General features: G+C 48.9%; 6 protein-coding genes across 9 annotated transcripts; 4 read left to right on the top strand and 2 right to left on the bottom strand.

Moving 5' to 3' along the window:
• The first annotated feature begins 4131 nt into the window (after window positions 1–4131).
• LOC113257510 (glycosylation-dependent cell adhesion molecule 1-like) lies at window positions 4132–6626 on the top strand. The gene is made up of 4 exons (XM_026501653.4): window positions 4132–4225; window positions 5112–5156; window positions 5915–6151; window positions 6407–6626. Exons 1-4 carry the CDS (start codon window positions 4162–4164, stop codon window positions 6535–6537), a joined length of 477 nt encoding a protein of 158 aa, XP_026357438.1. The 5' UTR covers window positions 4132–4161; the 3' UTR covers window positions 6538–6626.
• A 19750-nt stretch (window positions 6627–26376) lies between these two features.
• On the top strand, window positions 26377–34368 carry PPP1R1A (protein phosphatase 1 regulatory inhibitor subunit 1A). The gene is made up of 7 exons (XM_026501661.3): window positions 26377–26570; window positions 30521–30581; window positions 31613–31650; window positions 31998–32061; window positions 32579–32734; window positions 33610–33716; window positions 34235–34368. The coding sequence occupies exons 1-7, from the start codon at window positions 26487–26489 to the stop codon at window positions 34238–34240; spliced, it is 516 nt and encodes a 171-aa protein (XP_026357446.1). The 5' UTR covers window positions 26377–26486; the 3' UTR covers window positions 34241–34368.
• Window positions 34369–35330: 962 nt separating this feature from the next.
• On the bottom strand, window positions 35331–62024 carry PDE1B (phosphodiesterase 1B). 2 transcript variants are annotated; one of them, XM_057303304.1, is made up of 16 exons: window positions 61924–62024; window positions 61713–61835; window positions 45389–45502; window positions 44359–44541; window positions 44087–44153; window positions 43624–43740; window positions 41314–41454; window positions 40810–40910; window positions 40576–40701; window positions 40348–40449; window positions 39243–39363; window positions 38902–38983; window positions 38471–38579; window positions 37871–38001; window positions 37210–37329; window positions 35331–36710 (listed from the first exon to the last, which is right to left on the bottom strand). In XM_057303304.1, exons 2-15 carry the CDS (start codon window positions 61820–61822, stop codon window positions 37226–37228), a joined length of 1608 nt encoding a protein of 535 aa, XP_057159287.1. In that variant the 5' UTR covers window positions 61823–61835; window positions 61924–62024; the 3' UTR covers window positions 35331–36710; window positions 37210–37225. The 2 variants fall into 2 exon arrangements, with proteins under 2 accessions (XP_057159287.1, XP_026357444.1); XM_026501659.4 differs by lacking the exons at window positions 61713–61835; window positions 61924–62024 and adding an exon at window positions 50136–51145.
• A 6485-nt stretch (window positions 62025–68509) lies between these two features.
• NCKAP1L (NCK associated protein 1 like) lies at window positions 68510–107777 on the bottom strand. Of its 3 annotated transcripts, XM_026501662.4 has the most exons (31): window positions 107598–107777; window positions 106435–106545; window positions 104661–104753; window positions 98987–99043; window positions 98360–98502; window positions 97337–97427; window positions 97110–97247; window positions 96265–96313; window positions 96010–96166; window positions 92459–92515; window positions 92112–92208; window positions 91459–91568; window positions 91164–91296; window positions 90683–90764; window positions 90443–90501; window positions 89863–90008; window positions 88613–88745; window positions 88207–88326; window positions 85983–86128; window positions 85553–85684; window positions 84236–84454; window positions 82357–82487; window positions 79575–79672; window positions 79373–79466; window positions 79135–79217; window positions 78753–78833; window positions 75947–76040; window positions 74961–75077; window positions 74468–74577; window positions 72386–72475; window positions 68510–68882 (listed from the first exon to the last, which is right to left on the bottom strand). In XM_026501662.4, exons 1-31 carry the CDS (start codon window positions 107697–107699, stop codon window positions 68751–68753), a joined length of 3405 nt encoding a protein of 1134 aa, XP_026357447.1. In that variant the 5' UTR covers window positions 107700–107777; the 3' UTR covers window positions 68510–68750. The 3 variants fall into 3 exon arrangements, with proteins under 3 accessions (XP_026357447.1, XP_044241354.1, XP_044241355.1); XM_044385419.3 differs by lacking the exons at window positions 104661–104753; window positions 106435–106545; window positions 107598–107777 and having other exon boundaries at window positions 98360–98838; window positions 98987–99033; XM_044385420.3 differs by lacking the exons at window positions 68510–68882; window positions 72386–72475; window positions 74468–74577; window positions 74961–75077; window positions 75947–76040 and adding an exon at window positions 76066–76192 and having other exon boundaries at window positions 107598–107702.
• A 5113-nt stretch (window positions 107778–112890) lies between these two features.
• Window positions 112891–116664, top strand: LOC113257455 (gametocyte-specific factor 1-like). The gene is made up of 3 exons (XM_057318830.1): window positions 112891–112983; window positions 113244–113364; window positions 116579–116664. Exons 1-3 carry the CDS (start codon window positions 112891–112893, stop codon window positions 116662–116664), a joined length of 300 nt encoding a protein of 99 aa, XP_057174813.1.
• Window positions 116665–124288: 7624 nt separating this feature from the next.
• Window positions 124289–138509, top strand: GTSF1 (gametocyte specific factor 1). The gene is made up of 9 exons (XM_026501663.3): window positions 124289–124347; window positions 126184–126228; window positions 130549–130649; window positions 132692–132818; window positions 133264–133347; window positions 133810–133873; window positions 135069–135163; window positions 136065–136097; window positions 138411–138509. Exons 2-8 carry the CDS (start codon window positions 126213–126215, stop codon window positions 136079–136081), a joined length of 504 nt encoding a protein of 167 aa, XP_026357448.1. The 5' UTR covers window positions 124289–124347; window positions 126184–126212; the 3' UTR covers window positions 136082–136097; window positions 138411–138509.
• Window positions 138510–140082: the final 1573 nt, after the last annotated feature.

Below are 140082 nucleotides of genomic sequence, written 5' to 3'. Positions count from 1 at the left end.
CTACCCCGACCCCAGGAGTGTCAGACCCTGTCAACAGGAACCCTAGCGATCCTCAGACATCCCTCTGGACCTTTCTTCTCTTTGTTGAGGAGGAGAATGAGGCCCAGAGAGCAGAGCAGCTGGTCAAGGCCCACACAGTCAGGTGATGGCAGATTGGAACTTGGGTGCAGGTGTCCTAACTAGAATTTAGTGGGTTTTTTTCAGTGAAACAGGCTTTTTCAGGTTTGTAAGACTCATTCAGGTTACATGCAGTGACGGGGGAAGAAAGGAACAGCAGGAAAGCATCTTGGCAGGCCTCATGGGGCGCTAGGCAGGGTGCAACCTGGGCTGAGGCCCCTCCGGCTGCTCCACAGCAGCCATCTTGCCATAACTTCAGGCCCCCCAAGCATGAATGGTGACCTCTGTCTCTTTGGCATCTCTGTCCTTCTTTCCTCCTCTGCATCTATTGTTTTTACATCTTGGTGAGCTTTCCTTCTCTCCGTCTCACATTCAAAATTCACTCAGAGGGATCTCATTGACTTGTTTGGAACCATCCAATGGGGAGGACCAGAAACAAATAGGTCTCTCACCCAGGCCTCCACAGAAGCCATGGGCTTCCTCATGTCCAGCCTGTTGGTGATTACCTCCAGATAAAACCCTGACGTCCTCACCAAACAGGAGTGGCCAGAGTAACAGGACCGTCTGAACAGAGTCTGGAACTTGTGTGCAGAGAACCACTGTGACCTCTTTCCTCAGAAGGGAGCTACCTGCATGGCTCTTGGACACCTCTGTCATCTGTCTTTCCCCTACGCCAGAATCCTTAACTGAGAACGCAGGATGAGGCTAGGCTCTTGGAGGGACAGATGGTGGAGGCTGGAGGCTGATCTGGAGCCGTGGGGTAGGACTGCCATATCTAGCAAATCAAATACAGGACACCAGTTAAATGTGAATTTCAGATAAACAATAAGCAAATTTTTAGTGTAAGTATGTACCATGCAATATTTGAGACATACTTACCCTAAAAAAAATTATTCACTGCTTATCTGAAAATCACATGTAACTGAGTGGCTTGCATTTTTATCTGGCAACCCCACCTGGGAGACCAGGGACGAGCGAGGTCTGTTTTGCCCAGCGTTGAAGCTCCATGACCTAGTTCGTGCCTGGTATGTGGTGGACACTCAGTACATTCTTTTGAAATATTTAATTGCTGAAGAAGTCCTCTCTCCCCACTAAAAGTAAATATAGCCCCCAGGGGCCAGCTTGGAACAAGTAAATTGACTCATCCGATTTAGTAGACTGGAGCCCTTGGCTCGCGTTAAGATCTGCGCTAAATAAATTGGAATGCAGAGATAAAGGACCTATAGGTCTTGTCCTCAAAATGGTAATTAGCCAGTGGAAGCAACAGATGTGCACAGAGACTTCCAATAGAGTCTGACAAACGCTGGACAATGACACTAGAAGGCCAACGCGCGGTGACTCGGCTCACCGCTGTATCTTCAAACCTTGCAACCTGGCAGGCACTCGATAAACAGTAGCGGAATGGAAAAATGAAAAGACGGAGATAGAACCATGTTTCGCGGAGCCACAGAGCTGAGGTGACCACCCGAGGGGGGCGCAATGGTGAGCAGGTTGGGTTCACTCCAGGGAGGGGGTGACCGCGGATATGGATCCTGATGCGGGACGGCAGCAGACAGAGAGGAAGAGCCTTCCAGAGCCAGGAACGGCATGAACACAGAGCACGCTTCGGGGAGCAGGGAGTCCTTCACGGGGGGAGAGATGAGGTCGGGAAGGTGGAAAGCCTGGAACACAGGGCCAAGGGGGTTGGGCTTTATCTTAGGGGTGATGGACGGTCCTTAAAGACTTTTCGAGTAGAGCCAAGGCCTGCATGTCAGGAGACTCCCCCAGCATGAGCACAGAGGGTGGGCAGCGGTGTAGACGGACTGGAGGCCGGACTCCGGTGAGAAACTACAGAAGCAGCCTAGTGTGCAAACGGGGAGGCCGGAAGTTGTGGGTTACTGGAGGTATTGGGAAATAAGCCTGCAGGGCTCAACCAGGTCCTCCAGGACTCGCTGTGAATGCCCCCATCTGTCCCCACCCTGCTCCGAAGTGCCCTGGGCGGTGGGAGGGGAGGCTGCCGCTGAGAGGGGGCGTTGGAGAGGAAGGGGAGGTGGGAGGCAGCCCAAAACAAACTTCCTTCATTCACTCCACAGGCTCGCCTAAGGAGAGGGAAGGCTGAGAGCGATTGGAGGAGGACGGCCAGCCCCTAGGCTCTTCCCTGCGGCTGCTGCCCGAGGGAGAAGGCTTCCCCTGGGTGGACAAGCGTGCAGAGCTGTCTGTGGCCTACAGGTGGGCTCTTACCCTCCGTGGGACACCCGCCCCCCCCAGTGCCCAGCAAGCTGTGCGCCCTGCTGAGGACAGGAGGGTCAGTCTTGGGGTGCAGCAGCCCCCACCTTCCTGGAGATGATTCCAACCTGGTATTTACCCAAAGAATACAAAAATACTAATTCCAAGGGAGACATGCACCCCGATGTTTACAGCAGTGTTATCAACAATAGCCAAGTTATGGAAAGAGCCCAAGCGTCCCTCCACTGATGATGGATAAAGAAGATGTGGTGCGTATCACAATGGGGTATGACTCAGCCACGCAAAGAATGAAATCGTGCCCTTTGCAACAACATGGATGGGGCCACAGTGTATTATGCTACAAGAAAAAGTCAGTCAGAGGAAGACTAATACCATTTGATTTTACTCAGATGTGGAATTTAAGAAACAAAACTAGCAAAGGGGGAAAAGAGAGTGAGAGGCAAACCAAGAAACACACTTTTTTTTTTTAAGTTATTGTATCTATTTGAGAGAGAGAGAGAGAGAGCTTGCGTGCAAGCAGGGGGAAGGGCAGTGGGAGAGGGAGAAGGGGGGAAGCAGACTCTCTGCTGAGCAGGTGCCTGAGGGGGGCCAAGGTCATGACCTGAGCCAAAATCAGGAGTCCAATGCTTAACCAAACGAGCCACCCAGACGCTCCCCAAGAAACAAACTCCGAACTCTAGAAAACAAACTGCTGGTCACCGGAAGGGAGGGGAGTGTGGGGATGGGGGAAATTGGTGATGGGGATTAAGGCGGGCACTTGCCATGAGCACCAGGCGATGTATGGAAGTGCTGAGTTGCTATATGGGACCCTGAAACATAGTACACTGTATGGTAACTAACTGGAACTTAAATAAAAGCTTTAAAAAAATTCCACCCTGATGGGGGCACAGGAGATCACCTAATTCTGCCCTAGGTCCGGGACAGCCCCAAGTCCTAGGTGCGTTCCCTACCGCCTCTCATGTGCCCCTTGGGCAACTCACTGCTCCGTCTCACCCACTTCCGGAGCCCCCAGACGCTGCTTGTGGCAGGCAGAGAGTCTGGAGTTCGACTAACCTGGGTTCAAATCCACCCAGATATGTGACCCGTGCGAGTCTCCTCACCTTTGTGAATATCCCTTTCTCTGCTCGGTAAACAACACATACGTCCCAAGCACGATGAATTAAATAAATTGTCCCACATGAACAAACTCAGGACATCGCGGGGCATGTAGTCAGCATTCCTGTAACTGCCTCACTCCATTGCTGAGCTGACAGGGAGTTCTATTTGTAGCCTACAGAGCAGCCTAGCCCTCCCTTCCTTCGTTCTTTCGCGCTCCTCTCATACTCTGGGCGCCTACTACGCCCCAGCTCCTTTCTAGGTGCTGGGAAAACACGGCAAGCAAACCCCTAATCCCACCACCACACAAGTTCCATTCTCCTGGGGTAGGTACATAGTAATGAAATGATCACACAAATCAAAAGGAAATTATACCAATAATGAGTACCATGAAGGAGAGAAACTCACACCGACTTGGTCATTGCAAGGACTTCCGGAGAGGGAGCCTGGGGCTGGCACGCCTCTGGCAGGGTCCAAGCCAGAGGAATGCTAGGGGCCTCACCTTCCTGTTAACTGGTTTCCCAGAAACGCCAGTTCCCAAAAACAAATGTCTTCAGAATAGGGAACTTGGGAGGGGAAAGCTGGAGAGCCCCCAGATCCAATCCTGAATCAGGTTCCCCAGAGCCCCTCCCTACCCCCAAGATAAATAAGGCCCTGCCAGGCTGCCCCCTCAGCAACACCAAGCAGCCTCCCCAGGGCAGACGGGTCCTGCTGCAGCTCGCCATGAAACGCTTCGCCATCCTGCTGCTGGCCAGCTTGGCCTCCACCTCTCTCGCCATCCTTGGTGGTGAGTCTGGCTTCGTCACACCCCTCTTTGTCCCTCAGAGGTCATCGAGCTGTCAGCTAGAGCGTCCTCAGCACTAGGACGAGCTCTCCCTAATCCTTGTGATGCGCCGTATGTGGAGGTTTGGAGATGCATGACCAAAAGCACGGGCCTGGGGGGCTTGGGGGGGGGGGGCGTCTGCCTTCGGCTCAGGTCATGATCTTGGGGTCCTGGGATCGAGCCCTGCATTGGGCTCCCTTCTCAGCAAGGAGTCCGCTTCTTCCTCTTCCTCTTCCTCTGCCCCTCCCCCCTGAGTATTCTCTCTCTCGACTCTCTCTCAAATAAATAAATAAAATCTTAAACAAAAGAGTGCACACTGGGATGACTGAGGTAGGAAGGCAGGGGACTAGGACACGTGACCGCAGGAATCCTGTACCCTAGAAAGCCTGGAACTGGGGCCCGAGGAGCCACCTGGACCCAAATCAAGGTGGACTATGGGCCCACAGAGAGTCAGATTAGATTCCAACTTCCGAGGATGCTGGACACCGCAGGCAGAGCCACCGTCCTTCTCTGGGCCTCCCTGCCTCCCTCTGTAACAATGAGGGCGAGACACACACGCGCTCTCCTTTAACTGCTGTTTATCGCACACGCGCTCTGTGCCGGACACGTGGCTCTCGACACTTGGGCTACAGGAACAAAATACAGAGACCCCGGGCATCATTGAGATTTCCGTCCAGGAGAAAGAAACAGATAATGAGCATATTAAATACATTTCATAGTGCATTCGAAGTGCTAAGACCCAGCGCAGGCTAAGAAAGGTGGAAATGCTGGGGCGGGAGGGGGTACACAGAAGCATCTCACATGTTAAATGTCTTAAGACCCCTGGAGACTGTAACCTCTTATTTTTCAGAGTCAGAAGAGGAAACCCACTGGGAGGCCCAGCCCATAGATGCCCGTAAGTCTCGCGCTGGCAGCCTTTAGCGTCGGTCAGTGGTAGTAAAAGACTGTCCAGCAATGATGAACTCTCCCCCTGAGGAAGAAGTGAAGCGAAGGCCCTCCCTCCTGGTGTTGGACCTCCGTCCTTTCCACTGCACTAACTGGCCAACCTCTGGGGCCCAGGTTCGATTTGACCAGCCCTTCACGCTGGGTAGTCACTGAACATGGGCGTGGAAACTACATCTCACGCCCAGATGCCAGCGGGTGGGGAGTGCGGCTCACCCTGGGATGAGGAGGCTCGAAGGGCTCGTGGGTCCCAGGCTCCCCCACCGCCAAAAGTCATGAAAATCGCCGGATTCTGCTTTATGGATTATCCGTAAACATGGTTTAATCTCAGGCTAGTTTCCCCCAGTTTTCCAGAGAAGGCAAATTCAAGCAATACCCAGAATTCAGAGGGAAAGAACCAGTATTTACTGAACCCTCCTGTGCACCAGACAATGGGCGGGGTGTCTGCATGGTTAATGTCTTTTGATTGGGAAGGTGAATTTGCTAGAAGTGGAATTCCTAGTCAATGGCCTTCACAATCAGGGACGCGCCTCTCAGGTGCTCATAGATTTGGATGCTGTTGTGGGACCTCAGTTCTGGTCTACACCAGCTGGGCAATGACTCAACCGTGACACCCTCTGCATGTTAAGGGATATGGCAGAGTGCCGGCTGGCTGTTTCTTACCATGAGCTCTTTCTCTGCCCCTTGTTCCCTCTATCTCCTCGGGCCCAGCTGCTCAGTTGATCCCTGAAAAGGACCATATCTCCATTGAAAACTCTTCTGAGGAACCTCCCATCTCCACCGACGAGCTGCGTTTTGAAGAGGAAGATGTGATCAGCTCTGTCAGGAGACCAAAGAATCAAAGGCTCCAGCAGCTTCAGCCCATCCCCCAGGAGGCCAGTTTCAGAAACGCTGCCCCGCAGTCGGAAGAGACTACGGAACTCACCCTGGAACTCACTCCATGGGCTGGTAGGAGCCAGGGCCGAGGGGAAGAAGCTGGCAGGGAGGGCATTAAACAGAAAAGGCAGGGACCCGCCACTACCCTGGGGGAAAAAGTTGGGGTTAGAAAGAAAAAGGGAGCAGGGGAACAAGTAGTAAAGATAAATGAGACTCCGAGGATCCACTGACAGCCCGTGACCGGGCCATGGAAGGCCGTGGCTGGAGTGTGGGGGAGGCATGCGGGCACTGGCCCCACCTTGACATTTCTTTCCCAATACTTCCCAGCAACCACCCCAGAGGGAAAACTGGCCAAGCTTGGCCATGAAATCGGGAAGAATCTGGACAAAACCATGAAAGAGACCATGAACTATCTGAAAAGCCTACTCCCCCATGCCTATGAAGTCACGAGGCCCTAGTGATCAAAGCCGGTGTCTACAGCACCCACACTCCGCTCGCCCCGACCGCCAGCTCTCAGCCCCTCATGTTCCTTATTAAAGCGTTGCATCCCCAGGCTCGGCTCTGCGGTGGCTTCACTGGGCCAGAAAGCAAGGCTGGAGGCCCTCGCTCTACTAGGATTCTTCCCGAGTTACCTGTGGCTCTAATTTTAAACCTCTCCTCAGCTTACAAACCCGTTCACGTCTCCACATCCCAAAATATCCTCCGTGAGGTCTTGACTCCCCTCTAGCTGCCCCTCCTCCTCCTCCTCACGCCCATTGCCTCCATGCTCCCTCACCCCTGCACTTCTCATCCCCCTGCCCCATCTGCCTTTTCACACCCGTCAGCCCCAAATCACCGACAGCAACAAGCCCGGTGGCTATGTCCAGTCCCTACTCTCTTGGCTATCTCTGCAGAGCTGGACACAGTTACCCCTTCTAGAAACATTTTCCTCACTGACCTTCCAATGTGCTGCACTCAACTGTTTCTCCGAGCTCCCCTTCCCCATTCCTTTCCTGGCACATATCCAGACTGCGCACTCTTCGCTCCCAGGGGTGCATCCTGTGCCCTCTTGTCTTCCCCCCGCCTTTCTTCCTCTACATCCATCTGCCAAGACTGCTGCGTCACCTCAGCGTGGGTAGCTCCCATCGACCGCTCACCAGACATCCACCAAGTGCCTACCACGCGCCATACTGATCGACCTAGAATGTGCCAAAGTCCCCCAACCCTGGCTGGTGTTCACTGTAAGGGCATATGGGACCCCACGGGGAAAGAAGAGAATGGGAAAAGAAGAATCTCTTTCTGTCTTACAAATAAAGGAAGACCGCCCGTTCAAGAGGAGATAGGTAGCAGAAAGGAAACCGCAAGAGTTTAGATATAATGGTCTCTACTCCCCCCTTCCTGGCACAAAGCTTCAAAACCCTTATAATTTCCTAAGTGATAAGCACGCTAGGAACAACCCTTGTTCTAATATCCGGTCTCTGACTCAGCTCTGACACCAGGCTCCTAAGACGCTTATAAATTCCTGACTGATGAGAGCACGCGGAGCATCTTCTGGTCTAATGAGGTGACTCCAGTGGGCTCTTGGATGGCTCCTGGATGGGGGCCGGTCCCCAGAAGGACCAAGCCATGATTAGAAGCTTGGAATTTTCAGCCACATCCCTCACTTCACCAGAAAGGGGAGAGGGCTGGAGACAGTTAATAATTGATCATGCCTATGTGATAAAGGCTCCCTAAAACCCCAATACTATGAGGTTTGGGGTTTTTTTACTTTAATGCTATGAGGTTCTAAGAGCTTCCAGGTTGGTGAACACACCCACACACTGGGAAGGTGACTCACCCCAACTCCGCTGGGACAGAAGCACCTGCCCTCAGGACCCTCCCAGACTTTGCCCTGAGGATCTCTTCCTCTGGCTGGTCATCTATATCCTTTATCATATCCTTTAATAAACTGGGAAACATAAGCAAATGTTTCCCTGAGTTCTGTGAGCCATGCTAGCAAGTTGATTGAACCCAAGGGAAGGGTCATGGGAAACTCTGATTTATAGTCGATCAGTCAGAAGCACAGGTGACAACCTAGATTTGCAATTGGCAACGGAAGGGGGACAGTCTTGTGGGACTGAGCCGTTACCCTGTGGGACCTGATGCTACCCCCAGTTAGACAGGGTCAGAGGGAAGTAGAATTAGCACACCTGACTGGTGTCACGGAATTGCCTGGTGGGAGAAAACTCGCACACACTGGTAACCAGAAGTGTCGGAAGTGAAGTGTTCTGAGTGTGAATAAAGAAGGACAGCTGGATGACTGAGTTTTTCCAATTCCGGAGCCACCTCTGATGTCTAGTGTCCTATCCCCAGCACATAGAAAAAGATGTACTCAGAAGACCAACAGAGTGACCGACCTACCACAATGCAGGCCTGTGCTGCCCCAGCCCAGGAAAATCTGGAAGTGCGTTCAGAGCTCAGGGCAAATAAAATAATCTCCTTCCTTCCTTTGCTTCCTCCTGGTATAGAAAGTTTCCACCCGCCCGTTTTCCCTAGTTTACCCACCCTCCCCTCCTATACAAAGTCACACTCACAGCTCCACCAAAAACATCTCCCAACCAAGATGGAAAGTTCTATGATAGGTCTTTCACAAGCTGTAACTTGAGATGAGGCATAAATTCTTGCCAAAATGACAGAGGAGGGTGGTTAGAGATTATGGAGTTTCAGAAGGAATTGGAGGAGAAGTTTCCTGAGAAGATTAGATTAGGAAAATGGAAGTGTCTTGGAGATTAAAAGCCCCAGACTCATCCTTCTGACCCTTCAGTTCAGAGCAATACAAAAAACGACATGAAGGTCATTAAGTAATGGGGATCAAAGAAAGTACCCACCTTACTAATGGCTGGACAGGTGTTCTATAAACCCCAAAGGCAGGGCTCTCTGTTAAAACTGGGTAGGAGACCCCAGGCCAAAGGGGCCTTCTGACCCCATCCTCCCACGCCTACCCCACCCCCCCTCACCTTTACCCCTGATTCACTCACCCGAGACAGGGCTGGAGAAGCTGCTCTGGTTTCTCACCCATAAGATCATCTACTCTTCCACCAAAGGAGAGTGAGCAACAAATGAGAAAATAGGCTGGGAAGTATTCCCTCCAACTTGCTCCTCCTGTGGGGAGGGGACATCCAACAGGGAACGCCCTCAACACAGAGTAGACTTCTCTTCTCTCAACCCCTTGGGCTTAACAGGTGGGCCTATGATCTGCAACCAACCACACGTACGTGGGGGGGGGGGGGGGGCGGGGGAGGGGTCAGACCAGCTGTACATCAGAGCAGTCTCCCAATCACAGATATTTGGCCATTTGTAACCAAGAAAGTGGCCCCATCATATGGGGCCAGGATTCTTACGGCTCCTACTGCATGGCAGGAGGAAATAAGAAATAGATTTTCAAACAGGAAATAGAGAAGTCTCTAAGTGCTTTACGCATATTTACTCAATCCTTGCAAAAAACAAAACAAAACAAAAAAATGTTACCCGCATTTTCAGATGAAGAAATGGATAACAGGTTCTCACCATTATTCTTTGTATATCCTCCCGGAATCGGCGCGGTGGCCAGATTACTCTTGCCCCCCAAGGCCTCTCCGCAGGGTCTAGATAGGATAGAGACGGACTCCACTCCACGACCATTCTGTGCCCTAAAATGTGTTTCCTGTCTCCAGCTGCCAGAGTCCCGCTGCTCAGGACAACTCGCCTGCAGGTGACTAAACCAGCAGGAGCTGGCACCAAAAAATGTCAAATAATTCAATCCAGCAACCAAAAACTGCCCTAAGTTGGAACCTAAGCCCCCTCTTAAATATCAGAAGTGACAAAGAGCAAAATTTAAATATACTTTGTTTTACATTAAAATGCAAGAAAATGAAAAGTCCAAAATTCTTCCCTTTCCAATGTCCTATTCTGCTCATTCTTAGCCGGGAGGTCTCACTCCAAAGGAACCTAGCTTTGTCCATTTCCCTGGACATCCCCGTTCCTAAGGACTATCCATTGGCCACAAGGTCAGTTCTGCAGTTCCCCCAACCGGCTCCCAGGGCTCTGGCTGGGCCTCCCCACCTGAAAAAACTCTGTGACCTCTTGGCAGGGGCTGGAGAGAGTGTCCTCTGTCTTCCTCCAGCTGTTTGGTGGAATAAGGTCGGGTGTGAAGGGAAGGGTGGGTACACGCACTCCCCCTGTAATTTCAGCTTCCCGAAGTGTGAGTAGGGGTGAGGAATGTGCACCTCCCTCCTGTCCCTGGCCTGGGGGGAGCCGCCTCTTCAGACCTCGAAGGGGTGACAGTAGGATGGACTGTGGGGACACCTCAGTGTTCCCTGGGCGGGGGGGGGGGGGGGGCAAGGCTGCTGTGCCCCAAGGCAGGGGACGAGCCTGGTCTTTCCCCCCTGACCCGGAAGCAGCTCCTCTGGCAGCTCCAAAGTTGACTTCCTCCATCCCCAAGGAGCTCACTGGCCCCCCTCTATCAAAGTCAGAGTAACTCGGACACAGAATCATACTATGTCACCAGCTCCGCACCCACAAAACTTATATTCTCAGGCCCCGGGGCAATTATGTGCCCAGAACCTAGTGCACAAAAACCTTGTGGGGTTTTTTGGGGGGGGCGTTAATGAGGATTCGGGATGCAAGAGAAAGACACTCTGGAAAGCAGGCCCTCAGCCCCAGCAGCCTCACGTGTCCCATGGAGAGTTTAATTCAGACAATCCGGTTACCACTAGAGGGTGGGGTGCCTCTTCCCTCAAAGGGGGTGTTCAAGAATTTCTGTCATCTTGTGATATTTAAAAATGTAAAATAATGCTCCCAACCGTCCTCATTTAACTCCGATGGGACGAGATCTATTCCTTTGCGGCTTGAACTCGCCCAAGTGTGTGTTTCCTCTTCTCAGTAACTTCTTGTGGGGGAGGAGGGTCCTGAGCACAGATTCCTGGGCATGTGCCCTCAGGGCATGGGCAATACCGCCCCCAGCCCACACCCCTGAATAGCCGTGTCCCTTTGAAACTAACCGAACAATAGTCGCAGGCTCCCCACCCAACTCCCTCTGCCAGCCGCTGTCCGCGCTGCTTTCCCAGGTCGGCGCTCCCTCCAGCGGCCTCCCTCCGCTTTGCATCCGTATTAAATCCCGCTCGCCGCCCCCCCAGTCATCCTCCCTGATCCAGAAATGAATAAATATTCTGCTCTGTTCTAGCACGGTCCTTAAAAGCATTTAGATGAGGAGACAATTCCTTTTTCTTGTAATGTACCTCAGGTATGGCCCCTGTGAACTCAACCTCTCTGCCAAGAAAATCTTGTCCTTTTCTCCAGCTCAGTCAACAGAACATTCTTCACTTTTCTCTCCCTTTCCTGCTGATTTCTCACTCCCAGACCAAAATTTGTATCTCATATGCACCCCATGTCTCCTCAATTCCCTAAGTCTGATGTCTAAAGACACAGTGTTCCAGGTACAAGATTTTCTCTTTTTCTCCTGTTCTTCCAGTTTGTAATAATTCCACGGATTTTTTCATCCACACTGGTGTTTCCTCCACATAAGGGGTTCTGGTCCTTTTTACCTGTTTGAAGTCCACCATACCCATGTGGTTAATCCCACAGCGGGCCTCTGAGGTCAGAGGTCAGGGTCGCCTTAACAAATGTACAATCCAGAGCCAACTTGAGACTGTGGTAGGAAATAATTCTAGGAGCCTGTGGGCGGGCCATAAATAAAATCCCTCCACACTTCCCTCTGTGGCCCTAACTGTACTTTAAAACAAAGGAGACAACCAGGATATGGGACAGCCAAGCAAGCGCCACTTACGGAGATCGGCACAAAGGTCTGAAGCCGAAACTTAACCGACATGAAATTGGGGCAGCTTCCTTCCCGCTCCAGCTACCCAATAAAGCTGCAGGTCAAAGTCACCTTCAAGGGGGGCCTGGATGGCACAGTGGTTAAGCGTCTGCCTCTGGCTCAGGGCGTGATCCCAGCGTTGTGGGATCGAGCCCCACATCAGGCTCCTCTGCTATAAGCCTGCTTCTTCCTCTCCCACCCCCCTGCCTGTGTTCCCTCTCTCGCTGGCTGTCTCTGTCTCTGTCAAATAAATAAATAAAATCTTAAAAAAAAAAAAAAAAAGTCACCTTCAAAGCCTTTGCCTGTGAAAATCCCCTGCGCTGGAGCCCCCCAGGCCAGTCCTTGATTTTACTGCCAAGGCTCCGGAGAGACCCACCGGCATGTCGCCCCTCTGCCCCTCTGAATCAGGCCAATGGAGAAGGTGCCCAAGAACAGGGGGCAAAAAGGAGAGCAGAGAACCAATGCTATTAATGGCCAGACAACTGCCAGGCGGCCCACAGCACTCTGACCTCTCTGGCAGGCCGAATTAGGGAATGCAATCGAGACACAAGTCCAAAGGGGCCTCCTCTCCTTCTTCCCTGCCTGAGCCACTAAACACAGGGAAAGAGCAGACATGCCCCAGGGGAGAGGAGGGAAGGGAAGCCTTGTCCAAATGGGTGTTTGCGTCACGGGAGGGCAGCAGAGACAGAGGCAACACTATTCAGGAGCATTCCCGTTAATGCATGAACTGTGCTCCCTGCTGAAACATGTCCAGTAAATGTCCTGTCTCCCCAGCTGCCCCAGCACCCCACCCTGCAGGACGGACCAGCTGCCCGGAAAAGGAGATGCTTGCAACTTGTAGGAGTTTTCAAATTATAATTTCTAAATACGAACTACCACAAATGTACTGGCTAAAAACAACACGGATTTATTATCTTGTACTTCTAGAGGCCAGAAATCCAAGATGGGTCCCCTGAGCTAAAACCAAGGTGCCCGGAGGGCCATATTCTTTTCTGGAGGCTCATGGGAGAACCCATTTCTGTGCTCCTTCCAGCTTCTAGAGGCTGCCCACATTCCTTGGCTCTGAGTCCCATTCTCCCATTTTCGGAGCCAGCCACATCCAGCCAAGCTCTTCTCACTTTGCCATCCATCTGGTTCTCTCTCCCGAATCCCTCCTCCACATTTAAGATTCCTTGTGATTGCAGTAGACCCCCCCCCAGAGAATCCAGGGTACTAGACCCGCCCAGAGAATCCAGGGTAAGCTCTCCATTCTAAAGCCAGCTGCTTAGCAACCTTAATTCCATCCCAACCCTTATTTCCTCCTTGCCGTGAAAGCTAACGTATTTACAGATTCTGGGGATTAGGACATGGACATCTTTGGGGCCGTTATTTTGCTAACATACATATCCTACTCCCATGGGATCAGCCACCACCCACACCCCTTAGGCCTTGGTACCACAGGAATCATTTGTCAGAGGCCCCAAACCATCCAGTTAGGTAGTAAGGTCTAGAGTCTGTCCCCAGTGTTCTCAGAGGAAGGCGGGCAGCCAAGTCCCTCCTGCCACACCTGGTCTGTTTTCCTCAATCATTGCCAGGGCCAGGCCAAAGCCTCCAGAACCCAATTATCCAGACTCCCATCTCCCTAACCCAAACCAATTCTCTGCTCAGCCTCTCCCAGAACCTTATAGTGTGCCTTCTAGAATTCCTGGCACTCGATCAGCAAACTCCTTGAAAATGCCAATGTCCTGTTTTGAGTGTTCTCTCTATTGACTAGTCTTAAATTTTAAGATTTCCTGAGACTCCCACAACCTCTACAAGGCTCTCAAGTGGGAGCTGCTTTCCTTCTCACCACCAGTTACCTCAGAGCCAGAATGGGGGAAGGGGAGGCTGCTTCTACACCACTTCTCCTCCTTCCAACTTCTAAGCTCCCCTCCTTGGAAGCTCTGAACACAGGCTGCCCCTCCTCCCAACGCCCCCCCCCCCTTCACTGATAACCTCAGCTCCTGCTCTTCCTCCCCCACTGGCTCCTGTCGACATCCCTGATGATGTTCCACACTCACACGGATGACCTCTCCAACACTCTGGCCTACACTTTGCCACCGTAACCTCCAAAATCTCCGGTTCAAGAATCCCATCTTGTCTACAACCTCCTGACCTTCCATCTCCTTTACTCCAGAAGTCCAGTGGTAACAACTCTCTGACCTTACCCAGACCTCTAATCAATGCCACCATCTTTCCCATGGAGTTAATGACTACATTTCCCAGGCTTCTCTGCAGGTAGATGTGGCCATGTGACTAGTAATGGCCAGTAGGATATGAGCCAATGCAATGAAGGCAAATTTTGGGTGGTATCCTTGCCAGAAAAGGAGTATGTCCACCCCTGCTCTTTCCCCCCACCCCCTTCCCACCAACTAGAATGAGATGAAGAGGTGGGAGCAGGAGCAGCCGTCATAGGCCACTAAATGGAAGCCACATCTTGAAAAGAGTTATAAGATAGAAAGAACCTGAGTCTTGAATATTGTGAGACCACTGTTTAACTTCCGTTTAAGTCATGGTATCAAGACCTTATTACTGGCACCTGAACCAGTATCTTAATATACTTCTCCATCTCATCCTCCTATTTCATTAACTATAACCTCATCTACTCAATGATTCAGGTCAAAAACCTAAAAGTCAACCTTGATTTCTGCCTTTCCTTCGATCCCCCCATCAACAGAGCCTTAGACTCTCTCTCCAAAATGTATCATGACTTCATCCCCCTCCCCCTCTCCACATCACCACCCTAGTTTCACCAGAATGATTCATCACTTAGACTTCTGAAATGGGCTCCTGGCTAACCTCTCCGCCTCCACTCTTACCCCTCCCAACCCATTCTCCATTCAGCAATTAGAAAAGTGATCTTTTTAAAGTATATCAAATCATGTCGGTCCCTTTGCTGCTGAAAAGGTCACAGGGGTTTTCAGCTGCACTTCAAATAAAATCTAAACTCTTTACCAAGGCCTACAGGCCCGGCGTGGTCTGGTTCCCACCTATTCCTCCCAGCTCATCTCATTCCACTCTCCTGCTCAACACTTTGTGGCCATGCTGGCATCCTCCGTGGTCCTGGGACACACCAGCACTTCCCAGCTCAGGCCTTTCACCCTTGCTCTTCCCTCTGCTTTGAATCTGGTTCCTCTTGCTCTTTGCTTAGCTGACTCCCTTCCATCCTCAGGACTCTGTGGAAATGGCACCTTCTCAGAGTGCGCTTCCCTGGCCACCCCACCCAGCGCCCACCCCCATCTACACTCCCATCTGTCACTCCTGCCACCCCACCCTCACTGCACTTACCAGGTCCTGAGAGTATCTTATTTGTACATTTGTTTACCTGTTTATATACTTTCTGCATCACAAAAATGTAAACTCTATGAAACCTGGAAACATGTCGATTATTAGTATTCATCAGTTCTCTCTAGTATCCTGAGCAGTAATTACTGGGCAAGCGGAGTTCAAGGAATAAATCTGAATTGAAATTGTGAGTGAATTGAAGGAAAGGAAGGAAGGAGGGAAAGAGGGAGGGAGGGAGGGAGGGAGGGAGGGAGGGAGGAAGGAAGGAAGGAAGGAAGGAAGGAAGGAAGGAAGGAAGGAAGGAAATTAGCTACTTGTTTCCTAGAAGGAACAAGTTAGGAACAGAGAGACTGGAAGCATTCACTGTGACATTCATCCCCTTGTGAAGAAGGGAGCAAAGTCCTCTCGTCCAGTGGAAAGGGGCCCAGGGAATTGGCGGCCGATAAGGTGCTCCAGGCCTCAGAGTGGTTGGGAAGAAAAGATCCTGGGCAGCTCTTGTTCAAAGGCCCGGGGCTCCCTCCCCCGGCATCTGCAGGATTAATGCAGAGGCAAGGAGAAGACACCTTCACAGAGAACGTGGTATGTATCAGAGGTCCAGACACCGCCATGAGAAAGCATGAGATTATGTCTCAGGAATGCACAGCAGGGGGACCTCAGAACGGGGACTTTTTTTATTGGAAGTCAGGGAAGGGTCTTAAAAAAAATATTCCCACCACTCTCAAACTTCCAACCCAGAAAATGGAGTTCCATCACATGGAGGCAGGATGAGGGACGGGACAACCTCCACAGAGCCTCCCACATGCCCTCCCCTCACCTGAGGAGACAGGATAGCTAAGGTCTTGGGTAATCTGGCCCTAGCCCAGGAGAGGCACTGATTCTCTCCACCGCCAGCCCCACCTCCCCTGTCCCAGGGGCCCTTCTCTTTCAGGGTGAATCACAGAATCATCCATTCATAGACTCCAATGCAGTTTCAGAACAACCCAGGATCCCAAAGAACCGAATCAGAAAGAGCCCATAATGGTCAGGCTTTGCCCCAGTGGAAGGATACCCTGGACGGCCTCTTGGGTACCTCCAGCAGCACGTATCTCCTCACACAAAGCCCTTCCAGGCTTGGGCGGCCCTGATGGGGAGAGCATCCTTCCTCCCAGCCCGAGCCTGTCCCCCTCTCGCTCGCGTGGCTAGTTCAGCCTGCTGAGCAGCACAAATAGGCTGCTTGTTTCCATGTGACGACCGAAGGTGATGGCCACGCCAGTAATAAATGCTACCACTCAGCCAGCGCTTACTGGGCACTGTGCTGGGCATTTTCTGTGTATTATCTCAATCAATACTTGCAGTACCCCTAGCACACCGGAGTTATTGTTCCCATTCCACAGATTAGGGTATAAGCTTGAGAAGCAAAGCAATCAGCCCAGGGTCACTCGGGTATTGGAAGAAGCAGGATTCGTTCCAACACCCATCTGACTCCCTCCAAAGCCCATGCCCTCACCTCCTCCATTATGCCAGAACCACCCCGCCCCTGAGTCTTCTTTAATCCCAGCTAAACCACATGAATTCCTTCAAGCATTTTTTTTTCCTCGGAGAAGCTCAAGGCGCCCATCCTCCCCATTTTCTCCAATCCTCCATGGTCGATAAAATCCCGCCGCTGTCCAGCCTCAGGCCCGCTTCCCGGAGACTCGGGGGTGGGAAAGGAAGCTCTGCTCCGGCCAGCAGCAGAGACGGAGTTTTCCCAAAGGTCCGGCTGGGCCCCAGACATTCCCACCACCTTCAGCTATCCTCCACCTCCCTTGTCACCTGTCGACTCCCTTGTCCCCCAGGATTTGTCAAGCTACCTCCCCCTATTCTCACCTCTTCTTCCCCAAAGTCCTATTCATCTTTAAACAACCACCACCACCTAACCCCAATTCCCCTCCTCCGAGAAGCCTTCTCCAGCTCCGGCTCCGGCCTCCGTGCTCCCAGAGCCCATCGTTCTTTCCGGCTTTATGGAGATATAATCGGCCTCCGGCATTGTCCGCGCTGGAAGCTGCCGCGTGATGATCTGACACAGGTAGTAGGGGGGTGCTCACCGCGGTGAGTGTAGTCAGCGCGCGCAACACCCCACGGGGTCGCAGGTGTGTGTGTGTGTGTGTGTGAGAGATAAGAACCTTCGAGACCTACCCCCCAGCTACTGTCAAACACACACTGCGGTGTTGCTCGCTCTCGCCAGCACGCCGGACACGACGCCCCCGGAATGTGTTCGTCCTACGCAGCGGGAAGTTCGCGGCTTTGACCGCCTTTCCCCATTTCCCGCGGCCCTGGCCCTGGGGCTTCGGCGTGTGCGGTACAAAGCCCTCACCTCTGCCTGGGCAACGAACGTCGCTGCTTTGCCCTCGCCCTGTCCGCCCCGGCTCTCCGCACCTGTCCGCCCCGGCTCCCCTCGCTCCGCGCGCCCGCGACAGGGCAGGTGTCTGGGGACGGCTTCCTGCTCAGGCCGACTGACACGTTTGCTACTCCAAGCGGAAGAACAGCGGTTAGACGGCAGAAAGGCAGAAGGCAGGGCCACCCCTGGGGAGCCGGGCGACGTACCAGGAGAGCCGAGCCCCTCCGGCCGCGCGGCAGACCACCTGGCCGCGGGGAACCGAAGGAGCAGCGGCTTCCGACCGGTACCGCGAGGACACCGGGTCTGAAGTAGGATCCGCTGCCCTCTGGTGGTCATTCGGCGTCTAGGCCATTTGTTCCGTGTCCTCCCTTCCCCGACCTAGAGAAGTTGCCCCCGTGGATTGAGAACCTGATGCCCGCCTCTCCTGGGACACTCTTAACTGTCCCAGGTGCTTTTGCAACAAGATGTTAAAGTTAGAATTTCAAGTAAGCACCAAGATACAATAGATGAAATATTTATGTATGTATTTATAGATTTATGAGAGAGAGCACACAGGAGAGTGGGGGAAGGGGCACAGGGAGAGAATCCTCAAGAAGACTCCCCGCTGAGCGTGGAGCCTGGCCCGGAAAGGGGGGGCTCCATCCTATCACCCATGAGATCACGACTCATGAGATCACAACCTGAGCTGAAACCAGGAGTCGGGTGCTTAACCGACTGAGCCACCCAGACACCCCCATAGATGACGTTTTAAGGTGAAGTGCCAAATCATCATATGACAAATTTCAAAGGAAATTTTTAAGGATTAGTTTCTGACCACCTCAGCCAGATCAAGGATATAAAACAAAAACAAAAACAAAAAACACAGTATGGAGAGAAGGCAGGATTTGGTGGGGAGGCAATGTATGGAGAAGGCTGTGCTGTGGGCCCCTCTCACCTCTCCCAAGGAAGGGAAAAGGGGCCTCCCCACCCTAGAACACACCTAGTGGATGCTAAATGGGTTACCCCAAGAGCTGAGTATGTGGCCCCTAGAGTTGAGGGCACAGTGTCCAGGAGCCTGGGTGCCACGCAAAGTTTAGAAGGAGAGTGAAGGACCGAGGACCTGCCATGTGGGCAGGCCAACAGGGCTGGTGCTCTGGAATGCCCTGGATTCCTTTGCCCGGCAAAGAAAGAATCGGCTCTGGGTCCTGGGAGGGAAACAAGCCGATCCCCAGGCATCCCTCTTGGGTGCTGTCCAAGAGCACTACCTCAAGGGACAAAAGGAGCCCACCGGCTGAGGAAGGGGGCTCAAGTTCCTGGAGTAAGGGAACACAGGTGAATGGGGCTGACAGCCAAGCTCTGCGGGGTCAGGAAAGGGCGTAAGAGAGAACAGTCAGCGAAGATCAGAGAGAAAGGGGCCAGGACGGTACCAGCTGATGGAGAAGGCTGAGCATTGCCGACGTGAAACTCACCCCTGGGGTCTGCTCCGCACCACCCCACCTCCTCCCAGCACACCCCACTCCGAAATGGCAAGGGGGGTTGCAGAGAAGGAGGGAGAACAGAGAGACAGGCAGAAGCCAGCCACTCGAGTTTTCCCCGGCTCCAAGTAAAGCAGGGCCCGACAGGCTGCCCAGGAGGGACTGTAAATAGTTTCGAGTTTTGAGTCGTGTACCAGCCTGGCTGTTCTCGTTTCTGATCGGTGCTCAATGCCTGCCTCTTACCTGAGAGCAAGCAAAATAGTTAAGAGTCTTTCCTGGGTTTTTACCCAAGAGCAAGGGGAAAAAATTTCCCCTGCCCAGCAGCCCAATAAAGTATAAAAGATCGTGTCATGAATCAAGCTTACCATGAAATCAAACTGCAACTTTATTTTTTTATCACATGACATCTTGTGTATAATACAGAATACACAATACATAATATGTATAACAGATATAACAGATAACACATAATACATGCGATACATAATATAATGTGGGTTACGCTCTCCCCTCCGACAGTACTAAACTATAGGGACCCAGGATTTTCCCTTCCAAGTCCCCTCCGTCTTCTTTTCTCTAATCTAGAACAGCCCTGCTCCCATCCCTTCACCTCTTTCCACCACTCGCCCCCCTTTCTAGGCCTCTTGAGACCCAGGCCAGCAGCTCCCAGAGTTCCTGAGCACTTGCTCTACTTGGGGACAGGGGGAGGCAGGTGCCGGCCCCAGCATGGGCACGGGGTAAGCACCGTCGCCCTGCCTGCCAGGCACTCTCACTGTCTGCAGTGGGGTGAAGAGCGTCTCCAAAAATTCATGTCCACCCAGAACCTCAGACGTGACTTTATTTGGAAACAGTCTCTTTGCAGATGTAATTAATTAAGGAGCTTGAGATGAAATTATCCTGGATTTAGGGTGGAGCCCCAATCCGAGGACTGAAGTTTCTGTAAGAAGAGGAAGGGACACAGAGAGGCGCAGCGGGAAGAAGGCCACGTGAAGAGAGCGGCAGACATCCGGGTGACACTGCCACAAACCAGGGAACACCTGGGGTCATCAAATGCGGAGAGAGGCAAGGAAGGATTCTTCCCTAGAGACTTCAGAGGGAGCCTGGCCCTGCTGACACCTTGATCTCCCACTTCTAGCCTCCAGAATGTGACAGAATAAGTTCCTGCTGCTTTAAGCCACCCAGTTAGTGGCACTTTGTCACGGCAGCCCTGGGACACTAACCCACCATCTCCCGCCCGTCCTTGCTCTAGCTGCAATCAACCGACCCCAGACAAGAGGAACGCCAAGGCTCGGGCTGGGGCCCAGTGCACTCGGCCAAGCCTGGGAGGAAGGGGGGAGGAGGGTTGGCTGTAACTTTCAAATGACCCCCTCCATCCACACTCCCCTGCTGAGCAGCCCCAAGAAAAAACCCAGGCACCTGTCCCTACCCCTACCCCCCAGCCGCCTACCCTCAACATGTCCAGAGCTCAGGGGGCCCTTCCCTCCTACTCCTGGTAACCTACCCTCATCCTGTCCTGTGGCTGGGGAATTTTCCATCACATCCCCAAGTCAAAGTCATTAGATTTAATCATTAACAGGGCTGGTGTTAATTAGCCAGGCACAGTGATCACCCATGCTGATGAGGACACAGCTGGCCATCAAGTAAAGCTGCTCGGACAAAGGTGGGGAGGAGCGGGATCTGGCTGAAAAGGGGCAAGGGATGTCCCACAGATAGCCACCCCCTGGTTCTGAAAGCTTCGACATCCCCATTTCTTCAGCCCTGCTTTTTCCAGAGTCAACGGAGAAAACATTTGCTAAGATGAACTCCTAGCTACTCTTGTCCATTTCTCAAGTGCCTGATGGGTGCCAGGCACCGACCTGGGCTCTTTATGGACATTACCTCATCCCAGCCCTCTCTGTAACAATAGGGATCCCTGTGATTTACAGGGGGGGAAACTGAGCCTCAGAGAGGTTATACAACTTGCCCAAGGTCACCGAGCTATCAAGTGGCAGAACTTGAACCCGGGCAGATTGCTGCAGAGGCTGGGTGTTTAGCCACCGTGCTGGAAGGATTTCGTGTGCGGGGTTGGGGGTTTCTGAGCAGTCAGAGGTCATGTTGACCTTCTTCCTTTCTTGGTGCATCTCACTCTTGTACTCCCCCTTTGTCACCGTCATCATTTATAACTCCTCGGTCAGCCCACCACCTCCCTGACGCCTGCTAGGATGTAAGATGCCCATGGACAGAGATTATCTGTTTTGTTCTCCACTGAATCCCCAGCACTTAGCATAATGCCTGGCACCCAGTAAATACTGGTTGGAAGAATGAATCCAACCTGTTCGAGCTGGGGGGGAAGGGGCTAGCTGAGGACTGGCTCTTCTGGACTGATGATGATCATAGGCTTAAAGTGCGTCTCAAGAGGTCATCTGGTCCATGCCCCTGTTTCAGGCTCAGCCATTGCCCTGCCAAAGCCACCAAATCTGGCTTCTTAGGAAAAGCATGGGCATGGGTTCTAGTCCTTGGAAGGGCTGCTTCCTCTCCCTTGGCCTCAGTGTCTCCTCTCTAGTTGGAGGGGGATGGACTGATCTTCAAGTTTCTTATCACCTCTACCAGCGTGCGGTTCAAGACGACACAGGCACTTTGGAAATGAGCAGCGTCATGTTTGAATCACCAGCGTTGGCCCCATTCCCGAGAGCGCCAGCTGCAGGGGGGTGTGTCCCCAAGCCTGGCCGAGCTGCAACCGTGGGCTTTTTCACAGGCAAACCAGGACACACACACGGTGAAGGAGGCGGGCCTTTCAGGTCATCCCCTGAGAGGCCACACAGCCACTCCAATGGTGCTCCTGGGGCCACAAGAAGCTCTAGAAACTTCTCTTGCAAGAGGTCTTCTAGACGGGCATCAGAGCTGCAGGGGACACACGGCCTCACTACACGGGGGCCACACCTCAGTTCCAGGTCAAGTTCTGCTCCCCAGCTGACTTCCCTCCTTCTTCACAAGGCATGACCCCTAAAGACCCTCAGTCCTTTCCAGAAGAGCAGAGACACCCCAAAGGACAAAGCTCCACTCCACAGTGAGGATTGTCAGGGCATATGCCACAAGCTCTGAGATGATTCCAAAAGGGTTTCCAGAAATGCTCGAGAAACTGCAGCAAATTGGTGTGAACATATGGCTTCCCAGGGGAACCACTTGGATGGGGTCGTTGCTCCTTTGGTGTATAAATGAGTCTCAAGCCTCACCTCGTCAGAGCTGAGTGTGTGCAGAAGTGTGCGTGCGTCGTGCGTCGGACAAGCAGGAGCTCACCCTGCCGCAACGGCCAGGTCGGGAGACGTGCAAGACAGAGGTACGGTCCCTGCCTCTGCTTCCAGCCCTGGGAGCACCCCTAACTCAGGATGACAACGTTTTAGAATGAGAAGAAACCCGGGCCATCGCCTGCTCCCCCTCATTTTACAGATGGGAAAAGAGAGACCCGTGCGCCTTCGGGGTAGGGCGGTAGTGACTGGCCCTCCACAGTGGCCCAGAGAGGTGGCCGCGGAGGGAAGAACTGACCTCTAACCTCGCAAATGCCAGCCCAAGCGGCCCATCCCAGGGTCAACCCGCTCCATGACCCCACCTGAGAAGTGAAATAACGCTCCTGATCCATGCGTCCCTCCTGGTCGGTTGTGAGGATTAGTGAATTAATGCGTGAGAGGGTTAGTGGGCTAAGGAGGACAGATAAAGAAAAGCAGGACGTGCTGAGAACGAAAAGAGCAGCCCCATTAACCCAAAGTCCAGCTCTGAGAGGGGGTGGGGGGGAGCTAAGGCTAAGTGACTGCGTCACCAAGTCACATCCCTGGAGCCTTAAATATTTCATGGAGCCAGAAGTGCCCGGCGCCGAACAGCTGCCGCTCCTCCAGCCCGGGCTGCGACTGCGGCAGGGACAGGGAGGCACACAGCCCCGCACCCCTCCGCACCCCTCCCACAGACACAGGCAGGCCGGGGAAGGGACTGGCAGGGCAGGCTCCACCTCGAACCAGGGGGCTCCAGGAGCAGGTGGCAGCTCTCCTCATCTCCCCAGCCCTGTGTGTGAGCAACCCATGCCTTCTTCCAGCCACAAGCTCAACACACCCTCCCAGCCACTCACCCAGCTCTGGGCATGAATACGGGTCCAAACACAAGACGCAGAAGCCCTGTTTGAGCCCACGCAGAGACCCCAGCCCCGGAGGCCACAGCCGGCCACACTCCACTGCCCACTACCCCCAGACGCTTTGCCCACTGTCCCCCAGCCTCCTCCTCTCGAAGCCAAGCCCCTACCCTGAGCTGTCTCCTCCCTCTCCCTGCTCTCTCCTCCTCTGCCTCCACCCCAGCACCGGCTGCTCCTGGGACCCTTCTTCCCACACAGCCCCCCATCAGCCACCTCTCCAAAGCCTGAGCAACCGGGGCCCCTCTCCTTACCTGCAGCTTTCAGGGCCAGGGGGTTCGGGGAATCTTGAGGAAGCAACATGAAGGGTGGGTGGAGGACTTGGGGAGGAGTCTCATGGCCAGACCAAAGTCTGAGGGGAAAAGGGGACTGTGAAAGAGGCCCAGGCAAACTGGATGAAGGGGTGGGATGAAGGTTCTCCTGATAAGAGCTTGGAGAGATGACTCCCTTCACGGCTGCCCTGCTAGGAGATGACAAGACCGTAACAACAGCAACTATGGATTAATGGAGGGTCTTCTATGTGCCAGGCACCTTACCTCATAGTGTAGGTAGGGTACCAACCCTACCAGGCAGGGACTCTTCTCCCATTTTACAAATGGGGAAATTGAGGCTCAGTGAGGATATTCTGAGGCCCCAGAAACCCAGGGGTGTGAGAATCCTGGCTTCAAGTTCCAGGGTCCTGGTGGAATGGGGTAAGGGGCGTGCAAGTCACCTGTTTAGAGGGTACTTTGGACCCTGCTCTGTGTGTGTGTGATCAGGAAGTGGGCGAGTGGGGAGGAAGCCAGAGCAAGTGCCCATGTGCTAATGGGCCCTGCGTTCCCACCCCATCTTTCTCCTCTGGCTTCAGTGTCTTCATACCCCCTCCCTCCACTGTCACTTCTTGGGGGGCAGGGGGCTGGGGAGCAGCTTCAGGGAAGGGGCTGGGAAATACAACTAGTTGTTTTCCTGGCTGGCCTTGCTACATCAAAGAGAGAGTAAAGGCAAAAGGATATCTCTGTGCACCCCCAGGTTCACGGCAGCAGCATTTACAACAGCCAACACACGGAAACAACTGAAGTGTCCCCTGAGGGATGAATGGATGAAGTTGTGATAGCTACAGCTATAGATATAGACGTGTATTGTATATATTACGGAATATTATTTGGCCATAAAAAATGAGGAAATCCTGCAACACAGATGGCCCTTGAAAGCGTGATGCTGAGTGAAGTCAGGCAACGACAGACCTGTAGGATCTCGCTTACATGTGGAATCTAAAACAAAAATCAGGCTCCTAGAAAAGGAGATCAGGTTTGCGGTTATCCGAGGCAGAGGAGAGGGGCAGGGGGAACTGGAGGAGGGTGGTCAAAAGGTACAAACTCCAGAGTTAAGATGAGTAAGGGCTGGGGGCGTGGTGTACAACATGACGACGACAGCTGACACCGCGTGTGACACCGCGTGTGACACCGCGTGTGACACCAAGGACAGCTGTTAACAGAGTAACTCCTGAGTTCTCATCACAAAGAATCCCCCCCCCTTTTTTTCCTTCTTTCTTTCTTTTTCTTTTTTATTGTATCTTACGAGAAGATGAACATTAACTGAACCTACTGTGGTAACCATGTCACAATATATGTGAGTCCAACCGTGGTGCTGAATGCCTTAAATTTATACACTGATGAGTGTCGATTGTTTTTCAATAAAACTGGAGGAAAAAAGCTTTTAAAAAGAATGCAAAGGGACCCTATGAGTGCAGACTGAGTGGAGGGGATCATTCCTAGAGTCCAAGTGACAGCAAAATGGGGTCAATTAACAAGCTAATGGAGGTCTGACTGCCCCACTGGGTCCCTATAACCGCAGGCTTGCCCCGAGAAAACTGAGCTGGGCCTGACCAGTGTAAAGAGATACGGCTAGGGGGGAGGACAGGGGAGGTTATTTTGGGAGGTAAAAGGGGAAGGGGCTGTGAAATCCAGGTCAGGAAAGGGCTGCCCAGGAGAGGAGGCAACTAAGAGTTGAGGCTGAGCCCTTAGAAGACAGGGTGATCATAGGGACCCTAGAGAACCGGGCATTAATCTGTACGGAACTTGCCAGTTGCCGGGCTTAAGGCTAAAGAAACAGATCTCTGGCCCTGGCCCTGGCCCTGCCCCAGCCCCTCCCCCAGAACTCCCTGTCCCTTTTCCTCCCTACCTCCAGTCCTTCTCCTCCCCCAGTGATGCATCCAGCCCTGCCCCGCCCCAGGGCCACAGCACCTCTTGTCCCTCCATCCAATGGCCCCCAGGCCCTGGCATGGTGCCCACCAGCTCCTAAGAATATCCTATCTGCCTCACTCACTGATATTGATGGACATCCGGTCCTACACCAACGTGGTAAGTTCTTCACGGAGTCTAACCTCCATCCCCTCAGCTACAGCAGATCATTTTCATTATCCTGCCAGTAGTGGAATTGGAAACCAACCCCATTTGTAAACAAGCCACCCCACCGGGAGTTTCCCCGTCCATCCCGCAGCATTCTCCCCCTGCAGGCCTTTCACCTGCTTTCCCAGCCCTGTAGTTTAGCAAGCAGAAAGAGAAATCTATTTCACAAGCACTGTCGGCTCCCCACCCCCAACACTCCGTCTGCCGAGTCCCAGATGGTGCTCTCTCCCGGAGCCCTCCACCCACTCCCATCGGCGCTTCAAGAGAGAGGCTCTGGCCTCTGGAGACCCTCTAAGGTCTTCAATTCCCCCTCGCTGTCGGCTGAGCGAACTGCCGGCGCCCGGACCGCACCCTCCCCTCCAAGTTTTCACCTTCGCTCTAGTGTTTTCTTCCCCAGGGAAAGTCCCTCTCCGTGTCTAGCCTTCATCCCTCCTGCTGCATGCCTAAGTCCCCTTTCCTTCTTTGCTCTACGAGACAACCCGTTTTAAGATCATAAATGAAATCTCCTTCTCGCGTTTGCCGCCTCCTCCTGGCAGCGCCCCTCCACCGTCCGGCTCCGAAAACGCGCCCCAGCCTGGAGAAGTTCTCCGGCCCGCTCCCCACCCCCACTCCCTGCCCGGAACTCTGAGGACACCTGCGTGCCCGCCGGGACCGCCGCCCACGACCGGGACCGGGCGGAGACCCCCGCAGCCCGCGGCGCAGCCACGACGGGGTTAAGGTTGCGGGCGGCGGGAGGGGGAGGGGGCCGGGAGGGGCGGCCGCGGAGCCAATCGGCGACCGCAGAGCCCCCGGGCCGCGGGCGGGGAGCGCCGCGCCGGGAGCCGAGCGCGCCGGGCTGGGGCCGGGCCCGAGCGGAGCGGAGAGGGAGCGCGCCCGGCCCAGCCCCGAGTCCGCCGCCCGCCCTCCCGCCGCGGCGCGGGCCCAGCGGCCGCCGCCCCAGCCATGGAGCAGGACGGCAGCCCGCGGAAGATCCAGTTCACCGTCCCGCTGCTGGAGCCGCACCTTGACCCCGAGGCGGCCGAGCAGGTGCGGGGGGGCGGGGGCCGGGGACTCGCCCAGCCACGGACGAGGGGCCCTGGGCTGTGGCAGCCGAGAAACCCGCTTCGTCCGCCCTTAGCAGGGCGCCCCAGGGAGGGCGACCGCGCTCCGTTTGGGGGTCTTCTCTCCCCTCCCCCACCCTGGAGCCACATCTGCCCGTCTGTGCTAGGGCGAGCGCCTCCCTCGAAGCCTGTCCGCGCAGAGGGTCGCTCTCTGCCTCCCCAGCCCTGGGGGAGGGGGCCTGCCTGAGGACACGACCCCTCCCCGCCCCCGCCCGTCTTGCATCCCCCACCCAGACAACCCCCGCCAGAGTTTCTGAGCTCGGTGGGGGCGCCGAAGGGCACCGGCAGCCTTGCGGGAGGGGTTGGGGGGGGGAGGTAGGTAACGGAGGGAGCCTGGTGCTGTCGAAAGGAGTTGGAAGAAGAGAAATAGCCCTCCGGGTCCTCCCCTCACTGAAGGCTACCTTGCCTGACTCCGGAGAGTGAGAGCAAGAAGGAGCTGAGGAAAACTGAAAGGGCTGGGGCTCTGGGGAGAGGGATGGTGGGGTGCACTGGCTGAGGCTCCCTCTAATGCAAGTCTGGACACGTGGGTCCCTATTCCCAACTCATGCCCTTTGGAGCGAGCGGGGAGTGGGGGTGGCATGGAGAGAAAGGCACCGGGAAGCCAGAGGCAGGGGCTTTCTGGGGGCCAGGTGCAAGGGACCCCATGTGCAAGGGAGCAGCGCTGTGCCGGCCTTGGCTCAAGGGGTGGGAGTCCAAGGCCCTGGCCCAGCCCAGGGCCTGGTCTATTTTTAGCTCCGAGCCGCCTGGCAGAGGCCGGCAGTGGATGAGAGTGTGAGCAAGTGTGTGTCTCAGGGAGAGTGAGCATGTGTGTGGAGAGGTGACCACCCGTGGTCACTACTACCGCCCATTTGCCAAATATTTGCTCGTTTGCTCATTGCTCCATCTCTTTTTGTGTTCTCTGTCCATTTCCCTGGACATCCCCATTCCTAAGGACTATCCATTGGCCACAAGGTCAGTTCTGCAGTTCCCCCAACCGGCTCCCAGGGCTCTGGCTGGGCCTCCCCACCTGAAAAAACTCTGTGACCTCTTGGCAGGGGCTGGAGAGAGTGTCCTCTGTCTTCCTCCAGCTGTTTGGTGGAATAAGGTCGGGTGTGAAGGGAAGGGTGGGTACACGCACTCCCCCTGTAATTTCAGCTTCCCGAAGTGTGAGTAGGGGTGAGGAATGTGCACCTCCCTCCTGTCCCTGGCCTGAGGGGAGCCGCCTCTTCAGACCTCGAAGGGGTGACAGTAGGATGGACTGTGGGGAGACCTCAGGCCTGGTGAGGAGGAGGGTGGAGAGTCGGGAGCAAGACTGTTAGGCCTGGAGGCAGGGGCCTGCCTAAGATAACCTCAGACCCCGAACAAAGGGCCCATGAGTGTGCGCTGGAGGGGATTAGGGGTGAGGTGCCAAGAAAGACTGCCTTTCACCAGCATAGACAGGTCTCACTGCCAGACACCTGCATCTGTTTGGTGTTCGAGAAAGCAGGTGTCCCTGTGTGTTGTGGGGGGAGGGTAGGCCAGCTGGTTCAGGGGTCTGGAGACAGAGGAGGCAGAGAAGACAGTGGTAAGGAGCCAGAGGGAAAAAAGAGCTGGGACTTCTGCCTGCTTTTCTCTAATATTCCAAAACTGGTGTGTCCACTAGACCTGAAATTCTACCTGCGGTCTCACCTCGGCCCCTCTTGCTGTGTTGCCCAAGTGTGTTACCCAATCGAAAAGCTCCAGGCGTGGCAGGAGCTCCTAATCCAGCATGACATGGGAGAGCAAAAGGGGTTAGGAGCTATGAGTTACGGAGCACAGGGCGGCAGGGGATGGAGGGGTGCCCAGCTACCAGGTCTTTGGCGTGACTGTTTTGGCAGTAAATCAGAGGCAAAGGCAACCAGGTGTCCTTAAGCACTGGGATCAGAGATAGGTGCGAGAGAAAGCAGAGAGACCGTCTATTCATTTCCTAGCAGTTCGGGTGCCTGGGAGAGGCTTCAGGAAGGCTGGCTTGACTCCCTTCTGCTATAGGATATCGAAATTCTCAAAGACTCTGAGTGCCTAGAAATCTTGTCCAAGGCAAGGAAATGGGCTAAGGAAGGGATCTGTCCCACATCACAGAGCCCTGCTGCCCTCTCAAGGTCCTTTCCGTGGTACTTGTGGTCCCTTCTCAGGCTCCCAACTTCCACTAACACCCCCACCCTCTCCCTGTCCCTCTGACTCCTCCACACCCGGCATCCCCCCTCCACCCACAGCAGGAAAGAAATAAAGAGGAGGCCTCCCCTAGGGAAGCGATGGCCCTCACCCCACGTACGTGAAGCACACATGCCCATCTGCTGGCGCCCAGCTCTTCTGCGTCAGGAATGCATCAGGACCCACAGCTAATGTTTGTGCAGTGCCTATGTGCATGCGTGCACACGCACGCACACATACGCACACGCACGCACACATACGCGCACACGCACACATACGCGCACACGCACACATACGCACACTCACGCACACGCGCACACGCACACATACGCGCACACGCGCAAACGCACACATACGCACACGCGCGCACACATACGCGCACACGCGCACACGCACACATACGCGCACTCACGCACACGCACACATACGCGCACACGCGCAAACGCACACATACGCACACGCGCGCACACGCACACATACGCACGCACACGCGCACATGCACGCACACGCACACATACGCACGCACACACACACACAGGACTGGTACTGCCAGGGACCTTGAAATGTCACCCCAAACAGAGGTCGCTGGAATCTCCAGAGAAAACAATGACCTACCCCAACAGACCCCCATTGTACGCATCCCATTTCTTTGGGGAGAATCCCCCTCTCAGACTAACACTGCACTCTCGCTATGGCTGATACCCACTTTCTGGGCACAGAGAAGGACGGGTGTCTAACCCCACCCCCAAAGGGAGTGATAATCATTAATGGCCACAGAAAGATAGGAATTTGATCCTTCAATGTCCTCACCCTACTGCTGTCAGCCCTGGATAATTTTAGCCCCTTTCCTAGTCCCTTTCGCCTTCCCTCCTCTCTTCTGCCCTGGAGGGAGCTGCAGGGACTCCAGCCCCACGGGTCCCCTCACTTCCAAGCCTCTAAACCCTCCTGAGAAAGGGGAAAAAAACACTTGTCCCAGGAGTCCTTGGACTGACTGCAACAACAATGAACTTCATTGGCAGCCTCGCAAAAGAGCAGCGGCCGCCCGCAGTCAGTCCGCTTTTATATGTTAATTTCTTAGCATGGGACCCTGGAGCCCAGGGTAAGGTGTTTCAGGTAACTTCAGGCCCTGACTAGACGCCTGCGTAGGGCTCCTGCTGGTATTTCATTTACCATGACCAGGATTTCCCCAGACCGCATTTCCTGACAAATTAGAAAGGCAGTGTGTCCGAAGATAGGGAGGACTTTGGGGACCAAGCCAGGGCGCGCGCCAGGGGAACGCACCTTCAGCCCTCCCTTCCCTGTGCCGTCCACCCAGGCTGGGCGGGGACGGAGGGGTGCTCTCCACTGATGCCAGCACGCAAAAGGTTAATGTCTGTTTGGGAGTGAGGGGTGGGCTGGAACACGGAGGGAAAAGCCTTGGCCCTCTCGGGTTATTTCTGACCATTGATCAGGACGGACGGAAGGACAGCAAGTCAGAGATCGATGCATGGGAGCAGATTCGGCTGCTGAGATGGAGCGCTAGGGAGATGCAGAAGCAGAAAGGGGGGTGGGGGGTCTTTTGGGTCCCCAAGGGAGGGGGATGGGCCCGAGAGCGTCCATCTTGGGATGGTAGGTTCAGTGTAATGGGGCATTTTTTGAGCTCTATTAAGTGGGGAGCCTGGCTTATGTTGCTGAGTGGTACTGGGTGGGGCTTTGATGCTTCCACGTGCACTTGACCTCTTCCCTCAGATTCGGAGGCGCCGCCCCACCCCTGCCACCCTCGTGCTGACCAGTGACCAGTCCTCCCCAGGTAACCCCAGGGATGGGTCGCTGAAGGGCATGGGGGCTGCTGAGGACAGCCAGGCCCAGAGAGAGAAGGCGGGCGCCAGCTAGGAGGAGGGCAGCTCGGAGGCGGCAGAGAGCTGGCTTCTCAGCCCCCACTTCAGGGGCGTGGGGAAAGTGGGGGCTGCATTAGCAGAAGGGTTTCCTTCGCTTTGGCAAGATAGAGCAGCGCTGGGGAAGGGGAGCGGAAGCACCTGGCTCCTAAGCCCCCCAGGAATTGGGGTGGTCAACTGAGTGCTGGTTGCTGCGGCAACAGCCTTCCAGGTTTCTCCAGCAACTGAGATGCTGCGGCCCCCACCCCCAGAGGCAGTGACAGCTGTGAGGGGGAGGGACCGCCTCCATCAGCCATCTTCCCAACCCCCAGAGGGGAAAGGGAAGGTTAGACACAGCTCAGGGAGCAGCTGGCATTCCGGTCACCCGTGTGCCCAGCGAGGTCTGGGGAGAGAACCAGGTCTCCGAGAATGTCAGGGGAGCTTGCCAGGGCGGTGGCAGAGAGGTGGTCATGCTCATAAGGGAGCCTGGAGCTCAGGATGCCCAAGTCTCCAGCCTGCGCCCAACTACCAAAAAGGATTGTGCCTCCCTGTGCCGGGTACACTTGCTCTTCTTTATCTGGGGTCCCCTCCCATGCAGGGTTCAGTTCTGGACCTGGGGCGGGGGCAGGGATTGGGAGGAGAAAGACCTATGGATACTTCAGAGGGAGGAAAAGAGCAAAAGGACCACAGATCCTACTTCAGGACCCTCCAGGTCTGAGGCAAGTATGTAGACACCCATTGGCCACAGAGTCAAGGACAGGACTCCGTGCAGGGAAGAAAGCAGGGCAGGAGGGAGCCAAAGGGAGCAGGCCTGGGGCAGCCATCAGGGCCAACTTCCTAGGAGCAGATGTGAGGGACAGATCAGGAAGGAGGTGATTGCCGAGGCTCCTCCCCTTGGGAAGTTGGCTCTGTGGGGACCCCTGGGTTTTCAGTCCTTTTCACTTTCTCCTTTCCCTGTTCCCCTCAGAGATAGATGAAGACCGGATCCCCAACCCACTTCTCAAGGTGAGCTGGTCCCTCTTGCTCAGCCCAGCCCAGAGAACCCAGAGACTCCTCAGGGGATTATTCCTCAGACCCCCGTCCAATCTGAAGGGCCCTCTAACTCCCTCCTCTGCATCCCCCCAAATGCGCATGAGCGGACAGACACATACACACGCACCGTATCCCCCACACCCAGTTTCCTTGCTCACTGTGGGTGGGGGGGGGCGGGGAGCGGCTGGCAAGCAGGAAATCTCTCCCCCCACTTTCTGAAGCCCACAGCAGACCCCCAGTCTCCAATCCAAAAGCATGGTAAGGCACAGAAGGTGGGGGAGAAGGGCAGGCCCCCCACCTGCGCTCTGTGTCCTTCACAGTCCACTTTGGCCATGTCTCCACGGCAACGGAAGAAGGTGACGAGGACCACACCCACAATGAAAGGTTAGGAAGACCCCGCCCTTCCCACCCCTTTCTTCCCCTCTGCGCCTGAGGCTGGATGTAGGCCTAGTGACCCCTTTGGAGGGAAGCCTTGGGAAGTCCTTGCCTTTGTTACAGTGGCGTTGTTGCTAGACAGTCTGGGCTGGGTTCCAGCTCTGCCTCGACAAGCTGGGAGGCCTGGGAGAACCTTCTTCACCTACTGAGCCCTGAGTACCGCCTCACTATGGCAGCTAACTAGGATACGGAGTGAGCACCACAGAGAAGGTATCCGGTAGTTCTTGAATCTCAACGGAGTCTTTTCTCTTGCCCCCACGGGAGAGTTAGGAAGATCTTTGGTTCCCGAAGGCCCCTCCCCTCCCCTGCTTTTGAAGGAAATAGGTGTTACTGTGTAGCTTTAGGCCCTCCCCGTTGCCCAGCAAACGTCTCCGCCCACCCCGTTCAGATCTCGGAGGATGGAAAAGTCACTGTCCCCAGAGGGGACTCTGAGCGAGCCTGCCCCTCCCTTTCTCTGTGCCCCCAGAGCTCCAGATGATGGTTGAACACCACCTGGGCCAACAGCAGCCGGGAGAGGAACCTGAGGGAGCCGCCGAGAGCGCAGGGGCCCAGGAGCCGCGCCCACCTGGGATCCGGGGCGCAGAAGCGGAGTCACGGCCGGGCACGTCTGGGAAAGCACAAAGTACGTTCGGGCTGGGGAGGGACTGGCCCAGGAGGCCGGCCGGCCTTACCCATCATGGGGAGGGGTCTCGTCAGAGCCGGAAACTGCCCTAAGAACACGGGCGTATTTGTACGCACTGCACGTATTTGCGTCTGTTCACCTGCCTTACGGAATGACGCCCGCGTCCCAGCTGGGGCTGCAGCTCGCGCTGGACTGGACGGTGGGGCCGGCTGCCATGGAGCCGCGCTCACAGGCTAGAATCGCAGCTCTGTCACTTTACCAGCCCGGAGGCCTCCATGGCCTTACTTCACCTCGGTCTGTAAAGTGATGATGACGATGCCTCTGGCCTTGGGTCGTTTGTGAAAATGAGATGGGACCGGTTCTTAGCCCAGCAGCTGACACATAAAAAGGACGCAGTACATGGAAGGGCTGTTAAGGCCCTTGCCCCGCGTGGATTCCAGAATCCAGCGTCCTGACAGTTACATGAAGGTGACGTGGTCTCCACACTGTATGTTACGTTACGCCCCAGCAGAGCACCCTGTAAGCCAACACAGTAATGCTTCTGCGGTGAACTGAATGGTCCCACTAAATGGGATAAATAAAAACTATAAATAGTCCCAGACGAGGTCAGATTTAGCCAAATTGTACCCAAACTTTTTTTAACTTGCCTTTGAAAGTTTTTTTTTTAATTTCTGATTGCAAATAAAAAAAAAAAAAGACCCTGTAGTCATAGTTATGATTAGAGAAAACACCACTGGTATTGTCCAGTTGCCCCCAGCCTGGTCTCGGGCTCCTCTCCAGGGTCACTGGAGTATAAGATGGAGTAAGGGAGCGGCTCTCTCTGCCAGCCTCATGAATACTGCCTTTCCCTCCCACCACCCATTTTCCCTCCTTAGAGCCTGCAGAACCCATCCCTAAAGCTCAGGAGAGGGGCAGTGAGAAACCCAGCACAAAGGAACCCACAACCCATATACCACCATTGGATTCCCAGGGAGCCAACTCGGTAAGAGTCCAGGGCTGGGCACCCGGTCTGCAGGAGAGCAGGCTGTGTAGATAAGGGAATCAGGGAAATGGAGGAACAAAGGACCAGCCTCAGTCACTGAGAAGCTATTGTCTCAGGCAAGAAGATTTGGGGGTATTATGTATCCCCGAACAAAGAGAAATGGGATTAAGCTGCAGGACGGAGGATTGAGGTGAGGCTCAGTACCAGGGTTTCTGGCTCCTGGAACAGGCGATGGAAGTCCACCATCGGCTTTCTGAGAAAAGGAATTTGGAACCCAAAAGGAGAGCCTCATGTCCAGGCTTTTGAGCAGTAGTCCGGCCTGGAGCAGAAGCATTGATGAGATAGCCTTGTGGGCTTTGACTTTACAGTCCCCTTCCCCTGCGTGGGCTGGACAAGTGGGGGGACTGGTGTCGGACATCAGAGGTTAGACGCTTGATGATGGCAGAGCAGCAAGGGTGGGGACAGTAGGCCCTCTGGCCTCTCACGTGCCCTCTCTTTCTGCCCCTCCCCCACAACAGGTCTGAGAGTGAAGGAGGTCTCCTGGAATCGAGACTGCAGCTGGGAATGCATGGACACTGGATCTGTTTCTTATTCTCTTCACTTTGGGGAAAAATCTCTTGTTTTTAAAAAGTGATAAATTTGGTGTTAGGTCCTTGGCATTTTCCTTCTTTCCCGGCTTGGAGAATCCTTTCTGCCTCCCTTCTTGTCCTGCCCTCTCTACAGCCTCCTCTCCTTCTGCCCAGTTGCTCTGGAAAGGAGGCCATAGGGAAGCTGGGCAGGAGCCTTGAAGAAGGGGGTGAGGGAGAGAGTTCTCCCCCAGCCCTGCCCCTACTGCTGTGGCAAGAGAGATGGGGGTCACACAGGTGTAAGGACTAACTTCCAGGGCACCAAGAAGGAAGGAAAGGCCTGGGTTCTCTTCTCTGAGGAAAAAGATACAAGCACCTGGCAGGGCTGCCCTGCAGCTGTGGAACTTGGAGTTGGAAGGCGCTCCAGCTGTGCCTGTGCTGCGGCTGCCGTCTGCTGGACAGAAGGGGGGACTGCACCTGGCCCTTGGCCCACGGGAAAGAGGGTTGTGTGGATGCCTCCCTGCCCGCCCTCCAGGCCTCAGTGATTCCCAGGCTTCAGGATGTGGTCCCTCCTCCAGCTATGAGGAGACCACCACCCCTGTTCCAACCCGGTAGCTGAGATGGGTTGAGAACACAGTGGCTATTAACAAAGAGGCCCTGGCTGGGAGCCGGAAGATCAGCTCTCTCCCTGATCCGAGACCCGGAGGGGCCAGGGCAAAAGACGAAAACCCAGAACAGGTGAAGAAACTTCCGCAGCGGCGAGCCAGGCCTCTCCTGCCGCCACTTTTGATTTTTCCAGGTGGTGGGGAGGGGAGGAGGGAATGTGAGAGTCGCCCTTCCCTACTGAGGAAGCACGCTGGTAGAGAGGAGGTGCCTCAGGAGCCCCACCCCCGCCATCCCTACTGCGTGCCCTCAGGCGCCACCTCCCCTCCCCAGGCCCCAGCCTCCCCACCCACAGACATAATAGGGAGAACACCACACCAGGATTCTTTCGAGCTTGAAAGAGACGGTGTGGCCTTCCATCCAGCAAACACGAAACACAGCCAGGCCTGGTCTCCCTTCTTTATTGATCTCTGGCTATAGCAGGGTTCTGGGAGACCAAGGGCAGGGGTGAGTCACATGCGTCTCTGCCCCACTTGGGGTGGGGTAGGAGGGACAAGTGTCAAGGTGGCGGGTCTAAGAGACCATGGATATGGACTTCACACAAATGGGGCCCACTGTACAAATGCATGGTTGGTATTTACAAGGTAGGAGGAGGGCAGTCACCTGGACTTGGGCCTTTCCTGGGACAAGGCTGCTTGAGGAGCCGGAGGAGAAGGGGCACAGGGCCTGGCGGGCTGCCTTCAGGGGACACAGCGGCAGCAGCCCTGAGCCCCTCCTATCTGCTTTCCACCCACCACTCCCCACTGGTCCCAGGGGAGGGGCCTCTTGGTGCCTGCAGCTGGGGGGGTTCTGGAAGGGGGCAGGGGAGGGGCCCTCTGATAGCAATGCAGGACGACTGGATTATACCTCCCCCTCCCCACGCACCCTGGGCCCCAAGCCAGCTCATCTCCTGCCTGTGCTCGAAGATGCGTCCTGAAGGTGCTCTGCTAGGGGGACTGCAAAGCACTTTACAGACATTGGTCGGATGGGAGCCTCCCAGCCCTGGGGAGAGGAAGGAGGCAAAGGGCTCCGGACAGCCAGGGTAGGCGATCAGCCCCAGGGGCCTAGACCAATCCCAAGTTCTTGCGGACCCAGGAGAGGCCTCCTCTCTTCCCCCAGTGGACATTTCAGAATGGGAGGGGAGGAAGATTGGGGTGGGGCGGGGAGGCTGGGGATGGTGCTGAAGCAGTGTAGGTCTGGGGTAAAGAGAACACCCCTGCATTCCCAGGCCCTAGAAAGCTCCCATGCCCTGAAGGAGCCTATGCCCCTCTCCACATACAGGGCTCTGAAAACCCCCAGCTTTCTATCCTATTTCAGCCCCTCCCAGGGGAAGAAAAGGGGGATCCAGACCTGCCAGCTAAGATCTGGGGGGGGCTGAGGGAACCCCCCAAAATGTATTGCTTAGAAACTTGGAGGCAAAAAGGATGGGGGAGGGCCCAGGGGCTGGCATCTCTGACCCTCCCCCCTGGGCCCTGGGAGGCCTCCAAGAAGCTCCCCTCTCCCAGCCAGCCATCTGGCCACAGGGGTGCGGGGAGTCCAGAGGCAGTGGGATGGGCACAGTGACCATTGGGAGCCTAAAGTTCCCCAGACTTGCTGCTGGGAAATTAAAGTGCACCCCAATGGGTGTCGAGTGGGGAGGGGCCCTTCCCCCAACCCCACAATGTCTGGCATTTGGCCTTCGGGTGTGTTGTCTGTTCCTCAACCTCCATGCTCCCTCGGAGCAGATGGGGAGCTGGTCCCGATGGATGGTGCTGATGACGTCGAACACTCTGGACTCACTGAGGACCTGGGAAAAGCGGGAGAGGCCTCAGCGCTCCGAACTTAGCCTGATCTCCAGCCTTACGTTCTCCAAGTCCCACCAGACCCCCTCACTCCATCCCACATACAGTTGTGCGAAAAATGCCTGCAGGGGGGCCCAGCCAGGCGTGTGAGCGGGGGGGCTGCTATGGCAGTCATGCCCCACTGACCTCACAGCGTCCTGCTGGGCCCTGTTCCCGAGCCCTCACCAAGGTGCTACAGAGGCCGGCTGCAGCCTCGCTCAGGCCCTCCCAGTTCTGAGGAGCTACCACCTTGCTTCCTGCAGGGAACGGACAGAAGGGGTCCCTCTCACGCCCTGGCTCAACCACATGTTCACTTCCTCCATTTTCCTCCCTCGGAAGAGGGAGGGAGAATCTCACATCCACCGAACCCCAGAGATGACCCTTCAAAGATGCCATGTTGGACACCCAGCTCTTTCTACCCCCCACGGAATCTCAAGACCCTCCCCCTCCACCACACAGGCTCACCTGGGCCGGCCCCAGGCTAGTCCAGATTCCCATTCTGGTTGTGTTCATCTTCGGCAGGGGAGGGCAGGGCCTCTTCCTCACAGGGCGACAGTTCGTCAATGGACATCTGGTTGGTGACGCCTGCAGAGGGGCATTTAGGAAGTTGGGACCGGAGCAAGAAATGTTTTTCCCCAGAAGGCCAGGAGCGTGTGGAGAAAAGTGAAGGTTCTCCTGCGTCCTCCTGCCTTCAAGACGAGCTTCATTCAACCCACGCCGATCTAGGGAGAGCCTCTCCAGCCTTCCTCCGCAGCCTGGCTAAAATTCACAACCCTCAACTCACACATAAAGGAAGAGATTTCCCAGCCCAGGCCACCAAGTTACCCCGATCTGCCGGGGCACCTTTTACAGACCACAACATGCACGGAGTTCCGTGGGCTCTGCAATATGGCTGCTCCTATCTTCCCTCCTGTCCCTGTTCTAGGTTCTAGAACAGTCCGGGCCAATCAGCGGCACAATCTTTCCTGTGATCTTACTTTCCTCTCTTTAGCTCCATTCTCAACTCTGGGAGTCAAACAAAGGGTTGCTCCAGGGGGTTAAGGAAAGCGGACCTGCTCCTGCTCCACCAGCCCACCCTCCCCGCAAGGCCTCACCCACCCCCCACCCCAGGTCCAACAGCACCCACCACTTGCCGCCCGTTCCTTCCATTTCTGCTTGTTCTCCTGAATGTATTTGGTCCAGGTAGAGCGGAAGCTGACCACATCAGGGTTGGGGTCTCCCACTTCCACATCCAGAGAAGGCTGGCGCCACTGGAAACTAAAGCAGCACCCCCCCAATTCCAGAGGTGAGACCCAGCCCACTCCAGAACTGCCTTCACAGCCCGCAGAGCGGCGGGGCTGGAAGACCAGGAGGAGACTTAGGGAGACTATCCCCCCCTTCCCTCTGCTGGGTACCCCCGAGTCCCTGCCCCTTTTCCCTCAATTTCACCCCTTCCTCTCCACACCCTCCCTCCTACTAGAAGGAAAATAAAAAACGAGATTAGCAGAAAGGCAATAAAGATAGAGCTAACGAAAATGGGTGGAGGGGACCACAGGTGCAGGTCACAGCCTTCTGGTCCCATCCTTCCGCCCCTGTGTGTGACATGCAGCAGAGCCCCCCAAGTTCTGGGTAGCCTGCTTCTCCACCACCCGCCTCGGCTGTACCTCCTCCCTGCGCTCGGTGCTCTCTGTGAGTCCCTCTTCCCTCCCCCAGAACCAGGAGACCTGGCTTTCGCAGCCACCCTCACCTGGGCTGGGTCTTAGACTTGGAGTCCTCGTCCACCAGGGGCTGCACACTCTTCTCAGCCACATCAGTGAGCACGGAGAAGGTGGGCTCCACGATGAAGTCGATGAAACCTGCGGCGAAGGGGAACACGATGGAGAGGTGCACCCGGAGGGCTGGGCACAGGGGCCGGCGCGGCTGGAACCCCCGGCTGCAGGTAAAACAGGATGATGCAGGCTGCAAAGTTCCCAGTGGGGACAGCCTTTTGCAACGATGTCTTTGTGACCGCACCTGTGCACCCCCAGGCCTTCCACCCAGGACCCCGTGCCCCAGCGCAAGCTTACTCCACAGGAAGACTGGTTCTGAGGGATGGTGACTCGGAGAAGCCCGGCCCCGGCCCAGAAAGCATCCCGTCCCCTTCCTGGGGCTCTCCTCCCGACTGGAAAGGCCACTCACCGATCTGCGACTGTGCCACCAGAGTGGAAGTGCGGTCACACAGCGGAGAAAAGGGCAGGCCCAGCTCCGCCTCCTTGTCGCCCTGGGGAGGAGACAGCACGGGAAAGCTGGAGGGGGTGCGGCTGGGGGGGCGGGGGGAGGAGAAGAGGGATTTCGGCGTCTTTGACTTGGAAATGGACGGTATGCAAACAGCATGCAACCACAGCTAAGCTTTTAGGAAAATGACCTCTGATCCCAGGGCTTTGGGATCAGGTCAGAAGCCGCAGAAGATCTGGACGTGCAGTGGGAAGCTGGAGAACAAAGGGGAAGGAGGGCGGGGCCGGGTGAAGACGCCCCACTACCTGACGGAAGAACTCCTCCATGAGGGCCTTGGTCCAGCGGCTGTGCACCGACCACTGCTTGGTTGGGTGGCTGATGTCCGCAGCATGGAGCAGTAGAGACAGGGCCTTGGACTTGTCAATCCTGGTCAGAGCACGTGGTAAGGGAAGGGAGACTATCTTTTAGGAGAAGGTACCGGGACCGTTCCTAACTTCCCATCACAAGCCCTCGGATCCTTGCAGGGAACGTCCACCAGCCTCTGAGACAGCACGCACACGCACGCACACGGGTACACACACGCATGCACACGCACACACATACACACACACGTGCGCCCATATGTGGGGAAGCAGCCCAAGCTCTTAGAAGCAGAGGGAATGGGTTCGAATCCCCACTGTACCCATCACACACTCGCTGTGTGACACAGAGCAAGTTACTTCAAATTTCCATATTCCACTTTTCTCAATCTAACAGGAAATATTAACAGAATCTGCCACATAGGGTTGTTCTGAAAATCAAATGACACACAACATGAAAGCATTTAGTAGCGTGTCTGGCACGTAATAAGTGCTGAGTAGATGTTATCATCATCATCATCATCATTGTAAGTGTTACCATTATTCCCCCAGCAATGCCACACGGCACGCAGTCCCCACAGAGACGCTGTGCATGAATATACGTACCTTCAGGACCCCCCACAGCCTCTTCTCTCTTACACACATTCATATCCTCCCACCCGCATTTAAGCATCATTCAATGTAATCATGGCATTTGTTCTGTGCTTTTTTTCTTTTAACCTAAGGCGCAGATAAGGAAACGAGTCCAGAAAGGTTGCATGATTTTCCCAACATTCCAGGGTCAGGCTGCCCTGCAGCGGCCCTGAGAATGCCCATTGCAGACTCCCTGCGCTCTCCCGCAGACCCGCAGCGCGGGCCGGTACAGACCCAGGCCCGTGTGCACACACGTCACACACACACACACACACACATCCTCGGAGGTGGACGCCTGGAGCCAGGAGAGCTTCCACATCCAGGTAAAGGCCTGGCACACCAGTTACCCCTGTATGTGCCCTCGATTCACACAGCCCTCACTCTGGCCTCGCCCCGGCCACACCCCACCACACGCCACCTCTCCAGCTGCTGCAAGGCCGTCTTCATGCACTTCACTTGCTGGAAATGGCAGGACATGTCCGTGGCCAACACCATCTCGATGACCAGGGCCCGCAGCTCTCTGGGTGGACAGAGCGAGAGAAGCGATCAGCCCCCACAGCACGGATGGACCGGAGGTCCAGGGAGTGGGAAGAGAGGGTCGAGGTGAGGGGTCTCTTTGGGATGCCCACTCCCGCCTTCGGCTCACACAAACTCATCCCTGGTGAGGTTGATGAAAATGTTCATCTCGTCATCCTGCATCATTCGGAAGACAGAGCTGATGTGGTGATTCTCCAGCACTGAGCGATCATTGTACAAGATGGCACATTCTGACCTGCAAAGCCAAGGGTCATCGCGTCCAGCCCCCTGTAAGTGGGGGCTCTGGCAACCTGCCCCACCCCCACTGGGCCCCTCCTGCCCCTGCCTCATCGGCAGCCCTCACTTGGTCTGGATGTGGAAGCTGTTGGTAGTGCCTGTGTGCTCATAGTCATGGATGGCTGCAGCGAAGATGATGGCTAAGACCTCGATCTCCGACAGGCAGTGCTGGGGGAGAGAGACCGGATGAGAGGGGCCTCACCCCGCCCATCACTGCCCAAAGACCTCCACCCCAGGCTATACCACTCAGCCCATCCCTTCCGTTCTTCAAGGCCAGCTCTTGGGCTAAGACGGCCAGGTTTCTCAGCTCCCAGAATGGTGAAATACCCCCCTTTATTCCAACCTGAAACATTCCCACCGTATCCCAGCACACATCCCCAGCGTTGCCCATGACGTTACGGTCCACCCAGGAATCCTCTGGAGTAAGTAAAATTTGACTCTGTAAAGACTTTGGGATACTAAAGGAGAGGATCCAAAGAGAAACAAAGGGAAATGGGAATATAGTCTAGACTTCCCACTTCTGCAGCCGTAAGCCCCTAAATCACAGAAGAACGATCTCCCGGGCACGCACCACCATCCCTGTGCGGAGCAAGAAGCAATGGACCGTCTGGGTAACATCAGCTGCGTGGATCTGGTTGTGATAAGGGTTCTTGTACTTCCCATAGCCTGTCTCCAGTGCATCCAGGAAAGTCATCAAAAACACAGTGGGAATCTGCAGTGGGAGGGAGAAAATCGAGATACAGGGAGGATCTGCAGGACTGGCAGGCAGCCGAGGACTGAGATCAGCAACGCCATCTTTCCTTAGAAGGCAGCATGGCGCAGGGAGAGAGCACCGGCTCTGCAGTCAGGTGGACCTGGGCTCACATCCGGGCTCCACCACCTGCTGGCTGTGTGACCTTGGGTAAGTCGTGTGCCTCTGATACTTTATTGCAGAATGAAGAGAATATCACCTCCTTGAATTTAATGAGATAAGTACAAGGCACTTAGTAAGTGCTCTCTAAAGAGTAGCTATAATTATTATTTCCCGGAGCTTTTTAAGAAAAGAAAACTTCCCTCCTATCTTCCAATCACCCTATCCCACCCCCAATCCAATACCGTGGAAAGGGGTTCAGAAGCAGGGGAAAGAGTAAGATGACCAAGATAGATATGGGTCACCCCCTCCTCTAAGAAGACTTTCCCTGTACCCACCCCAAAACACACACACACACACACACACACACACACACACACACACATACACGCCAGCACCAAGAGCCAGAGCTCTGTCCAGCTACTATCAGTTGTCCCTGTATATGCCCTTGGAGTCTGCTGCCTCCTTCAAAGGCTCAGGCTCCCAGAGGGCAGGGCTGGCGTCTGCACCAGTCCCAGGATCTCCTGAGGCTGTGAGGAGAGTGAGGTTCAGGACTTGGGGAAGCTTCTGTAGGGATGAGCCATAGTGATGAGACACCGAAGACGTACCACTGATCAGTCAGACCCTAACGTCTCCCACCCCCATCCCGGAGGGCTGTGCCCCAAATTCAGGGAATTTTAAAGGACCGTTTCCATGACAACTGCCCTTGCTTCTGCGTTGCCATGGTGTCCCTGGAGGGAAGGGAAGGGACGCAGGGGAGGGGCTGGGTGCCCAAGAAAAGGGAATCTAACTGTCTTGGAGCAAGGCGAACCGGGGCTGGGCCAAACCCAACCTGGCAGTTACTCCTGGGGTCCTCCAAAACCAGTCCTGCCAGGTAAGGAAGCAGAGTTTCGGAGAAGCTGGTGTCCAGAGAATGTCTGAGAACCAGTTTGGAGAAATAGGAGCCAGGAAAAGTCTTAGGAAAAGGAGGACCCTGCTGTTCTCTGTCCTGGAGAGGGCAGGACTGGAAGGAAGAAGATGAAGGTGCAGAAGGAGAGGCCTCAGGAAGGCACTGAGGAAAAATGTCAACTAAGCATCTCAGGAAAGTTCTGGAAACCCTCTCGGGAGTTGGTGTAAAACGAAGAGTCAAGGTTGAGGAAAGGTTCACACGCACCAATAGTCTACTCCGGTAAAGCAGAGGCTGAGGATGGCTGGACGCTCTACCACAGCCCTCTGAGAAAGGGCCTCCAGCTGGACTCCTCTGACCTGCCTCCGGGCCCCCGCGGAACATACGTGTTCTCCTCTGCTCTAACATCTCTGTCCACTCCCACCTACTATTCCCATTGCGACTCTTCAACCCCTCCACCCTCCACTTCCAAGTGTGGTTTTTCCACACGGAAGTGGTTTTTTCCAGCCCCTATTCCCTCCTGGCATAGAACCTGGAGAGGACTTTAATCCCATGTTCTTCACGGCCAGCCAAGCTGAGGAGCAAATGGAGTTCACGCACCCTCCCTCCCCTCACACGGCCCTACCCAGCCTTGCCAAGAGCTGACCCTCTCCATAAAACTCCTCAGACGGAGACTAGAGCCGAGGGGGAGGGAAGGACTGACCGATCTTATCCCTTCCTCCGCGCTCCTGCCCCCCCCACCCCCCAGGAAACAAATGGAGAGATTCTAGTCCCCAGGGCACAGGCTGACAGCATCTGGACTCTAGGCCTCGGGTGTCCACAGGCAGGAGGCAGGACAGCGGACACAGGGAGGTGAACTTCGAGCCAGCCTGGAGAGGACAAGTTACGGGAAAGAAGCAAAGCAGGACAGAGCAGAATTGCTCTGGTTGCTGACCTAGAATCTTCCTCTGGAAAGCAATAAATGAAGTGGGAAGCTCGGGATGGAGCAAGTGACAGAAAGGCTGGGACGGTGGGCACAGGGAAACTTCGCTGACAGTGAGACTGAGTGAGGAAGCCCGTGGAACCGGCCTGCCGGCCACCGTTTAGAACAGGAGTAACGGCAGTGGAGAGCCCTGCCCCGGAACAGGCGTAGGGTGCTGCCCAACCTTAAAGCGGCTGATGAGGTTGTGCCGAGTCAGTAACTCAAAGACAATGGTCCTCAGGGCGTGGTCATCTGCTGCCCGGTTCAAGGAAAAGACATCGAAGCACCAGAGGTCCAGGTTCTGTGGAGAAACAACAGACTAGGCAGGGAGACTCTCAAGGGGAGCTTCCCAACAGCAGCAAGGGTTGCAGTTAGACTTCAAGGAGGACTTCCCAATGTTTACAGAGACCTGGGAAGCAGGAAAACAAAGACATGGTGACATGGGCCTTATTCTTCTCAGGTATCTCTCAGTGCAGGGGAGATAACAAGATAGAAGTTTGCCTCTGGAGTGGGCGAAATGTTGCTTTGAGGAACATGGGGATGACAGTTGAAAGGGAAGGCAAAAACCACCCCACCAAGAGTCTGAAAGTCCCAACGACCATTCCTTCCTCCAACCTTCTCCTCTTTCCCAAAAACCCGGGGCTCACCTTGAGACAGTTGAGGACCACAGTGGAATAGGTGGGGCCCACAGAGGTATACGTTCTCCGGAACATCCTAAGGGCAAATAGCGAAAAGAAGCCCACGTTTGAAGGTCTGGGAAGTGGGGTCTGATCAGGTGGGGCTGTGGGGATGAGCTCTGGGCAATGGGGGTGGGGGGGCCACACCACTGGGGGTACAGTGAGGTCCCGGAAGCCCAGGGTGTCCGGGAAAGGGGGACACAACTACAGGCAGAGGGAGGCTGAGCGGGGGCAAGCCTCACCGTTCCACGAAGATCCCAGCCTGCACCGCGTGCACGATGCTCCGGAACTTGGGCTTCTCCTCTGCGCGGCGGCCTTTGGCCCGGGCCTGCTGGGTGAAGGTGGAGGCCAGCCAGTCCCGCACCTCCGAGGGCACGGCATCTGACCGCAGCTCCTGCAGCTCGTCCTCCGTGTCCAAGATTTGCCTGAGGCCCCAGCAGGGGAGTCACAGAAGAAAGACAGCAAGTGCTTCCACAACCTAGGGCCGCCAGGCCCAGCCACACCCCACGGCTCAGCAAGGCTCAGGCCAGGTCTCTCTCTTCTCTCACCCTCCCCTTCCTTTCTCTCACTACGTTTGGTTTTGGTTTTTGGTTTTTCTGTCTCTCTGATGCCTCCATAATGAAAGACGCCACCATGTGAGGTAGTGGGCATCCCAACTCTGGAGGCGCTCAAGCAGAAAATGGAATAGATGCCACCTGGCAGGGAGGCTGAGACCCGCAGCACTGCCCACCGGAAACAAAACGCAAGCCAGGTAGAAGTAACGTGAAATTGGTGAGTAGCCACATTTAAAAAGTAAAAAGAAACGGGTGAAATTCATTTTAATATTAAGTTTTCTTTAACCAGATACACCCAAAATCATATCATTTCGATGTGAAGTCAATTCCTTTTTCTCAGTGTTTGAAATCCAGCGTGCGCGTTACATACACATCCATGTCTCGGTTCACACTCGGGCTCAACGGCCACATGTGACCAGCGGCTCCCATGCTGGGCCGCACAGGCCTGGAGGGATTCCGCACGGGCGAGAGGGTTAGGACTACACGAGCGTTCTGGTCCCTCCCAGCTCTGAAAAGTCTTCTCTCTTTGATGCCTGTGCTTGTCTCTGTCTCTGCAACTCCGTCTGCTCCTCCGCCCCTTTGCCTCTGTGGTATTTCCAGCTACAGCTCTTCCTCCCTGCTTTGGCCCTGTCTCGGGTCTCTGTCTCCGGCCTCCTGTCTCACCCCCGCCCCCATCACCGTGCCTGCCCCGCGTCTTCCCCGTGCACGGGTCTCTCACCGAGTCTCGTCTATGTACACGGCCTCCAGCAGAGAAGCCGTGTACTCCAGGTTTTTCTTCAGCTCCTCGATGTCTACCTCCCCGTTCTCCAGCTGCTTCACCATGTAGCGTAACCTGGGGGGGGGTGGGCACAGACGCCCTGCTCAGGCGCTGCTATCCCGTCCCGAGAGCAGGACCCCTCTGATGAGGCGTCTCAGTCTTCCACAAATCGGCACTCTCTCCGACAGGAAGACGAATCGCAGCTAGTGTGTTTCATCCCGGGCTCTTGCCACCGCCTGTCCTGTATTAAGTGTATCTACCCCCAAAGTTTAATCCCAGGCTTTTTTCTGAGCCCCCCCACACACACACACCTCCTTTCAGTCAGTTTCCTGAAAACTCTCATTTAGAGTTCGGGGGGCCAGCAGAACGAGGCAGGTGCAAAGCACCCAGGCTGATGTTCTGGGGACTGTTTCATAGCCTGAATAACCAAGAGCTGACATTGCCAATTTCCCCCAGCAGAGTGAGCTGTGGGTCAACAGCAATCAAAAGAGCCCCAAGATGCTTCTGTTACATCCATTGGTCATGGCAGGGGCGGGGGGCAGGGGGGGCGGGTACATGTCCACAGCCTCTCTGTCCCTGGCAGGGATGGTGAAGACGCAGAACAAAGACCAATCTGAATGCTCTCGCCTGGCCTCACTCTATTCAGGCAGAGCTAATGGATTATGATTCCAGAATCCATCAACCAGGACAAAGCAGGATTAACCCCTGCCTGCCCAATGCTGTGCCCGAGAGAACCTCTGGCAGTGTGTGCCTGTACCCATCCCCCACCTCCGCCGCAGGGCCGGCTTCCCCCGAGCCAAAGTGCTGGGGGTGGGGCCAGGGGTCTCAGTTACTGGATGCTCTGCCTGAAGGGACGGTCCCTCATCTTTTGCACTCATGAATGCTGGGGGTCAGTGATGAAGTGGGAGACTTCTTAGAAGTCTGCAGAGTCCGGCCCAGGCAGCCACAAAGCAAAAAAACTCAATCTTGACTTTAGATGGTGATTTTTAAAAAAGCAATTAAACGTTCCCCTCTGGCTCTTTCCCCCAGCCCTGCCCCGCCCCACCTAACACCCAGGTGGGGGTAAAGTGGTGGCCATGACAACTCCCCACCAAGAGGGGCTTCAGAAACCCAAGGTCACCCTATGAGTCAGGGAGGAAAAAAGAATGAGTCAGGGACCAGAGGCTGAAATTAGCATCAATTCCCAGGGATGCTGGGGAAGGAGAACAATGGCACTCCTGAACAGAAGCAGCTCTGGAATCCTGGGGTCTCAGCAGCTTTGGAATGGGGGTGCCAGAAAGAGCCAGCCCCAGGAAGGGTCTCAGGCCAACTCTCACCTCAGGGGCCAGCAGTCCTGCCCAAACAGTCTGAATGCAAACGGGGCAGAAGGGCAAGGGGGGAAATGGAAGGAAAGCAGTTGAGGGGGACCCTGCAGCCTCCTCCGTGGGTGATCTTCAAACCCCACTTCTGGCCTTCCTGCTGCATGTGCAAATGGCAGCTGTTCAACAAGAAAGAAGCCGGCTTCAGTAAAGCTCTGCCCCAGCGAGGGGTTCATTAGGGAGGTGGAATAGAGGCCAGACAACATAAAAGGCTTTCCATCCAATGAGCTGGGAAGGGGGACTGAACCAGCATCTCCCAGAGCACTGACCCAGAGGTCGCAGAACAAAGAAGTTCACTCCACCTTTGGGGCCCAGGCAAAAACCAGGGCTTCCCTCTGCTGGTCAGTCCCCGTGGCCAGGGACCCTCAGATCTAGGGGACACACAACCCAAAAAGAAAGAAAAGCCTCTGGTCCCATCTCTCTCCCAGATTCCTACCCCAGGCCTCATCCTCCACGTTGGTCAGCCCTTTGTAAAACCCAAACCTAAACTCACCAGCTCTTCCACATCCTCTCTCGACCCACATCTTGAAACACACATCCCAGCACAGGCTCCCAAAGTGAACAGCCAAGCCCACGGATGTTCATTTGCATGTATTCGCATAATCGTTAACAATGCTGCCAGCTCTACATTTTTAAAAGCGATTTCTCCTACGTTATCTCAGATTATCCTCACAATGGGCCTAGAGGGAGGGAGGGAGTTGGGAAGAAATTGCCACCCCTATTTCCAGTGCAGAAACCAAGGCTTTGGCCACAGTTCTCAGGGGCAAGATCCTGGATTCAGAGGTATCCTGGCCCCGAGCCCTTGGGCAAGTCACTAATTCTCAATCAGTATCTCTCAAAAGGTGGCCTGTAGACCACTGGCATCAGAATTACTTGGGATAGGGACGCCTGGGTGGCTCAGTGGGTTAAGCGTCTGCCTTCGGCTCAGGTCCTGGGATGGAGTCCCGCATCAGGCTCCTTGCTTGGCAGGGAGCCTGCTTCTCCCTCTGCCTGACACTTCCCCAATTGGGCTCTGTCTCTGTTTCTCTCTCTCTGACAAATAAACAAATAAAACCTTAAAAAAGAAAAAAAGAATCCCTTGGGATACCTGTGAAAAACTAAGATTCCAGGACTTGCTGCTCCCCTACTGAACCAGAATGTGTAAGGGTATGATCCAAGGATCTGCAAACACGTTTAACAAACACCCAGGATGATTCTCATGCACACGGACCTTTGAGAACCTTTCTTTTAGAGCCTCTGTTCCTGCCTCTGTACAACAGTGCAGATGATGATAAACGACGGGTGAAGGGCTGTTAATAAGAATTATTATTTATTTTATAATTTATTTTATAAGTGAAATAATGTATGCAGAAGGCCTGACACATACAATGGGGCTCTCTAAACATGATGTGAATTGGATGAACTGACCAGCATCACGCGGGCCCCACCCAGCTCATACCTTGTGGCCTTCAAACCAACAAGCGCCTGCCTTCTCCATCCCGAGTCCAGGTGGAGAAGAGGGCGTCTAGTTTGCATGGAGGCTGGTGATTGGGAAGCCCCTTAACAGAGAAAATGAGACAATGAAAATGGCCATGATCTCTCCTTCATAATGACAAACCTCATTTGGACCACACAACCACCTGAGGAGGGAGGTTAAGTGACTGGCTCAAGGTCCCACAACTTGTCCATCTCAGTCAGGTGGGCAAGCCTACAACTCACACTGCTGGGGCCTAACTGTGCCCCGCACACCAAAGGTGTTGGGCAGAAGGGGCTCGATCCCGTAATTCGCTTGCAGAGAGGCTGGAGCTCATTCCATCACAGCTCCTCAGTCTGTTGTCTCCCCCAGGAAGTGCTGGTGTCTGCCGGCCCACAGCAGACTGTGAGCATCTTAATGGGACTGACACCGCTGCTCTACCCAGAGCACACAGCATGCGCTCAGCCAATGTTCATTCAGTGAAAGGGAGGGGCGCCTGGGTGGCTCGGTCAGTTAAGCTTCTGCCTTCTGCTCAGGTCAGGGTCCCAGGGTCCTGGGATGGAGCCCCCCATCGGGCTCCCTGCTGAGCGGGGAGCCTGCTTCTTCCTCTGCCCCTCCCCCTGCTCATGCTCTCTCTCTCTCTCTCTCTCTAACTTTCTCTCAATAAATACAATCTAAATAAATAAATAAATAAATAAATAAAAGGGAGAGGGGAGAGATTAATCAGGTGGGGGGCTATCTGCCAGAGCTCACAATGGGGATCTCTGCGGCAGGGTTTCTGAAACTCTACCGGAGCGCCTTCGGAGAAGAATGAGGCTGTGGCTGGCCTTCCACACAACCTTCCCTCCAAGTTCCTCCTGCCTCCACGTCTAAACCCTGCTCCTTTATAGCTCCTGTTGAAATCTGAAGCAGACATGATCCAGACACCAGAAGGAGTGGGGAGGGAGAGGAAGATTACAGAATAAATTTGACAAATGGGGAGTCCAAGAAGGGGACCTGGACTCGGGCAGCTGGAAGGCTCCAGGTGCTGAACGTCACCCTCCTGAAGTGGTCTAACTCCCCCACAGCCCCTCCGCCCAGCAGCGGCCTCTCTGGTTCTAAAGTCCTTCAGAGTTAGGATCTCCCCAGACCCACCCACAGTCCTCCCCTCAGCATTCTTCTGCAGGAAGTCCTACTTCCCCGCCCATGGACAGGTCCTCGTCCAGGCCTAAGGAAAACTGGAAGCTTCTGCAACAATCCTTCCATCTCCACCACGAGTCCTGTTTCACCACACCCACTTCTTTCTCCTTTACCCTCGGCCTCTGCACCCCGAGAAAAGCCTCAGACCCTGACCCCTGGAAAGCACCAGTCTCTCCCAGCTCTAGGCAGCCCATTGAAAGGGAAGGCTCAGGGTAGTAATAATCCCAACACCCCAGAAGAGTTCAGCTTCCCCACCAGTTCGTTTCTTTGGGCCATCATGGCTGATGATCTGGCAGTTTCCAAAGCCCCCTGTACTACTTCCAGCACCCACACTCCTAGGACAGGGCAGCCTCAAGCCAAAGGGCTAGGAGTTGGAAGAAGAATCTGATTTGCCTTTGGGGTTTTAAGATCAGACGAAATTTCAGAGGAATGTGAGGTCCTAAGGATGCTGGGGTGAGGAAGGAGAGGAAGGGGGAATCCTGGCCAAGCCACCTGCCACAGGCAAGAGGAAGCAACTCAAAGGAAAGGGAGATGGGAAAGGAGGAGAATAAGAGGAAGGGCAAGACCGGCGGGTAAAAGGTGGAGAAGCGGACACGCATGTGCACACAACATATGGGGACTGTCAAGTCTTGATCCCTCCCCCCCCCAAACTACTAGTGGTGACCCACAGCCACCTGTCCTCCCCCTCCCCTCTCCCTTTCTCGGCCCTGGTGCCTACCTGAGGATGGGGCCCTGGAGGTGGCTTCTCTGCACAGGAACAGGGTTTGCCATGGGAATCAGAGTGTCCTGCTTCCGAGTATCAGAATGCTGCCCCTGGGGCCCCCAGGGCCCCCGAGGGGAATGACTCCCTCTTGGGCCCAACTTCCTCCTCCAGGTCTCAGCAGAACTGAGCTACTGACCAGAAAGAACTCTGAGGAGGGGAACAGGAGGGGCCTGGCTGGAGGAAGAAGGGCGTGATGACACAGAGAGGCAGCCCACAGCAACTGGGTAAGAGGCCACGGGAAAAGTTTCACATCTGAATCCGACGGAAAACAAGAATCTGTTCTCAGAAGAATCCCAGAAAGGACAGAAATAGCACAGTCCAGCCCCTTGCTCTGAGGAGGTGGGGCTCCTCTTTGGGGAGAAGGGTTAGCAGAAGGCTTAAGGGTGCAGGGACAGGGACCCACCCTGAACCAGTTGTGGAGAGGCAGTCTGCCCTGGGAGGGGAGGGGGCCCTGCGAGAGGCCCCTGGAGGGGCTACGGCGGATTCGGCTCCCTCCCACAGTCTTCTTCCGGGGCCATTTTTCAAAGTGAGCTTTACCCCCCTGAAAGGACAGAGGCAAGACAGGAAAAGGACCAGAAACTACAGGGGAGGGGCTCCCTGAGGCTGGGGTTCAGGGGATCCTCACGCAGAGACCCGCTCAGCGGGGAGGGAAAGCCCCGCCCAAGCAGTGAATGAAAGTCGGGAAGACGCCCACGGGGACCAAGAGGTTGGGGAAGTTACTTTCCCACTCCCAGCCCCAGTTCCCATCTGGAAAACGAGCACTGGCGGATAACTGGGAATTAACTGGGAGAGGCCAACCCAGCCCAGAGGAGGAAAACTGATGCGCCGGCCCGGGGCGGGCCTGGGGACCACGAAGGTCCCCCTCCTCCGCCTCCGGGCTTTGCCCTCGCTCAGGCTGGGGGACAGAAGCCGGCCTCTGCGGCGCGAGGTGGACGTGCGCACACAGCCCCAGCCGCCTCCGGATTGGCTGTGCCATGACGTCACCCACGCCAGCGCCTGGGGGCCGCGATTGGTCAGCCGGGGGCGGGGCGGGGCTAAGGAGGAGAGCGGGGTGAAGGCGGCGGCGCCCGGGGAGAGGTCCGCGCCGCTGCCCTCTCCCGCGTCTGGGCTCTAGGGCCGGGCACGATGTGCGAACGAGGAAAGGGGCCTCGCGGGGAGGAGATGACAGAGCAAGGGAGAGAAGAAACAGGCCGGGACCGGGACTGCTGACGGGAAGTCTCCCTCCCCACCTCTAGCCCCCAAAAGCCGAGAGAAATTAAAAACGCTTGTCACCGCGCCAAAGCCTTGAAGGATTACAAACACATGAAGTTCGGGACCTGCGGTTTCTCAGCTTCGCTGGGCACCGGGACAAGTGGAAGTGGGCTTCGGCAGCAACGCGAGCCGTGACGCTCGACGCCGACAAGTTGTTTTCTAGGGAACTGGTAGCCATGAAGCAGGGCTGCTGCAGGTGCTGGAAGAAAGAAACCCTCCCTGTCTGTGTCCGTCTCCTTCTCTGAGCTCCTCACACACGCACGCACGCACGCGCACACGCTGGTTCATGTTTTAGAGAAAAAGAACTACAGCCTGAGTCACAGACCCAGGACTGAACCCAGGGGATGAGGGACAAGTCATTGGCCTGTTCCGCGGCCATGCCTGCTTGGAGGAACAGGGATAGGGTAGGAGTGGAGGAAGGTGGTGGCCAGCTGCATACAGCCTGAAACACCCCCAAACACCACGCCTCCCCTCCCTCACCTGACACCAGGCCCTCACCCCAGGCCCTGCCACCGCAAGCAGGCACTCACCTCAACCCTCCTACCAAAAGGTGGAGATTTCTTAGACTAGAAAGCTTTGCAGAGGGTATCTTGGGCATCCTTCTGTTCTCTTGCCCAATAGAACCAAAAGCCGGTTGGACAAATGACTGCTTACCACCTCAGCCTACACACCTGCTTCGTCGTCCCAGCATGCATCCCACACACGCTCGTCCCAGCCTGTTAGTATTATTATTATTATTAACTGTTCCTAATAAGAACGGATATTGGCCAACCACCAGCCCTTCCTAGGGAAAACAATTTCACACATATCCACTCACCCATGCAAATACACACACACCACACCTCTATCCGAGCTGGGGAGGCTTCCCCGGGTGGGAGGCAGGGCATAGATATGACGACCCAGCAGAGTCCAGCATGGATTTTCCTTTAGTCTTTAACTTTTGTTTAAAAGTACCAAGGAGCATAACCAGAAAGCCTCCCTCCCAGGCCCATTCCCAGCATTCCCCAGCTGCCCTGAAGAATAGGAGTTGGGATAGGGGATGAAAAAAAGGAAAGGAAACCCTGCCTCTGGTCAGAGAAGAGAAGAGGTGGGGATGGGGGGTGCTGGGGAAGGGAGTAACCAGCTGATCTCAAGGCTCCAAAATCTCAGAAATTGAAAGAACCAAAGAAATCAACTAACTCCCAATGAAAAGAGGACATGAATTAAAATCAGGAGACTTTTGTCTAGACTTTATCACTATGTGTGACCTCGGGCAGGATACTCTGAGGTCATTCCCTTGTCTATAAAATGGGTAAGTAATATGTGCTTCACAGAATTCACTCAAGGATCAAATGAGATCACATGGGAGCACCTTGGGGACTATAAAGTGTTGCATGAATGCAACGGATCATTCCTTGGCCCAACCCTTTATTTAGTTTGTTCAGCAAACGTTCGGTAAGAGCCCTCCATGAACAAAGTCTCCTATGCCCACCCTTATACACAGGACCTCTGGTGTGGAAAAGCCCTAGTCACCCTGCCACCACCACTCCAGATGTCCAGGGCTTCTCCCTGGCCCCTTGTTCCACAGGGGCCATGAGGCAGTGGAAGAAGAAACGGGACTGTGCACAGCATGGAGCTCCAGAAACCAAGAACAACCAGCTCTCCACCTTACCCAAGCACTGCACTCCCCTCACGCCCCTGGCTTCCCATTGCTGTACAAGCAGCCTCAGTGCTGGCAGCTGGCTGGGCACAGTGGCGGGGGTGGCTCTGGAGATAAAAATAGCCCCCCTGGTGGCAGAGCTGGGGTGCCATCCTGGGGGGCGGCAGGCCCCGGTTGACATGGCAGCGGTAGTAAGAGATCTCTAGGCACCGGACCGAGGAGCTGGGTGGAGGGAGGGTGGTGGAGGGTGGGGGGTAGTGTGGGAAGAACAGAAACCAAGAGAGCGGAGGGGAGGGGGAGAGGGCAGGAGGAACTAAGCGGTTGGAGAGGGAAAGAAGAGAGATTTGAAGGGTGCTGAAGAGGGTCTGGGAAACGTGGCCACAGAGGCGGAGGACTTGGCTCCCACCCATGCTGTGTCTGAAGGCGAGTCCCCCTCTGCCTCCTGACCAGAAGCTGTTTCTAACAGGTGTTCCTAGGAACAGCGCGGCACAGCTCCGATCAGATGAGGAAGAGGGTAATCTAAAGAGCTTGCGCCCTAGCCCAGACTAAAAAGACCCCAGATATCCCGGCTCCTAGCCCAGCACACAACTGAGTCACCTCTCCCTCAGCCTCAGATTGCAGCCCTTAAGAGAAGGGGGAACTGGGAGAGGTGGGCAAGAAAGTCCGAGGAAGGCTAAGGAGAGAGGAGGCTCCCAGGACCCAGGCCAGAAGAACTCTCTCTCTCTGGTTCGCCGTCCACCCCTCTTCTCCCTCCCTGCGCGGTTTAATTCTGCTCGTTAACCACCGCCACATGGACCACCCCACCAGACCTCCAAACCACATCCCAGCAGCTGTTCCAGCAGATGCCCTGTGTCCAGGGGGCCTAGCAGATGTTGAAGGAGGCCTGGGATGGGAAAGGGAGCTGGAAGCTTGGCAAGGGACTGACTGCAGGTGTGATGGGAGCAGCACAAGCGTGTGCACCAGCGCAACTGGGGTCTGGTCCCAGCCCTGCCCCCAAACCTTACCAACCACCTCTGGGCATCACTTTCCTCCTCTGCTACATTTTATGGTTCTCAGATTCAGTGCCTAGGTCTCAATTCCCTGGTTCAAGTTCATCCTTTCTGACTAGCTCACTGCTTCCCCAACTCATCTCTAACCTGATGCTTAAAGGAGGAGGGTGGCTTTCTTCTTTATCACAGGAAGGTCACATTCTAACCTCCGTGAACTTTCCAGGAAGTTCTCTCGCATATCCATCTTTATTCCATCTTGCTGTAATCAAAACAATAGCAAATTTTCTTGGCATTTCAAAAAACAACAGAAAGGAGGAGGACAAGCAGGACAAAGAAGTCTTTCGGGTGAATCTGGTACGATCTGATTTATGATATTTCCTTAAGACTGGAATTTCTAAAGCTCCTGCTTAGTAGAGATACAGTTGGGGTTTAGGGAGCTTGGCAACACTGTTGGCATGTGTGCTTACTCAGCCCAGGCCCCAGAGAGTTTCCAAACACGGTGGACATCGAGAACCAGGGGGATGGGGCCACGTTAGATGTGCCAGAGCTGATAAACAGGAGAGCGGGGAAGCCAAGGAATAGCAAGGAAAGGAGAAGCTTCTCTAGCCCCCAGGTCCTGCCTGCCAAAAAATCACGAAGCCCCCCTGGAAGCCAAGCTCCCTTCCCAAAACTAATGGTACCAACACCAGCTGGCAGCCTAATCACGCCACTGCAGCCACAATAATTATTTGCAAATCTGACTTCTCTTTGCAGCTGCGGAATCCACTCGCCCGGGAACCTGGCTGTATCCAACGGCACCACCTGAGACACCCCCTTTCTAGTTCTTCTCCCAGCCCCCCGCCCCCAGGCCTCTCCTTGGATCTGCCCTGCCCCTTCCCCACCAAGCCTGCTTCTCCACCACAACCCCATCACAGCTCCCTCAGCGGACCCCTGCCAGGTCTGGGATGCTGAAGTAGAACCCTAAGCTGATGCTTCCTTTCCTGATCCACATGGATGCCGCAGGAGCTGAGGGAGAGGGGCAGCTGCAGGGTGGGGGGCGAGGGAGACATTCGGGACAAAGGGGCAAGAGCACCCGCATTAGGGACCTCCCCGCACCGAATGGACAACAACTCGCTTTCCTCCTTTTCCCTTCTCAGGAGCCCTCCCTCCCCTCTGCTCCCATCTTTGCCCCACTCAGTAACCCCAGGATGCTCTCCCAATTCCAGAGGACCATTAAGTCTTCCTCCCTTAGGGGACAATCTCATTATCTAACAACTTCCAGTCTCTGGGGGGGAGGGGAGCTCACCTGCACCCCACCTGCTGCCCTGATTTTGTCCCTTTTTCTCTGCTGCTGTCCTGAAGAGAGTTGGAAAATAGCTACTCAACTTCCGTACCTGAGAAAATCAGCCCCCTGAGAGCCAAAGGCAATTACTTGGCTTCCTCCCCAGGGGAGCTGGGAGGATGAGGTCACTGGGAAGGCAAAAGAAAGGCCTTGCAGAATACAGCAGTTGAGGCTGGACTCCTAAGGCGGTCCCAAAGGGTGCCTGCAGCAGACTCACCCTGCACCACCACCACCCCAACACCTGGGGGTAGGGGAAGGAGGCCCCAGGGATGTCCTGGCTCCCGGCCAAGGTGAGAAAGGGGTAGGGGCATTGAAGGCCAGGGAAGCCCAGTCAAAAGGAATAGGGAGAGAGGAAGTGGGACAAGAGAGAAGAGCAAAATGCAGACCAGCAGAGAGAGATGGGAACAAATGAGGAAAGGGACAGAAGGAAAGGACCAAGAGGAGTCAAACAAGAGGAAAGCAGAGGGAGCAGAGAAGTTGGAAACAAATCCTCGATGATTCCTTTAAAGACTCAAAAGAGAGGGAAAGATGTGTTTCAAGGTTCCCTGCTCCCCCTACCCCCCCCCCCCCCCCCGTCCCCGTCAAATGGGAGTGGCCAAAAAGAGGGCAAAATAGGAAACAACCGCTCATGTCATTGCCTTCAGAAGCTCCCTAGACAGCAGGCAGGAGCAAAGGGGTCTAGACAAGTCCAGGCCCCTCCCCTCCTGGGTCTCTCACCTGGCCTTCCAGGACCAGTGCACCCCAACCCACCTCACCCTCCTCCTGGCCAAAGTGACAAATGCAGCCGTCCACTGCAGAATCTCCTGCGTCCGTCTTTCTAACCGGCCTCCTGGGGCTTCTAGGCAAACAAAGCGATACTTGGGTTCTAAGAGACTTTAGAGATTGTCTAAAATAAGATGCGGCATATGTGATCACATCACCCCAAGGCCTAGAAATGTAAGATGAACGCCAGAGGAGAATGCTCCAATGCTCACAGGACTCACCAATGGCAGTCCCTGGGGCTCCCACACCCACCAGGTCTTAGAACTACAATTGCTCTAACCACTGGGAAAAGAGATAATAGGAGTAAGTCCTTCTCTTTTCTTTTGACCTCAGCGGCCCACATCCTTTGTAAGATAGGCCCACTCAGCCTTCTAGTCTCTAAGCTCAGACACCTGTCTCACCCCCTCCAGACAACCATTCATCAACAAGACTCTTCCGAATCATGTCCCAGACACCAGGACTTAAACCTATTAAGGAATTCATATTCCTGCCTCTTGAATCTTTACCGTTCTCCCCATCCAAGCCGATGGTCTCCCATTCATTCCCATTCCTCCCACCTCTTCACACAGCAAGCTCTCCAATCCTGAAAGAACTCCAGACTTTATCATTTCAAAACCACTTTCATATGACTGATGTCAAACGAGGAGCTGAGATTCAGAGAGACTCTGTGACTTCAAGATTATGCAGCTAGTAATTGGCAGCAAAGGGAACATGAACTCAAACTCAAGTGTCCCGCCATTCCCTCAGCTCTTCCCCTCCCACCACCCTGCCACCCTCATCCCCCCAACCACCTCTTCTGACCGGAGGCTTGTGAAATTCTCCCTTTGATCTAAATTGATGCCCCTCTCCCTTCACCCTACTGCAAGCATTGTTTACCCTCAACCATTCAGAGATGCCCATTCAAGACACAGCTGATGAAAGAAATGTAAAGATGGAAAGCACTGATGGGAGAGGGGAGACAAAACCCAGGGAGGAGAGATTCCCTTGGCCATGTTTGGAAATTAAAGAGGAAGCGCTGTTCCGTGGAGGAAGGCACAAAAACTCATCCCTGCCAAGGCCTGGGAGAAATGGTGCCCCCTTTTCTCCAGAGATCCAGGGAGCCATCTTCACAGCAGCTCCACAGCCATATGCAGAAAAAGGGGAACCGCTGCACAACTTTCAAAACCAGTGAGAGCCACAGAAGATCACTCCGTGGGGCATACACGAAACGAGGACAAAAGGTGGGATAAATCAACCAGGGAGGCACCCAGTCCAGTCCCTCAGCTTCTTCCTCCTGCCCATTTGATCTCCCCAGGATTATAAACTAGATGTTGGTGTGTCACAAACACATACACAGGATCATACATACATATTGTCCCGTTACCTACACACACACACATCACCTCATTCATACAGAGGCCAATCTCGGGCATTCAGGTAAGTGCAAACCTTCCCAACATATTTACTGTCACACGTGCCATTTATAAACCTGAAAACAAAGAGACATCATCATGGAGCTCTGACTCCACAAGCTGTCCCCCGCCCGCAACCCAACCCTCACCCAGACACATATGTATACACGTCAGGCATTCGCGATTTCCTCCTGATACGTCTCATTCACACGGCCAAATAACGTTTCCATAGCCTCTCTGTAACTCCTTCAGTTCCAGGCTCTGTCCTGAGGTCCTCAAACCCCACACCTTTTAAAAATCGCCCTCTCAAAAAACAACACCACCTCCTTTTCTTCCACCCCCATTTCCTGCTACCCCCCCCCCCCCACGCACAGGAGCACACGCGCCACAGAATCAGAGACAGAACCGGGCTCCATGACATACACACAGGTACTCGTTAAATCATTTGTTCATTCCTTTATTCAACAGCATTTCTCGAGTGCCTATTATGTTTCAGGTACCACACTAGACTCGGATGAAACAAAGATGAGCAAAAAGAAACCCAGCTGGGTCCTTGCTCCAGCTCAGCTGTAATGACCTTGAACCACAGCTTAGGACATAGAGCCTAGACCTCGGGAGTCCTGAGGCCCGTGTGAAGAAAGGAGAAGAGAAAGGGATTGTGTTTATACTATCCCAAAGGAAAAGGGAAGCTCGGTCTGTAAAATTCTAGGAGAAACTGGGGCAGAGGGGAGAAAGTGATATTTGTACTATCCTGGGACAAAGACAAAGAATTCGTTTCTATGCTTTTCTTGGGTGTCTGTAGGCCCGTCCCCCACCAAAAGAAGAGATTAGACAGAAACCAAAGTGGTAGAGTTTTATCACTTGGGTGGGTGTAGCAAAATGAGGAACAGGAACTCTCTACTCCACGTGATGGATTTTTTTTTTTTAAAGATTTTATCTATTTATTCGACAGAGATAGAGACAGCCAGCGAGAGAGGGAACACAAGCAGGGGGAGTGGGAGAAGAAGAAGCAGGCTCATAGCAGAAGAGCCTGATGTGGGGCTCGATCCCATAACGCCGGGATCACGCCCTGAGCCGAAGGCAGACGCTTAACCACTGTGCCACCCAGGCGCCCCCCACGTGATGGATTTGAACCAGATTATCAACTCCATAGGAGCAGGGCCTGTGTCTACTTTGTCCACGACCGTACCCCAGCCTCCAGCACATCACCTGACCCTCAGGAGGCACTCAACAAGAGTTGTTGAATGAATAAATGAGCTAAGGACGGCAAACCCATCTCCACTCACCGATTTTCTTGACTCACAAAAGACACAGAAAACCCCCTGCTCCTGAACCTCCCCTATACTCCTCAAGGCCCTCTGGTCTCAGAGAAGGGTAGGCAGTCCAGTCAAATCCCTCATCTTAGGGTCAGAAATCCTCATCCTGCTCAACCCATCATCTCCAGACTCCCTATTCCAGCGTCTCTCATGCCTCCACTTCGGAGTCTGCTCAGTTAGGAAAATTTTCCTGCTAGGTAGAGGCGAAATCCCATAGCTAGAGACTCTTCAGCTCATATGCTCCAGATTCTGAATTAATCTTTGGCAGAGTTCTACTGTGGGAAACAGGATTCCTGGATGACCTTCCCAAGAAGAAATTGCCCTGCAAAATTATACTGAGTATGGGCTTTTTAACCAGAGGCAAAAACACCAGACCGGGCTCCCTAAAGACAATCTAGATGTCCTACATAAGAAATTAAAAGGATAGTTGGGGGGCAGGGGGATAGGATATGGTGTGTGGGGGAATCAAGGCATATATATATATATATTCATTTCTATTCAGTACACAGCCATGAGATAATCGTGTCCATCCCTCTATTCCCACACTAGAGCCTCCCCGATATTCAAACAGGGCCAAACCCAGTAAGCCATCAACTAGGGATCTGCCTTGATATCAAAATCTTTCTCTGCTTGGAGAAACTGAGATTGAGAATCTATTCCTGGTGATTAATAATAGGGAAACAGGCCTTTTCTGGGTACGTTATCACATGCCACTAGCACTCTTAAGGACCAGACTGCGGAAGTAAGTGAAGACCGGAATAATTTCATCGGTAAGATTAGTGACCCTTGTCCACCCCGCTCTCCTGTAAGGACAGCCCCGCTAACGCACTGTGCGGGCAGCGGCCTCCGCCCCCTTCTCTCCCTGGGTTTCAGCGGCTCCTCTGGGAATCCTCCTCTCTCACCACTGAGCACTTCTCATACTGAAGGAAGAAACAGCAATTTGCTTCCAGGACAGACTTTTGGTTAGAAAGGTATGGGAGGGGCGCCTTCGGCTCAGGGCGTGATCCCGGCGTTCTGGGATCCAGCCCCACGTCAGGCTCCTCCGCTATGAGCCTGCTTCTTCCTCTCCCACTCCCCTTGCTTGTGTTCCCTCTCTCACTGGCTGTCTCTATCTCTGTCACATAAATAAATAAAATCTTTAAAAAAAAAAAAAAAAGAAAGGTATGGGAGACATTGAAACAGGTAAAACCTGCTTTCTCGCAGGGCCCACTCATTACCTGGAATGGAAGCAAGGGAAGTACATGATGGGGGGAAGCCATCCTGGGACACCTTGAATTCTCTCATTTATAAACCCCGAGCCCCCTTCTTTGCCCTTCCACCACTTCCTTACCTGCCACCCCCTCCCCCAGCTTAGTTACCATTAACAGAGCATGGTTTTCTATCAAGAATCACTCAGTGCTAAATCAATTCAACCGGTTTTCCATCTCTTCATCCCGGAACTCGTTCCAAGGCTGCGCTTCAGAGAGCCCGGCAAATTGCATTGGCTAGAGGCAGCAAAGGGCAGGAACTGAGGAGCACATTTGGATGCCAAGCCTTGTTGCCCACTGGGCCTCAGTTCTCCCCAAGGCCTCGCTAAGCAGCTAGAGCATAAATCAGACCCACCCACCCAATATCAAGGCGTCATCTTATTACCACAGCTGAAGTACTTTAAAAACAAAACAATCACTAGATCTCTCCATCTCCTACCACCAGCTCTCCCTCCGCCAGAACCCAGAAATGGAAAGCTTCAGAGCTCACCATTGAGGGTAACGGGGAGGAACTGGGTTGTGGGTCTATGGTTCCTGCATTGCCTCACTGAACATCTACAGCCTCTTTCCTGGGACCATTGGGAGTCATATCAGGGAGAGGGGCACCTTCCCTCGTTCTCTGATTAAGAATCAACAGACTGCGGAGGTTACCGGATGGCGGCTGACTGGTAGATAAATGTGCCGCATGGTTTGTCTTTGACCCACTCCTCTCCTCTGAGGAAGAGAAACAAAAGTTGCTTCCCTCCTCTGGGACTGGAGTATGGGACACGTGAGTCCCTCGTTTCCCTATTCATCCAGCACACACACACACCCCCATGACCTTCTCTTGCAACAACAAGAAAAGATGCCTATATGTGCTTGGAGATCCTTGCAGCAACAAAAAGGTTTCGACAGTTGCCTTGCCCCGTCAATCAATCTTTCTTCAGCACCACCACCACCCCAGCTCCCAGGTAGGGGCTCCACCCCAACTCTTCCAGATCGGAGCTTTGTCTCCCAACATTACTGGGCACCGTGGGTTTCCCGGCCCCAAGAGAGATGAGCAGCTAAGGTATGGGGCGCCCCGCATTCCCACCCCCTGAAAGATGCAGGAGGCAGAAACCACCAATCCCAACAGAGATCCATATGACCCACAGGTTGGCGCAAGTATCCCCATGCACTAGATCCGGAGCTGTGTGCAATCACTCCACACACATCTGTGTGTCCCACGGACGCTCATGCACGCACATGTGATGTGCGTCTCACATCTGCACAACCCTGCACACGGATACGTGTGAGTCAGCCTGGCACCTCCTGAACGCTGCCGGTCTGCAGCCCTGCCACACCGCACATAACGTGCAGCCTCTCCGCGCTGCGTGTGTCACGGGGGGGGGGGGGGGGGGGGTCCACAGGCACCGGCACATCCTTAGCTTTGCAACTCCTAAACCCGCTCCAACCAGCCGGCTTGCTCCGCACATGCCTTGCACATGTGGCCTGGCCACGCGTGTCAGGGCAGCGTATTTCCTCGCACCTGCCAACGTGTGTGCCGGAGAGAATCCACCAGCCCGGCTCCGGCTACCCCCTCTCCCCGCCCCAGGCTCCCTGAGATCCCTTCCCCCCGCTCCCGGCCGGGGACTCACAGAGACCGAAGCTTAATCCACATCTTCTTGCTGGGGGCTGACTTCAGCTCCAGGGGTGACGGGCAATCCGACTCCAGCATCTCGGGAGGGCTGCGGGGGGACAGCTCCATGCTCAGCCTCTGTCTGCGGAACGGAGGGAGGAGACGGCACCGCGGCTCAGCCTCAGCCCGGAGCCCGGAACCCCTCGCCGCCCGCCCCGGCCCCTTCCCACCTGCGGCTGGCGCGGACCAGCCAGGCCGGTGTCTCCGGGCTCGGCCCAAGCTGGCAGCGCTGCGGCTCCTGCGGCTCCTGCTCTCGCGCTGTCCAGCCGAGCTCTGGCTCCCAGTCCGAGCTCTCGGCGCCGCCGCCGCCGCTGCCACCGCCGCCGCGCGCTGCCGGGGCCGCCTCCTCTGCTCTCTCCTCCCCCGGCCGGCCCCCCTCCCTGCGCTCCCTCCCCTCTCGGCCCGCCGGCTCGTCTCTCACTCCTCGCGGCCCCTCCTCCCCTGCCGGGGGCGCACGCAGACGGCCGCGCGGGACGAGGGCGGCGTGTGGCCCGCGCGGGGGCTGCGAGCGCGTGTTTACACGGAGCCCGGCGCGCGGGCGGACGCAGCGCTGCGTGCGGGCGGCCGGGGCCGTCCCCGGGCTGGGTTTGGGGTTGCCGTGCGTGTGCGTGGGGCTTCGTGCGCCCGCGCGTGGGGACGGACGGCGCGGGGTGAGTCCCCCTGTGTGCCCGGGGGAGCTGGGCACGGTGGCGGCGGGAGCCCGGCCCCGGACCGGACCCTCCCGCCTTGGCTCCTGCCTTTGAGGGGAAAAGTTCAGGGCTGCTCGGAGTGGCCGTGGGATCCCGTTCCTCTCCTCGGTTCCCTTGACTCGATGGTCCTGATAGGTCTCCGTCGCTGTGGCCTTCCCCCCGTGCCTCTACCCATCCGCCTGGCCAGTGGGAGCTTCTTCGAAGCTTAAAGCTTTCCAGACAGAAGCCACCAGAGCAGGCGGGACCGCGTCATCTCTGTACAGAACTGCGTTAGAACCAGGAAACCGCTCCTGGCGTCTCACCTCAGCCCCTCCTGAGCGGGTCCTCCTTCTTTCCTCTTATTCTGTCTTCAGTCAAAGAAATCTAATGGCTAAGGACCCAGCACAACACAGCGTAGCTGCTTAAAACGTTTGTACAATGAGAGGCGCCTGGTGGCTCAGTAGGTTGGGCACCTGCCCTCGGCTCAGGTCATGATCCCTCGGTCCTGGGATGGAGCCCCCCGGTCCTGGGATCTAGCCCAGCCTCGTCAGGCTCCCGGCTGGGCAGGGAGTCTGCTTCTCCCTGTCCCTCTCCCTTTGCCCCTCCCCCTGCTTGTGTTTTCTCTCTCTCAAATAAATACATAAAATCTTTTTTTTTAAAAAAATTTGTAGAATTAATGAACTGAAATTCAAGACTTCGTAACAGGGCAAGCCTCTTCCATCCGGCTGAATCCTACCTAGGATTCTGGCAGGAAGCACCTTAGGGTCCCTTAGAATTGCTCTCCTCCTTAATGACCACCTACCTTAGCGCTGTGGGAAAATCCCATGTAAACAGAAAGTGGAGATATATTCACTAACTGCCGGATTCCAAACAGGCCACTAATCCAGAATCGCAGAATGTGAGTTTTAATTTCAAGGGGTCTGGAGGTTGGAAGGAGGGATGGTCAGGACAAGGTATTTACTCCATTCTAAATATCGGGGTGAGCCCCCCCCCCCCCCCCCGCGCGCAGGCAATGAAGGAGAAAAGAGTAGAAGTGAAGTGCCTGGGCGAAGACTTCGAGCATAAAAGAATTGCCTCGTAGGTAATTAGGTTAGGTCAGACCTTCAGACCTGGCAGGACAGAGAGGTATCAGCAGAACCAGCTCTTAGCAAGTACCCAGGCAGAAGGAGATGGCAGTCAGAGAAGGAGAAAAAGCAGAAAGAGTGTGGGACTCCCCGTCTCTGTCCATCTAGCTTCTGCGTCCATCTCCCTTTCCCCTCCTCGCCTGCCTGCGGAAGAGTCCCAGCCAAGGCAAAGCGGCAGCCAAGACCCCAGTCAGACTCCTACACAATCCAGATCTCAAACTTGAGAGCAATCACCTTCCTTAACAACTGAAAAAGAATGGGCTGGAAACTACAAAAGAATTGCAAATTAGGATCAGAGCTAAGGAGCTGCCCAAATTAGGTAGGTATTAAACAAAAAGAGGTGGAAAAGAGGCGGGAGACGTACTTCCAGAGGGATCTTGTCAACACAGTGGCATATCCCACCCTGATTTCCCAGGCCCCCAACTCCTAACCCATTTTAAGAAAAGGAAAATTCACCGAAACAAAACAAAACAAAAAGTTATCCATGAAAGATACTTTATAGTCCATCTAGTCTGACCCCCTCCGTGTAACGAGTGGGAAAACTAAGCCCAGAAAAATGATGTGGTCCCCACAGAGAGTAAGCAACAAAGCCAGGGCCAAGCCTCCTAACCTTTTTCTTGTGCTTTTTCCATCCTGTGGCTTTCTTTCTCCTTCTTTAGTCACCAGTCCTGCTGTTTAACCTCAACCTCATCCTCGCGGCAGTTTAGTCCCATGTCTGCCTTACCCTTCCTCTACCCGGATAAAAACCAGATATGTCTGCTCCATCCATAGGCTCAAAAGACCACGATTTTTCTCTCCCTGTCCCCTTGCCCCAGCCCCCCTTTTCCAGGCTGCTTCTTTTTGCCTTCCAAACTGCCCCTGCCCCTTGGAGACCCTGCCTCTTCACTCCCCTAGCCCCACAATTCCTCCCAACAAGCTTTGAGTTTGATAGAGACCAAAAGTGATGCTTTGGCAGCAGTGACGGATGGCTGTGATGTGCCTCCTACGGGAATGCTATTTCAAGGGGCGGCCTCACAATCCTCTCCTTCCAAAGTGACAAGAGAAAAGCCTGCTGCTCCGTCTCTCCAGAGCTGCAAACTCAGCTCAAGTTAACTTCTGACTTCCTCAACCGCAACCTGGCCTGTGCTCCCGCTTCCTACTCAGGTGGGAGGGAGAGTACTTGACAACTCCCTGAGGTGTGGGGGCTGAGGGGGGTTCGTCATCCTCTCTTTTGATGACAGGTACTTAGGAGGGGCAGGAGGCCCTGGGGGGGGGGGGACTGGAAGAACACCCTCCCCCAACCTCGTGAGTGCATTTCAGCCATGTGCCAGCTTCTTCTCTGTCAAACTTTGTTGGAGAAGAACTGAGAGGCACAAGGACCTACAGGAGGGAAGTCTCAGCCCTAGCGAGGACCTCCTTCCCTCCCAGGCCCCAGGGCTCAAATCGAAGCCATTCTAGTCCTCCCAGGTAAAGGGCCACCAGGTAAGATCCCCTCGGGCGGGCCCCAGCCCCACCTGCCCACTGAACTGAACACCCTCATGGGGCAGCAGTGTTTGTACTGCCCGAAGGAAAGGGAGCCCTTCTGCAAGCGTCTCACCCCAGGCCTGGCGGGAGGGATAATTCCATCTCGTTGCCGCAAACAAGTTAATGGAGATTTTAATGAAAACACTACACTAATGAGAATGCTGAGGCTAGAACCTACTCTCTGCCTGCAAGACAAAACAACTGCAGCCAGAATTCCTCCCTGATAGTCATTCCTCACTTTCTTTTAAGGCCTGAATAAAACAAGCCGGGGGATCTGAGAGCCCTTCATCACTGACTGTGTCCCCCACTGTCAGGGGTCAGAGACCCTCCTGGTCAAGGAAGCATACTGCCGAAAGTGCTGATGGGTCCTGTCACCGCATCTGTCCCCTCACCTCTAGACATTCACCATTTGTTTCAGGTGTAATGAAGTGGGAGGGCGAGGTTCTTGTCTCACAGAATCGAACAATGAATCTCGCCCGACCGAGGAGAGTGAGTAAAGTGATAGAGTTCTATTGAGTGAGGATACAGAAAAAGCTCTCGGGAGAGGGGTCCTGACAGGGTTGCCACTGAGGGCTTTTAGGGTTGGTCTTTAATTGAAGGCTCACCAGGGAACTTAAATCCTTTTAACATCTCTACTGATAGCACCACTGAGTAAGGACTAGTGATAACGCCTTCAGTGGCTGACTTCCTTTTTAGGGTCTGGTAATTCTGTGTTGGTCACAGTAGCTGTTATAACAAGACCCCACCTCTGACACCCAGGACAGGGTGGTCTGGTTTGTTCCCTTATCTCTGGCTTCTTTACACCTCCACATTTTGGGGATTTTTGTAAGCCTGATCCCTATCTCTCCCTACCTAGCCCCACCTGTCCCTTACTCAGGAAGGCCACCATGCCCTCACCTTCTCCCATTTGCTCGTTCTAGAGTGTCTGGATTCCAACGACCGCGTCTTCCCAGATGAAGAGGCAGTCTGGTCAGGTAGAAATGTCTAGGGTTGACACCAGACTTGGGTGCCAGTTCTAGATGTGCTGCTGAGCATGGGACCTTCACTAAATCACTGAACCTCTCTGAACCTGTTTACTGGCCTAAAACAGGGAAGCCTTCCCTGGCTACCTTGCCGAATTGTCATAAAGGATGCGAGAGCACTTTGAAAAAGTACACGTAATAGAGAAATATGTAATTACATGTTTGTAAAAAGATATTATGTCCAATGACAACATTTTAGAAAAGGAGAACAGATTTCTATTGCCAAGGGTTAGGGAAGTGGAAGGGGAACGGGATGTGTTTGTAAAAAAAAGCAACATGAGGGATCCTTATCGGTCTTGACCATGGTGGTGGCCCATGCACAAACCTACACCTGAAAAAGCTGTACGGGGGCACCTGGGTGGCTCAGTCGGTTAAGCGTCTGCCTTCGGCTCAGGTCATGCTCTCAGGATCCTGGGATGGAGTCCCATAATCGAGCCCCGCAATCAAGCCCCTCATCAGGCTCCCTGCTCAACAGGGAGTCTCTTCTCCCTCTCCCCCTGCCCCTCCGTCCAGTCTACTCATGCTCTCTCTCTCTCACTCATTCTCTCTCAAATAAATAAAATCTTTAAAGAGAGAGAGAGAGAGAAAGCTGTATAGAACTAGACACACACAGAGGAATGAGTATAAGTAAAACTGGGAAAATCTAGATTAGATCCTGAATTGTACCGAAGTCGATATCCTGGTCATGATAGTATACTATAGTTATGCAAGATGTTAACTATGGGAGAAACTGGTAAGGGTATATAAGATCTCTCTGTGTGCTTTTCTTTTTTTTTTTTTTTAGTTGAAGTATGGTTGACACACAATGTCTCTGTGTTATTTCTTACAAGTGCATGTGGATTAACTATCTCAATAAAAAAAAAATTTTTTTAAGCAAGCTTTATGCCCAACGTAGGGCTTGAACTCACGACCTTGAGCTCAAGAGTCCCATGCTCTACTGACTGAGCCAGCCAGGCACCCCTCTCTCAATAAAAATTTTAATTAAAAAAAGTATCATGTCTACCCTCTATTTCCCTGCAGCAACTTACCTTGCTGTCCTCTGTCAGGCTCCTCTCAAGCAGCTCTACGTGTGCATGGAAAAGAGGTCTCTATCTCCCCAAGAACAAGACCCCAGCAGAGATGAGGGTCCAGGAGTAGTTGTTCAGATGCTTCTGAGCCTTCTCTTCCTCATCAACTTTGCCCTCTGACCCCGAATCCCTCCTTTAGAACATGACGTCCTTTTCATACAAGGAAGGGCAACCAGCCCATGCAGGAAGCTGGGTACTCTACTGCTTCTGCCCTGAAGAGCACACCATCGTTGCCAAGAAAAACTCGTGTATCGATTCTGAGTACAAAACCTAAAAAGTATTGACTAAGCCATGGTTGATAAAGATCAACCATACATACAAAGTTCAAAACAGCTACCAAACAGCTTTTCATGGACCCTGGACGGTTTTGCTGAAAACCGACAATTGCTTCCTTTTTATCATGGAAATGTGGACATGACCCTAATTAATCCACTAGTTAATGATATTTGCCCACTTGAGCCACTCTCGACCCTCGACACATGATCTGTGCTCCAGTCCTCCCTGGCCATGGGTGCGCAGAAGTGACGGATGGGGCCACTGTTGCCTGCCACGGAGTTAACTAAATCTAGGTTAGTGCTATCTTGAACGCCCCAGGCATTGTGACACTTGAAATTCTAATTAGTACAGAAAAGGGCTAAGTTGAAACAGCTTGTTCTCCCTCAAGTATACCCACCCTCAGGGCCCTATAATCTAACGAGGTCTATGAAATCTAAGATCTAGAAGAGAAATCCCTGCCTGGAGCAACAGCGGTACCCGGGATGGCAAGGGGGTTTGGGTTACATCAGTGGCTCCAGATAGAAGGGAGAGTACCCCAAATGATCTGGGAGGGAGACCCACATGACTCTGACCCAATTAGTTGTCATGTGACCTAGAATTAGCTAGACTGACCCTGGGCTCTGGGTTGTAGTGATGTCAAAGAAAAAGCAGGAGGAGTTTCAGCTAAACAGACGGGAGAACTGGCTCCCCGCAAGGTGTGGTGCAGCAGGTGAGGGGGGCTGGGGCCAGTGAAAAATCTCCCAAGAGCACGCCCTCATCGCCCATGTCGGCAGGAGAGCTGGGGGCAGAGGGAGAGACCCTTGACTCCTGAGAGAGCCCCACAATGGGAAAAGGGGGTTCCTTTGCTACTGCTTTGCAGTAGGAGAGAGCTGAATGTTTGCCGAACACATTTGGAAAAGGAAGAGAGGAGATAATCGTCCTAATGAATGTGCCGGAGACAATAGCAGCTCCAGTGGGAGGATTATAAGCTCATTATGGTTTAATATGATGATTGATCGCCTCTGCCCGCCAGCATTATCCTAGAATAGTGATGAAGGGCGAGAGACCCATGCCAGTCAGAGCTCAAGCACTAGCCACCACGAGAGAGAAAACGTACTTGCATGTCACTCGTGCTTTTCATTGTAAAAATTCACACACATGGTCCCAGTTTCCACACTTTTCCCATAAACTGTCCTCCACCCCCACCCCCACCCGCAGCCAGCCTGCCCCATTTCTCTGTATTTCTCAGCCCTGGACTGTTCCTCCGTATGTCTGTTCATCAGCTCTGGCTCCTGAGCCCATCCCTTGAGGAACCGGCTACAGCTTGCTTCATGGGTTTAGGTGGGTCCAAAGGGCCCTCAGTGGGTACTGGCTGCCACTCGGTTCAGGTGGAAGGCCCGGGATACATCCCGGTAGGCATTTCGAAGCAGGACGTAAGGGAAACAGGACTCCAACATGTCCAGGGTCAGGAAGGAGGACTCCTCCACCACCTGGAAGAGAACAGGTCAAGAGATGAGAACCTCGAGCGGGGTATACCTCTGTGATACCCTGCTCCTTCATTCAGTTCCCTGGGCACCCTGAGGCCCTGAGAGTTACGAGTGAACACGTTTCAAATCATACCCCCCTTCTTTCCACACTTGGTTTAGCTTTAAGAAAGCCATGTGGTCTCTTTGGCTTCATTTTAATGGCCCCTGGGCCCCTTATCAGGGTTATATGAAGGACTCAGAAGCAGAAGGCAGGAAAGAATCACTTCTCTGGTGGCAGAAAGACTCCCATTCTCTCCCATTCTGGATGCCAACCAAATGTGGGCGGGCAGTGCAGAAGCAGGTAAGGTTGGATAAAAGTGCTAAAGACAAAGCTTTACGGAGAAGGAAACAATCACCACGGCAGGCCAAGAAAGAAGGGCCTGGAATCCACATGGGTCCTCCTGTGCCGGGTCTCAGTATCCTCCCTCCCTCAGTACGGTGCTCGGGGAGCAGTAAGGATGCTGCATAAAGGAGCAGGCATGATTAATTAGTTTAATTAGAAGCCTGTGTGCTGTGGTAATCCCAGCAGCCCCCACAGCCAAGCAGAAAGAGAGCTCAAGATGCCTGGCTACTACTGCGGGTGGCAGTGGAGGGCAGGAGACAGGGGGGCATACTAGCAAAGAGCCCCACAAGCTCACGTTGGGCTGGAGGGTCCCCACCCTGAGGGAGGAACAGGGTGTGTTTCCTTCAGTGCCCTCCTCATCCATGCGGTTGTGGGACTAAAAAACACACTGGCGAGAACTGTCCCATCCCCTCAGGCAGTTCACACAGACGGGCCCTCCCCAATACGGCTGGTGTTTCAAATCCTGAAGATTCACTCTAGAAAGAGAATTTACCATATCGACTCTAACATGGTTCTCTCTCCGAAGTCCTTTCAAGTTTTAAAATGAGGGAGATTCTGCTCTCCTGAAACACGGGCGTACTATACACACGACGGCCTCAGAGGAACGGACACCGCAGGCTGAAGGAAAAGAAGTCTAGCGGTAGCCCGGATCTTGGGCTGGATAACAGAAGGGATTTCTTGCTAGGCAAGACTTTCAAACCTTACGCCAGGAGAGAGATAAGCTCTCTTTCCTAGGATATGACCCTCAGGTGCAGGGAAATCAGTGATGGCTTCAAGAAGGATCCACTGGCCCCAGACTTCCTATCGTTCGCTCCATTAAGCACAGAAAATCACAAGACCCTAACTGGAGGAAATTCATGGCAGTGGAAACAGCCCTGGAGCGAAGGCACAGAAACTTGGGTTCTCGTCCCAAATCTGCCCATATATTTTGGGGGAGACTTTAGATGTCGTCTTTCCCTCCCTCTCCTCAGTTCCTTCACCTATAAATTGTAAGGACGGGACTAACAGCCAGGATCTGGTCTGATGCTGACATCTAGAATTCCATGATTCTCTGAGAGAATCCTCCCGCAGTGAGAAACCCATGCCAGGAAGCAGCTGGCAGTCCTGGCGTGGGCACTGCCCAGGCTTGACAGCCAAGACGGACAGACCCCAGGCAGAGAAGCGCCTGGCCAGGGGTTGGGGCTACATGAGTAGCCTCTTAACTCAGAATTCAGTTCCTTCCCCTGCGTGTCTGTGGGGAAACATTTGCATTTAAATTGCTCTGCAGCGGCTAGTCCCTGGGTCTCTTCCTCTAACAAAAAGCGCCTGGTCCCAGCTCTGCCCCAGCTGCTCTGTGGCCTCACGGTGATGCCACCAGGGACGGCAGACGCCCTCCCACACTTGAGGCAGGAGGACAGCAGCAAAGCAGAAGGAGGCAGGGCTGAGGGGCCACGCAGAGTCACCGCCAACCTTCCAGAGGTGAAAGCTGCCCAAGGAAATGAAGGAGCACGACTAAACCATCCAGAAACTAGAATGAGCAGCAGAGAGAGGGGACGAGCATTCGTCGAGCATCTATTACGTTCTAGGTACTTTCACACATATTTTCTTATGACTCCTAACCACTCTGTCACAAGGATTACTGCCCACTTTCACGGATAAAGAATTGGAGTCTCAGAAAGGTTAATTAACTTGCCCAAGGTCGTGCTGCTCCAAAGATCGTGCCCTATCTAGCACACTCCTGGCATCTGCCCTCATCTGCCTCCTCTGCCCTCTCACCCCTCACCGCACACCCCCACCACACCCACCCGCACGTCCATTCTCTTCTTGTCTCCGTCACAATCCTTAGTCAGCCCAATCGAGCCCCCTCTCCAGCGGTGTCTAGCTGAGACAGATCCCACTCAACGCCTGTGTACTTACAGGAGTCCCAGAGGGAGTCCCAGGCATGCCTGCGCGTAACATCTGTGGGCCTGGCCGAGAGTGCAGATGGAAGCCTACATAGCATGTGACTAAATAAATCAAACTAGTTTGTTCTATCTTTTCGACCTTCACAATCTCCCTTTATAATTTCAGGTTTGAATTCAGAATTCTTAGTCTCCTCCGAGTTCTGCGCTAGAACAGGGTGGAGCGGACCAGGCCAGCTGGTGGGATTTTGTAGACACACACGGAATTCCTCTCTGCACATCTCAGCTCCAGCCACAGACCCCTCGGCACTAGAGGTGTAAGCACCAGCAGCGCAGGCCGCCTCGGTAGGAGGGACGTGGGGAAGAGGCCCTGCACAAGCTCTGCGTATGCCCTACAAGTGGGCTGGGGCCACTCAGCAGAGACACCTGAGGTCCCAGGAATCTTTAGTGTGGACTTCCGAGTGGAGCACCCGCTCCAGATGGGCACATCCTCTCCCCACTGGCCAGAGGAGGGCCTCTGAAACACAGGGGCCCGGGGCGGGAGTCCCTCCTGACCATATCTCAGCGCGGCACTAACCTGGAGAATCAGACTTTTAGAGCGCAAGAGTGAGTAAGCGTGTTGAAGAGGAAAACAGGGTCATGAGGAAAAGATTTTTTTTAAGTTAACTGAGTCAGAGTTCCCAGAACTTTCTGCCAAAGTAGCGAAAAGCCCACAGCTTGGAAAGAAAGATAGCAGGAGCTGCCTGATTCATAGCCCACCTGGCTCTCTGTCTTAAACTCTTCAGCGAAAATTCCTGCCCTCCTCTGAGCCCCCGTCTCCCCTCTCCCTGTTCAGCTCTGTGTTATCCCCACCCTCTCCACAGTACTTCTTAAGGACAAGACATGGAGCAGTAGGAAGTGGTCAAGCAAAATCAAACACGAACTGGACAGGCAGTCATGGATGAGGGACACAGCTATCCCACCAGGTCAGACTTGAGAACATTGCAGGTAAAAAGACCCAGTCAGCCAGGGGCCAAGGCCCTGTACTGTGGAGAAGGCACTGAAGACTCTACCTTGGGATTAATGACAAGTCTGGAATGGTAACCAGAAGGTGAGGCCTAGACCCAGAGGAGGGTCAGGCAAAAATTCAGTTCTGAGTTCATGCTTTTGAGTGATGACAATGGCAGGGACCCAGAGACCCTCAAGAAGGGCCCCTGGGGCCTTTGCGCTCTCTGTTCCCAGACCAACTTAAACCAGATACATACCAAGCGCATGAGCAGAGAAATGGATTCCCGATTTCTGGTTTTAAGCTTGTCAGTCTCCTGGCCCAGCTGCAAGAGGCTGACGGAGGCCACCTGTAGGAGAAGAATTTGTAAGAAAGCAGATTTTTATGGAGGTCAAAGTAGGACAGCCTCAGGCTACAGGAAGTTAAGAAAAGATCAAGGAGGAGAGTTAAGAAGTGCTGGGATGTTCCCGGAGACTCTAGGTGGAAAAGTAGCAAATCCCTCAGGCTTCAGAGACACAGCTTGTCCGTAAAGCAGGCAGTACAAACAGTAGGTTGCCAGGGGTGCTGGGGGACAGGTTGCAAGGGCTGAGGACAGAACCTAGAACAAAGGCGGGAGATTCATCTGTTTTCCTAGGCAGCCTTCAGACAGCACTGTCACCAGGCTGTTTACAGCTGACTCCCCACAGGACTAGAGGCAGGGCTGGGCCTCTGATTCAGACGCAGTGTTCTTCCTATTCTCCTCCTGTCAACTCCCAAGTGGCTGTCCTCTTCATTCACCTCCAGGCCCCCACCAGATCAAAGAGGGAAGAAGAGACACAATTAACTGTATCACAGGCCCAGGTTACGCTCATTTTGCAAACAAACAGGGCAAACGGGAAAAGGGGGAGGGGGTCCCTTCTCACCCCATCTTAGAGATCTGCTCTGAAAATTCCTCATATCTAGGATGCTCAGAACACATTCGGATTGGCTGGCTGGCCCCGTTTAACTGGAGACCCTCTAACTCAGCTTCCAGGACAATGGTATGATTCCCGAGAGAATATGATCGACTGTGTTTGCTCCCAAAAGGAGACAAATGAGGCCGTAGTTCTTAAGTCAGGCCCATGCCTTGCAAAGGAATAAGCTCCCCATTGCTGAGAATGCTCAAGCCGGCAGTGGGTAATGGACCATGTATCAAAAGCCTACGGACGGAATTCCTCCATGGAGGACTAGAATGGAAAACTCCAGGGCCTCTTTCAGCAATGGAAAGAGATTACTTACTCTGTGTTTTTCCAGAGGCAAAACTAAGATCAATGGTGATAGCTACCGGGAGTCAAACTTGGGCTAAAAATATTTTTTGAAACAATTTTTTCTCAAATAAATTGGACGTAACCTATTGTTGAATCGGCCGCCTGGTTAAAAAGCTCCAGTCCCGGCAACGGAGACCAGCGGTTCTCCAAGCGAAAGCCCAGGATGAACACCATCTTCATCACCTGGGAACTTGGAGATGCATATTTTCCAGCCCCACCTCAACTCTACTGACTCAGAAATTCTCCAGGTGATTCTGATTTATGCTAAAGTTTGAGAATATGAAAAAAGTTCGATTTTTTTTTGCCAAGATTAGAGTTGGAAGGGGCCTTATAGGTTCTAAAACTGGGCGTCTCCAGCTTGATTCTGCAGCAGATCTCCTGGAGACTTTATTAAAAACAGAGGCCTGGGGCCCCTGGGTGGCTCAATCGGTGAAACACCTGACTCTTGATCTCAGCTCAGGTCTCGATGTCGGGGTCATGAGTTTGGGGAATGAGTTTATTAATAAAAATAAATAATACTTTATTTTTATTTAAAAATCAATCGATCGATTTTTTAAAAAACAGAGGCCTGGACTCACCCCAGGATATTCTAATTCAGTACATCAGGCGTAAGGATCAGAAATCCGTATTTCAACAAGCTCCCTGGAATATTCTAAGGCACCCCAAGCTAGTGAATCATAGATCCAGTTTAACCTCCCTGTTTAATAAATGGGCAAAATGAGGCCCCAAAATTTTGGCTCTTCAGAGGTTACACAACTTCTTAGTGGCAGATCCCGACCTAGAACTCAGATTCGCGGACTCAGTCCAACGCCCTTTCCCAGTAGTCCAGCAGAGGCCGAAACACCAGCTCTTAGGGAACTTAGAAGAAACTCCTGCCTTTCAAAGAGTGGCCACTCACTCACTGAAGGATTAGGCGGGAGGTTAGACTCCAAGACCCACTCAGTAACAGCTGTCTATGGATTTAAGCCACACCAATTCCCGCCAGACTCTGCAATCTTCCATTTCATCCCAAAGACCGTAGAATGTGCCATGCCGTCTAGCCTAGGGCTACTCACCACCAGAAACTCCTTGAGGTGAGTTTCAATGTTCTTGTTGTAGAGCGTGAAGAGGGCAGCAGACACCTGGATGATGGCTTTGGTCAAGCAGTGAATATTGTTGTTGTAACCTAGGTTGTGATTGATAGAGCGGGAGAGAAACGGAAGGGAATACAGTGAGCACCCCAGGCTGACCCCAGCTGGTCGTCTCTCAGTGTTTCAGGCTCGGCCACCCCTGTTTGACACCAAAAGGACTAGGAGGCATGTGGGGAATGATACTCCTAAGAAATATGAGGAGATATTTAGGATATTAGGAGAAAGACATTCCTTAAAAATTCCACTGGAATTGAATTCTACGGATAGTCCATTCTCAAGTGTTTTTTGAAACAGAACTTTACACCTGAGTCAGAAGTCTGGGTTCTCCAGGTAAATGTCTCCGTCTCATCTCCCTACCCTAGGAGACTGACCTAAATAGCATCGGTCCCTCACGCTACTCAAAGTAGTCCTTACTTACCGTCCTTCTCAATACTATAGAAGGAAGAGGGGTCAGTGGCAAGGAGTGGGAGGGAAACCGCAAGAAAGATCAAGAGCAGGCAGGCCACCTTATATTCTTCCTCAGGGGATGAGGCATCTGGTGAGACGGAAAAAAGAAAAGAGGAGGAGAACGGTCAGCAAACAGGACTTATCTTCTACGGAGGCCCTACCTCACAGAATCACTGTGAGGATCACATATGGAAACACTTCCTAAAGCACTGAGGTAAGTCATTATTGCTGAAGGGGACAGGACTAGCCTGCACTTATCACGAGGGGCCCAGTCCTGGAGGCCTCCTCTGTGACTGGAGCAGAGCTCTTAGCGAAGGGCTCTGCTGACGTGCTGTCCGAGGACACGATCAGCTGCCTGATGGGGTGGAAAGGCAGGAAGGAGAGGAAAGGGTCTCACCAAACCAAGAGAGAAGAAGGGCCAGTCTCGCAGTTTTGAAAGGGCTTAATACCAGCCCCTTGGTTTCATCCCATTCTGAGTGTGTGTAAGAAATGGGAAATGTCAGAGGCAATGGAAGACCGGGGAAGAAGTGAATAGTGTCAAGGTGCTTCTGTGGGCGGGGAGAGCACCGCATCACTCTGGGGAGCTTAGAGCCATACCACACAACCCAGCACGAAATCTTACGTGACTGCGGCTCTCTCTCTCATTGCTTCATTTGCACTAACCTGATTCCCCTACTAGACTGTAAGTTCCTTCGAGTCCTTGCTGAGCATTAAAGAGACCCTCACTTAGTATTTTTTAGCAGATGGACAGGTCAACTGGTTGGAACCTGGCTAAGAGTCTAAATTGCCTCTCTCAAGTATTTTCTGGGGGTTAGGGACCACACTGAACGTCTTTCTTTAGCTCCCAGCTTAGGTCCTCGGAATTCACAATCCCAAATAAAGGCTTCTTTGACATGGACATTTTCCCACCTGAAAATATGATCGGAGCCCTCCCTTGCCCACTTTCCCCAATTTTACCGGCTTTCAGATTGGCAATGGCAGCCACCAGGGCTGGGTCAATGTCACAGCCCACTCCTGCAGCAGAGGCCAGCTCAAAGATACTCAGGGTCACCTAGTAGAGAAGAAAACAACATCTTGGACAGGATTCCCAGGAGAGAAGTGTTTGGCAGAAGCTACAGGTAGTTGGGATTCCTGGATCACAGTTCTTAAACTTCCGATGTACTCTCACCTTGTCTAGGTATTCCTTTCACGGCTCTCCCTAACCTACGGGGGGGAAGCACAAATGCTTTTGTTCGGTATTTAGACACTCCATAGTACAATTGACTTTCTCAATCTTTTTTCCCCACGTGCTTCCTACAGTCAGTGCAGTCAGGGTCATTGATTCAGCGTCTCCAAACTCCAAACCTCGCTTCCTGACTTCCATACCTTGGTGCGTGGGTTTCCCTCTCCTACAGCGTTCTTTCCTGCTCTCTACTTATAGCTAAGTGACACCCGTGCCTTGAGCCTTGGCTCAAATCTCATATTGTCTCTGAAGCCCTCCTTGAATATCTCAGCCCAAACCCTTCTCTCCCTCCTTAAAGGGGCACCACTGACTTAGCATGGATCACACACCGGCCTGGGATGAGCAGTTATCTTTTCAGAGAGGAGGTGAGACCTACGGCTTGTCTCGCCACCTAGAAAATAATCCTTTAAAACCTCATGGCCTCTGAAGAGAGACAAAGGCCTTGGAGTGAGAAGATCTGGGCTCAAATCCCAGGACCACCACTGTCTAAATGTTACTTCACCTCTTTGAGCCTCAGTTTTCTCATCTGTAAAACGGGGATAATAATACCTTATTATTTTGTGGAGTTGTTGTGGAGATTAAATTAGACCACATGTGTAAAACACCTACGCTCCACACTGAGAGTCACTAAAAGACCAATAAACGTTCTTCCTTTCCTTCTCTTCCTTTATCTCAAAGCCAGGAACTTTTCACTTCCATTTCTCCTCTTTGGTTTTTGGTTTTTTGTTTGTTTGTTTGTTTGTTTGTTTGTTTTAAGATTTTCTTTATTTGAGAGAGAGATAGCATGAGCAGGTGGGGAGGGGCAGAGAGAGAGGGAGAAGCAGACTCCTACTGAGCAGGGAGCCCAATGTGGAGACTCGATCCCAGGACTCTGGGATCATGACCTGAGCCAAAGGCAGACACTTAATCAGCTGAAGCCACCCAGGTGCCCCCTTGTTTGAGATTTTAAAAAATTGTTTTAAAATGTTCTGAGAGATTGGGGGCCTGAGTTGTTCAGTCAGCTGAGCGCCCAACTCTTGGTTTTGGCTCAGGTCGTGATCTCAGGGTTGTGAGATCGAGCCCTGTGTTGGGCTCTGAGCTCAGCATGGAGTCTGCTTGACATTCTCTCTCCTTCTGCTCCTCCCCACCTAAAGTAAATAAATAAATCTTTTTTAAAGGGTGTTCTGAGAGAACAAGGACAGTGTTTCCAGAGTAGAAGACTGAGTGGGGTATCTCATGCAAAGATCCCTACAGACATACCCATCTACACATAGAAGGCAAACCTTTGCCACGTTCTGCTCTGCCCTTTCTTCAAATCCCCTACAGCTAAATGAGCGTGCTCATGGTGACCACGGCTGGGGAGGTCAGGGGCCTGGTCCACAACCTGCGGTGCTCTGGAGGAAGAAAGGGTGAACCGAAGGGGGTCTTATTTTCTCTTTCCGTAATCTTCGCACTCCTCTGAGGCATAACAGAATCTGTGATGGACAGGCCACCATGCCCCTTTCTCTGCTCCAACCTGCTTATTTTTACAAGCAGGCAGAGCCTAAAACTCAGTGCTGCCCGGGGGATACAGGTAGACAAGCTCCTGACAGGTCCAGAGCATCCATCCCCAACTATCGGCAGCTGCCAGAAACCCGGGTTCTCCATAAAAGAACTGTCAGAAGGGGCAGCCATCCCAGCGAAACATCAAACCCACATAGCTCCCATGACTGCTTCATCCTTAAGTTTGGGCAGAGGAAAGGGGAGATTTCACAACTCTTTTGATCTCAAGGTAAGGAAGTTTTTCCTCGATATCTAATTTTAATTCTTCCTGCTGACCAGTTCCCTCTTAATCACAGACGTCTCTGTGAAAGGAATCAGCTGTAAGAGAAGTGGCCTGCTCTAGGCGTTTGAAAGCCCTTGTCCCCAGCCTTTGGCTATATATCCTAAGTAAAGGCTTGTGTGTTCCAGGTTTTTCAAAAGACAATGAGATGCTGCAGAGGTGTGGGAGGGGCAGAGAACCAGCTGTCTTACTCGGGGTGCCTGCAGAAGCCCTTCCTCCTTACATCTCTCTAGTAAATGGGGGCCCGAGCCCCGTGACATAGACATAAAGGAACCAGAAGGTTTCAGAACTAGGAGCAAGGAAAGGCCAGAAAAAGGCAACTCTGAGGGTAGGCAGGGTGGGAGGGGATGGAAGCAATAAATCTTTTTACAAAACAGTACCTAAGCTCTTGACTGATGAGGGGACCTCTGGCACGTGGCTCTGTATCTAATTTGCACACTTTAGGTGAAAACCTACAGATACTATCCTAGATCTTAGCTTTTTCCAGTAACGTTTCCCCAGCGCCCACAGGTCAGCCAGGCTTCCACGTCTCTGCATCCCCTCGTGTCTCCCCAGCTCTGCCCTCTCTCTTCAAGAATATTGTCTGACCAGTGCTCCTCTCTCCACAAAATCTCCCCCAGTACTTTCCTATTCAAACGCTGGCTCATCCTCAGAGCTCCCCCTCCCTTACAAGATCCTGGCTACATGCTTCTCAACAACAAAAACTTCCTAAGTGGATTCTACTTCGCACTGTCGCATACCTTGATGTCTGTGTCCGGAGTGACAAACTCCTTCAGGCACTCAATGGGACCCATAAGAAATGGGCAGTGGGAGGAGAACACCTGGAAGGGAGAGAAGATAAATGAGTCCCCAGGACAGCACTAGCACCTTCAGAGATAGACGGAAACAAACAAACAAAAGGGCCTCGACTTAGATAAGGACCCAGCCAGCCTCCCACACCATCCCTGTCATCCTGCGCCTAGGTGTCCTCCACTCGTCTATCCCCAGAGATCTTCCAGGACCTCTACCAAATTAAGTTTCTCCTTTCTCCTCAATGCTCACCACATGTTCCTATGACTTCTCATACAAACCCGGCCCTCAGAGCGTCGGTGATTCTGGGGCAGCCCTTTCCCCACAACTCACCTCCCGAAGTCCCTCTTGGGCCATGGCCCGAAAAGTGAGGATAACTCCGATGATGGTCATGCGCTTCAGCACGTTATCAGCCCCTGAGGAGAATGAAGGGCATCAGAAAAGTAGAACTCGGGAGAATAGTGATGGTTTTGCTTCTGCAGACCCAGCCTAGCCCCCCGATCTCCCCCAAAACCCCTGTCATCCGCAATGCGGTTCCCATAGTTCCTTCTCCCGTGAGGGAGGGGCTCACCTGTCAGCTGGGGCAGCAGAGAAGCCATCAGGTCTGCCTTGCTGAAGTTGGATCTGATCTGAACAAGTACATCCATGTTTTCCACCACCAGCTTCTGCAGCCAGGACACAGAGACATTCAGCAGGAAAAGACGAAACCGTGGTACCTCTTCCCCCCGGTCTCCTACTCCTGCCCCTTCTCCCAAGCCTGGCTCCCACAGTACCTTCAGCTCCACAATTTGAGAGGTCACATGCCACATCAGGTTTTCACTCAGGAACTTCATGCCATAGGGGCCCAAGAGTTCAGCCAAGGCCCGCATCTCTGCAATAGAGTTACAGATGTTCCGGGGGGCACTGGGGCGTTTACACCACAAGTAGAGAGTAATCTGAACATTTACAATGTCTTTCATCCAGGAAAGGAAGTGGGAAGTTGGGGAGCAAAAAGGGGCCTGAAATCCTACATTCAGGGGACAGGTCTGGCCTGCCTGTGAGACAAATGACCTTCTTCCCTCTGGTACTCACACAAAGATGTAACACAAGTGATACTTTACATTCTTGCAGGAATCTATACTTTTCCAAGTCCCTTTATGTGGTACCTGGGTTGTTCTTGCTGGGCTAGCTGTACTAACCTTATTAGATATAAGAATTTAACAAGTCACTGACCCTTTCCGAGCCTCAATTTACTTCTCTGTAAAATGAAGAAATCAGTATCTGCCCTGAATACTTCGCAGAGTTGATATGAGAGTAAATAAGATACCATTATAAAAACCTTAGAAACTTATAAAGGTATTTATGATTAAAGGATTAGTGTTCTGATCGTTCCTGACAGCCCTCTGAAGTATATGGCACATCAGTCTGGTTTAACAGACACGGGGGAGTTAAGTGCTTGTCCGAGGTCACTTAGCCAAGTCAAGGGCTGGTACCTGAAACCCAGTGCAACGTCCGACTGCCCCTTACTGTAGATATCACAACTGGTTCCTTATCGAAGGTCCGGGGTTTTCTATGTCCCCCCCCCTCCACTTCCCTCACTGCCCAAATTTTCCTCTCCTTGACCTACCTTTTCTTTTTCCTAATCAACACACATCCCCAGAATCCCGGTTGTTTTTTCCTCTGAATCCTTCTTCCTCTAGTCTGCCCGGATGCCTTACCGGTCCCTACCCATCCTGCTTCTGGCCCTCTGTGAACTAAATGAAACCTGCCTGGGGAAATCCCCTGTTAGAAACGCTAGAGACAAATCCAAATAGGAAGGAGCTCCGGTGATGATCTTCGGCCATGGGCCATCCCAGCAGAGAAAACCATAAAAGACAAAAGTAACACAAGAGACCAGTAACAGAAAAGTGAGTTTAACATAGTTAATAAAAGGTCAGCAGGGAAAGAAATCAAGAGTCACCCTCTAGTCCTTGAAGTTAGGACTCCGGCTCTCCCTGGAAGGTAGATCTCGGGCTCTGCCAAGGACAGAGGAAGTGGAACTGGTCAGAGCCCTGTCTGGACGAAATACTACTCATTTTTGGCCTCTCCTATTTACAGTAGGAAGAACTGAGCTGAGAACTAGAAAAAAGACCTCCCACCTGGTCAACCCGCTAATGCTGAAATGGCTGACAGAGAGGGAGGAAGAGCAGCCGAACTGCCTGCCCTAGAGAGAAGACACCGACCCACCAGTTCGGATCCGCCAGTCCTCCGTACTCTAGCTTTCTCAACTCCAGGCTAGTAACCCTGGGCCAGCCTTGTCTTTCCATCTATCTATTTTTACAGGAGCATGGCCCTGTCACCATGGTAACTCAGGGAAATTGGGGTGGGGGTGGTAGAGGGGGAACCAGCCTTACCTCCTGCTGCTCATCAGTTGTCAGCAAGACCTAAAGCTGATTTTAGATGCTGCCTACAGTTTGTGGGTGCAGTTGATGAGAGGGGACGTCTGAACCCTCCAACAAGCAAAGAGTAGGGTCCGCTTACTGATGCAGTCCGGATGAGGGTGAGAAGGGGACGGAGCTGGACAAGAGAACTGTGCACTCTCTCATCACACCCCCTCCCCCGACCAAGGAAGGGGAAGAATGGAGAAGGCAGGGTCACGGAAACGTCCTCCACCTGCCCCCGGCACCACGCAGGACCCATGACTTACAGGGAGGTGAGAGGAAGGAAGAGGCACAATGATAGTTCACCAATCAGTCAGTGAAACAAATCCATTAGAAAGGACCTGTATGGCTGCCAGCCCTCTTTAAAAAGAGAACGACTCCCCAACTCATTTACTCCACAACCCTTACCCACTGGCCTTGAGACACCAAAGCACTTCTACACACTGGGGGCACCACTGCATATGATTAAGCACCCAGGTTCTAGAATTTGACTGCCTTGAGTTGAAATCCCAGTTCTACCATTTAGGAATGGGTGACCTTGGGCAAGCTCCTTAACCTCTCTGTGTCTCTATGTCCTCATCTGTAAGATGGGGGTGATGAGAGTACCTATCTCAAAGAGTTAATATCTGTGATCATTCCGAACTTAGCCCACAGTGAATGTCATCTGTTATTTTATCATCATCGCTATACATTAGCAACCCAAGCTCTGGCTAAGTGAGGCCCTAAAATTTATCCCTAAGAAAGAAGATGCCATGACATCAGACCACTATTTAGTAGTTCCAAGTATCAGAATGTCCTCCTATATTTATCCTTTAGCCTTCATTGTATGTCTCACTCTTTATTCTGTGTGGAAATGGAAAATAACTATTCACCACCCTTCTAAAAATAAACCCTTTCAGTGACTCGAGTGCCCGTGCCTAGCTCCTACCTTCCCTCATTTTCCCTCTCTACCTGCCCCCCCCAGACCACTCCTCAATTCTGGGTCTCACTTAGGATCCCTTCACTGTCCCTAACATGTAATCTCACAGAGATGCTGAGGAGCGTACAGAATGAGCCTCTGGGAAGGTAGGAGAATTTAGATGAGTTCTGTAGGCTGAGATCCGTACTGAGGGGAAGGGCTCAGTTCCTTGACAAGCAGACCAGGCCCTGGGCTCACCAGAGATGTCAGAGAACTCCTCTGCGCTGAAGTTCTGCTCCCCCTCTCTGGGAAGGCTGATGAAGGCCTGCATGGCTGGGGAGAGGATGATGGTCCCGCTGCTCGCCTGTCTAAGCAGACTTTCTAGGTACCTACAGATCGGCCAAGAAAGCACCCAAGATTAGCATTCAGTCTTTTCTCCCTACCATCGCTCCCTACCACCACAGGGCTCAGGAAGAGAAACTCTGCCAAAGGCTGGGGTGGGGAGAAGAGACTTCAAAGAAGACAGTAAAACACTCTAATTAACACCCCAAGCTATTGGCTCAAAAACAACTGGCAGTAACGTGACTCTGCTTCTCCTCCAGTCTGCAGGGTATTTCTCTGGGCTGTCAAATGTAACAGTGTGCATTCCCCTCCCTCAGCCCCTGTTCTTTTTCCAACTATTCTCTCCCTCACCCTTTGGCCTTTCTCTGTCAGGTAAGACAAGCCCAAACTGACGAGAAAAAAAAAAAATCCTGCTAATTGGGGTCTTTTCAAACATACTTAGCCTCCACCTCTCCAGTGAGAACGTTGGACCGAGAACTTAGGATTCTGGAAGTGGATCCTAAGTCAGACCTCCTGGACAGACAGAAGCCTCATGAATACTGGTCACCCAGTCTCCGGATACTCCCCCCTGACCTCCGGGGAAGCTGAAAAGGGCTTTAACCACTGTCAGCGAAGGAGGGCGTGGCCAACCCGTGCACTCACCCAGCCACTAGTTCTGGGCCTAGGTCCGACAGAGGTCACAAGCTAACCACAGGTGGGCTAAACCCAGCCATCAAAATCAAGTTTGTTTTTTCTTTTGATTTGAATTTGTTGTCAAAATTTTGAACCTTGGAGATTTTATATTAAAACTAAGGTTTTAGTGGGAGGTTACAGGCGGCAGCCACCATCAGAGTAGCACCCCTCTTTAACGGCTCCGTCTTCCCCTAACCCACAATATCCATTCACCTTTCCTGACAGGCCCTGTTGGTATTTCTACTTGCAAACCTTGTCTCGGTCTTTCCCCAACTCGGGATACTTTGAACCTGGCTCCTGCTGAGCTGATATTGGAATAAGAGCGCCACCCAGTGGCAGGGGGAGGTAGGAATCCAGCTCCTTTCCATCCCTAAAATCTCAAAGGAAACACTAATTCCTACCTCCTCTCGTTTGTTTGGAGAGGAGGCCCCTTTCTTATTAAAGACAATCTGCTAGACTTGACATGGTCATGTCAGAGGTGAAGCAATAGTATTCTGGAGATACAGTGTTAGACAGAATGGTCTTCAGGGAGAGGAGCTGAACAAAAAGAGAAATAAAAGAACTGCAGAAAGAGGAAGAGAGAGCATTTGAAATTAAAACAGTGAGAATCCAGAAAAGGAAGATTAGGAACCGGAGATTAAGAAGAAAAAGGTCAGGGGCACCTGGGTGGCTCAGTCAGTTAAGCGTCCAGCTCTGGATGCCGGCTCAGGCTCAGGTCATGATCTCAGGTCGTGGGATGGAACACTGTATTGGGCTCCGCGCTCAGCAGGGAGTCTGCCTGGGACTCTCCCCTTCTCCTTCTGCCCCTCCCCCCACCTGCACAAAAGCACACGAGGGTGCTCTTTCTGAAATAAATAAATAAATCTTTAAAAAAACGGGGGGGGGGAAAGGGTTCTGTTGCTACAGAGTAGACAAGAATGGATGCTTCATGGAAGGTCCCCCACGGACAGAAGGGGGTCTGGGCTTGCCCCCGCTCACTGCTCTAGTCCCAAAGCACAAACAAGCCTCTGTTTGAGCGTCTATGACCCTGGGAGCTAAAATACCTGGGCCCGAGTTCTGACCCTGTAAAGAAGACAGCGCTAACGCAGAGGTGAGGCAGTGGACCAGGGTAAGCAACACCGACCAGTTTGTGTAGAGAGTGGTGATGGTCTGTTCCCCACACGAATCCAGTGGCTGTGTCTGCTGCAGGAGGGCATTGCGGATGACTCGAGAAACATCTGCACCCACAAACTGGGCCAGTGACTGTATGAAACTGACATACGCTTTGACTCCTGCCAACAGCTCAGACGGCCTTGCAATCTCCTGGGTCGTGGCGTTGTAGCCAGCCAGCCACACGATGGCTCTGGGTGACACAAATCATAATCACGGTCATAATATTGAACACGGTAACAGCACATTTATACTATGTTCCAGGCGCTGGGCTATGATTTAACTACACACAGTATCTCCTTTAAATCTCACAGCAAGCCAATAAGGTAGGTACATTTATCATTCCTGCTCTGCTCAAACCCTGCCAAGGCCTCCCATCTCACTCAGAATAAGAGTCAAAGTGCTTACGATGACACAGAAACACCTGCATAGTCTGCCACTCCCCCCACCTCTCTAACCTCACATATGACCCATCTGTCCCTGGTTCCTTCTGCTCCAGCCCTGCTGACCTCCCCTGTGGCCCCCGAACATTCCAGGCAGGCTCCTACCTCAGAGCCTTCGCACTGGCTAGTTCCTCTACCTAGAATGCTCTTGCCCCAGAGAGTCACACACTTGGCTTCCTCAATTCCTTCAGGAGTTTGCTCAAATGTCACTTTCTCAAGCAGCCCTTCCCTGGCAACTCGAGTGAGGCAACATATTACAAAACAAAACACAGAAGACTAGGGGCTTATTCAAAATCCTTCTTCCGCTCATTTCCCTCAGTGCTACCCAGAGTGCTCAATTCCAGTACCGGGAATGTTCCTCGGACTTCAGGAGGCAATGGAAAGAGAGGCACGGTGGGAGGAAGGGAATCTATTGTATGGAAGCCTATGTGTGTCAGGAACTTTGTACTCGTTATTTATTACCTTTAATTTTATACCAATTCTCAATTACAGGTAATTCTCATTACGAGGTAAATATCATTATCCTTATTTACAGGGTCAAAAACTAAGGTTCAAACAAGTCAGAATCCCTGCTCCAGGGTCTTGGCCAAGCGCCAGGATGTCAATACAGGTCTGCTGACTACAAAAGTCCTGCTCGCTCTACTGAGCCAGCAGTGATCAACTCTGGTTGTCTCCCAAAACCACCTGTAGAAGTTTCGGACCCTTTTTGTTAGTTAGACTTTAATAAAGATACTTGAGGCCTATGCCAGATGGACTGCATCAGAATGACCACCAAGACGAATCTAACAGAACCCAATTTTCGGAACGATCGTACGAGGCCTACGTAGAAGACACGGAAAGAGAGGTACCTGTTGAGTCTGGCCTCCAGATGGCTGCTGAGATACTCAGAAGGGAAGATGGTGTGTTCAAACACGGAGAAGCTGTGTACATGATTCATTGTCAGCGCCAGTTCTGTCAAGTTTAAGTGCAGCTTGTCCATGCTGGGAAATTGAGAAAGTGCAATGAGCCTAGATTACGGGTCTGGCACTACCTGCTAGTATCTGGGGAGGATTTGTCCGGCCCATGGCGCTCAGACCCTTTCATCTTCTAGGACCCCTGGACCAGTACGCACTGAAGCTGCCTTCAAAGGCAAAGGAGAAGATGCATATGTGAGTGCCTTTGCCTCTCTGTCGTTCCCCGCCACCACCTCCACGTTCTCGTGCCGTGTCACCTTCCCTCTTCCCTGCTCTGCCTTCTTTGAGGAGTGCCCACCTGGCCCTCAAGGGCCCAGGTCCTCACTTGGTGACAATGCTGCGGTTCTTCCGGTGACTCTCAGCTCCCGGCTTGTCCCTCTCGGGCTCTCCTTTTCTGGGGGTCTGCTTCTGCTTCATGGCTTTCTTATTCTTGGCCTTGCTGATGGTCGTGGCGCAGTGCTTAGGTAGGAGCTGCAGGAACAAACGCAAGGGAGTAGACAAATGCCATTCCTTCCTAGAACTGACAAGAAGCCCACCTAACAGGTCCTTGTTAGCCTCTTCTTTCATTCTTCTACCTTTCTCTCTCTTTCCTTCCAGCCTCTCTTTCTCTGATGGGGGCCCATTTGAACTGCACTCACTTCTTTCATTTTTCACTAAATACCCCTCATGGTTAGGGCTCAAAGTTCCAAAATGGCAGTGTGTCTTATGGATCAGATCATCAAGTCCCCACCCACATCCTGAGAGAGAGACTTTCCTGATGGAAAAATTCAGGTAAAAGGATAGGATCTAAGAGCTCCGTTCAACTGCACTTTCTCGCATCTTCCAACCTGGGAAGACAGTAGTTTTTTGCTTGTCTGGAACAACCATCTACATCCGCACTTATTCTGTCCCATGGAGTCAGCTACCCAAACTACCACAGCTCTCCACAGACTCAGGGCTCACAACATGACTAGCACTCTCTTTCCACTTCTTTTTTTTTTTATAAGACAGCATATTTCTTGCTAGTTAAACACCAATTCTGCATCCCTTCTCATCACCGAGATACCCAGTCAGCTGCACAGAAAATGTGAGATAGAATTATATATATTCTGGTATCTCCTTCAAGGTAATCATCTTAGAATTCTCTCCATTTAACCCAATGCTGTTGAGCATGGGCAGAGCATGTCTGGAAACTCCCCATTCGGAATTACTCTCAGAACAGCGTTAAGAGCTGTGAGAAAACTGGTTTTGTTACTTCACAGTCACACTAAAAGATGTGACACTAAAGATACGTCAACCCTGAAATGGTGCCAAAATGTAGTCGATTCTGAAACTAGTTCCGAAAAGACGTAAATCGATTCGTAATGGCAACATCACCAATTATTTATCAGAAATGATAACTTTGGAGGGGGCAATACTCACTTGGTTGCAAAAGTTCTGGTGTGTGTGAAAACAGTTCCTCCTATCACGTTTTTGTCATCCTCGATAGAGCACTGAGCAAATCTCCTTAACTGTGCCCCTTGCGTGTAGTAGGTCTTCAAATCGAGGGATGAATGTACTTATAACCACATTTGTTACCTTCTTTGCATCATTATTTAAATTTCTTTCTGACATGTATTTGTATTCCTTTTTCCCTTAAATCAGGATATTCCCCAAGGGCAGAGATTATGTAACTTCCTTCTGGGGCCCATCCCAAAACCCAGCACAGAGCTTAGTGCCCAGTAAGGACCAAATAATAGAGTGGGTAACTCCTACTGAGAGTAGTGTACTGAATAGCTAACATGCTCGACTTCATTTCATCTCTGTGGCACCCCTGTGAAGGAACTATTTTCATCCACATTTTACAGATGAGAAGATGGAAAGGTTATGTAAGTAATGATATTAACTGTTCATATGTACACACACACACACACACACACACACACACGCATCCTGGCTCATCCTTCTACCAAAGTTGTTACAGAGCCTGAGTCAAGCCCAGGAAGGGTGGGTAGTCTAGGAAACCTAAAAGACTCCAGGGCAACAGCAAAAGAAGCTCCTCATTTTCAAATTTTCTGAGATTTAGACTGAGCTCATCATGGCCAGGTGCTGTGAGTCAGTCACGGGAAGGGAGAGGGGGGGAACAAGCAGACAAGGACAAGAAAGCAACCTTGAGGATAAACACAGAGGAGGTGCCTGGAAATGTTCACAGAGCCCCAGATTAGAGTACAGATGGACAGAAAGGTGAGACAAGATGGGTGATGTAGGGGGCCACTGTCCTAACTACATGTACACAGGGCAGAGAGAGGAGGGGAAGAAATCAGAAAGTTAACTCATCTCTCAGAACTCTTCAAATGAGAGCACAGATTTTGCTGGTGTGCAGCTGTTCAAATAAGAGTATTTTTAGACACTTCCATCTAGTCCTGAGGGAGTGAAGACTGAAGGATTACACCAAGAAAAGAAACCTGCCATAAACTCAAGTACACAAAAGCCCTAGCCCTACTTGGGAGAAAAGGTTAGAAACCCAGCATTTGAGAGGAAGATGAGGTAAACAGAGAGAAACTGAAACAGAGACAGAAGTCTGAGCCTACCTGCTCGCTCAGGTTTCGTTGTTCAGCACAGATCTCCAGGACGCAGTTGCTGGTCTGCTTGGCCAACTCTTCCAGGAAGGAGTTGCAGTGATGCAGGCCATGGTTCCTCAGGTGGGGGTACTTTGGGAAAGAGGAAGCAAGGAAGAAATTGTCATCACCAAGACAACCACTTTTTCCTCATAATCTGCTCTGATCCCCTGGCCTGAGCCACCACTCCTTCTACAGAAGAAAAAACTGAGACCCAGAGAGAGGACACGTTCTACACCAAGCTGAGATATTTAGGGACACGTGTCACATATCTATGTACCATTCTTATGACCAAAATCAGCCCTTGGAATTGTGTTTTGGGGAATAAGGATGAAATGTGATTAGAGAGAGGGCAGGGCTTGGCATTCAGGGTACCCACCTCCTCTGGGCACATCTCATGAGTGCAGTGGACAAAATGAGCACAAATCAGGGGGAAAGCAATGGCATAACGCAACATGGTTGGTTCCTCCAAGGTCATGGCAAACATCTTCTCAAAGGTGCGGAGATGGAAGCTGCAGGAAAAGGGGAAGGAAACTTAAAACCAGGATTGAGGAGCTGGTCCCTTTGAGATGGAAAGAATATTCATTCTTTCAACAAATATTTATTTATCTTCACCCTGCCCTCCTTCATTTCCCTGCTCTTTTTTTTTTTTTTAAGTAAGCTCTCCGCCCAACATGGGGCTTGAACTCATGAACCTGAGATCAAGAGTCATATGCTCTACCGACTGAGCCAGCCAAGTGCCCCACATTTCCCTACTCTTAAGGCAGGCAAGAAGCCAAGAAACTTAACACTTTTAGACTTTTATACTGGACCTCATGGCAGTTTAGTTCTGATCTTCTTCCCTTCCTTTGTACAAAACTTGCTATTCCTCCCGCAGAACCTCTGCATGATGTGGGCCATTCTTCCTAATTTCGAAGTCCTTCAGTAATATTAATCCACATTCCTCCCAAAATTCAACCACTCAGGCTCCAGAAAACTTTCTCAGGTTAATTCCATGATACTAATCTTTCCTCAACCCTATATCCTCATGGGCAGAGCATGTCTGGAACGTCATGCACTCTTTACACACTTTCTTATGTTTGCTATTAATATGTTGATGTCCTTTTCACATGTGGGTGTTGCATCTCCCCACCTCTACTGAATGCAGAGAGCAGAGTCAACATACTGTGTCGTTTGTTTGATCTAGCAAAGGACAGAGTTGTGTACAACACTGGTCACTTGATAACTGCTGAATGATACCGAAGGAAGACAAACTAAGTTTCATTCTCCAAAGGCCCTATTCTCCAGCTCTCTCAATTATCTTCAGCTCTCTCTACTAAAATTCCACATTTTCCATGTCTCTTTTAAATCACAATGTCCCAAGAATAAAAAGACGCTGGAGAAGGTTCCAAAGATAACAACGTGGGAAAAGCCATATTGATGAATTAGCCCAGATAATTATCCTAAAGAAAGCCAACACAAAAGGAAACCACCCGCAAATTCCTATCACTTGGAAGAAGCTGGAATGAGTGAGTTGGAGCGTCTGCCTCTAAGGAGGTCTCAAAGAAAACAAGGATTCCCTAGCTGTTCTCCACAGAGGCCAGGGAAGAGATCAGGCCAGATGATAAAGAGCTCTGCATAAGGACATACCAGAAAGTAGACAGGTCAGAAGTTTCCACCAGTATATTCTCTACTGAGTCCAGCATTCGGGAGTGAAAGACAATGAGATTCATCACCTTGGCCAAGTCAGGGTTCTCGTGCAGGTGCAGGGGAGCCTTAGCCACACTGGTATAGGCCTATGGTTGGAGTTAGGAAAAGAGTGGAGAAGAACAAGATAAATGAAAAGGACGGCTTGCCTTGGAGCTACAGTTCAGCTAGGGTTTGTCCTGCCAATCAGTTTGCTTTTCTTTTCTTTTTTTTTAAGATTTTATTTATTTATTTGAGGGAGAGAGAATGAGGGAGAGCACAAACAGGGAGAGCAGCAGGCAGAGGGAGAAGCAGGCTTCCTACTGAGCAGAAAGCCCCATGTAGGACTCAGTCTCAGGACTCCAAGATCATGACCTGAGCCAAAGGCAGATGCTTAACTGACTGAGCCATCTGGGCGCCCCTCAATCAGCAGTTTTCAATGTTGAATCACTCTGTACAGGAGAGTTTAGGAAAGAAAACGAGAAGGGATTGTTGAGGAGGAAGAACCCTCAGAATGGGGAACCATTAAAAGGAACAGACCTACCTGTAGACGGAACCAGTCCAGCCTCAATCCAGAGAATTCAAATTTCTCTCCACTCTCAACTGCAAGAAAAACAGAAGTTTAAAAGAAAACAAAAAAACAGCACCCTATATCCAACTCCACAGAAGGGTAGGTCCTTTTCAAAGTCATCTTGTCCTATTCCTTGGCTCGAGATCAATATTTCTAGAACAAAAGATGTTCACCCTTATAGAGACCTTTCCTCCACCAGGTGCCTCCAATTACCTTGCTTGAGATTCAGGGAGGAGAGAGTACTGACGAATGAGGACATGATAATGGACTCCTCCTCAGGACACACAGACAGGTTCTGAAAGAGAAGTTGGAGTTGCCATCAAGCGGGTAGATGTTCCACCAGGACAGAAACAAGGACCACAAGGCTCACTCAGTGTGTGAAAGTACAAGAACTGCCAAGCACCACCAACAGAGAGAAAGAGCTAAGCAAGAGATGGAGGGACCTCCTTGGCTTCCCTGCTATGCTAACACCCAATTTCTCTTTTTTTCTCTTCTATTCCTATGTAGCTTCATGTAGGAGGGGGAAAAAAAGACTACAGAGATTATTAGTCTTCCCCACCTTTTAACAAACATACAGAGGAATAGTGGGCTTTTTGACACACAATCTACACAGCATGAGATTCAGCCAGGGTGGCCCCAAGAGGAAATGACGGGATCTCCCTGACACTTCCAAAGCAGGGGCGACTGAACTTACTTGAATGATGTCGCTGAGCACGAGGGCATCAAATCTAGCCAGGTACTGAAGGTGGTACTGCTGGATCACTGTGATGTGTCTTCGGACCAGAGCCCTAATCTCCTCCAACAAGAAAAGCAGTTCCGCAATGCTCCTGCAAGATCGAGGGTGAGGACAGGGAGATTTTGAGACTAGAAATATCAACTGAGACAAAGGCAGTGCAGACACTGAGACCTCCTGCGGCCATTTGAGGTCTCCCTGTCCCTTCCCCCCAGTCCATCCAAGGTCAAGACTCTTAACCATGTCGAGTACTAACGAGTCAGCATAGTCCTCAGGGGTCTTTGTCTTGGTGACGTTTTCGGTGTGGCGAACCAGCCAGGTGACCTCATCACGAATGAAGGACAGAGCCATGAAAACATAAAGGGCCTAAGGAGAGGACAGGGACTATGAGAATTTTCAACTTGAAAAACAGATTTCAGAGCCCAGAGAACTATCGTGATAATCCTCATACGGATACGATTGTGTAGCCACATCAGCAATAGTGTCCGATAATAAACACAGAGACCCACATGGTTAAACATGTGAAACAGAATCAGACATGTACATATGTTGACATGGCTCACAGCCAATACTTTTTCATCCCTATTAAATCTTAGAAATATTTACTAGGCATTCATGTGGTTTGAAAAAAAAGAAAAAGCAATCTCTGTCTTCAATTAGTTCACACTCAAACAGAGGATAAGACAAGTACACAAGTGGCTATGATATACTAACCCCCTGATGGTGCCCAAAAAAGAAATCCAGAAAGTTTCAGGGTTCCCCAAGAAGATTCAAGCGAATCAGCATACACATATACAAACAGATCACGGAAGACTCAGAAATGCAAAAACTCAGGAATGCCAAGTCACTCCCCCCACATAGAGCTTTTATCATTGGCCATCGTCCCCCGCCACCATTTCTTTCTCTTGCCTTGGGACCCAGCAGTCCCGGCTCATCAGTTAGCACCGTCTCCAGCTCCTTCACCGCCATCCGCAGAAACTGGCGCCGTTGACAGTGAAACTGGCCACTAAGGAAAGAAAGTGGAAACCAGAGAATAATGCCTCTCCCACCATTAAAAATCCTCCTAAGGCACTTAGGAAGCGGTGTCAGGTAGGAAGAACGTTCGATGTTACAGTTAGGCTCGGTAAGAAAACATGAGAATCTGTGGGGCAGCAGCAATAAGGCTGTACAGAAACGAGGGGGTGGCTGAGGTGAGGACAAAGGTCAGGAGAGAGTCCTCTTCCATCCCCCTTGGAGAGCCCATTCCCCGTCTTTACCTGTTGGCGATTACATGTTCCTTGCTTTCCTTTATGTCCGCCACTCTCTTGCCGTACCTGCGGGTGGACACAAGCACAGCCGCGCTGGCCACACCACCGATTCGGGGCCTTGTCCCATCGCCCCAGTCCCGAGAGATTCCAAACTACAGCCTATGTTCCGGAAGCACAGGCAGCCCTCGCCCTCAGGATCTCTGCAAACCCAACCTTCCCCCCGGCCTGTTTGTAAGAGATTCACAGATTTTATTTATTTATTCGACAGAGAGAGACAGCCAGCGAGAGAGGGAACACAGGCAGGGGGAGTGGGAGAGGAAGAAGCAGGCTCCCAGCGGAGGAGCCCGATGTGGGACTCGATCCCACAACGCCGGGATCACGCCCTGAGCCGAAGGCAGACGCTTAACCGCTGTGCCACCCAGGCGCCGCATAAGAGACTCACGGAGCTTAGAGCTTACCCCGTTCTCTTCACTGTTTTGCAGATGAGGAAAATAACCTCTAGGGAAGAGAAATGACTTGCCAGGGGTTACATAGAGTTTTAGTGGCAAAGCTCGTCCTGTGCTCCTGCCTGGACACTGTCAGGCCGAAGTACTCTTCCAGGTTTGAGGGAAATAAAAGAGGCAGAGCATAAACGCGACAGAGGCCCTGCTCTTACGTAGGAGTACTTACTCCAGCGCTACCTTGAATCCCACCCGTCTCCTCTTTGAATTTCCGTTATCAGTTATCTCTTTGCCACTTTAACCTCTCCTTCTCCGCTGGTTTATCCTCTTCTTCCAACACATGAGTTCAAAGCCCCCCTTATCCTGAAAGACCCTCACTTGACCCTGACAATCTACTGAACTTTCCCGTTCTGCCGCACTACCCAACTCCTCCAGAGATACCAGAATGCTTTTTACCTCCTCACCTTTCACTGACCCCTGAATCCCACAAGGCCTTTGACACTAAAAACTTCTCTCTCTAAAGTCAACGTGAACGGCTGAATCACCAATGGCCTTTTCATTGTCCTCTGTTTGTCTGTAATATTTGACTCTCCTGACGATAGGTCTCTTTTTTTCTATTACCTTCCACACTCAAAACTCCCACAGTACCTCAGGCTCCGTGTGCTCCTTATCTGTCTCCTCTTGTCCAGCATCACTGTTGCCACTACGTTTGTCAGACTTCATAACCTGTCTTCTCCCTTCTCCAAACCACTCCCTTATTGAACTTGGCACAAACTTGAGGTTGGAAAGGATCTTAATTAAATCAGGATTCAACTCCGAGGCATTCCTGGGGGATAATTATTTCAACCTCTACATGGTATGATGGAAAGAGACAGGATTAAGAGTCAAAAAATCTGGAATTATTTCCCAATTCCATATTAACTGAGTGACATTGAGATTGAGCTCCATTTTCTCATCTATAAAAAAAATATTAATACTTATACCTGAGTATAAGTAACATGAAGATCAAATTGGATCATTAATGCAAACAACTCCCTACACTATAAATCTTACATGTTAGTTGCTGTTCTTAGTGATGGGGAACTGAACCTCTTCAAACATGCCTTCCATTCCTTAAAAGCAATAATCATTAGAAAGTTTTATAGGTATGTAGATACGGATATAGATATAGACCCAAATCCACCCCTGTAACTTCTAATTATTAATCTTAGATTTACTCTTTCTCAACCCTTACAATGATTTTTTTATAATACCAAGTTGTTGAGAGTATAAGGAATAAGTATTCTCATAGACTGTAGATAATACATCTGTTTGGAAGGCAATTTGGTAGGAGCTATTAGAATTTGAAATATGCGGGGGCACCTGGGTGGCTCAGCCAGTTAAGCGTCTGCCTTCGGCTCGGCTCAGGTCGTGTTCTCAGGGTCTTGGGGTCCAGCCCTGTGTCGGGCTCCCTGCTCAGCGGGGAGTCTGCTTCTCCCTCTCCCCCCCCCCCACCCTGTGCGCTCTGCTCTCTCTCGCTCTCTCTCTCCTCTCACACTCACTCTCTCTCTCAAATAAATAAAATCTTTAAAAATAGAATTTGAAATATGCAGGGTGCCTGGGTGGCTCAGTCGGTTAAACGTCTGACTTGGGCTCAGGTCATGATCCCAGGGTCCTGGGGTTGAGTGCTGCATCACGGCTCCCTGTTCAGCAGGAAGGCTGCTTGTCCCTCTGCCCTTCCTCCTGCTTATGCACTTGCTCTCTCTCTCTCTCTCTCAAATAAATAAATAGAATCTTTTAAAAATTTAAAATAAAATAAACTTCTGAGAATCTACCTTATAAAAACATTCACAAAGATCTATGTCTAAGAATGTTCATTACAGAATTGATTATAATGATATTTTTAAAAAAGAAACAGTCTCGGGGCTCCTGGGTGGCACAGCGGTTAAGCGTCTGCCTTCGGCTCAGGGCGTGATCCCGGCGTTGTGGGATCGAGCCCCACATCAGGCTCCTCTGCTATGAGCCTGCTTCTTCCTCTCCCACTCCCCCTGCTTGTGTTCCCTCTCTCGCTGGCTGTCTCTATCTCTGTCGAATGAATAAATGAATAAAATCTTTAAAAAAAAAAAAAAGAAAAAAAAGAAAAAAAAAAAGAAACAGTCTCAACTGTGCCTCAATTAAAAACAAAGAAAGAAAAGCGACAACAGTTCAAATGTCCATCATCGTACATTAGGTGAATAAATGTGTTTCAACCCCATAACAGAATACTATTCAACTGTTACAAAGACTAAGACAAGTCTCTATAGACTGGTAAGCACAGATGTCCAAAACAGAGTAAGTGAAAGCAAACTGCAGAACATTATGCAGAGTGTGGATCCGCTGCTCTTTAAAAATTGCTTATCTAAGCTTGAAAATACATGCACACCTTTACACGTTTACACATACGTACAAGCCTCCGGAGGACACACACCAAACTATTCTGGGAGATGAGACTGTAGTCGACTTCCTCTTTGTATTTTTTTTTTTTTAAAGATTTTATTTATTTATTCGACAGAGATAGAGACAGCCAGCGAGAGAGGGAACACAAGCAGGGGGAGTGGGAGAGAAAGAAGCAGGCTCATAGCAGAAGAGCCTGATGTGGGGCTCGATCCCATAACGCCGGGATCACGCCCTGAGCCGAAGGCAGACGCCCAACCGCTGTGCCACCCAGGTGCCCCTCCTCTTTGTATTTTGTACATGTTTGGATTTTAGTTTACAACTATAAAAAATAATAAAGGTATTTGACCCCTTCCTCAATCCAGCAGCTCCCTCTTTTTATAGTTCTCTATTCTTCCCTTCACAAACTTCTTAAAAGAGTTACTTATTAAATTTGTTATCTCCCATGTGCTTCTAAACCCACCACAACCCAGCTTTCAACCGCAGCACTCAACGGAAGTTGTCCTCAGGAAGGACACTAAGACCACCAGTGGAGCCAAATCCAATGCACATTTTTCAGTCCTCGTTTTCTTTGACCTGTCAATGTCATCTAACGTAAATAACTGATCTTTCCTCCTGAGAATTCTTCCTTCCCTTAATTTCTGTCTTCCCTCTTCTCAAGACCCCTAAAAAATCTCAAAATAAGATGAGTTGGCTCTCATGTCTCACCCTTTCCAACTGCTAAACAAGTCCTCGGTGACTTTGTGCACCTGGAGCACGTCCTCCCGGATGAGGGTGATGTACAGGGAGCCCTGCAGACACAGCTTCCACAGCTTCTGGCACTGGTTGTTGGAGTTGAGGCAGCCATTACAAAGAAGAAACCCAACTGTGGGTGGGTAAAACAGGGCACAGGAAGACTTTTAGAATTTTCTATCCATGCAACATGCTGCTACATCTATTCCTACCTCATCCCATATAACTTACTGATAATCCAGCGCTCCATCACTTCCACAGAAAGGTACTCACAGGCCATCTGTGAGAAGAGGGGCAGAGATGGTCAAGCTGTTATTGAACTTGATCTTCCCCTCAAGACTAAAGTCATCAAGACAAGGGAAGTCAAGCTAGAATTTAAGTACCAAAACCAACTTTTATTTTACAGGACTGGATCAGGGCACTTTGTAAGCCAGTAGCTGGGGAACTTGCCAATAATGGAGGTGAGGCAGCCAGAAGTAGGGTGAGGAGAACCAAACACAGTTGAGAAAAGGAAGAGGAGGTTGGGCTAAAAGTCAGGACAAATAAAAGGTTTAACATAACGTGTCTTCAAATAGTTCAGAAGAGCAATACTCAAAACATGATTTCTCCCTCTGGATTCTTTTACCACTTAGAGTAGAAATCACTCATTTGGCATTTCTCACTCATCTTGTACCATCCCATGTATTTTTTACTCTATGGCATATATTCCCTTACAAGACTCTAAGTTTTTTAAGCATGGATGTTGGGCCCATAGTAATTGAACAAAAATATGTGTTAATTGACGCCTATATTCAAGTTCCTGCTAGGCTGAATAGTGTCTAATGACTCACTTTCATCTACCCATTCATTCTATGATTAGTTATTAAATTCTTTCTATGGGCAGGCACACTCTAATCCTGATCCAAACAAAAGCTCCAACCCAACCATGATTTTTTAGCTACAAGAGGTGATCAACTTAGACGCATATCCTAGAAGAGGCTTAAAGCACTCTTAGAGATGATATTTCCTGAAAGAACCCTCTATGGAGATGGCCTTGGCAAAGAGAATGCCATCACTGACAAGAGAAGGGAACGTACTGTGTCTGAATTAGCAGGGTTGATCATGGCAGGCGGGGTGCTGATGAGACTCAGAAGCTGGGCACTGCGCCATTGCTCAGCCCCCTGGTTCCTCCGGACGAAAAGGAAATGCAAAGAGAGGAGGGCTTCACTCACAGCCTGTGGGGAAAACAAATGAGTCCTTAATGTCAGTGATAAAGCCGATATACTTCCGCCGGAGGAATTCCCCACTCTCTCAGGGAACTTGCCTTCGTGTGAGGCCCAAACTCCTCTGTCAGCTTCTTCAGGGGGTGGTCATACTCTAAGACCATCTGCCCCAGACGGGCAAAACTGGGGTCACTGGAAGAAAGCATAGGCAAGAAGAGTTACAGTTCTCCCTTAACCACGATGTAAACTCTCATGTTTACATGTAGGATAAAGAGGTGTGCATAGGCTGGCATTCCCCTCCACCTCCAAAGATATATATCCTCAACTGTAAATTACATATATAGATAACCCATTCCAGGCCCAGGCGCATTAAGCTATTAGATGGAGCTATAGCATTTGGGGCACGTCCATGAAAGCTTTTTCCTTGTAAGCACCCAAAATGGTGTTGAACACATGATAGGTACTCTATAAATTCATGTTGCTTAGTCATAGCTCAAGTGATATGCCTAGACCCAAATTTGTATACACCCCAAAAAGATATACATACATTCAAATCTAATGGGTAAGGCTTGTGGCTAGGTATTCACGTAGACCCATGGGAATACGCATCATACGTAGAACAATGTGTCACAGCCTCCTCTGATCCCTCTGGTCTTCATTTTCTCAGCCCTCAAATACTTTTATTTGTACTAACGGAGGGGCACAGAATTTCAGATAAACCAAAATCCACTTATATTTGGCTTCAAATGTATTATCATACATTACTTACCTCTAATGGCTTTACCTGACTATTATTCCTATCAATACTAAAAAAAAAAAAAATTGTTTCCTTTTGCAATAACCTGAAAAGCACAGTGGAAGCCAGCCCTGGATTAAAAACTGATCAGAGACCATGCAAATTGGATAATCCACGAGCAGACAGTCAAGAGTTAACTATCTGTAAAAGTGCAGTGCACTTGTTGATGTGGGCCATTATAAGTATTTTCAGTGTTTTTATTTTGCCTGGGTCGTCATGTAGATTATAGGTTCTCAATGAGAAAACGTGGCTTCTATTTCCTTTGCGTCCACCGCGTACCTCATACCACCACGTGTGAGATTCTTCATCCCTAGATCCCCTCACTCACCTGTGCCCATGCAGCATCTCGTGGGCACAGTTGTACGTGCCGATGAGGACTCGCCGGTCCTCAATCCGTGACAGAAGTAAAATAACTGAGGTGTACGTCACAATCAAGTCCAGGTAACTCCGAGTGAAGTCAAAGTTGAGATTCTACGAGGAAAATACACAGGAACCCAAGAACAGCAAGGCCAATTCATCCCTATTTCACCAACCATTCCAGATAGTGCCAGATAGACTCTGAAAGGGTCTCTTTAGAAGGAGGACTGGCAGGATGGAAAATTCAGAAGAAGGAAATCAGAACAACAGTCGGGGGTTAAAGGTGAGTTCAGGATACAAAAAGGCCAAGAGACATGGTAGCGTCTGGAGGTTAGGAGAGGTGCAGTAAAAACATTTTTGTGTAATTTTTATCTTAAATCATACTGCTGATTTACTTAACACATATACATACACTTTAACTTCAGCACTTGAAATGAAAGAATTACAGTCCTAGAATGAATAATACAGTATAACATAGTATATTATATTATAATCCTGAAGGAATAGCCATTCCTCCAGTCCCTTCCCAGCCCACACTGTCCCAACCAAGAGCTTTTCTATGGCTCTGCGGATAGAAGAGAATTACAAAGAATCTTACAATATCAAAATGGCACTGGCAGGCATCAATGGTGTTGAGAAGTTCATACACATGATCCTGGGGGTAGAATTGGAAATGAGGATGAATAAAGAATAAACAGAAGATGACGTGTACTACCAGAATTTTAAGGGAAATTCCCTCCCTTATAGGTCCTAGAGAGCCACCAAATAACATAAGGGAAGCAGTGCTGAATAGAGGAAGTTCCTTCTCAGAAAGCTGGCAGTGGACCCCCATCAAGCTTACCCTACCAAATGCTCATGTTTCCACAGGCGCAAGTCACTATTATATTATGCACACTCTCCCTGATTTTATCATCCCAGTGTCCCCTTCCTCCACAAAAAAAGATTATAAAATGAAGATCATCTGATAGGCTCTTTCCTTTTTTTATTTTATTTTATTTAAGTTCAATTAATTAACATATAGTGTATTATTAGTTTCAAAGGTAGAGTTCAGTGATTCGTCAGTTGTATGTAACACCCAGTGCTCATTACATCACGTGCCCTCCATAATGCCCATCACCCAGTTACCCCATCCCCCCACCTTCCTCCCCTCCAGCAACCCTCAGTTTGTTTCCTATGGCTAAGAGCCTCTTATGGTTTCTCCCTCTCTGATTTCATCTTGTTTTATTTTCCCCTGCCTCCCTCTATGCTCCTCTGTTTTGTTTCTTAAATTCCACATATGAGTAAAGTCCTATGATAATTGTCTTTCTCTGATTGACTTATGTCACTTAACATAATACCCTCTAGGTCCATCCACATCATTGCAAATGGCAAGATTTCTTTCTTTTTCTTTTTTTCTTTTTTTTTTTTTATGGCTGAGTGATGTTCCACTGTGTATATAGACCACATCTTCTTTATCCATTCATCTGTCGATGGACATCTGGGCTCTTTCCACAGTTTGGCTATTGTGGACATTGCTGCTATGAACATTGGGGTACAGGTGCCCCTTCGGATCACTACATTTGTATCTTTGGAGTAAATACCTAGTACTGCAATTGCTGGGTCATAAGGTAGCTCTATTTTTAACTGTTTGAGGAACCTCTATACTGTTTTCCAGAGTGGCTGCAGCAGCTTGCCTTCCCACCAACAGTGTAAAAGGGTTCCCCCTCCCCTGCATCCTCTGATAGGCTTTTTCTAAGATACCAGAAATCAGACCTATTTTTATTGATGAATCTCAAAGTTTGTTCTTGGATTCCATCTTCTACTCTCAGAAATTAATCATTAGCAAATGGGAATACTACCCAACTCTCTATGTGTTTCTATTTACTAACCACCTACTATGTGCTAAGTACTTACTAGGTAATTTGTATATACTTCATTTAACCCTCATTCCAGTGTGATAGGGATTCTTTTTCTTTTCATACATAATTTTACCTAAATAAATATGCAGTTTTATTGTGGACACCTCCCTCCCCCCCCTCCATCTTGTACCAACCCCCAGGTAAACCTGTTTAACAACCCATTATGGCCTTTCTTAATTTTCTCCCTATTTATATAGTCCTATTCAGAAAGAGAGGGGAAAAAAAGAGGGATCTAGGGAGACAGGTTTTTGTGATCATCATTTGTGTTACAAAATTGAGATAATATCGTACTCTTGTTGCCGTTTTGCTTTTCTCGTTCAACCTTACCTGCTGAAAGCCTCCAAGTCATCTGGTAGAACACTAATGCACTTCTTTTTAATGGCCACATAACAGCTCATGATACGGCCAATTTAATCAGCCTTTGTCTCACTGGTGGACATTTGCTTTGTACCCAATTCCTAGCCTATCCTTTGTTCCCTATTCCTGCCATATTGGTACTTCTATTTCTACAAAGGTGGAACTGCTAGATCAAAAAGTATATATATTTTTATTTTAAAAATATGTTGCCAAAGACTTGAGCAGATACTTTACAATAACAAATATACAAACGGCCAATAAGCAAATGAAAAGACGTTCGACAAGATTAGTCATCAGGGAAATGCAAATTGTTTAACAACAGTAAGATACCACTATATACCCATGAGAATGGCAAAGATTTAAGTCTGATACTAGTAAGTGCTGATGAGAATGGGGAACAACTGGAACACTACTGCCGACAAGAGGAGAAAACGGAACAATGACTTTGGAAAAAAGTTTGGCAGTTTGTTATAAAATTAAACATACACATACCATTTGATTTAGCAATTCAACTTCTAAATTATTTACCCAAGTGAAATGAAAAATACGTTCCCACAATGATTTGTACTCAAATGTGCATAGCATCTTGTGCATAATGGCTAAAAATATGGCTAATGGACACAACCCAAATGTCCATCAATAGGTAAATGGATGAATTGTATCCATACATGGAATAGTACTCACCAAAAATAGGAAATGGATTGTAGTTACATGAAACAGCATAGATAAATCTCAAAAACGTTATACTGCATGAAAGAAGCCAGACATAAAGGAATGCATACTGTATAAATTCTAATTGTATGAGCCTCTAGGAAAGAGAAGGAAATTCTAATCTAGAAAGCACATTAATGGTTGCCTGGGGCCAGGGGTTGGGGAGAAAGGGATTGACTGCGGGGAGGAAAATAAGCTCAGGGAACATTTGGGGTGATGGAAATGTCCTCTACTTTCACTGTGGTGGTTGTTAACACAGGTGCATCCATTTGTCAAACTTTTTAAAATGGGAAAAAGATGTTTCCATATTAGCCTCCCCAAAAGGCCCTATCTAAATTAACACATGGGGAAACCAAGGCTAAGAGCAGTTAAGATACTTGCCTCTGATCAGCACCTAGTAAGTGATAGTACCAGAATTAGAACATGGAGCCTATGAGGTTCCCCTCTATACGACATGACTTCTCACCTGTTTAGCTCGATGTGGCCTCGTTTACCAGGAGGACCTTTCTACAAGTCCTTCCTGCAACCCAATTCCCACAGGTTTTAGCTGAAGTTTGCTTTCAGCCACTCACACAATGTCACTACACAAGTCTTATTCTCTTAAAGGTAAGAACCAGGAGAGAACGGAATTAACATTTGTCGGCCTCTAACCTTACTACATGCTAAACACTGAGCTAGGTTTTTTCCATGCATTATCTCATTTAATTCTCACAAATACCTCACATAGTAAATCCTCTTTCCCCATGTTGTAGATAAAGAAACTGGGATTCAAAGAGTTCCTTGTCTAAAGTCATACATCTGGTAAGTAGTAAAGCTGAGAATTAAAACCAGGTCTGGGGGCGCCTGGGTGCCTCAGTGGGTTAAGTGTCTGCCTTCAGCTCAGGTCATGAACTCAGGGTCCTGGAATCAAGCCCCATGTCTGGCTCCCTGCTCGGCGGAGAGCCTGCTTCTCCCTCTCCCTCTACCTGCCGCTCTGCTACTTGCTCTCTCTCTCTCTCTGTCAAATAAATAAATAAAATCTTTTTTAAAAATAAATATATAAATAAAAATAACAATAAAACCGGGTCTGTCTGATTCGGAGCCTACCTACTTTACACGCACAGCGCCTCAGTGCCTCTATTATCCCTCTTGCTCTGAATGAGCCGTGCCATACACCCTGGGCTCAGAACTTGACCAACGCCGCAACCAGCAGTGTCCTGATATCCCCCTGGACTCCAGCCTTTCCTGGTGAGAGGCTTCTTTATATGCGTTTAGCGTTCTTTCCACCACCCCGCCAGTGCCTACCTTCTTCCTAACCGCTACTCCCAGTTGCAAGATTAATAACCTCTGACCGACCCTCCTTCAGATTTCACAGTTTTACAGTTTTCCACCTCTCTCTCCATTGTGTGCGAATGGCTTGGATCACCCCCCCCGCCCCGAGGCAGACGCAGGGCACCCAAAGCAGGGTTCCATACTTTTGAATCATCGAAGAAATACTATGATACCCTCACAAACTCGGATTGCTCCGCTGACGTTTGTGTTATTTCTTAAATTCATAAATAATACATGCTCATGGGAGAAAAATTAGAAAATACAAGCAGGCATAATTTTAATTAAATTTTAAAACCACTCAAAATCCCACCCATCAGAAGTTCAAATTTTCTTTAGATGCATGTTTATGCAGGTAAATATTCATATTAGGGACATCTTATGTATTACTGTATTACAATTTGCTGTTACATTAGAGAACATATGAAGAACATCTTTCTATGCCAATTAATATAAATATATATTATCATCTTTCAGAGCTGTATGTTCATTTATAGATGTATACTCTGAACTTTTAACCAAATCTCTATATATTAGAAACATCAATTATCAACTTGTCACTATTCTTTTAAGATGTGTTTATTTATAAGAGATTGACTGTGTGCGTGCGTGCACGTGCACGGGTGGGGGGAGGGGCAGGGGAGAGACTCCCCAAGCCTCCCCCGCTGAGGGCGGAACAAAAGCAGGGCTCAGTCCCAGCACCCATGAGATCACGACCTGAGCCAAAACCAAGAGTCAGATGCCCAACCCAGGTGTCCCTCAACTCGTCACCATCTTACTGCAACAGAATACATTTTTTAAGAGTACGTTCTTTTACATGTGTTGCACTTTTGATTGTTTCCTTGAGAATAATTTCGAGAAGTAAAATTGCTACGTTAAAAAGTATGTGTTTCTAAGACTTTTGAAACACGTCATCAATTTGCCCTTCAAAAACATTACACCAAACAATTCTTACTTTGTTTACATTTACAAAAATAGCGCCGGTCGTCTTTAACACTCAAAAGATCGTCTACAGTGCTGCTGCCAAGTATGACAATCAGACAATTAACAAATCAGACGGTCCAAATTGAGGAATATTCCGAAAAATAACTAGTGCGGACTCTTCAAAAGGTCAGTGTCATGACAGACAAAAAAAAATGTTGGAAACTATTGTAAAGACTAGGGAAACATGACAACTAAATTCAATGTATCATCCATGAGATAACCGGCCGAATGTGAATATGGGCTCTACATTAAAACGAATAATATTGTAAAGATGTTACATTTCCTGAGTGTGATAATTGCATTAGGATTATGTAAGAAATATTCTTGTTCTTAGATATATTCTAAAGTATTTAGGAAGGGAAATGTCATAATATCTGCAATTAACTCAAATGATCCAGAAAAAAATAAAGATAAGCAAACATGGCAAAATACTAACGATTAGGAATTCTAAGAGAAGAGTAGACTAATATTCATTGTAATACTCTAGAAATTTTCAGTAGATTTATAATAAAATATTGGGGAATCCTACTTAAAATATGTGAATACTTAATAATACTTAAAAATGCATAGTTTAATAAATTAAAGCTGATTATGATTCACCCCAAAGGTAGTTAATTCGAACAGTTTCATGTATAATGTTCCAAATCTTTGTTATGTACATACTAATACCATGTGTATAAGCCTACGTATCCTTTTAAATGAAATATAATTATATCAGATACTACTGTGTAACTTGCAACATAAATGAACACCTACTAGGGGCATCTGGGTGGTTCAGTTGGTTAAGCGTTCCACCAATGATCTCAGGGTGGTGAGATGGAACCCCACATTGGGCTCCTGCTTGAGATTCTCTTTCTCCTTCTCCCTCTGTCCCTCCCCCCACTCATGTTATGTTATGTTATAAATACATAAATAAATAAATAGGATCCTTTTTAAAAATTGAACTTCTACTAAAGAAGGAATAACCTCTGAAGAATAATGCCTACATTGGGGTCCTGGGCTGGGAGGGCTCACCCGAAATTCCATGACATCCACAAATGACTGGTAGTAGTTGGTGAGGAATCTAATTATCTCAGCTTTTTCCCGATGTACTGGTCCTAAATGTTGCTGAGAGAAACACAAAACAAAAAAAAATTTTTTTTTTAATGATTTTTTATTATATTATGTTAGTCACCATACAGTACATCCCCGGTTTCCGATGTAAGGCTCAATGATTCATTAGTTCTGTATAACACCCAGTGCACCATGCAATACGTGCCCTCTTTACTACCCATCACCGGTCTATCCCATTCCCCCACCCCCCTCCCCTCTGAAGTCCTCAGTTTGTTTCTCATAGTCCATAGTCTCTCATGTTTCATTCCCCCTTCTGATTACCCCCCCTTTCTTTATCCCTTTCTTCCCCTACCGATCATCCTAGTTCTTATGTTCCATAGATGAGAGAAATCATATGATAGTTGTCTTTCTCTGCTTGACTTATTTCACTTAGCATTATCTCCTCCAGTGCCGTCCATGTTGTAGCAAATGTTGAGAACTCGTTCTTTCTGATAGCTGAGTAATATTCCATCGTATATATGGACCACAACTTCTTAATCCAGTCATCTGTTGAAGGGCATCTCGGCTCCTTCCACGATTTAGCTATTGTGGACATTGCTGCTATGAACATTGGGGCGCATACGGCCCTTCTCTTCACTACGTCTGTATCTTTGGGGTAAATACCCAGTAGTGCAATGGCTGGATCATAGGGTAGCTCAATTTTTAACTTTTTAAGGGACCTCCACACTGTTTTCCAGAGTGGCTGTACCAACTTGCATTCCCACCAACAATGTAGGAGGGATCCCCTTTCTCCACATCCTCTCCAACAATTGTTGACAAAACAAAAATTTTTAAACCACAAAATAAGAAGACAATTGGTCAAAGCAACCCAAGAAAAATAGAAGTTATACCTAAACGTTCTTTTTTTTTTTTAAGATTTTATTTACTTGACAGAGAGAGAGAGCACAAGCAGGGGAAATGGGCAGAGGGAGAGGGAGAAGCAGGCTCCCTGCTGAGCAGAGAGCCAGACGCAGGACTCAATCCCAGGATCTAGAATCAAGACCTGAGCAGAAGGCAGATGCTCAACCAACTGAGCCACCCCAGTGCCCCTACCTAAACTGTCTTGAAGAGGCTTGAAATACACCAACAGACAGAGCTGGAAAATATCCAATGCTCTGAAAGTCTTAAGCAAGGGAGATTCTCTAGAAAGAATGATGCATGTGACCCTGACTAGATACAGAGTGCTAAATGAGAGGAAATTTCAAGGTCCCTTTCATTCAAAGAGGCTTACCACTTATATTAAAGTCAAAAGAGGTGGAGTGAGAAGATGCTACAGGTAAAATGGTAAGAAATCTAGGGCTAACCTTTAATAGCGGAGAAGTAAGGGATATTCCATGAAATGCATAACTCTAAGATAATTAGCAAGGAAACACCTGGAAACAAGATGAGCAGTAAAACATACGCACCCTGCTGGGCTGATCAAGCTGTCTTCCTCCACAAGAACAAAGTGTTCTCATGAATCTTGCAATGGAGAAAGGGGCAATGCTTTGCTCTAGCTTAGCCTGCAAGAATCCCAGCTTATCTCAGAATTCTCGAGACTACAAGAACCTGAAGCTCTGTGATGGAGTGCAGGAAAACTAAAAGAAGGCTGCTCCATCCTTTGCCAACTTCAAAGAAAGGCAGTCAAAAGAGGAGAGTTTAAGCCACCAAGGGTAGAGTTATTTCAGAGAAAGGGGCAGGGGGGCAATGTTCTCACCGTGCTGTTTCGGACATCTACGGTGGGAAATTTCTTGTTGATGTACTTGAGAGAAGATTCCATGGACTTTTCCAGTAAGAAAGGTGGCTTGGATTTGGGGTCTGAACAAGTCTGCACCAATAAAGCACATTATATTTTAACCCTTTCTCCTGTCCCTCCAAACATACTTCTTCCTGCTGCATTCATTTTCACAAGTCTTTCTTACAGAAAGGAAATCTGGGGATTCATTATGAAAACATAGCAGTAGATGAGAAACAAGCTTCAGGGCATGAAGCCAACTCTCAGTAGAGCTGAACGACCTGGGTATCTTGTCTTAACAAGAGGAGTTCAGTGTCTGCTCGGCCCCAGTGCAAAGAGGAAGCTCTCTCCCCACCCCTCAGCTGAAGCCGGAAGGAGTGAGAAAAGCAGCTGCTTGGGAGTTGGACTTCATGGGTGAGTGTGTCACAATGTCCATATGTAAGTATCTCATCCCAAAGGGTGTTTGTCGGGGACATGGGGCCAGAGAAACCATGTTCCTGGTGATTTGTCTTATTACAAAATGCACGGAAGTTCCCTCTCCCTATTTTCTCTTCCAGAAACTCCCCACTCTTGCCCATCTTTATCTCTTTACTTCCCTAGGCCCAGCCCCTCGTCCCCTGGCCTGATCCTGTCCCCAGCCTCTCCCAGTTTCACAATTCCTATCCTAAGCCCACATACACAACCACAGCATGAACTCTAAGACACTGAGTACCTCAGAAGGCACATACCCATATCTTATTGAAATATCATATCTATTTTTTCGTTGTAGGGAAGTACTTCCATGGAAAAGTTTTTGCCATAGACCCCACTTTGGATATCTTCAGAGTATGGGGGATCAGCAATAAACAATGAGACCCAGAATTCTAGACCCCAGACCTTTATTCAAATGACTCAGAACAAAATTATTTCCTACCCCCGCATACCCAGCAGAAAGCAGACACTCTCACTGGGGCAAGAATCATACCTAGAAAAAGCGTCCCCTTGTGCCTGCCACCACTGGCTGGCCTATGTAATGCTAGTGACTGAAGGCCAATTAAACCAGCGGGGAAAGAAGAGGGAGTCTAACCCCTGGAACTGCCGGCCTCAGGGTCCCCTGCCCTACTATTGCTGGAGTAAGTGGTACTGGTCCAGTTGCTCATGCTTACCTTCTTGATGTTATACATGCGGATGAGAACCCCCTGACCTCGATCGTTCAGGATAGTGAGCTTCTCGGCTAATTTATGCTGGTAGGCAGAGGTCAAAGACATGATGGCCACCGAGAGAGAGGAGTATCCGGACAGCAATGCCTAATCTCCCAAACACTTTCAGCTTGGGTGGTGACACCCCCTGGGCGGAGGGCCCCAGCCTGGTTGGTGCGCTGGTCTTCCTGTTGCCTCTACAATTGGCTCATGGGTGAAAGCAGTCACTACGACTCACAGACCTTCAGAATCGTCTTGTGCTTCCGCTTGCACACTCAGCAGGAGACATTTCCTCTTTCTAGCGGTGCAGCACTTTTGGTGCTGCGGGTGCAGGCAGGGGAGAGGGACAGGCTTTCAAGCTCTTCCACAGTCTGGTACCAACCTTTCTGGCCTTAACCGTTCCCCAGTGTCCTATAAAAAGCTCAACACCAGACAAAAAAGTATCGACTACCCCACTCCCATACACCTTTATACTGCTTCCTCTTTTATATACCCCCATCAAGAATGCCTGTTATTCTCAGCTGAACCTTAGGCCTATCCATCTTTTAGGGCCCAGGTTAAATCCCAACTCTTCCTCATTACCCCATCTAGTATCAAATATTATACAGAAAACCATATTCTTCATTATATTTTTAAGTATATATCTTATCTCCCCCTACTACAGCAAAAGCCCCTTAATGACAGGAATTGTATCTAATACTTCTTTATATCTTTCACAATACTCTAGTACAGTGAGTCTTCAAGTGTAGTCATATCAGCGTCACCTTGAAACTCGTCAGACATGCAAATTCTCAGAACCCACCCCAGACCGACTGAATCCAAAACTCTGGGGCAGGGTCCAGCGCTCTGTGTTTCAACAAGCCTTCCAGGTAATTCAATGCATTCTCAAGTTTGAGAACCACTGCTCGAGTACTATAGTTCTTTTTTTTTAAAGATGTTTTCTTATTTGAGAGAGAGAGAGCATGAGCGGGGTGGGGAAGGGGCAGAGGGAGAGGGAGAAACAGACTCCCCACTGAGCAGGGAGCCTAATGCAGGGCTCCATGCAGGGCTCGATCCCAGGACCCTGAGATCATGACCTGAGTTGAAGGCAGACGCTTAACTGAGCCACCCAGGGGTCTCTCTAGTACACCTTCTTAAAGGTGCTTAAGAAACTGAGATCGACCCTTATCCCTTGAGATTCTGAATTGGGAGATCTGCAGTGGGATCTAGAAACTGCATTTGTAAGTACGCTGGAAGGTTTTGAGACAAACGTTCCATCACATACATGTGGAGAAACACTAGTCTCCTGGGTCCAGTAACCACTCAGTAACTATGCTGATTTACTTGTTGAACTGTTAAGACTAACTTGGGAAATAGGCCCCATGAAGAACTAAATTAACCAAGAGTAACAAGGAGAAATTAATAGTAGACTTTAAATCTTTGAAGACTGAGGGGCGCCTGGGTGGCACAGTTGTTAAGCGTCTGCCTTCGGCTCAGGGTGTGATCCCAGCGTTCTGGGATCAAGCCCCACATCAGGCTCCTCTGCTGGGAGCCTGCTTCTTCCTCTCCCACTCCCCCTGCTTGTGTTCCCTCTCTCACTGGCTGTCTCTCTCTCTGTCAAATAAATAAAATCTTTAAAATAAATAAATAAATAAATCTTAGAAGACTGAATGAATTTTAGCACTAAAATATTCTTGCCATTCCAACCAGGCCTTACCTCCCTAACTCAAGAAAACAGACTCACTTTCAAGTTTCTTTCAAGGCAAAAAGCAGAAGGTCCTCAGAAAAATTCTACATTGAGTTGTCTTCATGTCTACTTCCTTTCCGATACCTTTTCTCCGCTTTTCAATCATTCTCATTTTCCATATCCAGGGCTCTTACATTGTCCCAGTAAATCCTGGGGTGAAGGGATGGGGGCAGCTGATTAGCATTATTATATCAGAAACTTAAATAAACTTAAATACATAAACTTAATATGTTTGTTCCCAAGAGAATATATTTTTCAAAGAAGCAAGAAGACGGCAGTGCTTACCACACAGAATTTCAAACTTCTCTAATGGAAACTTTACACTTTTGGAAAATGGAATCTGCCTCCCAGTTTATTTTCCGGATAGAGTCCCTAGAAGGCTAGAGAGCTGGCATAAGGTACTACTGGCCCCGAAGATCTGAATCACCTGCTGTTATCAAAGAAACCCAGGTTCTACTAGAGGCATTTGCGGGATTCCTATTGGTCTTTCACCTTGATGGGGGAGATTAAGAGCAGGCAGTGAGGCACCAACGCGAAGGAAGCTGAGCCCTAGAACAGCAGCAGGCTTCTTACAGGTTAGTATACTTCTGCTGGATCTTTTTCACTCACGTTCCTTATCCTCCTGAAAAGTTTGTTGAAGTCTCTCCCTAAAAGCTGATCTAGTTTTCTCCTGTTCCCTAATATACACTCCCCAGCCGAGCAGGCACCAACCCAATAGCCTTCTGTGCGTGTGCCATGTCCACTTCTGCCTTTCTCACGTAGCATGTATGCTTTCCCTCTTGCCGACCCAAATCCTAGTCAATCTTCTGGAGCTGGATCTAAGTTGAACCCGTGCTGAACTCCAACAGTACTTGGTCTCTGCCACGTATTTCACGTCTAAATTAGGTCCCACCTTTATATGCCTGTTTCATATTATCCTGCCACCCCAGCTGAACTGTAAGATTGCTGGAGCCTGGAAACACTCGTTTCCTTGTACTTGGTATATGAGAAAAGCCTACATTTTGGCATTAGACAGAATTTTGGGCTTGAATATTGTTGAGTCCAGTGGACTAAGCCTTATGACTTAGAGGCAAAGAGCCCAGATCTGGATCCAGAAAGCTTGAGTCCATATCCCAACTCTATCACTTAGCAGCTCTGATCCAGTTTCCCTGCCTGAAAATGGAGAGGATATTGAGAATCATTCCTATCACATGAAGATATTGTATGTATTAAATAAGTTACCATGTGAAATGATGACCTAGTTATTTACTATGTACCAGGTACTTTAAGGGCTTTACATGTATTATGTCAAATAATATTAATAATGTCATCCAAACATGTGCTAGCTTTGTAATTTTAGGATATCTATCACCACCGAGTTGGATTCCTAAACTATAAAACAGTGGTAATCCCTCATATATGTAGAAGTGGTTATATGACATTGTGTTTGTAAACATTCGGCTCAAGGCCTGGTACACTGGATTAAGAATGTCAAAAAGAAAGTGAAATTTGGGGGGTTTAGTATGTAGTGAGCTTATGTCACTTTCTGTGAAGTTCTACGTGGCACCCCATAAAGAAAAAGGCCAGGTTTAAAGATAGGACTAATCATTCCAACCAGTAGTCTTTAGAGAAACTTCACTGGAAAGATCATCCAGCAGCTCCTCCTGGAAACAGGAAGAACTCTCCTGAGGACGGCTTAATTACCCCAGAGCAGGGCCTAGTAACCCTGGCTACAAATCAGAACGCCCTGTGGAACTCTTTTAAAGCCACAGTTAGCCAGACCCCATTTGTGAAGATTCTGATCCAGCAGTTCTGGAAGATCTGTCACTTTAAAACTACTCAGTGATTCTCCTGCACAACCAAGATTGAAAACCACTTCTTCAAGACTTAACTATGACATCAAAAACTTCCAAACCTCTGAGAAACCATAGACCATATGGTGGGAGAAGAGGAATTGAGTAGCTTGAACAGAAAGTTGATTCACATCACCTGACAAAGGTACTCCACCTTCCCTCTCCCCAAACTTCAGCTCTTTGCCTTGTTTTGACCTACAGAAGGACTGTTTGACTCTTCAGACACTTCCCTTCAGATTCTTGAGAGACACTGCTTCAAGAATAAGGTAGGTCTCAAGAGCCTTTAGACTCAGTTTAACTGTCAAGGTAGCATCGAGGCTGGAATCCTCTTGCCAAGTCTAACATGTATTAAACCTAATGGCTTCCATTATAATCTTGGCCTCCCAACATGGGGTATTCAGTTATCGATAATTAGGTGAGTGATCCAAGGACGAAAATTCTGGCTGCCTGTTGTGAAGTGCTCTTTGTGTATTAAGGCCAGCCTGATCAGTCCGATCACACTTTATACTTTCCCAGGCTGCTGGCTAAAAGAAGGGTTGGGGTTCTCTGAAGACGACATTTCAGTATTAAAGCTCTTCTTCCATTATCTTTAAGAATCTAAAGATAACCACACAATATTGGATTATACTGCAACCTTTATTTTCCAAAAAGCCAATTCACTTTACAGTAAGTGTTCGTGGCTCTAATATTATCATCAATATGCAGTGTAAGCTTTAAGAGCCACCTGGCTTGTGTTCCTGAAAGGTACCTGAGTCTAAATCCCTGGACTTAATCATCTAAATGCCCTCAGGAAAATCTGACATTTAACAGTCTAGCTCTGTGCCCTTTGTCTATGCCCTAGGCATGATGCAAAGGAGAATGGAAAGGGGCTATTCTAGGCACTTTTCTACCCTTACTGCTTATGCCTTGATCTTTCTCCCCCATCAGACTATGCTGGCCCTGCTTTGCAGAAATCTCAGCTGTAGCTGTTGCCTGGAAACTTGGGAGTCCTTGAAGTGAATGTCTGCTAGGATAGCTAAAGACAGCTAGCCATAAGGGAAAGTAGGCCTCCTATTGGCAGTAAAATGTGGCAGATTTGAGACGGTATATTCTTAGTTCACTTCAGGCGTCTTCGTATGTTAATACCTACAACTTTAGAGATTTCAGACTGGCATTCTCAGATAATTATAAAGTAGCCTGAACTTGAACATGTGCTGTTCATTCTTCTGATCCGCTCTCCCCAAAAGTGGCTGTGCTGATCCGACATGTAACATCCTTGTCTAACAAAGAGCTTAATTTAGATAGATTTGGCAAAGAGATGGGAGGGAGCAATGCCGAACAGTAAGGGAACCAGCTGCCCCAGCCTTGCTTTCTCAATACTCAAGCTGATGGTGTAAAACTTCATCTTACCCCAGTGCTGTGAGCTTTCCAAGGAGCCCTGCCTTTAATATTCTATTTGAGGGCAAAGAATTCTATTCAAAACAACCTATAAGACTAAAATACATGTACAAATGTTAATTTTTGGTTTTCCAAGGCATATAAGCAGTGAAGTTCTCCTATTATCTAACTGACTAGGCTATTTAATCATCCCAAACTTTCATAGCAAGATACCCACATCTCTCACTCTTCTTTTGAGAATAGAAAGTAGGCCTATGTCAAAACTACCGGATCTTAAATGTCAATATTTTCTTTGCCAACCCATGGTTCCTACTATTTAGGACTCATGGAGCCAGAAGCATTAGAAATATGTCCTTATGACCCAAACCACAGGATGCCAGCCAGCAGGTTACAGTACCACCTGGCATCATGTAGAAAGGTAAGTTTTCCTGATTTAAAAAAAAAAAATGTTAACTCACTAGAGGGAGAAAAATAAGCTCAGAATATAAAAAGTTGAAGTTTTGGGTTTGTTTGTTTTGTTTGTTTGTTTGTTTGTTAAGAACAAGCTTCTGATCATACATAGCACTTAGCAGTTCTTAATGTTGGAAATGGTTTGTCTAAAGCGTTTCCAGAAAGGAATGGAGGGTGGAAAACAGGCATTGTATCATAGCCATTTAACGAGAGCTTTTTCTCTTTAAGAAAAATCCGAAGATAGCTAAAAAGATGGCTAACTGCAAATATAATGCTTGCCATGTGGTCCCAATCAAAAGGCTCAAGGAACACGAAGCTAACTGTGTCAACAGAACTGCTGTAGATGATGGTAAGTTGTTGTTTTTTTTAATTTGGGGGGCAGATAAGTGGCATCAAGTGCTATTGCCCCTTGCCTCCATATTTCATAATTACGGAAGTCTTAGCCAAATGAGAGGAATGAAAAACAGAAGGAAGTTTCTACTCTGCTTCTATAACCTCTGGTCTGCTTTATTTCAGAGCCATTCAATCTTCCAAAGGTTATTTCTCCAAGTTTGGAACCAAATGAAAAACTTTCTAATACTGTCAATCAGATTCTTGACCCTGATGTCTGGAACACAGGTGAGCGAGGGTGAGAATACAGTCATAAATGAAAGCTTGGACCCTAAGTCCTTCGTAGCTAATTAAGTACTGTAGCCCTGGATAAATTCAAAGTCTTAACACTCCTCCCACAAAAATCCTTCAAAAACAATCAAATAAATCTGAGAATTTCATCTGTCTCTGAATAGGCAACCCAACAAAAAGGAGTTTAATTAAAACCTAAAATCACTTATAACAGTTTAAAGAATCTTATCTTACAAATATCTGGTCACTTTCCACAGAAAAAAAGTATTGGTATAAATTGAAACTTGTAGTCTGAAAGGTTTGGATTTATCCTATCTCATCCTTTCTCTAACATACAGCACGTTACAATAGAGAGTTTCCTAGCTCTTCTGTCAGATCTAGGTTCAACTCTATGTTCTGTCCTTAAGGAAAGTTACTTCTCAAACACCTCTTCCTCACCCATAAAAGGAATAATACCTATCTCATAAGGCACATTAATATTAAATAAAGATGTACATGTGCAGGAGAGTAATACAAGTTCCTTTAACAAAGTTCAGATTGTGCTGATAACATGGTTTAACACAACAGATGTTTCCCTGTATACAAGCCCAATGCGAGTATTCAGTGGGGACTGTGCCTTGAGAACACAGGTTCTTTTCATCTTGTGACTGTCACCTTCCACACTTGGCTTCCCAAACTGCCACAAAAAGAGAATGGAGGTACAGGTCCCCCTTACGCGTCTTGGCCCGGAAGAAAATACTTCCAGTCATAGTCCATTGGCACAAACTGGTCATATGACCACACCGACCATCAAGTTGGTAATGCGGTCCCTGGCAAAGCAGCCAATTTCCAGCAACAACTATGGAAGGGAGATTCAAATCTCTGCCGCCAACGGCTTTCTCTGCAACGATATAAAAATGCCTAGTACTTGTATCACGTCTCCATCCTCTCTCCTTCTCTCTAGATAACACACATCATTCTCCTTCATTTGTTCTTAAGACATTTGCTCCAAAAACGCTGGTCTGTGAAAGGTAAGATAAATCATCTTATAGAAGTTATTGGAATAGAGAGCAAAATACCTTTAAGTTTGACTCAAAGTGAGATGGCCACTAGGTCTTAGGCATGGAAAATGCCTACACTTCAATTATGAATTTTGAAAGATCTGTATTCATGGGCTCTGAGTACTTCCATTCCCTCCTTTAGTCTCCACTTAGGACTCTAATCCATTAAGGACTTGATTACACAAGGTTCTCAATTCTATGTAAGATTTTCAAGGAATGAAAATAACAATTCCTAAAATTTTGAAGGGAAAGCAATCTGTACAATCCACATGAAATAACCTAACAAGGATCCCCAACCTAACAAGCTTGAAGGGCACATCTAAGGGTTAGAGAAGCCACCAATGGAGTTACCCATCACATACACAGGGGGACAGGAAGTACAAAGGAACAGAAACTTGCACAAAATCAATAATTCCTACTCTGACCTTTAATAATATCAACCATTTTTGATAAAGTAATTTAAATCTCCTAGAACTGGTTATCTAGACTAAAACTCAAGTTCTGGTCTCCAACTAGCTTTCCTTTTTTGGTCATCTCCCACAGTGACTCAAGAGACATAAAAAAAGAGACTACGGATGACAAACATCCTAACAACTCTAAGTCCTGGGGAAAAGGTAAAGTAACTTTTAAAAACTAATATCACAGTTCTACGATATTAACATAGTTTTAACTAATACCACTAAGGTATTCTAAATCTTCAAAGATTCTTAGACAAACTTTTATTCTTTAAAAAAATAAACTTATTTTCTACTCTAAGTTCTTCTTCCCCCACAACAGAAGCAGGGAAAGTCCCAGTGGCTTTAAGTCAGACTGTGGAGAAAAAGCCATCTAGAACTCTCTTTGAAATGCAACTAATACACATCAAGCTTAGGTCTTCCATAAAAACACTTTCAAAATGACATTACCTTAATGTTCTTTTCTACCCATAGGTCAGAAAAACTGATGGAGAAGCTGGGGATTAAAGAGCCAGCAGACAGAAAATTTATTGTCTTTTTTTAAACTTCTGGGAAATCTTAACTGTCATGTTTTAGGTAACAACTCCAGTCATTGTTGGCATCTTAACATGTTTTTATTTATTTAAATAAAGAATATTTTTCCTATGATAAGCTTCATTACATGTTTTTATCCTTCCTTGTTTTCATATCCTCATTTGTCAACCAAAAGGCTAAAGGGCTTATTTGCCTATTTTCTCTATTAGTACAGGGAATACAGCTATCATGTGAGCTATGCTATTCCTTAATCAGGTTCTTTACCCTCCAATTGTTTTTCTCCTACTCCAAGTCACATACTATATGACCATCAGATCAACCTTCTTCAATCAGTTTTGTACAAATCTTCCACGCTTAAAAGACACAGTTTTGGGGGCGCCTGGGTGGCTCAGTCGTTAGGCGTCCGCCTTTGGCTCAGGGCGTGATCCCGGCCGTTCTGGGATCGAGCCCCACGTCAGGCTCCTCTGCTGGGAGCCTGCTTCTTCCTCTCCCACTCCCCCTACTTGTGTTCCCCCTCTCGCTGGCTCTCTCTCTCTGTCAAATAAACAAATAAAATCTTAAAAAAAAAAAAAAGACACAGTTTTGGGGGCACCTGGCTGGCACAGTCAGTAGAGCCTGTGACTCTTGATCTCAGGGTCATTAGTTCAAGCCCCACGTTGGGTGTGGAGCCTACTTTAAAAAACAGAACAGAACAAAAGCTATAGTTTTTATGACAAGCTGAGTTTGGAGCATGCCTCCAAATCTTCCCTTCTTAACTCTGTAGAAGTCAATTGACTCCCACCTTAAATACACCTTAATCTTTTTACTCTGTTCATTTTAAAATGTCATCCCTTGCCCTTCAACCATGGAAATCGCTTTCTAGCTTTTTTTTTTTAATCTAAATTTTAATCTTCACCACATTTAAACCTTCCAGGCATCCAACCTCCATCATGCCACAAAGCTTCCCGAGAGAAGTCGGAGTCGCGCGCTACTGTGTATCTGCTACACCTGCACCACTAGCCTGGTGCTGTGTCGGAGTCGCGCGCTACTGTGTATTTGCTACACCTGCACCACTAGCCTGGTGCTGTGTCGGAGTCGCGCGCTACTGTGTATTTGCTACACCTGCACCACTAGCCTGGTGCTGTGCACATAGTACAGAGTCACAGACTTGGTACCTAAACTGAACTCAGACCCCATGTATAACAGGCCAAAATTTGTTCCTCTCAAGCTGTAATCTTTTTTTCAGCTAGCTAATTTTAAAATAATGACCTTGGTTTTTTGCTAGTTTACTGATTGGTTTAGGTATATTTAGACTTATAATTAAAAGTTGAAGTTATAATCGAATGGATATTTTCTGCCCTTAGAAGTCTTATCCCTACCTAAGTATTTTCTAGATCCTTTTCAAATGATCTTTTGTTTTCCTTCAATTAAAGCAGAAAACAGAAGGGAGAATAACTAGATACTTTTAGTATCTAACGCATTCTAGTATGCTTTGTGCAAAGGAGGGCTACCAACTTGCTCCCTTAGATTTACATAATATAAACAAGATTTTTATCTCTTTTTTTTTTTTTAATTTTATTTTTTTTTTTTTAAGATTTTATTTATTTATGTGACAGAGAGACAGCCAGCGAGAGAGGGAACACAGCAGGGGGAGTGGGAGAGGAAGAAGCAGGCTCATAGCGGAAGAGCCTGATGTGGGACTCGATCCCGGATCGCCAGGATCACGCCCTGAGCCGAAGGCAGACGCTTAACGACTGCGCTACCCAGGCGCCCCCAAGATTTTTATCTCTTGACTAAGGCATTACACATATTTTGAGTTTTTTAAATTACACTTTGGTATATTAATACCAAACTATATGAAAATTGAAAAGTTTCCTAGGAAAAATGGCCAAGAAAGATAAAGATGTCTTCCTCCCTCATATTTTCAGTATATGGAATCTTCCCCTAAAAAGCCATGTAGTCTTAATTGGGGTGACTACATAATTTTTCCTTCAAACCAGGGTACTCTTGAGCATGAAAGGGGGAATAATAATTATCCCGAGATAACCAAAAAACCAGGTTGGCCATCCTAGTCTTAAGGGATAAAACATCACAAAATAGGCAGTTGTCATTCAAAATATGGATTCCAGATCTACTCATATCTCACTTAAAGAAGTTTTGAGGGGTACCTGGGTGGCACAGCCAGTTAAAGTCCAACTCTTAGTTTCGACTCAGGTTGTGGTCTCAAGGTGGTGAGATCAAGTCCCGAGTCAGGCTCCACACTCAGTGCTTAAAACTCTCCCTCTCCTCCTCCTCCTCCTCTCTCTCTCTCTCTCAAATTAAAAAAAAAAAAAAGTTTTGAGCCCCCGTAGAAGAAGGCACAATAGAAACTAAAATATCACTTTTTTTTTTTGGCCTTTGACGTAACATTTGGTCAAAGTTTCCAAAAAAAAAAAAAAAAACCTTACAGAAAATACTTAATTAAAAAAAAAAGCAAAGGTTTTTTCAAAGTTATTGTCTCAAAGCCTTCCTAGATTCTCCGAAGTCTTAACTATTCCTCCCATACTCCCCTAACAGGTGGTTTATGTCTCTATATAACATCCCTTCATTCTGATTTACTGTTAATAAACTATAAGATGCTTTAGGAGAGGCATGAGCTTGACTATGTAATAGTCCTATGCCCACAAAAAAAAAAAAATTAAAGTGGCTGAATGTGAAGAATCTATATAGACATGGGGTAAAAAGACACTCAGTACCCTGGCCTAAATATTTATACTGAATAAATCAACCTTTCAAAAACCTTGGTAACCAAATTCACTCTTCTTCACCAAAAAGTCCTATCAAAGCAATTTAAATTATATTTCTGTAATAGTAATAAGACTTTCTAGCTATAAAGTTTCTTCCCTATGATCAAGTTTAAGATTTCCACTTTTACATGCACAGTATGAACTATGGGGAAAAAATTGCTAGGGCCCATTACTCATACCATAGATAACATACCAAAAGGTAACTCATTGGTTCCCCAGCTTTATCCTATTGTTGGTCCATACTACATGGTCTTTTTGTGCGGGCTTCCCAAGCAGCCGTGGTATAAAATGAGGAAAGAAAAAAACCTCCAATATTTTAGTCTCATTAAAAATTATAGTGGCCATGGTCCATTATAAAGGAGCAATGTTGACAGCAACAGTATAAGGCAATGGTTCTCAACCTTTAGTGGGTATTATAATCACTTAAAGGCTGGGACGCCTGGGTGGTTTAGTCAGTTAAGCACCTGCCTTCCGTCCAGGTCATGATCCCAGGATCCTGGGATCAAGTCGCATCGGGCTCCTTGCTCAGGGAAGAGCCTGCTTCTCCCTCTGTGCCCTCTGCTTGTGTGCTCTGTCGCGCTCTCTCTCTCTCCCTCTGACAAATAAATAAAATCTTTTTTAAAAATTAAAATAAAATAAAATCACTTGAAGGACTTTCTAAAACAGATGATAGGACATCTCACCCCTGAGTTTCTGAATCAGTAGAACTATAGTAAGGCCTAGGAATTGGCATTTTCTCAAGTTCCCAAGTGATAGTCTTGCTGTGGTCTGGGACCACCCTTTAAGAACCATCGGCCTAAACACAGTTTAAGTGCTAGAAGGGAGGGAGGATGGAAGGAGGTTACAAGAAAACATAAGAACTTAATTCCAGACAGAGATTAGAAAACTTTACAGAAAAAAAAAAAATGACTCTCGGGTTTAAACATTTGGCATTTTTTCTTTGTTTTTGTTCTGTTGTTGTTGTTTTCTCTTTTTTAAGTAGGCTCCACACCCAGGGTGGAGCCCAAAGCAGGGCTTGAATTTATGACCCTGAGATCAAGACCTGAACTGAGATCAAGAGTCAGAGGCCTAACCAACTGAGACACCCGGGCACCCCTTGACATTTTTTAAAATAACAGAAGAATGGCACTTTTATAATCTTAGAACTGTTCTCGGCACGACTAGTCCTTTGCATAATTTTTAGTAGGTGAAATTTCTTTAGTATCATTCTGCCATTCTCGCATCCTTTCAACAACCTTCTTTGAAGAAGTTCCATTTCCTCACCTATTTGTTCATAAAGCCTTGCCAACGTGATACTAACAATGACTTGAAAACTTCGACGTAACAATTTACATTTTAGATACCAGCACCAGAAAGAAAGTGAGGGGCTATTTGTTGCTGACTCCTGGAAAAGGAAACTAGATAGAAGTCATGGAAAAACACAGAGAACAGATTTCTCAAGCCCACTGGTAACTGTTACAGGCGATATGGATGACACAGGTATGTAACAATTAACATACTGAGACACAAATAATTTAAAGTATAAATTTTTAAAAATCACTATTAAGTTTCTTCATTCATCCTGTATTATCCTGTGTTTCCAGAGGTAGATGTTGGCTATTCATTCCAAACTCCCATTAGGGACTCTTTTTTTTTTTTTTTTTTAAGATTTTATTTATTTATTTGACAGAGAGACAGCCAGCGAGAAAGGGAACACAAGCAGGGGGAGTGAGAGAGGAAGAGGCAGGCTCCCAGCGCAGGAGCCCGATGTGGGACTCGATCCCAGAACCGGGATCACGCCCTGAGCCAAAGGCAGACACTTAACGACCGCGCTACCCAGGCGCCCCATAGGGACTCTTTTTTAAACATAAATTTATTTTCTTTGGCTCCCTGGTAGCAACACCTCTCCCTGCTACTTTGCCTGAAAAATTGTAACCAGCACCAATTTTTCACCCTCCTCTAAAACAATACTTCCCAATCTATCCTCATTAGTAACACTATCCATTATGATCCCCTAGATCTTTCATTTTGAAATATTTTCCAACTGTGTTTATTGAATAATTTTCCTGTTTTTAACTATGCACTTAACTACCAATCAGAATTTATGATTAGATGAGAGAATCAGAACTTTGTTGATAACATTCAAGTCAGAAATAAAGAAATTTAATATTTTAGTCTTCTGGTGAGCTAAGTTTAAGTTTTATTGGCTATCTAAAACACTGAAAATCCCTAAGGAATCTCAAGGACTACTGGAATTCCTTCAATCCTAAAAGCTGGGAAAACTCATTTTCTAACAACGATCTTGGGGGGCGGGTAGCAGGGGACTCCTGGGGGCTCTGTTGGTTAAACATCAGACTCTTGGTTTTGGCTCAGGTCATGATCTCATGGGTCATGAGATGGAGCCCCATGTTGTTCTCCACACTCAAGTCTGCTTGAAGATTCTCTCCTCTGCCCCTCCCCGCACTCCCTCTCTCTCTCAAATAAATAAATCATTTTTTTAAAGATTTTTTTTTTAATCACTAGGGCACTGGTCCTTTTCCTCATTAGTCCAGAGTCTCTGTTTTTAACTTACAATTATTAATTCAAAAATATAATCTAGAGGGACGCCTGGGTGGCACAGCGGTTAAGCGTCTGCCTTCGGCTCAGGGCGTGATCCCGGCGTTGGGGGATCAAGCCCCACATCAGGCTCCTCCACTAGGAGCCTGCTTCTTCCTCTCCCACTCCCCCTGCTTGTGTTCCCTCTCTTGCTGGCTGTCTCTATCTCTGTCGAGTGGATAAATAAAATCTTTAAAATATATATATATATATATAATCTAGAATTTAGGGACAAATGCTAGCATATCCTCAGAACCAGCAAGGATCAGATTCAGTCTCGGTTATTAATCCTGGCTAGCTCCTAGAGTGACTCTTTATAAATGCCTTGGTCTCTCATTGTTTTTTCCCTTTTCAAATATATTCAACCTGGCTGAAAAGCCAGGCTGAAAGAAAGCTCAGCAGGGATCTTAGATAAAGCTGGAACTTTCCGGGTTGGAGATGAATGAACAAAGCATTTAAGAATAGAAAGAACAGATGTGTGGCGCATTTTTATTTTTAAAATCTCCACTGAAAGACAGTTTGGGGTTTTTGTTTGTTTATTTATTTAAAAGTTGGTGGGCTTGGGGCGCCTGGGTGGTTCAGTTCGTTAAGCATCTGCCTTGGGCTCAGGTCATGATCCCAGGACCCTGGGACCGAGGCCTGCATCAGACTCCCTGCTCATCGGGGAGTCTGCTTGTCCCTCTCCCTCAGCCCCTCCTTCCGCCCGACCCTCTGCTCATGCTTTCTCTCTCTCAAATAAATAAATAAAATCTTTAAAAAATAAAAGTTGGTGGGCTTGTTCACTCATGCTAAATGGAATAGCTTTCTCAGATGAGGATCCTGTCACCCTGACAAAGCATTACTGAACTCAGTGAAGCCTGACTTTGGATTCTGGTTTGGTACCCACCCCCTCCATCCTCTCAAGCCCTAGCTCTTCCTCAGAAATTTCAGTCTGCAGGTATCTGAAAAGTACTTATGGGTCACAGTAACAGTGTCAACAATTTCACCAGCTTACTGCAATTTAAAGCCTGAAAAATCACATTTCACTTCAAATCACATTGGCCACACCAATCTGCATGAATGATGTGATAAATTCAGAGGTTTCGGATTTCGGAAAGGTTACTTTAAGATATTCCTAACAATCTGAAACTGATTTACCAAAACAGCAGCTTTCTCTAAAATGCTTTGTGCTAAGTTTGCAGTGAAGCTTTCATTCTTAGCTATTATCTTTCAAGAAGCACTTTAACAGCTTGCTCCTCCTTCACAGGAATTATCCAGGCCACTCAGGTGAAAGAACAGATTTCCAAATTCAAAACAGTGCCTAGGTCAGTGGTTCTCAGCCCTGACTGCATATTAGAATCATCTGGGTAGCTTTTTAAAAATAACTGTGCCCAGCTCTTTCTGATTAATTGGTCTGGAAAGGGAACTTGGCATAGTATGTCTTAAAAGCTCCCTGGATGATTCTAACGTACAGACAAGATTAAAAACCACTAGCCTACAAGAATGGCTTGGGCGGGGCGTCTAACAGCACATTTCTTTTTAGGGTCTCAATATGAGACAAAGACTATGACGCACACTCTACTCAGCCCAAGGGCTGATAATCTTTAAACCACCGCCGCCGCTGCCACCGCCAGCACCGCCACCAACAACAACTGGGTAGGGACGCCTAGGTGGCTCAGTCTGTTAAGTGTCTGTCTTTGGCTCAGGTCATGATCCCAGGATCCTGAAACTGGGCAGAGCCCTGGGACAAGGCTGGCTCTCTGCCCAGCAGACAGTCTGCTTCTCCCTCTTCCTCCATCCCTTCCCCTCCTCACCAACCCCCCACCCATGCCCTCGAATGCACACTCCCTCAAATAAATAAATAAAATCTTTAATAAAAAAAAAAGGTAACAATCTATGTTTATTAAGTAGTCTCGTAAAAATAAAAAGTCTCATCTCAATGATCCTTTTCACTGAAGTAACATTCAGTTGTTGCTATCAGGATAAGTTCTCCTAAGTCACATTTAGGCTTTATAAACCACTGAAATGTTCCAAAACTCCCAATAACTGAGCATTCAGACTGATCTCCCATACTACCTCCTACACCTTGGACAGTATAAACATTTTTGTTATATCATATTTTTACTTCTTGGTTTTGAAAAACTGTATCACCAGATCTACCTGCAATATCAACACCTTCCTTTTTTTCTGTCTAGCTTTCAAAGGACACAGTCTCTTTTTTCCATAAATCCTCCCCAGGTCACACTGGACCCCACTGATTTCTTCCTAATGTAAATTTCCAGTCACCACCATAGTTTTGGCATCTGTTATACTGCCATTTTACCTTTCATCCACTTTAGGCCTATTTTCCTAAGCACCTCAGGGACAAGAACTAGTGTGTGAGGGGCGCCTGGGTAGCGCAGTCCTTGAGCGTCTGCCTTTGGCTCAGGGTGTGATCCCGGCGCTCGGGATCGAGTCCCACATCCGGCTCCCCCGCTGGGAGCCTGCTTCTTCCTCTCCCACTCCCCCTGCTTGTGTTCCCTCTCTCACTGGCTGTCTCTCTGTCAAATAAATAAATAAAATCTTAAAAAAAAAAAGAAAAAAACTAGTGTGTGAGTGTGTGTGTGTGTCTCACAATTTCCAGAATAAGGCTCACAATCTATATTTGGGTTTCCATTATCAAGTTATGACTTTCTGGCCCTCTTTACCTCTCCAACTCTTTTCACTGAGCATTGAGCTCTCACCTCAACTCTAAGACTCCCTTTAATCCAACTAGGGCATCCTTCCTACCAAGCATTCTTAGATACTATTATTGACGTCTCAATTTTAAGATTCTACAATGCCTGCTACACGAAAACTAGATTTCCTTCCTTGGTGTTTTGGTTTGGCTCTTCTACAGGCTTATCTCCTTTACAATTTTCCTTTTCCGTCCCCTCAAAATCCAAATGACACTTCTAGCTAGACAAGTGCCACAAAGCAGGCTTCCTTCCAGCCCACAGCAACCCAAGCCAGGGCCATTTCCCCGTCCAGTGCCCGTAGCTTCAACACTACTTTCCTTCCTAAGATGGCCGCCACAGAGCGCACGAAGGCCGTGCGAGTTCCAGCCGCGCAGGGCCACCATCGTGCTGGAGACCCCACGAGAAAGGGCTGAAAGAGGAGAATGGCCCGAGGACGGGGAGCCTAAAGAGTGAGAAGTGGCCAAGGCGCGGCGGCGGCCGCCACGGAGGCCTGAGACGGACGGCCCAGGGGAGCCAGGCGCCCGCGGAGCCGAGACTGGCGTCACAGGAAGTGGGGCCCCACCCCTAACGTCAGGGGCGGAAGTGAGCGTTGCCGGGGCGCGGATGCGGGGAGAAAGCGGCTGTGGGGAGAACGTGTCTCGACCGAGGTAGGAGAGGGGTCCGCGTCTGGCGTGGGGCCTCCACCGACAGCTCCCCTTGAGTGGCCTGGGACACCGGCACCGTCTGGTTCCTTCCCTCTTCCGGCCGCCGGTCGCCTCGGGGCTCGTGGGTTCCCCGCTTGCTGTTTTGGCTGCGGGTGGTCCCGCCACCGCTTGTCCCCTCGACGGCCTCCCTACCTCCTTCGTCTGTATGGTTCTAAGTCAACCACCTGCCCCCCCGGCTCCTGCTTAGCCCCCTTGCTTACATCTACTCTGACTGTTTTGTTTAAGGAAGAAAAACGATTGTTTTACTGAGACCGCAGCTCTGTTAAGAGTTTAACCGGTTGCTTCAGACTACATCCAGCCCCCAAACTTGACTGCTTCGCGTAATTTGTCCGTTTCTCCGCGGTCTAGTACTAGGGAAAAGGTAAAGACTCGCCCGTGAACAGTTTGGTAGGAAGATGCTTCAGTGGCCACGGCTGAATGACGAAGCTATGGATTCCAGGGCCCTGAATCCACTATAATTAGTCTTTTTGCCCCCAGAGTTTAGGGTGGCATTCCATAGGTTGCTGAATCTGGCGCTCATTGTTCCTCCAAACACCTTAAAATCAAGGAACGTAATACTTGGTTCTCCCTTCCAAACCTCTTATTTTTTATGAAAAAGTGTAAAGTAACTATGTATAAGTAAAACTTGTCAAAAGGAAGGTCAGAATTTCTTAATCCAGTTATGAAAAATATTTTTTTACAACAGTTTCCCTAGTAAATGTCATTAACAAATGGGCTGCGTAGCAAATTACCAAACTAGGGTTCCAGCTGATGGCGTGTCTTTCCTACCGTAGATTCCAAGGCTGCTTATGTCATAGAATGGGGGGAAGGGGTGTGGAACTGTATGAAGGGCCAAAGGAGAGCTTGCTGTAGAGGCAACATCTGTAAATCTAGCTGATTTTCAGAAGTTTCCTGTGAGAATGGTTTTATGTAAGTTTAGTTTTCTCCCATGATGATTCGTTTATCTAATCACAGTGCTAAATAAGGGGAGATCTTCGGTGGAAGAGGATTCAAACGACAGAATCATTTCTTGTCTTTTAATCTTCCCCATTTCTGTTACAGGCTTGTTCTTTTATTACTGTGTTATCCATAAAATGGACAGTTCTTAAGTCCCAACAATCAGAAGTTTGCCCTCAGTGCATAGAGGGAGTGAGCACTAACTGGAGGGACTTAACCAAGTCTCTCCATTTTAGTGTAGGGGGTTGGTGGAGGAGAGGGGAGGTGAAGCATCCCTGGAGTAAGTGTGATACTTCCGGAACATGTTTTAAAAAGTCATAGAAATAGTAAGCTAGGGGCGCCTGGGAGGCTCAGGCCGTTGGTGACTGCCTTCGGTTCAGGTTATGATCTCCCTCTGCCGCTGCCTCCTCCCCCCTGCTCATGCTCTCATGCTCACACTCTCTCTCAAATGAATAAATAAAATCTTTTTTAAAAAAAATAGTAAGCTAGAATGTCTCTGGGCTTATTGGATGGATTAAGTGCGTACTGGTGGACCTAGACTTTCAGCATTCCCAGGTCCCAGGGGACAGCAAGCCTGGCATCCTGCCCATCCTATATTTTTAAGAACTTGAGCGGAGAGCTTTAAAATAGTACCCTATCCTTATGTTTATCCTAAAGTTTAAATAGTAGTATTCTTGTGGTCTTGACTTGCCCCCTCTGATGTTAAGTATTATCAAATCCTAATGGATGGTAAACAGTGACAGGTTGTTATAATGGCACTTAAAGTAGACCATCTTATCACCTGAATACACTTTAAATTAGTAGTCCTGTTTATTGAACCACTGCTTTTTTTCCCCCCCTCAGCGCTTGGATTCAGCTTCTTCATTGCCAACATGGAAGAAACTTACAGTATGTACTTCTTATTGCTTTTAGAGAATAAGTTAAATTCTTTACATATAGTTTTATGTCTGACAAGACTTAGTGTGTTGGGAAAGATTCACATTTCTCCCTCAACTGCTGAGGATGTCTGTGTGGTAGTAGAGAAGTTCCCAAAATTGAAATAAGGCACTTAAAATTTATCAAGCTTTGAAAAGGCTACATTTGGGACTTCTGTGTTAAACTATATTTTTATCAAATGAACCATAATTTCTTAGGACTTCAGTTTCTCATATTAAGGACAAGGGGATAGTAAACTCTGTTTTCTCTTTGAGGGTCAATATGATAGTCATAATAATGCTGATATACACTGAGTCTTGGGGTTGAAGAAATCCTAGGAAGAATTCTTGTACCTCAAGTGATCCAGGAACCTTAGACGGCCCAAGAAGTCAGAAGGGAGCTAGCATCTAGAATCACGCAAATGTAGAAACAGAAGAAACCCAAAACATCATCTCATTTAACGTTTGGATTTTACATCTGAGAAAACAGAAACTAGATGAACTGATTTGCCCAAGGTTACGTAGTTAGGGACAGAGTCATATGTTCATATGTAATGCCATACTCGATACCTAAGGCACTATGGTTTCTAGGCCCTGACCAAGTTTAAGGATCATCTGCATCAATGAGTGCATGAAACTTGTCAACAGGGCCTACTTTGTTTCTTACTTTGCTGTATTGTTCAGAGTCTCTTTGGAGTTAATAAGTTCCAACTAAAGGATATGTTTTAGTCCCATTCTACCTTCGAGGAAGGGTCCAATAGAATCTTTTTGTTGTTGTTGTTGTTGTTAAAGATTTTATTTATTTATTTGACAGAGACAGCCAGCGAGAGAGGGAACACAAGCAGGGGGAGTGGGAGAAGAAGAAGCAGGCTCGCAGCGGAGCAGGGAGCCCGATGCGGGGCTCGATCCCAGGACCCTGGGATCACGCCCCAAGCCGAAGGCAGACGCCTAACGACTGAGCCACCAGGCGCCCCGGGGTCCGATAGAATCTTAATCACCGATATATAGCAACTACCTGGAAATAGTCTTCATTAAATATCTACATCAGAGGTTTCTCAAACTTGAGCATGCAGCGGGATCACCTAGGGAGCTTGTTAAAACTCAGGTTGCTGGACTTACCCTAGAATTTCTTTTTGTTTGGTCAGCTAGTTTGGGGGTTCTTTTGTGTGTTTTGTCGTTGTTGTTGTTTACCCCCAGAATTTCTGATTCAGATCTGGGACCCAAGAATTTTGCAGTTCTAACTGTTGAATCAGAATCTGCATTTTTAACACAGTCCCTAAGTAATTTAACACTGCCTTAAGCTATACGTGACCTTCTTCCCAAAGTGACCTTAAACTATAACCTTAATCTGATCTAAAGATCTCCAGCTTTTGTTTGGGGCTGTACCTCTTAACTGATGATACTTTTGTCAGGTCTAGTTCCCTATTTCTATCAAGTTTCCTCCATTTCTCACCATGAGTTTCAAGCCCTACCCAGGCGTGAGAAACATCTGAGTCTATGCTTTTGGAGAAAGCTTGTCCACAGGGCCTACTCTGTTTTCCTAATTAAGTTATATTCCCAAAAAGCCAGATAGAATTTTTGATGAGCAGTTTGATAGTATTTATTACCAGTATACAGTTTTTGTTACTTTAAATGCACACATACCTCAAGCACACTCTCACGTATCTGCCGAGAGAAATACTCCTGGTGCACAAAGAAGTATTACCAGATTGTTAGTCACAGCATTTTATATGATAGTAAAAACTGACGATGACCTAAATGTCCGTCAGTAAGAGAAATGATTAAGAACCTATGGCACATCCGTATGCAACCCTGAAATATTCCTGTTTGGGTTTGGTTTTTATCTTTTGTTTTTTTCTTTAATATCCTTTTTATATCCTGACATAGAAGGAGCTCCAAGATATACTAAGTTAAAAAAAAAAAATGGGGCATCTGGCTGGCTCAGTTGGAAGAGCATACAACTCTTGATCTCAGGGTCATGAGCTCAAGCCCCACACTGGAGATTACTAAAAAATATAAATAAAAACTTAAAAAAAAAGCAAATCGCAAAGTAGGTACAGGAAATCCTGTCGCATGCTACAATATGGATGAACCTTAAGAACATTGTGCTGAATGAAATAAGTCAGTCAAAAAAAGACATACACTGTGATTTACTTATATGAAGTATCTGGAATAGTCAGACTCGTAGAAACAACAAGTAGAATTAGTGGTTGCCAAGGACTGGGGAGAGGAGAGAATGGGGAATTATTGTTTAATGGGTATCAAGTTTCAGTTTTGCAAGACGAAAAATTCTGGAAACTGGTTGCATAACAGTGTCAATATACTTAACACTACCAAACTATACACTTAAAATTGGTTAAGATGGTAAATTTTATGTTATATATTTTTTTTATCACCATTAAAAAATTTTTAATTAAAAGTAAAATTTTTTAAATCTAGAAAACCAGTTCAGAGCTAACCTAAGTTACCACATGCCAGGAAGTAAAACCTTACGGTAGGAAGCCATCATTAGCAACTCGGATACATGTCACTGTATGGGCAGCATAATGTGTGTGAATCATAAGGTATGTCTGGTCTGTCAGCTGCTGACATGGCCTAACATTTGCTCATGATGGAATGGATTAAATGAAGGGAAACTAATAAGAATTTTATCTGTAAACTCTGCCTGGGTGTCCTGAAGCTTCAGAAATACGAAAAGATTGCTGGTCAGGATGAGCCTGGTTGGCATAATAAACTTGTCTGTCCTCTAAGACTTTTCCTTCCTGTTCATTCTGTCCTTCATGTCACCTTTCTGGCTCATTTGCATCACGATCATGGTTAGCAATTTATTCCATGTTTACCACTCTTCCAGTGAAACTGTTTCAATTCCCCACTGGCTTCTGATTTGCATAGCAGTCTCCTGGTTTATAAGCTCCTTATCAAATGTGAATTGTTTATCTTATTTCACTTTTATCATTGCCTTCAATGATGGTAACAGCATTTTATTAGGTTGCCTCTTGTCCTCATAATATACTCAGAATGAGCTTAACCATTTAATTTCCCTTCCTTAATCAAGCTTGCTAAAATTTGTAAAGCCTACTTTACACATTTAGGGAAACTTCTTTAGTAACTATAGAGATGATTCCTAAAAGTATAGCCTTCTAAGGGAAGTTTTTGTTGTTGTTGTTGTTGTTTTAAAGATTTTATTTATTTATTCGACAGAGATAGAGACAGCCAGCGAGAGAGGGAACACAAGCAGGGGGAGTGGGAGAGGAAGAAGCAGGCTCATAGCAGAAGAGCCTGATGTGGGGCTCGATCCCATAACGCCATGATCACGCCCTGAGCCGAAGGCAGACGCTTAACCGCTGTGCCACCCAGGCGCCCCTCTAAGGGAAGTTTTAAATAGCATGATCTAGGTTAGGGACTTTCTTTCACAGAGTAGCTCCATATGTCTGCAGTTGTCTTAAACTTAGGACGTTCCGTTTTTGCAGATTATTTATCTGCCCAATTTGATAATCACTAGATTAAAGAATTCTCTGATTTTTTTCTCATCTGTGTGCCAAACTATGAAAAGTAAAACCACCTATATGATAAAGGTATTGGTTTCTTTTGAGAGGTATCGAGAGTAACCAAGATCAGGAACTACTTACAGCAGTAAGTCCAAGCAGACAGATGAAAAAGAAATCATCTGTCAAGCTTCTACGGAGCTCATAACTGATCTAGCGCAGTACTTATGAACTTTCGTCATGTCATAACATACTAGTAAGTAGGAAGGAGCGCTGGCAAAGAGAATTAACTGCCCTCAGCTTGCCCTCGAAGTGACTGGTGGGGGATGGGCCCCCCCGCGTGCAGAGGTAACCCGCATCAACATATTGGCAGACCATCCATCCTAACTGGAGCATACTGTTTGAGAGGCTTTGGTTAGGCTAGCTAGAGGTAAGAATGACCCTGTATTAGCACTTCTAGAAGGCAAAAGAGGGTATCATTTATTCAGCTTCATTGTCTTCGTTGTTGGTTACCCTTAGTGTAAAACAAATTCATGTACAACCAAATATGAACTAAGATCTTATGCCATGATAGCTTGTTTTTCTGTACTTACGAAAATTTGGGAGTAATGCAGTTTTATCTTCTTGGAGTTACATTTCCATGTTTAAATGTTTAGTCACCTTTTTTTTTTTTAATTCCAAGTTGTTGTTAGACTGTCTTGTTCTATTCTTATAGATTCTGTTGAAAAATCCAGTGTGCCTGGAATACTGTAGTTTTACAAAGGCTTAAAGCTTAAGCTCTATGTTTATCCTACCCTTCTCTCTTTCAGTCGATTCCCTGGACCCTGAAAAGCTATTACAATGCCCCTATGATAAAAACCACCAGATCAGGGCCTGCAGGTTTCCTTATCATCTTATCAAGTGCAGAAAGGTAAGGCATTATTTTCATAATTTGCCTTGTGACCTCTTGAGTTCTTCTAAAAATTTTGTGAATATCATATAATTTTAGCAAAAATGATTTAATTTAATGCCAGACTTGTTTTAGGAATCTACTTTTGTGTTAAATACCAACATTTATAGAAAGGAGTTCATTTTTGGGTACATAAGTTTTTTATTGTTTTTGTTTTTTTCTGCATAACTAGTGACAAAGTGCCCTTTATATACTCTTCTCACACTTTATAAAACAGAGGAAACACTAATTTTTGCTAGCAATAAGAAATCCCTCTTGCCTTGTGAATTTGATGTGTTCATTGTCCTGATAAAGATTGAGTGCCATAACACACTTATTTCTGATTTCTTTTTGTTGGTAAATTTTAGAGAAGTTGAACAGCTAGAGGTTAACCTAAGAAAAGATTATTCCTAAAAATAAAAAGATTATTCCAACTTTCAGTCTTTGGTTGAAGCATCTTTTGGCAAGGGGATGGAAAAACTAATCAGTTTTTTTTTTTTTTTTCTGGTCACTCTTTTGTAGTCTTAGATAATATAAACTACTTTAATGCTAATACTTTAGGCACTTTGAAAGGATTGTTAGAATACAGTTGTCCAATACAGAGGCCAAAGGTCTGCAGGATTTGTGCTTGGACAGCATTTTTGGTATTTAATCCAAACTGCATACAATTCATGTATGCATTAACATCCTTTAAAGGGTGTTTCTCTTGCAGTCCTAGTGACGTGATTATCATGCCATTGTTGATCATTTCTCTAGCTCTTTTAAATTTCTAGATCCCTTAAAGCTGAACCTGGATAATGTGGACCAGCAGATACCACCATGACTTCCTTCCCTAGGATTGCAAACATGTCCCCAAGGGTAAAGGTTGGGAAAGGAAACCAAGCAATAAAGAGACATTGTCTTAAACTCCATTTTCTTTCTTTTTTTCTTTTTTTTTTTTTTTTGAAAGAGAGAGAGAGAGAATCTTAAGCAGTCTCCATGCCCAGCTCAGAGTCCAACCCAGGGCTCCATCTCACAGCCCTGAGATCATGACCTGAGCTGAAATCAGGAGTCAGACACTTAACCAACTGAGCCACCCAGGTGCCCCTTTAACTCCCATCTTCTAATGCTCTTAATCTTTGACCACAGAAATCTTTGCATTGTAATGCTCAGTATCCCTTACAGAAATCACGGAGATAACTGCCCTCCTGATTTTCTTCATCCGCTGTTTTTTCTTAGCGTCCTCCTACTTCACATTATTTTTACTTTTTTGAGTATCATTTGTGATCAGTGTTTTGCTTCTCCTAATAAATCAGTTTCTTCATTCCTGATATGCTTGCTATAGGATTTGGGTGCTATTAAACACTGTTTTTTGTTTTGTTTTAAAATAAAGAACTTGATCAGCAGAGTAGCCTCTCTCATTTGGGCTTTTCCTCAGTGAAATAGGTGAAATAAAGGTCAGAATGATTGTTCACAGCCTCATTTCAGGCATCGTTGCTTTAAATAAGCATTCCTGTGTCAATCTGAAAACCCACCGCGGGCTTCTTCGGCGGCTGCCCCCCCACCGCTGTTTTCCAGCACTATTGCATGGCGGTAGCGGGGCACTACTGCCGTGCAGACTACGAGTATGTTTCGTGTTGCTGTTTCCTGAATATCACCCTTCAGAGACATCCAGAGAGCTCCACCATTACAGGCTGTGCTGCCAGAGTCTTGGGACCCTGAGAAATATGGTTCAAATACTCAATCCTAAATTCACTGTTTACTCCCATATAAGGCACTGGAAACCCAGTGTCTGTGTTGTCAGTCTCTACAATCGTAAGAAAGAAGCTTACATTTTGATGATTTTGAGGTCATCTGTACAGTCTGTGTGAATGAGAAATAATTCATTTCCTCTTAATTTCCTACCATGAGTTTGCCTACCGTAGTTAAGCCACAAGTTTATTGAGAGATTTTAGGGAAGTCATTTATAGAATAAGGCTAAGCCACTCCCTTTGAACTTGAAGAGAATGAAAGAACGGACAGACCCCTTAATTTTTCTTCCACAGAATCATCCTGATGTCGCAAACAAATTGGCTACTTGTCCCTTCAATGCTCGCCACCAGGTTCCTCGGGCCGAAATCAGTCATCATATCTCAAGCTGTGACGATAAAAGTTGTATCGAGCAGGATGTTGGTAAGACTAGCTAAAAGGTTTTGGTCCTAGAGGCTAGCCCCTTCAGATTTGTATTATGCTCCGTTGTCACCTTGATTTTTGGCTTTCATCATTTCAGAAGAATAGTACCTTTCTGCCCTTGAGTATTTACTTTATCTCATCAATAACAGGTTGTCAGGCTGTGTTTATCAGACTGCTTTCTCTTCTGAACAACCTGAACCATCTTACCAATAATTCATCTAAAAATAAAAATCCTTTTATTGCCATAAATATGGTAAACATCTTTGTTTCTGCTTTTTCTTCTGTCAGCAAGGGAATAAGACCTCTGTTTAGTTTTCATAGCATCCGTTTTTCAGAAACAAAGATCTATTAGGCTACCCTGAAACCTTTTAAACCACTTATCCCCATTAAACATAATAACCTGACGATGTCCCCTTCTTACGTCAGAATCTTTATTATCTTACAGTCAACCAAACCAGGAACCTCGGACAAGAGACTCTGGCTGAGAGCACATGGCAGTGCCCTCCTTGCGATGAAGACTGGGATAAAGGTGAAGTGTCTCTACATCTTTTTCTTCACAATGTCTAAATCTCAAGTCATTTGCTTTAGACAGAAGGAAGATCTTCCCTTTTTATGAACTACCATGTTGTTCAGAACGCCTTATTATTTTTATTGGGCCCCAAAACGAGCACATTTGTATCACTGTGCAGACACGTGGAACAGCCTATCCCTCTTGATTGGAAAAAGCACTTCTTTACATCGGTTTTTTTCCATAAATTGTGTTGTACCATCTGTGTTTGGTTGTTACTGGGCACGTTTATTATTATTTATGTTGCTTGTGTTTATATCCTTCAATTAAATTCCTGCTACTGTGTCACTTCGGCAGGGTACTTGATCAATTTTTACTTGCTTCTCTAAACTTAGGTGTATTATTTCCCACCTTACACATTCAACTAGCATAAACTGGTGTTACCTAGGAGTGCCACAAACTGTGTTTTGCTTTCTTTGGCAGATCTGTGGGAACAGACCAGCACCCCATTTGTCTGGGGCACAGCCAACTACTGTGGCAACAACAGGTAAATGAAATGGGCTCATTCCCAGCACTGCCTCCCAGAATCCAAGTGCTCTGTTACCAAAAGAAGCCACCAAAGCGTGATTTGATCTCTTTCCTCAATGATGTTACTTGGTGGTAACTTAGTCTAGTTTTGATCGGTTATTTTCCTTATTTATTCCTCGAGTCATAAAAAGGTCACATGCTTTGTGTTAATCACTGTGAGAACACAAAAATACTGGCTTATAGTCTAGCAAGGGAGACAGTGGTACCAGACATTCTTATGTCTAAGTTGGGTTTTTTGCCGAATTGGCATTATTTTAATACTTTGAAAAACTTCTCCAGCAACCCACCCTCAGTAATTAGTGTCTACAGAAAAATAATCTTAAAAGTTCTTGATTTGAAATTGGGCAAGCCCAAGTACCTATTGGGTAGGGAAGATGATGCATCTCTTCTTTCTACTGATTTTGTATCTAATTTGTATCTAAGTGTAGAACTTGAACTCATAACTCTGAGATCAAAATCTGAGCTGAGATCAAGAGTCAGACACTTAACCACTTAACCGACTAAGCCACCCGGGCGCCCTTCTATCTAATTTAAATCTATGAGATTTCTCATTACTACTTCATCTTCAAAACTTAGAAGATCAAGTTTCGGATATTCAGAAATGAGAATATTTATGGATTAGAAAATGAAGGAATGAGTTGCTAGACTTCATTTTTCCCCAGATAGAATGCTTATCAATTTTTACTTCTTAGCTCCTTTGTTAGTAATTGTATGTGTACCTTATTTTGTGTGTGCACTAAAATGGAAGAACTTAAAGATGAATTTTAATAGTACAGTTTTAATTTTACCTCAGTTCTGTGAGATTTGTTGCCTTTGATTTGGTTGTCTTGGCATTTTATTTTATCTCTTCTATTTATTGACTGAGTTGATGAGCCTGTCATACAGCTGAACAGTAGATGGCATTGCTGTTTATCTCAATTTCTGGAAAATGAAAATGGTTAGACCCATCTTAATGCTTGTACAGAACAGTGAGCTTTTCGGAGAAGTAGTAATCATTCTAATTGCAAGAATGTTTTGATGGAAATGTGTTTACATTTCAGAATGTAGTTTGCTGTTTTCCCCCAAATTACAAAAAACACATTTTGATTGTCGTGTGTGCCTGCGTGGAGAATACAAATATGCTGGCATAGGCGAATCTGTCTTTGTTTTTGCAGCCCTGCAAGCAACATAGTTATGGAACATAAGAGTAACCTGGCTTCGGGCATGCGCGTTCCCAAGTCTCTGCCGTATGTTCTGCCATGGAAAAACAGTACGTGAAACAAATTTTACTCTTTTCATTGTGCTAAATACAGTTGGCCTTGATTATTCAAAGACGTATTCAATGTGAACCCATTACACTCCTATGACCCTGGGAGTGAGTGCCTCCTTAAATTTTGCATTCTGAGCACCTCAGTCATTTTACCCTAGTCCTGGCCCTGGTTAGTAACAGGAAATTATGAATAGGAAAGTACAAGGTCGCAGAAACCAAAAGATTATATTCAAGTTGGGATGACCACTGACATCAAATACCTTGGGTAAATTTGGAGACCAATAAAAAGGTTACTGATACTGGGTAGGAGGAAGTCATCCCTGACACTCAACACATAATATCAGTAGAAATTGGGATTAGAAATTGTATTGCAGAGACCTAAAAGGAAATGAGTAGAAAGAAAATAGGAGCTAGCACAGAATAGTACTCTGATGTCTTCGCTAGACATCAGAGGCATTACCGAGTAAATAGGTACTAAATTCATATCATATCACCCTGATAAATTCCCACATATGGAACACCCAAGATACTATCATTTTTATTTAATACAAACTTTCCTAGTGTTGCCTCCAAATTCAGATTCTCTTGAGTTCAGTCTTTGTTACTGTTTGAGCTAATTTTTTAGGTGGCTGGAGGATTCCCTTTAAAGCATTTCCCTTTGGATACTTACATCTCCCAAAAAATGAGATCACCAAATCATATGCCTAACGGCTTGATAAGTAATATACTATTCTTTTCCCGTGCTCTTGAATAGAATCCAAACACTAATTTTAAATTCTTTCACTTTTATATTTAATTCAGTATACCCCAAGAATAAGTAATTTGTGTTTAATAAGAATAGGGGAAGGAGGGAATTTCAATTGTCATGGTGTATTTATTTTGAAATATTTCTACCCCATAGATGGAAATGCACAGTAACTGAATATCTCATCAAGTAAGTGTTTCAGTTTTATTTCACTATCTCTTCAGATGGTAGCAAGATTTAACTGGACATAAAGCAATTTGGGTCCAATTTTCTTTCAGATTATGGTACCAAATTAAAGCTTTGTGTGTCCCTGTGTTTTTTAAGTATATAGCTTCTGTTATGGCTCTACACTAATGAATAGGCATTTACTGGTTAAATTAGAATTCTGTTAACATGCCAAGTTGCTTTCCCTAACGTTGGTACACACTGCCTTTCTCCTTTTTCTTTTTCTTTTTTTTTTTATCGAACTTGCATTCTAGATCTATCATGCCTTTTTAATGGGCTGAGATTAATCAGACAGCTGTGCTTCACTGCTCTGCAATTCCTTCCCTGTGCAGTACAGTTTAGCACTCAGCAAAAAATTCATACTCTTTTTAATGAGCAGTTCAAAGTTTGGGGGTCTCTAAGAAGCTTGCACTGTCGATCTTATCTGAATATTTGATTTAACAGAATCTCACAATATCTATACGAAGAGACTAAAATCTTTTACTTTTTACAGATGAAGCCTTTCCTTGAGGCAACGCTATATGCCTATGGCAGAGCCAGATTCAATTCTTCAGATGCCATTTTGGCTGAGGTTGCCCAGCCATATTGCTCCTGCCGAAAGGAATATTATTAGGCTAGGAATAAGACTGTAGCCCCACTGTCTTGCAGATAGTAGGCCCTCTGTGAATATTTATTTAATGAGTGAGTAATTGGCCTCTTGCCTTCCAGTTCACTCACTTCCTCTGGACAGTGAAGCAGATGGATCTCCTGTGAGTTAGGGTTCATTTTGTACCAAAACTGATGTTTCTTCTGGTGAGAAGCAGAAAAGAGATTCTAGAAGCAAACACCCCTTAGCTATGGACGATAATATTTATGTGTTGCTTCCAGGTGCTAACCATTTTTCTTGGTAGGTTTTGATTGTTAAATACATGTGGAAACCAGAAAATTGGATTTGGCCCCAGAAGGGAAAGAGACACAACAGCACTGGGGTGTGTCAGGAAAGCACACACCACCTGGATGAATGGTGGACTTTGAATCTTTCTATGACACACTGCACAAGATGCTTGGTTCTCATATAGTACTGATTGCTACCAATAAAAATGGTCTAGGGCATCTGGCCGGCTCAGTCAGGAGAGCGTGCAGATCTTGATCTCGGGGTCATGAGTTTGAGCCCCACATTGGGTGTAGAGATTACAAGAAAAAAAAGTTACTCTAGGGGCGCCTGGGTGACTCAGTCAGTTAAGCAGCCAGCTTTTGATTTTGGCTCAGGTCATGATCTCAGTGTCCTGGGATCAAGCCCTGCATGGGCTCCCTGCTCAGCAGGGAGTCAGCTTCCCTCTCCCTCTGCCCCTGTCCCTGCTCACATAGTCTCTCTTTCTCTCTCTCAAGTAAATAAATAAATCTTTAAAAAAAAAATACTCCAAGGAGAAAGCCTAGGAGAAGCTTCTATGTCTAACACCTAAGACTAGACACCTTTTCTTCTTGGGAACTTAACTCTTCACTATTAAACCCCTTACACGCTAAAAATGTATTTTTCTGTGTAACCCCTGAGAGAAAAATTGTCCTAGGTTAGGTAACAATCCTTAAACAGCCACAGACCTTTTTATCTCTTAATAAAAATAAAGTATCATTTTTTGAATGCCGGTTGTTACAGAATTATCTAGCTTCTTTGGAAAGATACAAAAGAGATAGAAGGTAGGACTTACGCTCCAAAAGGAACGTAACTGTGGTTGGAGATTTTGTGAGCGCACGTCCATGAGGCCTTGTTCACCGCGCACTGGATATGCTTTATTCCGTTGTGTTTTTGTCAACAAATCTACTTTTTACTAGATAAGTGTCTCAAAGCAGGTAATATCATATTAATTTTTAGTCCCCGATGTATGTTGTAACAGCTCAAAAATATTACTGAATTAATAAGTAGATAGAGCATATGAGAAGAGGAAAAGATCAATATAAGTTAATTGAAATTAATCCAGAATTGTCTGGAGGAGTCAGTTGTATGGATAGTCAATTCTGATTTTCTTCTCACTCGTGAAACTATTGACACAAGAAGTGTACAGTGATCTCTGTGTAGAATGTTTTTGATTCAATTAACAAGTTTCTGTGTGCTTAGTGGTACTGAAGAGCTAAGGGTCAGAAGGTACTTGGTGTTCTGCCATTAACAATATCAGATTCTTCCAGCTGACCAAGAGAGATTAATCACACTGTAGTTGTGTGGCCTATTATCAGATGTAGTTGGTGTTTTTATCATTGAAAGGAACTAAGAACTCTTTTTTTCTCTCTCTCATTTCCTTACAGATGCCAGACCCGAGAAGAGTCTTGCTTCTTCCTGCTAAAATACCAATGGGTTCTTCGTGGTTTTTTCCTCCTAATCTAATTATAGAAAGATAAACTGTCTGTGACTTTCAAACTGACAAGTACCTTTTTTTTTTCCTCCCTGCTCTGAGTCTTCATTCATTTGATGCAAGAAAGAACCCTCAAATTCAAATAAAGCATCAACATAGATAGCTTGATAGTTTGGTTAAGTACCTGCAGCCCCAAGATCGAAATCACATCCCATTTCACATTAATGAAACGTAATTATTTGAAGGTATCTTAAAGGATCCAGCTAAAGCAGGCCAGAAACGGGTCGGAAAAAGTAACTGTGTATTTCTGTTCTCTGACACACATAGATCAGATTCTTTTTAAAATTTATAGGAATGGTCCTTTTTTGATCAGTATATCTCCTTATCCAGAGTCTTCAAGACGTTGAGAGCAGTTAGATAGCAAAACACCCCATTCTTGTTTAGAATCTTTAGAACACCTTGCTCCCTGACTATTTCCAACCTAGAGTAGGTTTCTTTTGTTTCAACTCTGCCATATTCCAGATAGAAATTGTACTAGCTGTCAAACCAGGTGTAGATTATTAGGAGTGAAGATTGGAATGGAGGAGAGGAACAATGTATGTGTGGAGAAGAGACAGGCTTTCCACCTATGTGTCAAATTTGATTAAGCTTCAAAGCTTAAATGTGCGATGGCCCTGCTGACTCTCCTGGAATGTGTATATAATAAGTTAGATTTCTGAAACACCCAAGGCTCTGGCTAGCCTAGCATTTCGTTGGCCCTTACAAGGAAACTTCATCATCTCCCCAGACCAGTTTTTTGTTTGTTTGTTTGTTTGTTTGTTTGTTTGTTTGGATTATCTGTGCATTTTTTTGTGTTTTGGTTGGTTGGTTGGTTCAGGTTTGGTTTGGTTCTAAATCTCTCTGGCAGGGAGAGGGATTGGGGATCTGGTATAGATAAGGATTTGGATGAAGCATACTGATAATTTCAAAAATGATCTATCTAGCATTTTTTGTGAGTAACAGATAAGGGGGAGTGGGCTCTTGTGGAATGTCTTCTTTCATGATATTTACACAAAACAAGATTCTCTCCTACTAGAAGCAGAGCTGTTTATTTAGTTGCAGTCCCTAAAAACAGGTTCAGGATGGCCTCGTACGGTGGTACTTCTGCTTCTAGCTGTGTGATCTTGCGTGAATAACTAGACCATTTCCTCTGGGGAGGGTGATAATGTATTGAGGAGGGGAAAAAACACCCATTGTGCCACTAATTCGGTTGTTTATCAGTCAATACCTCACACCAGCTTAAGGTATTTAGTAGTCTTATCACTGGAAAATACAAAACCCTTTTGATTTCATTTGTTTGGGTGATGACAGAACAAAACTCTTATACTATACTTGTAACCCAGAACTCCTGCCTAGTTTAGAGAAAACAAGCGGGGGTGTGAGTCTCATTGCAAAGAATTAGCTGATTGAATACAGCTCAACAAGGGAATCGAATAGAAATCACAAAATCATAAAACATCTGACCTTTTCGAGTGTGAGTAGCACTCACTGTCGGGGAATACCTATCTGTGTTAATTTCATTATATCACAAAATAAACAGTCCTGCGGTATCTTGAGTACACGAATGATTAAAGCAGCTAATTTGT

The sequence above is a fragment of the Ursus arctos genome, unplaced genomic scaffold (genome assembly GCF_023065955.2).
Source record: "Ursus arctos isolate Adak ecotype North America unplaced genomic scaffold, UrsArc2.0 scaffold_26, whole genome shotgun sequence".
NCBI lineage: Eukaryota > Metazoa > Chordata > Mammalia > Carnivora > Ursidae > Ursus > Ursus arctos.
Note: the sequence above shows the minus strand (reverse complement) of the source record. Positions and strands in the feature narration are given on the sequence as shown.

Excerpts from the sequence above, each read along its gene's own strand:
- NCKAP1L (XM_026501662.4), bottom strand. The coding sequence starts at position 107,699 with ATGTCTTTGACCTCTGCCTACCAGCATAAATTAGCCGAGAAGCTCACT. Across the intron at positions 90,009-90,442 it reads TGGACTGGTTCCGTCTACAG|GCCTATACCAGTGTGGCTAA; the intron begins GTAGGTCTGTTC and ends CTCCAACCATAG. Across the intron at positions 79,218-79,372 it reads TCTGCTGCCCCAGCTGACAG|GGGCTGATAACGTGCTGAAG; the intron begins GTGAGCCCCTCC and ends CATTCTCCTCAG.
- PPP1R1A (XM_026501661.3), top strand. The coding sequence starts at position 26,487 with ATGGAGCAGGACGGCAGCCCGCGGAAGATCCAGTTCACCGTCCCGCTG. Across the intron at positions 26,571-30,520 it reads ACCCCGAGGCGGCCGAGCAG|ATTCGGAGGCGCCGCCCCAC; the intron begins GTGCGGGGGGGC and ends CTCTTCCCTCAG. Across the intron at positions 32,062-32,578 it reads GACCACACCCACAATGAAAG|AGCTCCAGATGATGGTTGAA; the intron begins GTTAGGAAGACC and ends CTGTGCCCCCAG.
- PDE1B (XM_057303304.1), bottom strand. The coding sequence starts at position 61,822 with ATGGAGCTGTCCCCCCGCAGCCCTCCCGAGATGCTGGAGTCGGATTGC. Across the intron at positions 45,503-61,712 it reads TGGATTAAGCTTCGGTCTCT|GTTACGCTACATGGTGAAGC; the intron begins GTGAGTCCCCGG and ends ACCCCCCCCCAG. Across the intron at positions 40,702-40,809 it reads AGCTTCCACATCCAGACCAA|GTCAGAATGTGCCATCTTGT; the intron begins GTGAGGGCTGCC and ends TTGGCTTTGCAG.
- LOC113257455 (XM_057318830.1), top strand. The coding sequence starts at position 112,891 with ATGGAGCCAGAAGCATTAGAAATATGTCCTTATGACCCAAACCACAGG. Across the intron at positions 112,984-113,243 it reads ACCTGGCATCATGTAGAAAG|AAAAATCCGAAGATAGCTAA; the intron begins GTAAGTTTTCCT and ends TTTCTCTTTAAG. Across the intron at positions 113,365-116,578 it reads CAGAACTGCTGTAGATGATG|GCATCCAACCTCCATCATGC; the intron begins GTAAGTTGTTGT and ends TAAACCTTCCAG.
- GTSF1 (XM_026501663.3), top strand. Across the intron at positions 130,650-132,691 it reads ATCTTATCAAGTGCAGAAAG|AATCATCCTGATGTCGCAAA; the intron begins GTAAGGCATTAT and ends TTTCTTCCACAG. Across the intron at positions 133,348-133,809 it reads CGATGAAGACTGGGATAAAG|ATCTGTGGGAACAGACCAGC; the intron begins GTGAAGTGTCTC and ends TTTCTTTGGCAG.
- LOC113257510 (XM_026501653.4), top strand. The coding sequence starts at position 4,162 with ATGAAACGCTTCGCCATCCTGCTGCTGGCCAGCTTGGCCTCCACCTCT. Across the intron at positions 5,157-5,914 it reads GGCCCAGCCCATAGATGCCC|CTGCTCAGTTGATCCCTGAA; the intron begins GTAAGTCTCGCG and ends CCTCGGGCCCAG. Across the intron at positions 6,152-6,406 it reads GGAACTCACTCCATGGGCTG|CAACCACCCCAGAGGGAAAA; the intron begins GTAGGAGCCAGG and ends AATACTTCCCAG.